The sequence below is a fragment of the Lepisma saccharinum genome, chromosome 15 (assembly GCF_977018435.1).
Source record: "Lepisma saccharinum chromosome 15, izLepSacc3.1, whole genome shotgun sequence".
Classification (NCBI taxonomy): domain Eukaryota; kingdom Metazoa; phylum Arthropoda; class Insecta; order Zygentoma; family Lepismatidae; genus Lepisma; species Lepisma saccharinum.
This window is the reverse complement of record NC_139243.1, coordinates 57,045,000-57,189,178: the sequence shown is the minus strand read 5'-3', so window position 1 is coordinate 57,189,178 and position 144,179 is coordinate 57,045,000. Positions and strand designations below refer to the sequence as shown.

At 37.0% G+C, this 144,179-nt stretch overlaps 1 protein-coding gene across 1 annotated transcript; it reads right to left on the bottom strand.

Annotated features, from left to right (window-relative positions):
- Positions 1-26,709: 26,709 nt before the first annotated feature.
- Positions 26,710-141,219, bottom strand: LOC145999490 (uncharacterized). Its single transcript, XM_083136451.1, has 4 exons — positions 141,168-141,219; positions 134,077-134,239; positions 121,730-122,328; positions 26,710-27,229 (listed from the first exon to the last, which is right to left on the bottom strand). Exons 2-4 carry the CDS (start codon positions 134,155-134,157, stop codon positions 27,007-27,009), a joined length of 903 nt encoding a protein of 300 aa, XP_082992577.1. The 5' UTR covers positions 134,158-134,239; positions 141,168-141,219; the 3' UTR covers positions 26,710-27,006.
- Between the last annotated feature and the right edge of the window lie 2,960 nt (positions 141,220-144,179).

Sequence of the window (144,179 nt, the reverse complement as noted above, 5' to 3'; positions counted from 1 at the left end):
GTCTCGTCAAAAAAGTTGACGTGGAAAAATTATTACCGTCAGAAAAAAGTTGCCTTATCGTAAAAAAATTTTTATCGTCAAAAAAAATTTGTCTCGTCAAAAAAGTTGACGTGGAAAAATTATTACCGTCAGAAGAAAAAAGTTGTCAAAAAAAATGTACAAGTAAAATGAAAACTTGATATATAAATAACACACATCGTGAAAAAAAATCTACGAGATCTCAAAAAAAAATTCTTCGGTATATATAAATAACACACATTGTGAAAAATTAAAATTCTCTAACACCCTGGAATTTCTCTTCGATATGACGACTGAAAAAATGAGTGATCTCCAAGCATTAAAACAAATGCTAAATTTGTCAGTCGAGTATGTAAAAATTCAGGAATTGGAAGTCGACAAACCCTACACGATAACTTTCGGTTCAATCGTTTCTACCCAGTATGGTCCCAAGGTGCGTCTGTTGCTCGACGGACAATACAGTCTATTTTTACCAGATCGATACGCTAACATGTTATCCGACGAGAAGCTAGCTATCTTAATCGAGAACAAAACTCGAATCGTGTACAAGGGGACAAAGGAACTTCTTGGTAAGAAAACGAAGCACGTAATAGAATTTGTTTAATCACAGACACCCCAAACCCCCGGAATATATAAATAACATACCATAAAAAAATGTCAACTTCTATAACTCAACTTCCTCCCGAAGTATTGCACAAAATATTTACGTTCACGTTCGACGGGGATGTAACTAAACTCATAGACTTGTGTAGAGTAACGCCAGAATTTCGTTCACCGTGCAAAATGATTTTCATGGATCACCTCCGAGAAATAAGCGGAATGAAAAAAATATTCCGATCCCCAGAGACTCTCTTTCGAGCCGCAAACAAAAAAATTGACAATAAATTAGACGAGCTGCACGAGTGTAGGCAGGGGAGAAGAAGATTTACCAAAGAATGGTACGCGTCGAACATTGAAACTGACGATCTTGTAAACCACATGATAGCATTAGGCGAAGCAAAAACTTTTTTTCTTTCCCAGAATACATATATATAAATAACACATCGCCACAGTTTGTTTTGAGTGAGACGATATATAAATAACACACATCGTAAACCTAACGGGAAAAAAAAGTTGTTCTCTTTCTCAGATAACATATAGCATCAAAAAAAAAATGAAGCCCAAGGGTGTCGTGTACCAGATACCATATTCGAATCTTAAAAATCTAGGTGCCCTCGATGGGTTACTCACCAAGAAACAACGCGAGAAGAAACGTTCTTGCTTGTCGAAAGGACACGGAATGAAATTGCTGCTCAGCACACCTCAATTGAGACGCTTGCAGCGTTCGCGGAAACAGCAAAAGATCGGAGGTTTCATATTCAGCATCCCGGCCATCCTGGCAGCATTGGGGGCCGTGGGAAGTTTGGCCGGCGGAAGCGCCGCCATCGCGAAAACCGTCATCGACTCGAAGAAGAACAAGGCCGAGTTGGAAGAACAGAAACGTCACAACCTGGCCATGGAGAAGAAAGGGGGGAAGGGCGTGATGAAAAAGTTTAAAAAAAAGAAACAGCAGCACTCACCAACCGAGACATTGAATCTCTGATCCAACCATTACGAATCAAACACTTCAGAGGAGTTTTCATGTCCGACTCGCTACCTTCAACCGTTAAAAATAGAGAATGCGGCGTAGTCAACTTGGACAGTCAAGAAAATCCAGGCACGCATTGGATATGTTACCACAAAAACGACAATAACAAAGCATTCGTTTTCGATTCTTTCGGAGGTGTTCCACCTACAAATTTAGTCCATTATCTAAAAACGAACAAAACCTCTATATACTACAACGACGAACGCATTCAAGATTTCGGAGACGTGAACTGCGGTCATCTCTGCCTCTCCGTGCTCGCGTTTCTCTCTAAAATAAATAACCCTACGATCGAAGATTTCCAGAAAGCACTGTGGAACCTCAAACAGCATCACGACGATGGGCGTGTTCCATCTCACGAGCGAATCTTCGATCTTGAAACTCACGCTGCACGACGACATCGTCTATCCTAAATCCGTAGCTCTGCGTGCATTCTACAGCATGTACCTCATACCTAACGTCACGCAGCACAACAACAAAATTAGCGTCGGAAGCGAAGACATCGTCGTCACGCCAGGCCAATACAACCTTTCCACTTTGCAAGCTCAATTACCCAAAGGCACGTACCTTTCTCAAAATTCGGTCACGCACAGAGTGGAAATCGTGTCCGCGACGGAGACCGTGGACCTGGGCACCATGGGAGAACTTTTAGGTTTCGAGAACGACACAAAACTCGAAGCTGGCATCAAGCACGTAGCAACCAATATTCCTAAATTTCTGGCCATAGAGACTCTGAACGTACACTGTAACGTGGCGGAAGGAATTATCACGAAATCTTCGGACGGGGGGTTACTGGGAAGTCACAAGCAGACGGGAATCATAGCCACTTTCAAACCAAGTTCCGAGTTCATGGAACCGATCATCTACACACCCTCTTCGCCGATCTATTTTCCAGTATGTCGCAACCGCATAGACGACATAGAGTTGGTGGTGACGAACGAGAAAGGAGAGGTGGTGGATTTCGCAGGTGCCACTACGACTGCCATCGTGGAGATCAACGTATAATAAATAACACACATAGTGTAAAATGGAACAAATCGAAAGTTACGAATTGCAATCTTTTCCTCCCAACCGTCGCACGTTCGCCAATTTGAACGAAGCGAACAGGGAGATCGAATACGACGTGGACGTAGGGGACGGGTTCGTTCATCCTCACAGAGCGGACCTCTACCTTCAATTCGATGTGGTGAAGAAGGAAAGCGGAGACGCGTTCCCCCCAGCGGCAGCAAATTTGATACTCGTGGACAACTTCGTGCCTTACCTGTTCTCGCAGGTGGAGGTGAGGAAACACAACACCGTCATCGACAGAATCGATTATCCAGGCATCACGTCGACGGCAGTGGGAACGTTGAAATTATCCAAAACGGACGCAGCGTACTATCAGGCGGGAGGGTTCGAAGCGGGGACCAAAATATCGACGACAAGTCACACGGTGCTCTTTCCCATGCGTCTGCTGCCTGGTTTCTTCTCCGACTACAAGGAGATCATGTGGAAGGGAGCACTGAGGATCACGTTTCGAAGAGCGGCCAACGACAACGACAACGACGCACTGATGCGATACGCCAACTTGAACGCAGACGGCACGCCGATAGCCAACACTTTACCCGAAGCAGCCAAGTGCGTCATCCGGAGCATGGAATTGAGAATGCCGATCGTGGAATACGAGACGAACTACGCCCTCAAGTACAAAGCGGAGATCTTGAAAAGTCCGCAGGTGCCGATTCATTTTCACGGTTACCAGTGCGTGCAGAAGTTAGCGTCGGGAAGTCACATGGAATTCGACGTGAAGACGCAGTTCAACAACATACAGTTCGACATGCCAGATTTCGTCGTGGTGCTCTTTCAGACCGGGCGCGATAAGAATCAGGAAAAAGATTCCAGCAAATTCGACGACTGCAAGGTCAAGAACGTTTATCTCAAGAACGGTAGGAACGAAGTGTTCCCGCGCGAGAATTACAACCTCGACATGACCAAAGACGATTATCTCAAACTTTACGAAGCGTTCTCGGCTTACAAACGCGTGACCGAGGGAAGCGTGGACATGTACTACACGCCCAGCGAATTCAAAACACGCAGGCCGATGTTCGTCATCAATACCACGAAAAGAAAGCAGGTGGTGGTCAACGATCGCACCAACATTAAGGTCGTATGCGAGTTCAACAGTCCGCTGCCCGCCGATACCCTATGTAGCGTCATCCTGGTCGCAGAGAAGTCCTTCGTCCACGACGTGAAGAACGAGAGGGTCACGGAACAGTTTTAAAAAATAATTCGTAAAAAAAAAATAATTGCCACATACTAAAAAAAATCAACAAGGTTATATAAAATACAATGTAAGTTAGTTCGGTGCGCAAATAAAAAAAAATAATAATAACTCATGAAACTCTCTACAGAGGCATATGGCTTTGATAGCCATGACCATTATAGAACTTTGTGTTGGGCACCACGCGCACACCCCCCACTCTCTCTATGGCTGGGGATATTAATTTTTTTCTATTTTTTTTGAGGGTCTTAACAAAAATAATAATTTTGATTATCACACACACACACACACACACACACACACACACACACACACACACACACCGCAGAAGATCACACACATGAGTTTTTTTTTTAAAAAAAAACATCGTAGCACATTACGCTGAGAGCACAAGGTCGTAGTAGATTACACTGAGGGACCTTTTACAGTAAGAGGAGACAGACTTATAGGAAAATGTCGTAAGTCATTTCAAAAGTGTAGGTCAAAGAACGAGTTAGCATAAGAGCAAACATTTGCAGGAGGTAAAAAAAAATAGCTTAAAAAGGGATGCCAAAGCTTCTTCTGTCCACTTTTCTCTCATTGTAGGTTAGTTTAGTCCGTAAAACGTCGTAAAATAAAAAGTAGGTCAAAAGGCGAGGTAGCATAAGAGCAAGATTTGCAGGAGGTAAAAAAAAGCTTAAAAAGTGATGCCAGAGCTTTTTCTATCCATTTTTCTCTCATTGTAGGTTAGTTTAGTGCGTAAAACGTCGTAAAATAAAAAGTAGGTCAAAGGGCGCAGCCAGAACGTACCATACAACCTACTCTCTAAACTAGGTCAAAAAGGCTCTCGTGTAGTTGAGCACGAATAAAATGGATAGGTTAAGTTGTATCACGTAAGATCGTGATATACCTACCAAGTATGAGTGGGGGAAAAAGTTTTGCAGTGAAAATTGTACTAAAAACATTGCTAAACGCTAAAACATCGACAAAAAATTGTCAAAATATGTCAAAAAGTGATATTCAATTGGTAAAAAAAGAGAATACCTACAAAGTATTACTTTGAACCGCCTAATATACACTACTGGAATAGGCGATGGAACACAAAGAAAAACCCATATCTGGGCACATGAAACTTTTCATTTCATTTTCCCTCCCTAAAAAACTATTTCACTTCATTGTTTTTCGGAAGATATCCGTCATAATACACGGTCAGTGTTTCGGTTAATAAATAATCACATGGTTCCTTCCTGCGTTTAACAGAGTGGGTTATGGCAAAGATACTACGAATATCATATGCTACTGCTACCTACACCCCATGTAATTCGTCTCGATTTTAAGAGAACACAACGTTGCAATTACCAAACATTTAGTTTAGTTTATTTTCTGTCAAGAAAATTTGTTGATTTAACCTCTACCAGGTAAATGGAAATCTGATCGTCATGATATGAATGCTGTTTTTTAACGAATGTGGTTACAGTAACGTCATTGTCAATAGGGGAAACAGTCGAGTACTCCCTTGCCCCTATCTGTTTGCATATGAGGCATCGATACTGAATGGCAATTTTTAAATTATTTCTTTCCCATTCTCAATTCCGTTGCCTCTGTCTACATATATATACATAATGTGAACACTGAGAAATATTTGACGGCATATATCGTCGATGTTTTCACGAACTGGCGAATATGTCAGCTCCTCTGCATCACGAACCGGCGAATGCGCAAAATTTGACATTTTGAGTTTTTGACGATGTATGTGTTGGAACAACTTGTACTTTGCTTTCACAAAGTTTCAAGTTTCTATTAAATATTGCTTAGGAGATAAAGATGGACAACGTTTTGACTAATATGAAAACTAGTATTGTCATAATTTCACGAACCGACGAATATGAAATTCACCGCTTCGTGGAGAAAAAACATATCATTTTACAATCCGTTCAGGATGTGTTGCATTGTGAAGAAGAAATATTTGCTGCATGCGTAACGTGTCAGGATTTGGTTTGTTTCAATCACTTCATATTGGATTGCGCCGAGCACAACAGATGTGTTAGTGTACAAGAGAAAAACAACCCTCCGGGATCAAGCCACACAGATTTTAAAGTAGATGGTTCTCAAAAGTAGGATGTTAATCCAGTAAAGCGAAGGGTTTCCGAAAAGAAAAAAGTAAGAAAAAATGTAAAGAAAGAGCGCTTCATTATTTTTTACCAGATGACCATAACGTAAGACAGAGAATGTCGTAAAATGTTTCTTAACACACTTGCAATTGCTGAGAGACAAGTAAGGACAATGCTAATGAAGTTAAAGAACCAGTGCATGGTAGAAGAAGAAAAGAGAGGTGGACGTCAGACAACGTTAAAAGAAAGAGACGAAAAAATGCGTACAGAAATTAAGAAGCAGATAAATATGTTCCCTAGGATGGAATCTCATTTTTTCCGCAGAAGTTCTAGCCAACAGTACTTGTCGTCCAACTTAAGTATTGCAAAGATGTATGAACTATTCAAAATAGAATTTCCAAACAGCTCGGCATGTTACTCCTTATACAGATCAGTTTTTAAATGTATGAAGTTAAAATTTCGTTCTCCAAAAATAGACCTTTGTGGTTTGTGTGAGAGGTACAACTCATTGAAATCAGCTAATTGTTTATCTAATCATTCTGACTTGATTGAAAAAATATAACAGGCATACAGGGAAAACAGAAGGTGAGGGAAATTAAAGGTGCGACGAAAGATACAAACGAACTGAACTGCATTACAAAAGAAAATTATCAGCCTACAATTTTACAATTTATGAATTAGCAAGTAAAAGCGGCCATTTCTACGTTTGGCACGAAGGATTAACGAAAAGAGGTCCGAATGAAGTTGCAACAAACTTAAGGAAGTTTCTGCTGATGAAAGATGAACAAGGTGTAAAACAGGTAGCTTACCTCGCCGATGGATGTGCATCTCAGAACAAAAACAGTATCCTGCCTTCTATGTTCGTTTATGTTTTAAACAATGAAGCACAAAACATCAACACCATACATGTTTTCTTCTTCGAAACGAGTCACGGACAAAGTGAAGGTAATGCTATTCACAGTACAATTGAAAACGCACTTCGACGGAGTGAAGATATCTTCATCCCTGCCCACCTCATCCCGGTAATCAGGATGGAAAGAAAGAAACAACCATATGCTGTTCATGAGTTGCATACTAAAGACGTCTTAGATTGGAAACAATATTCGCAGTACCTGCGTATCCTAAAAGTTAGAACAACAAATGAGGGTCAACCCGTGGACTGGACAAAAGTCATGCAAATTCAAGTGCGCAAGGGTTGTCCCAATATATTTATAAAAACATCGCATAACCTAAACACATACTCAAGTATATCACTTCCTAATCCACGCAGTGCTAAAGAGGACAATTTACCACCAAGGGCTTTTACTTCAAAGCCAAAACTGCCTGTGAAAAAATACCAGGACTTGCATTCATTATGTCAAGGAGTAATACCAGTAATTTCTCATCCTGATTATAAAGACTTCTATGTCAGATTACCTCACTAATTGTACAACCATTTTGCGTCTATTAACTTTGTATTTGATAACAGACTAGTGTTGGTCAATGTATTACTACAACCTTGGTGACAATGAAGTTCGACCAGAAAGGAATACGTGATTAAATGCACATAGGCATAGGTGGTGGAATGGGTGACCCGCAGAAGTGACGCATGTGTGTAAGAGGAGGCGTGTGAGCAGGCAAGAATCGTGATCCCAGCATGTTGCACCCAAGGTCACCTAAAGAACGAAAACGGGGAACTATACGCGTGACATTGAACTTCGACCAGGCACCAGACCCATAAGGAAATTCCAGATAGTGGCGCATTCGACGGAAGCATGACGTCACGGACACGATAAGGGAGTCCACCGTATATAAGCGCGTGCTGTGCACCGAGGTACCGCAGTGCATCATCACCATGGCCAGGGGCAAACCTATTGGCAACACCGTGAGAAGAGTGGTGGAGTTGCAACGGGATGGACTCAGTGAACGGGAAATAGGGCGCCAACTGAACTTACCCAAGTCAACCGTCCACTGCATCATCAAACACCACCAAAATACGGGTACTACAGAGCCAGGTAAGGCCCCCAGTCGAAAACGCCTGCTGAGCGTGCGTGACCTACGGATATTTAGGCGCTATATCCAGACCAACAATCATGTTTCTGTGGCCGAATTACGACTGTGGACTCGAGAACGCTTTCACATTGAAGTGTCAACCAGAACCATTCGCCGTTACCTACAGCGATGCGGTTACCGAGTGTACAAGGCGAAACGTAAACCCTTCCGTTCCATGTTGAACAAAGGCAATCGACTACGGTGGGCACGAATGTACCGGGGATGGACATTTCGGCAGTGGAACAGGGTTTTGTGGACGGACGAATCCATTTTCAATGTTGTGTACGGGAAAATACGGAAAACAGTCATTTGTCGGAAGGAGGAACAGAATGAAGCAAAATGTTATGCACGTCGGGTACAGAAACCTGCGTCAGTGATGGTATGGGGATGCATGACGGCATCTGGGGTTGGCCCACTACACGTCTGTGAGGGCATTGTGAATGCACACGCCTATACACGCATACTGGAGCGGCATCTTCCCACAGTGCGAAGGCACCTGTTCCACAGGCGGCGTCTCATCTTTCAACACGACAATGCCAGGCCTCATACAGCGCGGCTGACAAGAGAATGGTTGACTCGCCATCACGTGCGAACTCTGCCATGGCCACCATCGAGTCCCGACCTCTCGCCCATTGAGAATGTGTGGCGTGTTCTTAAGCGACGTGTGCAACAGAGGGGACCCACGACAGTGGCTGCTCTTATCGCCTGCCTGCAGGAGGAATGGCACCGCATCGATGTGGAATACCTTGAACGACTCGTCCTCAGCATGCCCCGACGCATTGTCACAGTTATTCGCCGACGGGGCGGCGTCACACCATGGTAAACAGGATTCCCTCTAACAGTGGTTGAACTTCAATGTCACGTGTAGATGGACGAAAATGTTTTATTTTGTGTGGACACCATACATTGCTGCGTTGCAGCGGAAATTTATGTTTTCCTTTGTTCCATGTAGCCTGCTGAATAAAATATGTTCAGCATATGCATGTGTTCTCCTTCTTTCACAACGCACTCCTATATTTGTGACTGGTCGAACTTCATTGTCACTAAGGTTGTATTTTGTTCTTTACATTTTATTTCCTGAATTTTATTATTCTTGAACTTTATTTGGGGGTACGTCTAGTGTTGTGTGAATTTCTCTGTTTCTCACTGTTACGTATTAAACTGTTATGGTGTATGTTATGATTAGTGTATTAAGGATTGGCCTAATATTTAACTCTGTATAAATATCCAATAAATAAGTTGAAAGTTTTAGCCTTGAACTGTAGAATTCGCAGTTTTAGTGAAAATTACAATGACGAATCAAGCTTAATTTTTTAATTTTTTTTCACGAACTGACGAATAGATTCAAAGAAATCCTTTGTTCGTGTATTGTTCATTACAATTCTTTCTACGGTGTTCTTTCTCATTTGAACTACCTTCTCAAACATCACTTAATGTTATCTCAAAATATAGTTTACCTCAAATATTTTTTCAACGATTCGCAAGTTACGCAAAATTGCCTACATTCAACTTCGTTTTTTCTCAAAATCATTATTTTGCACATTCGCCGGTTCGTGATGCAGGGGAGTTGACACATTCGCCAGTTCGTGAAAACATCGACGATATTTCAGAAGACCTGGGTAATATCAGGGGATAGCAACAACAAGTAAATTAAAAAACGAGGAACATAGATGATAAGAAGAGGAATAAAAAGGACTGATGTTGTAAAAGAATGCATGCAAACACACACACACACACACAAATATATATATATATATATATATATATATATATATATATATATATATATATATATATACATACATACATACATACATACATACATACATACCGCGTGAGGCACCTAAAAGTACCACCTAAAATAGCGAAGAAACCAGAAACAGTAGCGATGTGAGGTTTGCGGGAAACAATAATATCAAATGGGATTCGTAAATCGGAGGTATGGGGTGGGTCGAAAAATATCAACAAATGGGGCATCTGGAGCAAAGTCATATTTTTTTAAATGGAACGATATACAATAACATGCATAATATAAAAGAGCACACGCAGGGAAACACAACGCCGTTGGTCTCATGCATCTACTGCACATAGGAACAAAGATATGGCCATGTGAAAATATGTAACAAACTGACAAGTGGCCCACTTGACCGTCAGTACCACGGCATGTACAAGTAGGAGATGTCGGAAGCCATTGGACAAGATGAAGACAGAACGTGTAAAAGGAAGAAAAAATACAGTAGACATCGTCAGCACCATGTATTTGACAGTGTTACAACATAATGAACATAACCATGACAGTATGTCGAAGAACCACTGCGTAAGAAGCGAAAACCTGTCAAAGTGTGTGTTCAAAGTGGTGGCCGTCAGCTGCGATACAGACAACGAGGCGCCCACGCAAAGATCGTTGCATCTCGTAGGGAATGTCCCTACAGGCTGCAGTAATGCGGTGTTCCATATCATCTGGAGTTGTTGGCACATCCCGGTAAACAATGTCCTTCAGTTTTCCCCACAGGAAAAAGTCTAACGGTGGTAAATCTGGGGAACGAGCCGGCCATTTGACATTTGGAAATGTATTTTCCACACATGCTGTAGCGCGTCTTGCACTGTGAGCTGGGCACCCGTCATGTTGGTACCACATTTCCCTCCTTGTCTGAAGTGGTATGTCCTCCAATAGTACAGGCAGTTCATGTTCTAAAAACTGTATGTATCGGTCAGCATTCAGTGTCCCTTGTATAAAAAAGGGCCAATGAGATGTTCACCCACTATACCACACCACACGTTCACACTCCATGGGCGCTGGCGTTCCACTTGGCGAAGCCAATTTGGATTTGTCACCGACCAATAGTGCATGTTCCTTAGGTTGACATTTGCATGATTGGTAAAAGTTGCCTCGTCAGTGAAGAGGATACGTGACAAATCGGGTGTGTCGTGTCGTAACATCCATGTGCAAAACCGAACACGGTCCACAAAATCATTCCCGTGAAGTTCCTGATGGAGGGAGATATGATATGGGTGAAACTTGTGTGTGTGCAGAATGCGCAATACACTTCGCTGACTCATCCCAGCATCCCTGGCAATTTCACGGGAGCTAACGTGCGGATTCACAGCAACAGCGGCGAGAACATTTGTTGCACCTGCCTCACCTGTAGTTGGCTTGTTCCGCACACGTGCTCGTGGTGTTACACTTCCGGTGTTTCTTAATTTAATAAATAACTTACCAAACAGACGTCGAGATGGCTGTCGTCTGTCCGGATATCTCTCTGCGAACACACGGTAGGCTTCTGATGCATTCTTTCGGCATTCCCCATAAATCAGGATCATGTCCGCTTTTTCTATGTTTGTGAACACTATAATCTTCGCTCTTACCACTACGACTGCTTGCTATGAACTAACACGATCTCGTGGACCTGCTATCAAAACTTGCTCTGCGTAAAGGCAGTTCTGTCAGGCACCCGAGAAGTCTCACATGCCGTGGTACTGACGGTCAAGTGTGCCACTTGTTAGTTTCTTTACATATTTTCACATGGCCATATCTTCGTTCCTATGTGCAGTAGATGCATGAGACCAACGGCGTTGTTTTTCTCTGCGTGTGCTCTTTTATATTATGCATGTTATTGTATGGTTTGATTGAGTTGGTGTTTTAAGTCCACTTTATGCACAGTAAGGCTAATCGGGACTGGACCTACAGTTTAAAGTGGGATCCGAACCACTTGTGCCTCCACCGGGTATCGAACCCGAGACCCCTTGATGCATGTTATTGTATATCGTTCCATTTAAAAAAATATGACTTTGCTCCAGATGCCACATTTGTCGATATTTTTCGACCCACTCCATATCTCCGATTTACGAGCCCCATTTGATATTATTGTTTCCCGCAAACCTCACATCGCTACTGTTTCTGGTTTCTTCGCTATTTCAGGTGGCACTTTTAGGTGCCTCACGCGGTACTAATATATATATATATATATATATATATATATATATATATATATATATATAAAGAAATGTAAGTGATACTCTAATTGAGGAAATATTTAATTAATTAAGTGTCAAGTGCCAAAAAACAATAATAAAGTTAATGAAATATACGGTTGGCATGCAGACACTGCGATGTTTTGTTTCACAATGTCGAAAACATTGGCAGCAGTAGCGTACGCAGGATTTCATCAAGGGGGGTGTTATTTCTAAAACGTTTTTCCAAATTCATATTACCATTGTTTTATTATACTTTAAATAAATAATAATAATCACAATTAAATAAAAATACTTATAATTAATTAAATAGCTGAATTAATACTAATAATACTACTAAAAGCACTACTGCTACTATTAAGTAGTAGAGATCTACATAAATATACGTAGTATTTATGAAAACAATAGAACGAAATTACTTTCTAGTCATTCAATTTTTATCAAATCCTGGGAGCATTTTTTTTTTTGTTTCTTTGTTACGAAATAATTGTCTGGTCAACGAGGTGAGAAATTTCAAGGGTGAAGAAGATCCATAAATACAAGAAAATATATTAAAATAAATTGAAATAATCAAAGTATGAAACTCGTCCAAGAAGCTACGGTGATCTGGTCGGTAGAGTGTCTGACAAGTGACAATCGCGGGAGATCCGGATTAGATTCCCGAATTTGGTTGGAATTTTTCCGGCTTCATCCCCGCATAAATGTCCGGGATATTCACATCTGGATTGTCTAGCTGTTCTTACCAACAAAACATTTTACAATAGTTAAGCTTATTGTCGTTTGAATTGTCTAGTCAACAAGGTGAGACATTCAAACGTGCTGCGGTAAACAATACAATGGGAAGGCGAACTGGTGACTGTATTCTTGTCCGCCTAGCCTTTGTCTATACATTAGCCTCTTACAACGAACCAAGAACTTTATTTAGTTAATTCTCATTGTTCACAAAAAAAAAAAACATGTTCGTTGAATACTGGCGTACATAGAGGGGTGGTCGATGGTGTTCCAGCCCCTACCGAAATTTTGAGAAAATCAGAATTTTCAAATAAAAATCCGTTAAGAACTTTAAAAAATCAAAATTTGTAAAAGCGAAACCTCTCTTAAAGTGAGTCCCGATTACCATTTTTGTGTTTGAATACAATTTTCATAGACTGAAAAGCTCCAAAAATACGCAATATTTTATTATGCATCCTGCCCTCCAATAAAGCTATGTGCTACCCACATTTACTATTCCCGCACCTCCAGAAAAAAAATGCTGTGTACGCCAGTGTATTGAACATTGTTGCAACTGAGATACAAAACAACTTTTTTCTCTGTTAAATCATAGTTACCCTAACCTAACCTCATAAACTCGTGTTTATTTTCAAGGCATCACTCTGAAAGACGCGTGTGTTTGGAATGCTGTGCTTTTCTCCATGCTGCATGGAAATAATAATTCAAATTATTATTATTATTATTATTAGTAGTAGTAGTAGTAGTAGTAGTAGAAGTAGTAATAGTAATATTATTGTCCCAGATTTTTGACTGTGATAAATTGGCCATTTAAATTTTTTTCCACAACATATTCCATAATATTTCACAAGTTCAAGGGGGGGGGGGGTTAAACCCCGTAACCCCTCCCTTACGTACGCCACTGATTGGCAGACTACTTTAAGAGTTCTATCTTTATTCATCACATCAATCAACAACTTCTAATATTTTTTACGCTTGCCAGATCTTATCCACGACATCTGACAAAAACCGAATTTTTCGTAATCTTGGTTTACGACATAGTGGATACACATGTTCTTTAAAAATAAACTTGGTACTGTAAGACACACCAGGATCCGTTATTTTTTGTCCTCTTGTTACTTTGCTTTCCTCCCGTTTGACAGTGAAAGTTTTTACATTTTATGTATGCGTCACATATTTGGCCTCGAAACCACTGGAATATTGCTAAGTTCTCATTTTTATTTAAAACACAATCGATTTATGATAAAATTACATTACTTGATTATTAAGGGATAAATGTTGAGAAATATGCATGTGTGAAGACAATACAATAAAATTGGTAGTTATCATTCCATGGACATAATTGAAGGGAAATTGGAAAGATCAAACTCCACTTTTCAGTTTTTAAACCGAGCCCGGAAAACAGTAGATATACGTGTATAATGTCTAACAATGAGGGTGCGGATTTAAAAGCACTAAAAAGCCCTCAAATAGGCAGACATATGGGCACAAAAATAAAGTAAAATAAGCACTTCAAAAAACACCCTAAAATCAAAAGACAGATTAATATTTATTTCCCACATGGGAAAAATATGTAATTTTATGTAATGGCCTTGTTTAAAAATATCAGCTGGTTACGTGATTTTCGGCTACTCCGAAAACGTATCCAGGACAGGGTTTGTTTTTCTACCTATCACTTTAAAAAAAAGAGGATATGAAGTGCTCGAAGTGAGGGGGCATGGTTTCCCCGAGTTAGCAACATTTTCACAGATCATCCCCCCGCTGCCACACACGCTGTTATCATGTCACCACATTAAAGTTAAACTAGGTCGGTATTGCTGCTACAACCGTTTTCCATCTTCTTCTTCTAAGAGAACTACTCCGCGGCGGAGTAGTTAGCACTGCGCGCTACGATGGCACAGGTCTCGGGTTGGAATCCTGGCCTGGATAGGTGTTATTTGTGAGTGTCCCTTCTTCAGTTTTAAAGTATCATCACTAGGGTGCGGATTTTTGCTTATTTGCCTCCTTTATTCCTTTGCAGAAAAACATAGGCTTTAATGCTTAAAGTTCGTTTCATGGTGTTTATAGTCCGAAAACGCATTTAGTGCGTATAAATGCCTATTTTGAGGGTTAGTGTCTATTTTGTTTAATCGTGCCTAAACTTGCCTATTCTGCCTTTTTGATAACTTCAGCTGGTTTTATGCGTCTTTGGCTTTCCCTACATTGAAGAAGGTAAGCCATTGATTACATTGAACTGACTGAAATATGGTATTCGCCAAATTTGAACCCACTATTTCCTTTTTTCCACCTGAAAGCCTCTGGTGTCAACCAGTACTCATCTGCTTTGTTGAGTGTGTGATAGGAGATAGGCAGTTATGTGTGGAGATATCGTGTTCATATGTTTAAAAATGCCTAAGCACAGGGCAGCCAGAAGTGTATTAATCAAAAATGGATTGATGCAGAAGGTTCTTTTACGGCTGAAAACTTGATTTTTGTTATTTAGCGCCCCTTTTCTCCACGTTTGGCTAATCGCATCGATGAGGACGAGTGATATGATGAAACTGATGAAGAGACACTCAGAAGCAGTGGCGTGCACAAGGGGGGCTTGATAGGGGTTATGACCCCCCTCTCGCCCAGTATTCCTAAAAGAAAAAAAGAACGTCAAAGGTAGGAAAATATGACAAAATGAGGGCTGACTACGAAGAAAAAATATACATATCCCCTCCCTTTCGAAAATCCTGGGCACGACACTGCTCACAAGGAACACCCATGCACAGGCCGGGATTCCAACCCGGGACCCCTAAGTTGTAGCCTTGTTGTACTAACAACTCCGCCACGGAGGTCGTCCCCATACGGAAAAGTAAATTTCTGTCAAGCTTGTATGAATCAGACATCTTTAACTGTTAAATTACTTCCAAATAAACATTTTCTTTCACATGGGAAATATCACATGTACCTAGGTACTTCATATGTATAGTTTTATGTATTGCACTTGTTCAAAACTCTGAGCTGCTCACGTATAAATTTCCACTCTTCATAAAATGTTTTTCTACCTCTCGTGTTGTTTGGGAACAAGGATAAATGGTGAACAATGATGAGCCATTTATATTCTCAACATTTTTATCGTTGCCATTTTATCCGCTTGCCATTTTCAATTAGCCACTTTTTCCGTTGCCACTATTGCCTTTGTCATTTTTACGTAAATTCCACCAGTTTCATGCCCAATTGTTTGCAAGTTATGAAAAAAAATTGCACCCTTAAAATAAATTGTGGATGTTCCCGATAAAATGTATCTGAAGAAATGAAGTTGCGTTACTCATTGCGTTGATTGCACACATTACACCAATACGTGAGCTGTTAATTTGTATGGCATTACATTTTAGAATAAATAGCATCGTTTGGCTTATGCAACACAAAGGAACTACACTAAGTTTTTCACATAACGTAGCATTGCTTCATTCAGAACTGAGGCAATGTAAGAGGGTTCATCTCGGTGTGCATTGTTCACCATTTATTCTTGTTTGCTAATAACGCGATAGGTAGAAAAACATTTTCAGAGGAGCCTAAAATCACGTACAGAGAACCTGAGTTTTGAACAAGGATATTTTGTAAAACTATATAGGTATGTATATGTGGGATAGAATATTTATTTGTATAGTAATTTAACACAAACTTGACAGAAAATTACTTTTCTGTCAGTGGGGCCGATCTCCGTGGGGAAGTGGATAGCACAGCATGTGTTCCAGGTTCGAATCCTGGCCTGGGCATGGATGTTCTTTGCGAGTGTTCTTTCATAAATGTCATCATGTCATCCCTCATCCGAATCCTCGCGATTAGCCAAAAGTGGAAGAAAAGCGATGCTGAATAACAACAATCAAATTTTCCGTCGGTGGTTAATCAAACTTTTGCAGAAATCCATTTTTAAATCAATAGCCTACACATCTGGCAGTCTTGTGCTTTTGGCATTTTTAAACATATGAACATGATATCTCCACAGATAACTGTCTACTTCCTTTCACACACACACACAACAAAGCAAATGAGTACGGATTGACTGCTACAAGATTTCAGGTGGAAAAAAGAAAGTGTAGTTAGGAGGTAGGTGTCGCTATGTCCACGGTGATGACTGATGAGTCACCAACAGGTTGTCCAGTTTGCTTACCCCGATTGAGGCTTTGTCAGTTCAACGAAGACTTACATTCAACATAGGGAAAGCCAAAGGCGCATAACAAAGCTGAAATAAGCACAAATTGCAGAATAGGTATTTTAGGGACGATTAAGCAAAATAGGCACTCACCTAATAGGCATTTATAGCCAAGCAATATAAAAATGCGTTTTTGGACTAGAAACACCATGAAACGAATTAAAAATATTAAAGCCTATGTTTTACTACGAAAGAATGAAACAGGCAAATACGCAAAAAATCCGCAAGCTACTGATAATATGTAAAGATCTAAGTTGTGGGATCACTTCATCCTCTGCACAAATATGTTGAACTTGATCTCACTACGTGACAATTACTGGAATTCCATGGAAAAGGAAGACTTGCTCCGCAGGTTTTCAAAGCCCCTACCTCCACCCCATCCTTTGTTGTAAGAGGGACAGTTTCGATTTGAAAAAAGACATGCATTCTTGGAACCCATGATGGTAATCTCACAGAAGGAAGAGGAGCATTTACTATAGCTTGGTGAATGAAGAGTTTTGAAGACAGAGTGGAAATGGAAATTTAATGTACTGGGTGGAAGTTTTTGAAAAGAGAAAAAGAATGAGACACGCTGTCGCTTTGAAAGCCAAGGATCTCGGGAATCCACTACTAGCAGAGACACAATTTGCTTACCCCACTGGCGTACGCGGAGGAGGGGGAATAAGGGGTTACAACCCCTCCCCGAAATTTCTTGACAATAAGAAAATCTAAAGAAGTTGGGAAAACTTCCCTTTAAATTACCCTCCAGCAACCATTTTTTCTTTGAGTTACTTCTGAAACGAAAGCTTGAAATAATTACTGGAGCTCCTATGTCATGAAAAAGGAAATACAACAACGAGGCAGTGGCGGCGATTAGAGGGCGAGGGGGCAATTGCCCCCCAACTTTTCGCCACTTTTGCCCTCGTACTTTGCTAAACCTTTTCTACAAAGGAAAATATACTGCCTGTGTCCTCCCCCCCAGTTTTGGCACCTTGCCCCTGCCGGTTTTAAAATCCAAACGCCGCCACTGCACCGAAATTGATTTACGGTGATGCATTCTATGATCCGAGGAAATTTAATCTCACTTTGATCACTAAAGGTTAGATTCATGGCACTGAACTGACTACATTCAGGTGTAATTGGTAAAACTTCGATTGAAATCTCATAATATTTGAGTGAGGTAGAATCTTCTTTCCCGATCAATTAAAATACGGAGTGACGTGCACTGAGGAGTAGCTAATCTAGCAGAGATAGATTAATCAATCTCACATATCTAATTTTCAAAGCACAATATTTATTGTCCTGTTGAAGCCACAGTTCACATACAACACTTTTCTTTCACATGCTTCTCGTCCCTCGGTGAGATCAGCTGGCAATGAATAGTGTGCTTCCGTATGTCTAAAAGATAGTACAATTTTATTGCTGAAAAATATTTTTTTGATTTGTGGCGATTTTATCTTCATATCAAGCCAGAATTGCCAATAATGTTATTAATATCTTGATTACTATTTGTATTCTAATTTAAATAAATAGTGTGCTTTCATGTGCTAGCGAATACCTAAAAGATAGTACAATTTTGTTGCTGAAAAATATTTTTTGATTTGTGGCGATTTTATCATGATATCAAGCCAATATCGCTACAATAAACTCATTAATATCTTGATTAATATTCGTGTGCTTATAAAAATAAATAGTGTGCATTCATGTGCTAACTATGTGCAAACGTTTGAGATATAATTTATTAATATGTGGCGATTTCCACTTGACATACGTTTTTCCACCGCCTCAATACTCACCATCACCAGTTCCAGGTAGAAACGAAACGACCTTGTCACTGTGAAGGACTTTTAATTCAATGGAAGCGTCACACTGTAAATTGTTCGCGACAACCATTCATAATGCGCAGCTCTTCTTGGATGTATCCGATTAAAATCGTATGCAATGGCATGCGAACTTCTCTCCCTAGACATCACTTTGATCTCGATGTGTTACCAATGCGCTAAGCAAATTTTAAGGCATTTTTCTAACACCTCGAAAAGGAGCAAATTGGTTGGTACAAGAATTCAGTCATACCTTTTTACTGGTTAAAGATACATAAAAGAAACCTTAACCATTGCATTTCTCGTGAAATTCTAGCCTGATTTGATATATCATATCACCCCCTTCCCATTTAAAATTCTGAAGTTGAATTCAAGATGGCTGACATCAAGATGGCCGTCGACCACGCGGGTAGCGTCAATGTGGTTCCCCCTTGGCCTGATAACGATTGGTCATCACCATTTCCATGTTGCGCGCTGCAGTGGCCTTGTACCGGGGGTGTTAAGTGACTTTTTGAGCCACCCTGTACAATTAAATTCAACACATTTTTGTACTTAATACGTCATTTGTATTTATTCTTTTACAAACAAAATACAGTTCCACCAGAAGGGAATTTTGCAGCACATTTTACTTGCCCTATTTGAAAAATGTTACACCTTTATGCCCATTTGGTTAACCTGTTCATTGTCTCTCCTACTAAATAATATAATTCTAATAATTTTGATAATGGCCTCCCTTGGCTCACCAGAATACGTGGACTTAGAAGATCAAAATCAAATCTTTCTTATTCTATATTTTGATGCACATACACAGATAAACAGGTCATATAATCGTACAAAAATAAAATAATGCAAATGCTTTCAATTAATCAGGTAATGTTATCTTAGCTTTCATGCAAATGAGAATATGATTAAAATTATAATCCATTGTCAATGAAACATTTGTGCGCAATTACAAATTCCCAGAAATTTTAATTGGAACACCATTTAAAATCCTTTTTTGGTTAAAAGGATGCAAATTGCTTTTCATCCCTTTTTGTGCGTACAATTGAACACAAAATTGCATGTAGTCCAGTTTCGCCTAATCCCCTTTGCCTAACTGCTTATCAGCACAGTACGCGTATAATGTGATTTATGAAATTTAACGGTCTCTCCACAGGCCGAAATGCCTGTTTTCTCCTGCTGCATTTATTGAAAAAAATTGTCTTAATATACAGGGGATGGACAAAAATATGGAAACACCTGAGAAAAGATGGAATGCTGATAAGGTGCAGGACCACCTTTAGCTTCCAAAACGGCCTGCAGTCTCCGAGGAATGGACAAATACAAGTCCTGGATGGGGATAATGGGATCTTGCACCATTATTCAAGCAAAATATGGTCACAATCCTTCTCAGTGTCCTTCTGTCTCTGTCACGCAGTGTACATTTTCGTCCACGCAGGTGTTTATCTGATGATGTATTTCCTTACACACTATTATGTTGTCATCATTTTGGATAGAGTCCCTCTCTATATGCCAAATAACATGGCCACTTTGGTGACAGAGGCCCCTGCAAGGCAGGCACCAACAATTTGTTCTCTTTGAAACACTGTCAGCTCCGACATGATTCAGTATCAACTGCACTGCACGCTATCTACAGTGCAAATGTCGACTCCTACCAGTCCGACAGGGTCTTATGTCACGGCGCAAGACAAAAGAATGTCGCAACGTGTCCGATTTCAAGTGGAAAAAGTGTGTCGATATCACCCGTTCCGATGTCGTGGTGTTTCCATATTTTTGTCCATCCCCTGTACATTTTTTATGTTGGTGATAATGTTTTAGAAACTTTTTCGTTTTACCTACTTTATACCCTACTGCCTATATCTTTAATTTTTACGCCTGTCTTTTTAATTTTCAATGACATTTTTAGAATGTGTTTTTAAGAAATTGTACATAACTTACTTTTCTTTCAAAAACATTATTTATTAGCACATTACGATGTTGCCAGTTGCCAGAAACAATTACAAAGCTGGGAAAAAGAGGTGAAACTCTTATCCATTAAAGTCTTGGAGGAATCGGTGCAGCTACTAATTGAAGTGTCAGAAGAAAAAGTTAGCTCTTGCAGAAAAGTGCAAAGGTGTAATGAGTAAAAATGTAGAACTGGAAAACTTGAAAACGATTTGTGATATTCTTAAACGGGAAAAAAATATTTTATTCACGATATGAATCCAGTTCTTAGAATAGCCTATTTCATGGGTGGTCAAATGAGATCATTTTCTCGTTATGAAAATCATTCTTTCTGACAGACGGCCATCAATGAATGTTCAAGAAAGCAAAATAACAACAAAAAAACTAGGTTTTGTGTGTAATCAAGGCAACAAACGAAATTAAATATGTTGTTTACATGTTGATTTTAAAATGAAATTATAGAGATAAATTATTTGGAACTTTCCCACTTTATTTTTGTTCATTGTGCCTATTTTTTAATTTGATTCCTATTTTCCACATTATAAATGCCTTTTTGTCTGCCTATTCTAACCAAAATAAATGCCCGAACTCCGGTGCAAGTTGTGAAAATTATTCTTAGTTATCCTTGATATCACACACCTGGTTAGGTTAGATAAAACAGGAACAAGCAGAACATTAAGCGTCAATGAAGCAGCTTAGAGTTTCTAATCCGACTAAAGTCAGAGATTGAAGGGGGTCGAGTGGAGGATTGTTTTTGCCTACTAAAAGATCGACCAAGAAATGGAGTCCTATTTTCCTTTATCTTATAGAAAATATAACAAACACCCCTGGCTGCTGGATTCTGTGACAATGCTCCTTTTTCGGAGCAACACCTGACTATTTGGCATGGGCACATGTTGGGAATTGTTTGGTGTTTACTTGGATCAAAATTTCCCTCATTCCCCTTCCAACCGGTTTAGGCGGTTAGGCGAAATGGGATGCCATCCGAAATTGGGGTATTTGTTCAAATTGGCCAAATGGTTAGTGCAAGTTCTATATATCAGAATTACTTTAATTCACAATTCCCTGCGAAGATGAATTATTAATTAATACCAGTGGCGTGTCCAGGATTTTCGCAGTAATTTCTATCATTTACTGCCTTTCACTTTTTAAAAATAATACTGGAGCAGAGGAGAGGGGTTATGACCCCCACCGATCCCCTCTTGGCACACCACTGATTAATACATTTCTGGCTGTCATACTGAAACACATGATACCTCCTCATACAACCACATTTTTTAACAGGCACAACAAAACAAATGAGTACTGATTGATTCCCGCAAATCTTTCAGGGGAAAAAAAGAAGGGGAGAGGGGCCTCCCCGATGGCGCAGTGGTAGCATCGTTGCCTTGTAATCAAGGGGTCCCGGGTTTGATACCAGGTGGAGGCACATGGCACAGTGGTTCGGATCCCACTTTAAACTGTATGTCCAGTCCCGATTAGCCTTACTGTGCATAAGGTGGACTTAAAACACCAATTCAAACCAAGAATGGGAGAGCTGGCGTCGTTACGTACACATATATGATGAGTCACTAACAGGTTGTCCAGTTTGCTTACCCCGATTGAGGCTTTCAGTCAGTTCAACGTCAACGAAGGCTTACATTCAACATAGGGAAAGCCTAAGGCGCATAACAAAGATAAAGTAATCAAAAATTGCAGAATAGGCATTTTAAGGACGATTAAGCGAAATAGGCACTCACCTAATAGGCATTTATAGGCAATATAAAAATGCATTTTTGGACTAGAAACACCATGAAACGAATTAAAAATATTAGAGCCTATTTCTTGCTAGATCTGGTGAGGAGGCACATTGTAGTTCGGATCCAACTTTAAACAAGAGGTGGTCATTTTCGTTCAATCTCCCTCACTTTCATGCCTCGCCCTCACACGCCTTCAACCTCATGGCTCCCTCACCCTCACATACCCTCACGACTCGCCTTTCACCCTCATGGATTTTTCTTGCCCTCACCCTCACACGCTCTCACCCTCACGACTCGTCTTTCGCCCTCACACACCCTCACCCTCATGACTCGACTTCATCCTCACCCTCACACGCCCTCACCTTCACAACTCGCATTTCGTCCTCACCCTCACTCACCCTCATGGATTGACATGGCCCTCACCCTCACACGCCCTCGCCCTCATGACTCGAATTCGCCCTCACCGTCACACGCCCTCACCCTCACGACTAGCCTTTCGCCCTTACCCTCACATGCCCTCACCCTCACAACTAACAGGTCGCCCTCACCCTTACACACGTCCTCAACCTCACGACTCGTCTTTCGCCCTCGCCCTCACACGCCCTCACCCTCACGACTCACAGGTCGCCCTCACAATCACCCTCACGGCTCGGCTTCGCCCGCACGCTCACGACTCACCAGTCACCCTCACCCTCACACACCCTCACCCTCACAAGTCTTCGGAGGGTGAGTGTGAGGGTAAGGTCTGCCCTCATGAGGGTCGCCCTCCGGAGGGTGACCACCTCTAGCTAAGACAGCTATCTTCTCTGTTTTGTATCTTGGATATGGAATAGGCATAAGTAACGGTTTGCTCTGTTAAAAATGAAATATCGGTATTATCTTTCAACTACTGGTGGCATGTTTGAAAGCATGATTGAAATCCCTGCTGGATATAGAGATATTCCTCCTGATATGCAGACAATTGATTCTGATAATGCAGATGTCAAGATCTTAAACCATGTAAAATGTGCACAGAGTCAAGAGATCGCTATTTGGAAATCCATTTACAAACACTGATGGTATGATTTATAAAAATTCAACACAAATCAATACTTCCAACGTGCAATACTTCCTACATGACTTCTGTTTGGTGTGTAATCCCTCATATGCATAATAACTTTATGTTTGCAGAGAAAATATTTCATTCAAATTAAACAATTACTGTTTCATGTGTGTGTGTCCCCATGTGTACTCAGAAGTTATTTTTACAGGAAAATCTTGACACAAATTCAGTTTCTAGAGATGTAACATCCTCATATGTTTATTATATTAAACTTATCTTACCAGCCAAAAGAACTGTTACAAATTGAACAAAATAAAGGCTTCTCTTTAGCATGAATGCACATATTCAAATTAAGAAGTCTTTCAATCCCCAAACCTTTGTTGCAAATTGAACACTTTAAATATTACTCTACACTGTCAAGCTTCATGTGTACATTAAGTGTACACCTCCAGACAAAACATCTTAGCAAATTCAACAATGGAAAACTTTTCTGTACTGTGAATGTTCACGTGCACATAAAGTTAGCCTTACGAGCAAAACCTTTGTTGTAAATTGAACAATTAAAACGCTACTCTTTTCATGAACATTCATATGTATACACTAAGGTCTCTTCCACGTGCAAAATATTTATTGCAAATTAAAAAATTCAAAAAGATTATCTTTAGTGTGAACCTACACATGATAAATATGGTGAACCTTGTGGGCAAAATCTTTGTTGTAAATTGAACAATTGAAAGGCTTCTCATTTGAGTGAACATTCTTCATATGTACACTAAAATCTCCTTTTTGGGCAAAATATTTATTGCAAGTTTAACAATTGAAAGGCTTCTCTTTAGTGTGCACTCTCACATGCTGAATAACATGATCTTTATGGGCAAAACCTTTGTCGCAAATTGAACAATTGAAAGGATTCTCTTCATTGTGACCCTTCACATGCGCATTAAGATCAACTTTACGGGCAAAATCTATCTTGCAAATTGTACAATTGAAAGGCTTCTCTTTAGTATGAACACTAAGATGATTTTTACAGGCAAAACCTTTGTTGCAAATTGTACAATTGAAAGGCTTCTCTTTAGTATGAACACTAAGATGATTTTTACAGGCAAAACCTTTGTTGCAAATTGTACAATTGAAAGGCTTCTCTTTAGTATGAACACTAAGATGATTTTTACAGGCAAAACCTTTGTTGCAAATTGACAATTGAAAGGCTTCTCTGTTGAGTAAAGAGTCACATGTACAATAAGATCTCCTTTACGGACAGAACTTTTATTGCAAATTGAACAAATGAAGGGCTTAGCTCCAGTCTGACCCCTCATATGCTCAGTAAGATGATATTTATATGCAAAATCTTTGTTGCAAATTGAACAATTGAATGCTTCTCTCCAGTGTGATCCCTCACATGTGCATTAAGATTAACTTTACAGGCAAAATATTTATTGCAAATTGAACAATTGAAAGGCTTCTCTCCAGTGTGACCCCTCACATGCACATTAAGATGCTCTCTACGGGCAAAACCTTTGTTGCAAATTGAACATTGGAAAAGCTTCTCTCTTGAGTGGAAGGTAGTATGTACACTCAATTTAGAGACAAAATTTTTATTGCAAATTGAACAATTGAAAGACTTCTCTCCAGTGTGAACCCTCACATGCCTATAACGATGAATTTTAAAGGCAAAATCTTTGTTGCAAATTGAACAATTGTAAGGCTTCTCATTTGAGTGAACATTCATATGTATACTAAGATCTCCCTTACGGGCAAAATATGTATTGCAAATTGAATAATTAAAGGGCATCGAGTGTGAACTCTCACATGCTCAATAAGATGGTATTTATTTGCAAAATCTTTGTTGAAAATTGAACAATTGAAAGGCTTCTCTCCTAATTGTTTATGAAAAGGAATTTTATTGCTTTTGGTTATATATACGAGGGCGATTCAATAATTATTGTCCCCGGCATACTTAAAGGATATGAATTACAATGAATGATGGGGATATTGTAGCCTAATGTCTTAGATGCCTATATGCAAAATTTCAGAACCGTGGGTGCTATAGTAAATTTGTTTTTCTCGGTTTAGGTGTGAGAGGTGGCACTTAGTTTGAAAAATGGAGAAAACCGAACAACGAGCTGTCATCAAGTACCTCCAGAAAAAGGGGCTAAGCCAAAAGGAGATTCATGAGGACATTGTCAGTGTGTTGGGTGATGGGGCTCCTACCTACCAGGTGGTAAAAAACTGGTGCCGCGATTTCCGTTGCGGCAGGGAAAGCTGTCAACAGGCCCCTGGTGCTGGTCCTCCAACAACAGCATCCACCCCAGAAAACATTGATGCTGTGCATGACATGATTATAGCTGACAGAAGAATCACGGTGCAACAGTTAGCAGACATCATGCACATCTCTGTAGGCTCAGTGGAAACCATTGTGCATGAACACTTGGGATTCAGAAAGGTGTCAGCGCGATGGGTCCCCAAAATGTTATCCCGTGAACAACAGAAAGACAGAGTTAAATGTTCAAGGGCTGGTTTGGAGCTGATGGGGGCAGACCTGAAGCAGTTCTGTGATAGATTTGTGACAGTGGATGAGACATGGCTCCACCACTATGATCCCGAGTCCAAACGACAGAGTATGGAGTGGCGGCACAGCAATTCACCTCCCCCCGCAAATTCAGGGTGCAAGAATCAGCACGCAAGGTTATGGCCACAATTTTTTGGGATGCGAAGGGTGTGCTCCTTATTGACTACCTGGTGGGACACACTGTTACTGGGGACTATTATGCTGCCCTAATCCCTAAGTTACGCGAAGCAATCAAGGAGAAACGGCGTGGGATGTTGCGGCGAAAAGTGCTGTTTCACCACGATAATGCTCCAGCACATAGAAGGCATGTTACTGGTGCCGCAATCCATGCTGCTGGTTTCCATGTGTTGGAATACCCTCCCTACTCACCCGACCTCGCCCCTAGTGACTTTCATTTGTTCCCGAAGTTGAAGGAGCACCTCAAGGGGACGCATTTTCTCTAAATACTACTGTTATGGACGCTGCGGAAGAATGGCTCACGGCTCAGCCACAGACATTCTTTGAAGCTGGCATAGTGGCTTTACAGCATAGGTGGAAGAAGTGCATTACTGTCAAGGGGGACTTTGTGGAAAAATAATACTGCTTATCTGTCAGGGACAATAATTATTGAACCACACTCGTATATATGGACCCGCACATGCTGATTAAGATGATCTTCACAGGCAAAACCTTTTGTTACAAATAGAACAATTGTAAGGCTTCTCTCCAGTGTGACAACTTGCATGTGCATTAAGATAAACTTGACGGGGAAAAATCATTGTTGCAAATTAAACAATTGAAAGGCTTCTGTTTTGAGTGTACATTCATTTGTACACTAAGATCTCCTTTGCGGGCAAAATCCTTGTTTCAAATTGAACAACTGAGAGGTTTCTGTTTTGTGGGAACACTCTATTATGCTCAGCTTCATGGACAAGAGTTTTCATGGAATCTGAATAATTAAAAAGCATATGATGTTTATGGGTTATTAAGTCTTTTTTGTCAGAGAAAGTGTTGTTGCAAATGGGACCTATACGTTGTTTTCTTCTGTTTTTAGGCTTGGAACCAACAACATGTGTCTTGCTTGCAAGTGTTTTTGATGCAGGTTCAACCTCAAATTTCTCTTCTCTCCTGATGCATTCTGTACTTTGGTCTGCTCTTGTTCTCTTAAGTTTCTTGCAAACACTGGCAAATGTGGAATTGACTTTGGGACATCTCGTTCCTGTTCTTCCACGTAGTTTTTGATCAGGTAACTGAAAAAAATGATACAAATGTAGTTGAACTTTCAGAGTAAATAATGAGAATGATTGACATGTTCAAATCAATGAAAAGAAAGGAGAGTAGAATAAACTGTTGATTGTGATGTACTCATGAAAAGGTAAATACATTTATATTAATATGTAGAACTTTCAGCAAAAAATGCATACTCAACCAGAACTCCAGCCCAGGTCTCTAATGTTCTATGCCATTACTTTAACATGGAGATATAGAGTCGGCCTGGGTTCGCCTGATTTTTTGCTTCCACTGTTTCACCTGTGTGGAATCCAGTCATTCCTCCATTTCTTGCTTAAAGTTCTATGTAGTAAATCTCCTGTGTGTGCCAAATTTGATGTATATTATTCCTTCAAGAATGAATACATAATATATTTTACCATTTATATCTTTTACCATTTATTCAATAAATATTCATATTTTTTATGTAATTTTCATTAGGTTGGCAATAAAGCTTTGTGCATATCAATAGTGTGACATTATGTTGTCATTCCCTCTCACATTTACATTCACTAATTCTTTTTTTTCTGTTGCAGGGTAAACAAGAGTTACCACATCCATATCTACTTGTGACCAGAGATGCCAATTTCACTAAGGACTGCCACTGCACAGTGTCAAAGCTCAAGGTCAACCTGCAGCCTCACATGGCCTCATCCTCTGAACTCCATTTAGGCCTCACCTTCACTCTCAGTGCTCAAAGTCGACTCCTGGTCTTACATGACCACACATCATTAGTCTCTTTCAGGCTGGGAACCAGTCTTGGGGTTGAACATTTGTAAGAGTAATTCATTCACAGTAGTCAGAATTGGGGGATGCCTCAAATAATTCAGAAAGTGTTTTAGGTGTTGTATTTCCCTGACATTTTCAGCCACACAATGTCCACTCCAATAAAATTTATTAGGCATAAATACACGTTTCCATTCACCCTTCTCTTTGCTTACAATGCTTTCAAGATAGTAATTCCTTGTAAACATGAATGCCATAGAAATTACAAATTGCTTCTATAAATATTCTCTACATATTAGCTGGTAAAATTAGAAAACGTTATTGTAAAGGGATTTTTTTTAAAAAAAATCGACAATTGGAAAATGAAGGATCACATATTTCAGGTTATCTGAGTTCTCAACATGCCTGTATGTTCTCCTTTATTTTGGTACCCACCTGCCTGAGTTCAACATTCTGGATAAAGTATTCTAATATTTAAAATATTAGTGTGACATATTTTTTTTTTAACAAAAAATGTCTCAGTTTAGTGCAATGATTATAAATCCATAAGTATCACATGTTTTTCTGGGCAATCTTAAAAATAGCCATCTGCATAAGCTTCAGGAAACTCTTTTGTTATTAGCTACTACCAAATACAATTGTCCCGCACTGTGTCCGTGTGTTCTAAGATATCAGGCTTTGAGCTCAGGGTAGGGAAAGAACGCTGGTTCAAGTTTCCTGGATAAGTGTAACAACTTTTCTCATGAGATTTCAGCCAGTGCATGCCACCATGCCCACCTACCATCGTGGAAAAATTGGGAAGCTATGAATGAGTAGCATAATCCAGTCATGGAGACCTACAACAGCAACGGGGGGTTTGTAGTGCTAACCACACAACATTGCATAACTGGTTGGATGATTGAACACCTCTGCTGAGGGATATGGTAGTGAGGCAGGCAGTCATCAGGTAGACCCTGGACCTTACGGGCTGTTGCACCACAGGTTGAGAAAAAAAATGCAACTGTATTCAATGCAATTCTTTGTATAAAAAAGCGAAAAGAAAATCATTTTGAAGATATTATCAATGTACATTAATATTTTGATTTGGTGTCTGTTGCCATTGAAGGTCTCATGTTAATAATAACGAAACCTACATTCTAGTAAGTACAAGTGCTAAGCGTTTATTTTGATTATCCACATGGTTGGTTTATTTCTTATGCAAAAGTAGTAAAGCGGCCATTATCACATAGAACAAAGTGTATTTTTTGGTAAACGTAGATGTAACTGCAACAAAGCTACATTTTTGGAAGATTTGCTGTAGCTGTAGAGAAGCTACTTTTAATGTGTAGCTTTCTGATGCATATAAATGTCATAAAAGTTCATATAAAAGAAAGGTGTGCTGTATTTTATGAAGGGATGAACCTAGATTTATAGCTCACTGTAGGTGCAAGAACATGGAGCTTTAGCTCTGAAAGTCAAAATTGGACAGGCGCAACTCCAGACTTATTACTGAACGTGAATGCTGAAACTAAGAATCCATTGAATCTTGCCCCTTTTTGGTGTGGGGATTCTCAACTTTGAAGTAAAGGAGTCAATTGATGGGGTTTAATGCCTTTGTGTACTGTAAAAATTGTTCTTAACATGCTGAACAGTGACATATGATAAATTCCCCAGTAAAAGCAGAGAAAGTAATGATGACATATAAACTGGGAACCTTTCATCAAACGCAATTGTATAACGTAGAAATTTTCAGTGAAAAATGCAGGCTCGACCAGGACTTAACCTGGGACTCTGGCATACCATGCCATTGCTATAACCACTGAGCTACCGACCTGGCCTGGCCTCGCCAGATTCCACGCAGGTAAAATGGCGATAGCGAGGAATCAGGGAAAGCCAGTCTGGCTCGGTAGCTCAGTGGTTAGAGCAATGGCATGGTATGCCGTTGCATACGTAGATGTACGTAGTACATCTCCTGTGTGTGCCTAATCTTCAACAAATGTATAAGTCTTTATTGCTTAAGTCAAGAAACAAAAGATTCAGAAAACTACAAAATCTTTAGTATGCTTCAAACAGACAATACGGATCACAATTAGGATATGAATATGTAATCACAGAATACCAGTTCTCGAGTGTTCTACTGCTTCTAGAAGGAACTCAGTTGGATGAAGAGTTCTAAGAACCCTTTTGGTTCTTGGCCTCAAACAACGAACTAACGTGTCCATGTACTCAAACTCCTTGGTTGACAGGCTGTCAGTCAGTGACAGTGAAAACATGCGAACTCTTGAACACTATTGCACTTACCATGCTTGAAAGCATGGGTCTCGGTAGCTAGGAACGCTGAGAGGTACTACAGTATACGACAAAACTCAAAGGATTACCAGAACCAAATTTTCCCTTAAAAATAAAAGACAAACGTGACTATATTAATAGAACACTTTAGGACTGATGTTGTTTTAACTGAACACACTAACGCCAAATTAAATCAGTGATAATTAGTTACAGTAATTATTATTAATTACCCCTAGTTAAGTATGCAATCTGAGCCACACTGATACTAATGATATGGTACAACAGCAATCCCACCCTTAATTCTTACCATTATAAAAACTAAAATGTGGCCTTCAAACAGGGTAAATATGTATATTTATAATTTTGACAATATTGATCTGATATGCAGTTTCCCTTGCAAGTTATGCAGCAGATTCAACTTTCAGCTAGCCTAGAATAAATTGCGACAAAACTCAGTGTACTAATGAGAGATCCCCCCACTGTAAGAAAATACACCATTAGTTCATGCAATACTCATAAACACTTTGAATAGAATATTTTATGTATGGAAAATCACAAACATGTATGCACAAAAATAATATATGTAGATTATAAACTCTTTACTAAGTATATGACAGTTGTATTATTGAGAAACTATCTACAATAAAAGATTGGAATAATATGTTTTTAATTCCTTGCTATAACAAAAGAATACTTGTACCCGTATATACAGTATGCAAAATATGTTCAAGGTAACATCAACATGGAATACCCTGTACTTAACACCTAATGGAAAACTTGAAAATTTACTGTTGATATTAAATACTGTGCAATTAAAATTTACTTCCTGCAATCCTAAATCAGAGCTACCCAATTACTATAGATCCAATTTAATATCAAAGGATGGATTTAAGCATAATATGCACACATAAGCATCGAACTCTTATTTTCACGGGAAGTATTTATCATGATACTCTGATACTAGAGAAATTCGAGTGACTTACACGGTATGAGCTCCATAAGATTACCATAACCAAGCCCTGTTGGGCTTGACATGGCCATGAAAAAATGACTACTATACCCTGTGCATGCTGGCTTCAGAAGCCACCACATGTGTATTCTGAGATAAGCAATAATTGTAACTTTTACACAAATCCCTTACAATTAAATGAAATTTCGTGACTATTAACCTGAAAAAATCAATACGATGATCATGACAAGTCTCTATTAATTCCTTTTGTTTTAGCTAGACATGATTACGTACAACACTGTACGTTTACGTGATACTTCATGTATTATCAACGCCAATGAAAATTCACAATGCTTCCTTGCAGCACATAAGTAAAACTCCAATCAACACGTAGTTTGTTCGAAGCAGCACTGAATCTTTCATGTCCTTGCTCGAGAACGTGAGTAAAGAATGTAGTGAAGCCAGTGCAGGTGCACTTACCGAACCGTAGACATGTTTACGTCTGCCAACCACATATTATACACGACAAATTCTTGTTGAAATCGACTTGAATCAAGCTTCAGGTACATTGATTGAAATATTTGTTATCGTAACTAGTAGTATAGTGATTTCGCCGGTCCGACCGCAAGTTCAAAATTTTGGCTGTTTTAAACAAAAATAAAATCAAATATCAATCAAAATATCAAAATTTTAAAATATCAATTTTATTTAAATAATAAAAATAAATCTAGAAATCTATAAAATAAAAAAGTTAATAAAAACCATCCAAAATCGCATTAAAAAACTGAAAAACTAAAAATATATTAAAATATGCAATGACACAAAAAAACATACTTCATTATTGAGCAAAATAGGCTCAAAACTGTTGAAAATCGCTGAACATGTCAAAATTGTGAAAACTACCCATTTTATAAAACCCCGGTAATTTGCCAGGGTTAAGAGGTAATTTGCCAGGGTTAAGAGGTAATGAAAAATAATTACAACTCTAATACATTATTAAATTCAAGTATATCTCCAATTGAAATATCTTGTTTTAGAAATAGTCTAAATGGCGATCTAATTACAAATATATCATCTCTCTTATGTTTTTTAATTTTAATATTATTTGAGCTAAACGGAGATTGCGAATTGATATATTTTTCAAGAGTTTTCACATTTTAATCACCTGGTGGAACTATTAACTTTTTTATTTCCCCATCTTCTTCATATTGTAATATAGTTTCGGGTATAGTAGCTGACGGCATTATTTATTTATGTAAAATTATTGAAACCTTTCACGATCCAATAGATAATGTAAATTTATTTTTATCTTGATATATATTTTCAATATATAGATCAGAAATTTCATGTCCCCAAATTCCATAAGGACTATTTGATTCTTTTCTATTATATTTTAAAAATTCACAATGACATGGATTGCCAACAAATTCTTCCTGTAAATTTTCATATAACCATCTCTAATAGCAAGCAAGACCTCAATTAAAGTAAAACCATCACTAGACCAAATTGAGACATTATTTTTAGAAAATGGTAACGTGACTGGATTTTTCAAAGGATACTTAAAATTATTTCAATATTTTTTTTTTTGGCAAGTAGTTTATTTTTAAAGTTATTCTCCAATCCTTTAAACGTAACTATATTAATAGATCCTCGAAATGCTATTCTGCTGTCATATTCTTCATCTAATTGTTCCTTTTATAAGAAATAATGTATACGAATTCGATTTCGTGTTTAGTCTGATTTCCAAATATTTCTTTTTTTCCTTATATAACAGTTTAGTTTGATCTTTTACAAGTGTTTGGATAGCTTGATTATTTAACATTTTACTATAACGATCCGGTAAATGTAATCTGTATTTGTTATCTAATGTAAGGCAGACTTTTTGGCCATGCTTTGTATTTACAATTTCTCCATTAGTAATTTCGTATTGTTGACCTATTTCTAAATCATTCATCTTGATATACTCCAATGGCATATTAAGCATATATTTCACTGCTTGAGCATCTAGGTAATTGCGTGACATTTATAAGAGATAAATTTATCAATAATAAATGAGCAGGTTTATTCCATTATTTTTATTTTTAAATATTGGATTATGTGAACCTAATCAGACTTTATCAGCAGTACCGTATCTACATAATTATGGATATATACCTAATCCCATGAACGAACTCACGCAAATAGATTCGCTTACATTTCAAAATGCTTTAAAAATTTTCCAAGAATACTATCATTTAGAGTCAAATGGAATTTTGGATGAACCAACTTTAGAATTAATGAACCGTCCGAGATGTGGCGTCCACGATGATGAAATGCAATTTAACATGCTAAGATATAAATGGAATAGTAAGACAATTAAATGGTATTATGCCGTAATTAATAGGGAAATCCAAGGAATAGCTGAGGCCGCTTTTGAAACGTGGAGTCAGCACACAGATTTAAATTTCGAAGTGGACTCACAAAATGATGATATTATTATATCTAACAAGCGTGGGAATCCACACAGAAATCATAAAATAGGCGGACACTGCACTGCTGTATTAGATGGAAAAGGAGGTGTCTTAGGTCATGCAACTTATCCAAACAGTGCGAATACTCCTATCGAAATCCATCTCGATCAAGACGAATCGTGCTATCTACAAGTAGACGATAATACACCTGGTGACCAAACATTTTTGTTTGGTTTTGTTGCATGAAATTGGACATGCTCTTGGAATATCTCATAATAATAATCAAGATTCCCTCATTTTCGCTTTTAACACAAACAAAATAGAATTATATAATGATGATATTCTCGCCATACAATCTTTATATGGGAAAAAGAAACAAACTATCGAAGACAAACATGTCGAAGATGAAGAAGAAGAAGAACAGGCAGCAGAGAAACAACCTAAATTATGCGAATTAACGAATATTAATCAGTTTGTAATTGTAAATGAATTTTTGTACGCGTTTTATGACAAATGGGTTTGGATTTTTGACCTTGATAATTCTACAGCTGCGATTGGACTGCAACGAATCACTGATTGGTTAACCTTTTTACCATCAGATTTTGAAAGAGTTACCGCAGTTTATCAAAGACCCTCAGGACAAATAGTATGATTAAAAAGCAGAAAACAAAGATGATATACATGTTCGATTACCCAACCTTAATTTTATTAGGCGATTATCCTAAATCTATAGCAGAATTTGACATCAATTCAAGATCGAGAATTCATACTGTTGTAAACACTTATTCCGGACGCACTTTTATATTTTATAACAACATATATTTTACGGAAATAGACGAATGCACTTTAAGACCCAAACAGCATGGTCTAATAACCAGAAATTTCCCAGGTGTGCCACCAAATATGGATTCTTCTTTTAGATACAATAACGGAATGTTGTATTTCTTCAAAGATAATGTATTTTACGAATTTAACGAATTCTCTAACCAACTAATAAAAGCAGGAAGAAATAATCTGCAATTATTTAATATCAATTGCCCAAATATTCTCACTCCTTCGTAGAAATATTAAACAAGCTAAAATCTACAATAGATGAACTAGAATTGAATTCCTTTTAAGAAATTCTTAAGAAAAACGTATTAGATGACCTCCTTTCCTCAGCTGAAGTTAACGCAAGACTCCTTGCGCCGCCACATTCTACCAGTCTCCGATACACACTCAGGATTCAGAAGCAACGATCCTTGCGCGAATGTCTATGCTATGGCCTTACTGCCGCAAGAGTTCTTGGGCGGACGTCATCTCAAGGTCTCACTTATATGGTAACGCAATCGGAACAGTCTTTGACTCTCTCTTGTGTATCGCGTGCTAGTGAGCGGTTGCAACTTGATTAACTGGTTACACTTTCATTCTTTGGTTACGGTTCGGTTACATGGTTACGTTACAAAAGTCGAGCGGGTTGCCGAGATTTTAATCATAGCGCCAAATTCAAAATGTTGTCTTGATGGTTGCATAGCAAACAGGGATTACAAATACGGCAGATTGTTATCTTGGTTCCTATTAGATATTTCGGCAATCTGACTTCAGATTTGGGTAGCCCACCCATGTATTGCTGGTTGCATATGTTCAGGGGCAAGTGTTACGTGGTTGCATACCTCTGAAAATTTCAGGGGCAAAATGAAAAATTTGAATATCTTTGTTATTTATAAACCGATTTTAAAAATTCCAACGGATATCAAAAGAGTGTCAAAAATATTAGTTTCTTAATGTGTTGCTGGGTGCATAACTCTAAGGATAAAATTATAAAAACTTAAATATCTTTCTTATTTATGAACCGATTTTAAAAATTCCAACGGATATCAAAAGAGTGTTAAAAATATTAGTTTCTTAATGTGTTGCTGTGTGCATAACTCTAAGGATAAAATTTTAAAAACTTAAATAACTTTCTTATTTATGAACCGATTTTAAAAATTTCAAACGTGTAACCCGTCTTTATTTATTTAAACCTTTTTAAACAATTATCTTTAATTTTCTCAACAAGATTTTTAATATATTCATCATCCATATCCCCTTTAAGGGTTAATAGAATTTCTAACTCATTTTTAACATTCTTGATCTGCTGAATTATATTTTTATAATCCGTTTTCTTCTTATTCAAGTTAAATTTAGTGCTTAATCCGGTGATAACTGCTGAAATGGTTGTAAAACTAGTACTGATAATAGTATATGTGGTTAGTGGTAGTAAAACATTTACAAATCCCGTTGCAGCTGATAAAGCAATTGATAGAGTGATTAAACAATAATAGAAATATTTTAGAGCCTTATATCTCCTCTTTTTCTTCTTTAACGTCATCTCATATTGGTTTATTAATGATTCTAATAACTGAATCAATTTTTCTCTTGGGATATTATTTGGTATTTCCATTTATAATTTATGAATTCGAGTTTCATTTCTTTTGCTAGGTTTTTGTTCAAAACTGTATAAAATGTCGTAAAAACTTTCACCGCAGGTAACACGTTTAATGAAATTAATACAATACAATACACATGACATACTATTATTTTGTTGGAACTGTGAGGAATTATACATAATTGGCTTGTTACTTGTTTTCAAATATTTTTATTATTATTTCAGGAGGTGGTAAACCGAACGAATCATAATAGTAAACGTATATATTAGGTTCGGAATTAAAATACGCTACCCAGTGACTCCCAGGTGAATCAGATGCATCAAAATTTACAATACCGCTCTCAGTTTTCCTTATCGTTTTTGGTAGGCAGTCAATGGGGAACACACCCCTGAATGTTCTTTCATGTTTCATTTTCTCCAAAATATCTATTTTGAAAGCCCTATTTTCTTTTTCCGACTAAAAAAAACCCTGCTCCTTTTTTTGTCTTTTTTCTAAGACCATTCCCTCCGATGGCTTCTAATCCTTTCTTGACGCCATAAGATCCCAATGCTGTTAGTCCACCAAGCCCCAAAGCTTTTGCTCCTGCGATTACCAATGGAATTAAAGCAGGTAGAAATCCTCCAATTTGATTAGATGTGAAATTGATAGTGCACGTTTTCTTTTTATCTCTTTTTGCAGCTTCATATTTTTTTAATTTGTTGCTGAGTTAATTTTATTCGGTTATTTGCTCGCTTGGTTAAGTCAAATCTTATTTTACAACTCTTACCCGCTCTTAACTTTGAGAGTTGCGATTCTGATAGATATACATTATACTCCATTTATTATATATAAAAATATGTTCATTTATATATATACTGCTTCAAAAAGTATTTTACAAGCAACATTCAAAGTTCCTATTTTTTCCACTTCTCTTTCAATATTGCATGTAATATATAAATTATCTTCAATATTAGATAAGGCAATAGTATCACTCTCTGGGCCCTTCATTATTTTAGTCCTTACATTACGTGAATCTTCAGTAGCAAACCACACATTTTTCTGACTTTCATTTTCTGTAACACAAAAAGTGATTTTCAAAAAGCTGATGGAACGTAATGGCTTTAATGAACCCTCTATTTTAAACACATCACCAAAATTGGAATTAACGTTATGTACTGATATATATGCATGAGTATATTCTCTAACAAATGATAAATTTACCATAAATATTTGTCTTTTTACTCTTAATCTATCTTTTAATATAATAGCTTTCATCTTAAAAGTTTCTTCATCTACATACTTTTTATTTGCAGCGTCATATCCATCTTCAGGAAATTCAACAAGTTTAATACGATTATTTCGAGCAGTAAACCCATTGTCGTCAAACAGCATTACGTTATTGCTGATGTAATCAAAAATATTCTTTATTTTCACACCCACTTGTTGGAATTTATCGTTAACACCTCTCTCAAGTAAAATTTCCAAATCCCGAAGTTTATTATTTAAAGTTCTCAAATTTACAATTTCAGTTTCTTCTTTCGCATCAGCAACATTTATTAGTTTCTTTTCGGAGATGTCATAATTTCCATTATCAGTAAGTTTAAATCTAACCCCGGGAGGACCTCTTTTTTCTCCTCTTTTAGTTCTGTTTTTTTCTCGGAATATAGTGATTAATTTATAGGTGTGAAATTATCTCTATATCGGATATTCGGATTTTTTAAATCTATGGTTAAAAAGTTATATGGTTGTTTCGTTATTTCGTTATAAGTATTTTTAACGCGTTAATCGATCGAATATTCTTTCAAAATTAGATTGACGTCTTTTCGAGCACAAGAAGGAAGTAACGAAATGTAGTTACACTGTAAACTTTTTTCTTTAGGAACGTCAAAGTACGATTGCGTTAGGCAAATTACTGAAGAATTTCGTTTCCTACATCGAATAAACAAATCCTCGATTTTTGATTGATCTCTCACCGTTACCTAATCGTCGAAAATTACCAAGTTTTGTTCTTTATCGTCAAGTTCATCAACGTTAATAATTTCACTCGGGTCTGAAGAAAATTTACTGAATTTTTTTTATTTTTTATTTTTTATTATTGAATATTTTAATCAAGTAACGATAGGATGGTTCATCCAAATCTCTAGCAAAAACGTATAGATTATGAAAGTATAGATATTTGAGAACCAAATTTAGCAATAAATTATTCTTCTTCCCACTTCCCGAATTTCCACAAATTAAGTATTTAAAAGGCCACTGAGGTGCAAGATTATTAATGTTAATATAGTTGTCCTCATCCAGGTCGTAATGTGCAATTACAATGGACATTTATATAACGTAAATTATCGACGTTCGTAAACGTTAACGTAAATTATCGACGTTCGTAAACGTTAAAATAAATTATAGATGGTTTTTATTTTTTCGTATAAATGAATGTGCAGAAAGCAGTCAGGACAATTTTAGAATCCCGAAGTAAAGTCAGGGACAGAATAGTACAGAACCAGATGAGGGAACAGTTTACGAAAACTGAAATAGAAAAATTTCAAAAACCAATTACCGAAAAACTATCTAGTACAATGAAAGTAATGGAACAGTTTAAACCCCAAGAGGCGGTAATACCGAGTATCGAATATCCTATAAAAGAAAAGAAAGAAAAAAACCGTTATCATTAGATGTAAACTCTGGTATAGATGAAGATTTCTTAATTCAATTTAAGTTTCCCAAAACAAGCGAGTTGCTAACTATGAGTGACAAAACCGAGCAAACCACAGAAATAAAAAACCTTCTTGACAAATGTGGTACACTTATTAAGCAGTATCGCGCTCACAAAACTAATGCTGTTAGAACAAATGACGAAGAGAAAATAGAACTTTATAAGCAAATAGATTCACAGTTACGTATTTATCAAACAGCTCTAAAAAATATCCAACAAATTCCCAAAAATCTTGCGCAATCTGGAACAGGAATATATTCTGATCCAAAAAAAGTGGTTGATAGGTTGCAATTACTTTTAAGTTCAAAGTGCGCTGGAAATAATTCTGATGAAGTACACAACGAAATAGTAGATATTCTCGATTATTTGCTTGTTGAAAAGTTGATTAGTAAAAGTCAACATAAGAAAATATCCCAAAATTATATGTCCATAAATGAGTCTCTTAGTGGTAACGTCTAAACAGAGTGATTTTGAGGTAAATTATGCAAATAACCCAATCGATATTCGAGATGGTGATTATGAGATAGCTCTAACACAATGTGGCTTATGGTATTCGTGGGATAATATCAGCGACAAATTTAATAACAATAAATTGGAGTTTTCTGATGATGAAGGGGAAACTTGAAAGTCACTAACCTTCCCAAATGGATTGTATGATGAGGAAGAACTGAATTTTTATTTAGAGGACTATTTCCAAATCGATAAATTACCTTTTTTATTTGATATTAACAACGCTGTAAAACGTTTCATTTAAATTATAAATGAAAACAATTATTGTGTGTGACGTGTCCTTTTGTTTTGGGGTTATTGACGCCCACGAGGGATCGGTATGTTGGAAGCAATGCCGGTGATGGTAATTGTCAATAACCCTATTTATTTAACCTAGGCAAAACGCCCCAAGATAGATTTCTGCAAACGCCTTTATCGCATGTTCATCCAGCAGTTGCTTGATCCACACGCGCGTAACGGCGAGCAAAGCCTGTTGTAGTGGGTCGAACGGATCACGCGTTCAATACGTCCGTTAAGTACCAATTTTACCAACAAAAGATATAAATGCTTAGTATTTCTCCCCTGCCAGAAGTACTACGTACACCAAAAAGCAACCCCCAAAATTCAAAAGCAGATTATATATATATGAACGCCTGAAAACAAACAATTTTAATTACACAAAAGGAATACACCATATATTTCTAATACACTCAAGATTACGCGATATGGGCGTTGCGCGACAAGATAAGGTATAGATGGTTACAAAATTTACATTAGTGCCTAGTGATGTGTAAACGCATAGAAGTTACAACCAAAAACGTTAACAATTGTGACTTTTATTTACTTCAAAAACCTGTCACTAAACAATTAAATGTACACGTATATGTATATATATATATATATATATATATATATATATATATATATATTCAACTCATCTCTCAACAATATTATTGTCATGTTAAATAACAGACATTAATTTAATCACAGTTTATGCGATACACCTTTTTCATGCATCTAGTAACATTCGCACATAAAGGTTTACGTCCGTTACCAACAACTCGGCCAGCGAGCCTGACATGTATATTTATTATATTACTACAATATTCAGGTACAAGGGTTTAGTTACATATTTTTATCCCATCTAACAATTATTTATATTTTAAGGATTTATTCATCTGTATCGCGTTACTTATACATGAGTATATAACGTTACTATCACAAAAGCCAACGATTTGACGCTACTACTTGGAAGGAAAGACTTAACGGAAGGTAAAATTGCAAGAAAGGGGGGGGGAATTCGACGCATAAGAATTTACGTATGAGACCTTTTTTGTTAAATATTCTTTTGCAATCTCTCTTCAATATTCCACAAAGATGAATAATCTACACTGTGGCAAAATGGAAGTTATCTTTAGTCAGTTCTCTGTTTAATGACACATTCTCAATTCTATAGCAGACGCAAAAATCTAGAAAAATCATGCACTTGGAGACGGCTCGACTACAGGATAGGCATTTCGCAAATTTTATGAGAGCATGTTCACAACGGTCAAAATTAGGATATTGTTTCCGCTTAAGGAACAGTAAAAAATTTCACCTTTCGTGTCGTGGTTTCTTTTCAAATGGGAATGAATGAATTCGTGCTTCAAAAAAAATAACAAAAAGGTTCGAAAGTAGATGGGTACGGCTTGCTGCACTAAGTTCGAGATTTTTATGTTCACTTCACTATAGGTCCTTTTTGGTGGTCGCAATTTTACCAGAACTTTCCGATTCTACGTACCTTAAATGTGTATTACACAATCTGTCTTCGGTGACATGGCGAGTCAATTCACAGTCCGCGAAGATCGTCTAAAGCATGTTCCTGTTGCTCACCATGAAAACCTCAAGTTCTATGGTACGGTACTAGAAGATCGGGCTGATAAAAGAGCGACTGCAGCTGCCTGGTGATAGTATGTCCCTTCAGGTTCCCATCTATGCACGAAGTGGAAGTGTGGGAGGACCAGCAATTTCCGCGTAGTTTTTTGGGGAGGTACTGGATAGTGTCGCCAGGAGGCAGCACCTCTGTATACAGCAGACAGAGGGAGCTACCCTCTGGCGGCGGACATGAGAACTTCATTTTTTTTATCTTCTTAAACGAAAGTTCTTTCTATAAACTGTGACGGTGCGGGTTTTTATATAATATATAATCGCATCGTCACATGTTTTAGATTTTATGAAGGAGATTTACATCAATTACTAGGATTTGGAAAAAAAAACAAGATATAGAAAGAAAAAATTAATATAGCCCAGAACATGGCTAATATTACGCGAGATGTTGATAAAATCTTAATTCACTGTGACATTATTGGAAGCTCATATATGGATAATGTTTTCTCCGATGTTATTTATACTTTTATTCCTAATGTATACCCAGGATCACTAATCAATATTGAACCTTTCAACCCCAAATATTTACCAATTAACCGAAATAACTTTATATATAAAATTAGAATTAGGATTACCGATCAACTTGATAGAGATATTGATTTTAATGGTGAAAACCTGTCATTTACTTTCGACATATGACGATTGTGATTTTTAATTTTATAATAAATGGCAATTTTAACATCAAATAATCAGTTGTTCCAAAAACAACATGGAATGGGATTGAAATACAACGTTGGTGACAATGAAGTTTAACCAGAAAGGAATACGTGATTAAATGCACAGAGGCATAGGCGGTGGAATGGGTGACCCGCAGAAATGACGCATGGGTGTAAGAGGAGGCGTGTGAGCAGGCAAGAATCGTGATGCCAGCATGTTGCACCCAAGGTCACGTAAAGAACGAAAACGGGGAACTATACGCGTGACATTGAACTTCGACCAGGCACCAGACCCATACGGAAATTCCAGATAGTGGCGCATTCGACGGAAGCATGACGTCACGGACACGATAAGGGAGTCCACCGTATATAAGCGCGTGCTGTGCACCGAGGAACCGCAGTGCATCATCACCATGGCCAGGGGCAAACCGATTGACAACACCGTGAGGAGAAGAGTGGTGGAGTTGCAACGGGATGGACTCAGTGAACGGGAAATAGAGCGCCAACTGAACTTACCCAAGTCAACCGTCCACTGCATCATCAAACACCACCAAAATACGGGTACTACAGAGCCAGGTAAGGCCCCCGGTCGAAAACGCCTGCTGAGCGTGCGTGACCTACGGATATTTAGGCGCTATATCCAGACCAACAATCATGTTTCTGTGGCCGAATTACGACTGTGGACTCGAGAACGCTTTCACATTGAAGTGTCAACCAGAACCATTCGCCGTTACCTACAGCGATGCGGTTACCGAGTGTACAAGGCGAAACGTAAACCCTTCCTTTCCATGTTGAACAAAGGCAATCGACTACGGTGGGCACGAATGTACCGGGGATGGACATTTCGGCAGTGGAACAGGGTTTTGTGGACGGACGAATCCATTCTAAATATTGTGTAGGGGAAAATACGGAAAACAGTCATTTGTCGGAAGGAGGAACAGAATGAAGCAAAATGTTATGCACGTCGGGTACAGAAACCTGCGTCAGTGGTGGTATGGGGATGCATGACGGCATCTGGGGTTGGCCCACTACACGTCTGTGAGGGCATTGTGAATGCACACGCCTATACACGCATACTGGAGCGGCATCTTCCCACAGTGCGAAGGCACCTGTTCCACAGGCGGCGTCTCATCTTTCAACACGACAATGCCAGGCCTCATACAGCGCGGCTGACAAGAGAATGGTTGACTCGCCATCACGTGCGAACTCTGCCATGGCCACCATCGAGTCCCGACCTCTCGACCATTGAGAATGTGTGGCGTGTTCTTAAGCGACGTGTGCAACAGAGGGGACCCACGACAGTGGCTGCTCTTATCGCCTGCCTGCAGGAGGAATGGCACCGCATCGATGTGGAATACCTCGAACGACTCGTCCTCAGCATCCCCCGACGCATTGCCACAGTTATTCGCCGACGGGGCGGCGTCACACCATGGTAAACAGGATCCCTTCTAACAGTGGTCGAACTTCAATGTCACGTGTAGCTGGACGAAAATGTTTTATTTTGTGTGGACACCATACATTGTTGCGTTGCAGCGGAAATTTATGTTTTCCTTTGTTCCATGTAGCCTGCTGAATAAAATATGTTCAGCATATGCATGTGTTCTCCTTCTTTCACAACGCACTCCTATATTTGTGACTGGTCGAACTTCATTGTCACTAACGTTGTATTATAGAGATTTGAGAGGTGGAAATATTTTTTATAAATATTTACTACCAGCTGGTCAATTTGTTTTCCGAAATATAATTAAACCGTTAATAAGAAACAATAAAGATCAAATTAAAACAGTATTATCTGAAGGCATCAAGAAAGTGTTATCTACAAGAAAAACTCCTTCCTTCAATGAGGTCAAATCGGAAATAATTTCCCCCATTGTGAAAAATATTAAAGAAAAATCTCTTGCCGAACATTTAAGAGGAGAAGGATTAAATAGAAAATCAAAACGTATTATTAAGAAATTAACGGGAAATGGATTAAAGGTTTTAACTTGAGTTTTATTTTATATTAAATGGAAGTTATAAACTCATACTGGAATATTTTTGAACCACCAGTTATTGATAAATCTACAAAATCATTTACGTATGTTGAATACAAAGAAAACAATGTAACTGTAAGTGGTAAAACATCTTATGAGATAGTTATTAGAAATAATAATTGGAAAAATGGACATTTTGCATATTTATTCGTTAAGTCAAAAATTAAAAATGATCCGAGCAATAAAGCAACAGTTTCGAATAATGGCATAAATGATTTTAAGAGAGCAAAACTAACATACGATAAACAATTGATAGAAGATGTAGATTTCCCAGGAATTGCTACGACTGTGTCAAATCTAATCGAATTCTCAGGAGATGTTTCTAATACAAAAGCAACACAATTATGTTGGTACCAAGATACTTCTGACGAAGCTGACACACAGAGATATGTATATAATGAGGACAATAAAGAAACGAAATTGAAGGATCATGACGAATCAATTGAAGCAGTTGTAAGCAAAATAAAGCGCAATCCTAATTTTAATCAAGGTTATTTAGAAAGGTGGCAGCTAACAAAGGATGGTAAATCGCTTTGTAAATTCATTCCACTGTCGTATATGTTTAGATTTTTTAGAGATGTAAATAAAGTATTAAATGGTGAAATAAAAATAAATTTGGAAAAGAACTACGTAAAAAATATCTTACATGCCACAGAAGATGGAATTTATGATTATGAAATAACAGATTTAAGTGTATTCATACCAGAAGTTGAACCTTCATTACAGGTTTGAAGTCACCTTGAAGGGCAAATTGCAAAACCGAATTCTAATTTAGCTTATGGTTGGAACGCGATTAATTGTTACAGAAGCAATCTACAAAATTCAAACTCTGGTACGTTCAATGTAATTACTAATCAATACAAGATTAGTAGTGTTTATATTGTGATTTCAGCTGAAGATCGCGAATCATCGTTCACTAAATCTCAAATGATATTTGATAACATGGACCTAGAAAGTTGTCATATATTACGAAATGGAAAGCAATTGCCTGTGTATTCTTATACATGCGACTTTACTCCTAACTCAATGGATTGTTCTAGATTATATGCAGCTTTTCTACGCATGGGTTATAAAACACCAGATGAAGCAACTTGTGTCTCATACAAGGACTTTGGATTAGTTTATCCTATTATTTGTTTCGATTTAACTAAAGAAAATGATGAAAACATATTTAGCGGCATGCAAACAGATGAATTGAAGTTCATATGGAGATTACGAACTAATCCAGCGAAAAATTATTATATTTATTGCATAGTGGAATCGGAAAGATTTGCACATGTTAATATTGTTGATAGAAAAATATTCCTAACTCCCTAAAAGAGCATATTTTTATAATAAATAAATGACATCATATTGTGTCAAGTGTAAAAGTAATACCAACAGCATTAATCCTGTCACAAAAAGGCTAAAAATGGAAGACAATATGATTTGTCAAAATGCGTTAAATGTGGAACCAAAAAATCTACGTTTAAAAAACATAATTGGACAAGGAGTTGAACATGAATCAGTGACGGATCACCATCAGTCACGAAACGTAAGAAATCAAATTATAGATGAATTACATAAACCAGCTAGAAAAAATTATGAAACACGAAAAGTAATCACGTACGGTATTGATGATGTATGGCAAGCTGATTTGGCTGAAATGGACTCTGGTAATCTTAAAGTTGTTTCTAAAGTCAATAAGGGATTTAAGTACATACTCATTATTATAGACGTATTTTCTAAACTAGCTTGGGCTATACCATTAAAGAACAAAACTGGTACAGATGTTGCAAACGCTTTTAAACACATTTTTGAGGATCGTATTCCTAGAAATCTGCAAACTGATAAAGGTAAAGAATTCTACAACAAAGAATTTAAAGAGTCAATGAAACAACATAATATCAATCACTATTCAACATATACAAATATTAAAGCATCTGTTGTCGAGCGTTTTAATAGAACATTAAAAGAGAAAATGTGGAAACAGTTCTCTATTCAAGGAAATTATAAATGGATTGATATATTATAAAAATTAGTTAATAGCTATAATAATACGTATCATAATACCATTAAAATGAAGTCTATTGAAGTTAACTTAAAAAATCAAGAGGCTATCTATTATGATGTATATCGTAATAGGGTGGACGACCATCTACCCTGTAAAATACAAAGTTGGTGATAAAGTTCGTATTAGTAAAATTAAAGGTATTTTCGAAAAAGGTTATACAGCAAACTGGTCTACAGAAATATTTACAGTTGATAAGGTATTTAAAGGTAACCCACCACATTATCATCTTAAAGATTCTAAAGGTGAAGAAATTGTAGGTACGTTTTATGAACAAGAAATGCAGAAAACAAAATACCCTGATATATATTTACATGAAAAAGTTATACGTGCAAAAGGAGATAAAGCGTACGTTAAATGGCTAGGATTTGACAGTTCACATAATAGTTGGATTAACAAAAAGGATGTTGTCGTTTAATACCCTAATTAAATGGATACCAAAGATATTAAGTTTGTAGATAATACTTTAGATAACGATAAAATGAAAATATTATTTTATAAACGAAGTAATTGCCTTTTAATATTTTTAGTGGTTTTATTAATTATAATATACATTATATTTTTTGATTTCTCTGTGCCTTTTTTAATAATACTTTGTATCCTCGTTGCAATTTATTTGTGTTTGTATATTGCATTAAAGCTGTATTATTCTCTTTAAATTTATCTAATTCCTTTTCGTATGATATTCCTTCTTGATGTAATTTGTTTTGTAAAAATTTATTTTCACCTTTTAAGTTTTTTATATAAGCACCTTGTTTTTCAATAGTTATATCTTGCTCACCCATTACTTCTAAACAATCATTTACAAACCGTTCTGCTTTATGTTTACCAATAATTAGAACTTTGGCAGCTTCTGTTTTGGTTGCAATATTTGGTAACTGAAGAAAATCACTTTGTGTTTTTTCAACTTCTTTTAAGAAATTAACATCTTGCACATAATGTTTAGTGCATTCTTCTAGTTCCATTTATTAGAATTAAATTATACGTACTCGTTTTTGTAAAGTAGTTAATTCATCGCTGTTTTCTGATTGTGTTGTATTCTTTTTTATTTTTTCCATTAAAGCATTTTCTGAAGTACCTGCATTAAGATTTTTAGACTTTCTATTTGTTTTTTGTTTAGATGATGTTTGCTCTAAAACACTATCTTCCCTGTCTGGTATCTGTCTAGATTTAATATGATTGTGTTTTGTAATGTTATTAGATGATTTATTAAATTTTATTAATGTTTCACCAGTTAAGAACTTTATTTGCTCTCTAATTCTATTTTCACCAATTTTATTTTTCTTAGCAAAATCCTTTAAAGTAACCTGTTTTAATTCTGGATCAGCTCTAATTGTTAGAAATTGCATTGCTAATTGTCTTGATCTCATATTAGATAAATTCTTAAATGATGGAATACTAGCCTCTGTCAAAGCTGAATCCTTTGTTAAAATAGTATTCATTTTTTGTTTAGGCGTTTGGACTCTCTTTTGTTCAGGCATTGTTTATTTATATATGAAAAAATATTTAATAACTTATGTGTAGAGTATTATTGTAAGTAATACAATTTTTACTATTAAATGGAGGTACCACAAGATATTACAAGAAGGTGTTCTACCTGCAAGACTCTTATAATTTTTAATGAATTTGTTAAAAATAAGAGTATGAAATATGGCTATGGATATACATGTAATGTCTGTCAAAATTTACGTAATAGTAAGCTACTTGAAAAAGTATATTGTGATATATATGTGAAAAATATGTAGCAAACTTACATTTTAAAAGACACACAAAATCTAAACTCCATGAATTATTAGTAAAATTATCTAAACAAACAAAATAAATATTATCAAGTGAAGTTGTAGTATGTTAAAGTTTTTCTTTGCTAAAATTTTTTCTTAATAAATGGAGGTACAAAATATTGGTACAATGCAACCAAATAATTGTCTTATAAATAACACAATGGATCTAGAGAATATGAAAATACCTAATTTAAAAGCTATTGCCAAACAACATGACATTAAAGGATATAGCAAATATAGAACAATTGCAGAACTAAGAGAATATATTAAACATATGTTACATCTAAAACCATTTTCAGAACGTAATCTAGAATTTGCAGAACCGGTTGATATATTAGATACTATTAAAGGTAGAGCTAACTTGATAAGGTTTGCTAAAGAAAATGGTATCACTGAATATAGTAAATATATAAAAGAAAGTGACCTTAAGTTCTATATAAGAACTAAATTAGAAAAATTACCATTTGCAGAATTAAATTCAAGTGATGATGTGTTTAATCCTATTCCACATTATCAACCTCCATTTGCCAATCTCAAATAATAACGAATTTACTAATAAGAATTCCGAGGAGAGAGAAAGAAGAAACCAAATAATAAGAGAATATTTAGGTACACCAAGGAGAGCTTTTAATGACATAGTTAGTGATTTTCCATTTGTTTCTAACAATAACACAAATTTTATAGTACACTTTAACGAAATAAAAAATAAGGTAATTAAGTACATTAATAGTGGTTTAGACAAATATCCAAATTTACTTATTTATTTTACAACACATTTTCAATATCATATCTTAAACCCAGCTACAGGAGACGTAGTAAGTACAGAGACATGGCATCTTAGATGTCGTACTCTTAATATTGAAAGGTCAGCTAGAAATAGGTTGGGAACTATATATGAATTAGCAACAGAAGAGATCAGGACAAAGTTTGAACAATGGACTTATAGAAATACAAAATTTAGATTTGATCGAGTAAAGTATACCGTGCTTAGTAGAGATGTTTATCATCCAATAGGAGGTGGAACTTGGACAGAGCTACCAAAATGGATTAAAAATAAACAGTGTTGCATTAATGTGAAAAACGTAAAAAACAGGATTTTTAAGTGTTTTAACAGAGAAGATCAAAGATGTTTCGAGTATGCATTGGAAAGTATCTTAAATCCAGCTAAAACGAAAGATCCTAATAGACCGTCTAACTATAATATTGAAAAATATAATAAATTATGTATGACTTATCCTGTTGCAATTACATCAGAAAATATTGAAATATATGAAACATTTCTAAACATCTCTATTAATGTATATGGTATTCATAATGATATAGGTGAAGAACAACTTTACACAATGCACACCAGTAATAACATCGATCTACAAAACAAAAAGAGTGTAAACATATTAGCTATCGAATCTGTACCTTCAAAAGTTCTGTCCCAGCAACACACCATTGTGTGGGTATAAAAAATTATAGTGCACTTGTTAGTGGAAAAATTCATAATAGAGATAAACACATAGATACAAGTCCAAAATGTCATAAAAGATTTGGTAAAAAGGAAGCTTTTACCAATCACATTTCAAATGTAAATCTAATATAGACGATAGTGGAGTTGAGATAGTGATGCCAACAGATAAAAATAATATAAAAAATATAAATCATGTGGTGCTGAGCTCTTTCATCCGTATAATCTAACTTTTGATAAGGAGAGAATACAGGAAAAACCAGAAGGATTAAAAATAAATAACAAAGAGATTATAACTACAGGAGATAGTGTTAATATAATAAAAAGAAGGGGCGATAAAAGCCAACTTATGAAAGAATTTAATGAAGATCTTGTAAATTTAGCAAAAAAGTATTATACTAACTGTATAAATAAAAACATACCTGCTATATATGATGAAGAGTCTATGAAAAAATTTGAAAGAGCAACATATTTGTAGGGATGAGTTTAACAGGGTGGCTACAAACAAGCAGAAATGAAATTCCCTGACTTTTCCAGGTTTCCAGGACAAAATTTACATTTTTCCCTGACAATTACAAACTAAACTAAATCGATGTTTTTGCAAATGGAAATAATAAACTCATACAGATCCACGTATGGTTTTGTTAAGTACCAATATTATCTTCTATGAAATTGACTCAATTTCTCTATTCTCTACGATTTGAATTCAAACTGCAAAATAGTGAATTTGGAAAATTATTACAATTCACAAGCTAGGGAAGGATTTCGGAATTTTGTCATACACAGTAAGTTTAAAATAAAATACTTGATTATTTTTAAAGTTACGACTAAATGAAATTAGAGTAATTGATTTAAGAAATACAATTTGTAATTTATCAGTCTCCTTATACATTCTCGGTACTATATGTTGATATTTCCAGTGAGGTTTGGAACCCTCTGCTGGCAAGAACCATGAATGCGGACTCATTTTTCAATGCATAAAGCTCTCTTCTCTGTAAAGCAAACAACTTAACTCTTGCATGTTAAGTGAAACAATTGAATCGAACAAAATAAAGTGTAATATTTCCTTACATTATCAATGGGATTTCTGCTTCAGTACAGTATATCCAAGTGAAGTACTGTGAAACTGACAACATGCAGTTATACCATTAATGACGTCGAAAAGGGTATGTAGGTATTAGAAATTTAACGCGAAGAATTTATAGAATTGCATTGTATAGGTACCTCATTTAGCTAACCACACATTAAAACAAGAACACTCTAATAATAAAAGCTTCTGAAAGTTCATATACGAGGGGCATCCTGAAAAAAGCTCCAATGGTGCCTATACGCATCACTGGTGGTCAGAGATAGACACACATCCATACAGGCAGGAAGAAGTGACATGTAGCAGTAATCTGGTACAGTTGCAATGAAGCCGTTTTAGGACAGTTCTAGGTTAAAGATTGCAGCTGTCATACAGTCTTCCACCGAGCCTAGCCTACCATGCACACTCAGAATTTGGCACAGAGCAACCAGCAATTGCGTGAGGTGTCAGACAGGACGTCGCATATGGTCAGACGATGGTGCAGACAATTCACGGAAGGCCAATCGAATGTGCACAACCCCATACAGCTGAGTACACACGTGCCCTTCGCTTCACTTCAGGTGAGAGTTCTTGGACCACTCCCTGTACAGACCTGGCCTTGCATGTACCGACTTTCATCTCTTTGTTTAACTGAAGAGGATTCTGGCAGGGTAAGGATTTGACAGCTACACTGCGGTAGAGATAGTTCCAGTCTTTGCTGTCAAGACACATATACAATGGGCATACAAAATGTAGTGGCATGCTACTACAAATGCCAGAATAACGGTGGTGATTATGCCGAAAATTAGGTTAAGACTCACTGTTACTAATGCATTAAATTACAACTGATATTCTTGTTTTATTTATGCCTATCGGTAGGGACCTTGATATTTTGTTATTTTTTTTCAAATTGGTGTATTTTCTTATTTCTTATTTTTTACTATACGGTGTTATTTTTCTCAAAATTCACATTTTCATTTTAGCGCATTTTCTGGTAAATATCTGAAATTATTCCTTCATGGTGTTTTTAAACTACTGTTTCAAATTGTAAGTCACATGGCCTACGCCTCTTCGTGAGAGTTTGATTATCTTGAAAGTTATTTTGGGAAAGTTATTTTCCATACATCTTTTTTTTAATTTTAAGGTAAGAATTTTAGATAATGGAATTTCCCCCATATATACTGAATGACCATAAGTGGCAATGCACCCAAAAAATTAAAATCAATCAATCTCACGTGACAGATACCGATATATTATGGCACCAAAAATTGGCATTATCTTTTTTTGACTTGACAGTATTATGTTTCCCAAAATTCGCGTTTTTGTTTTAGAACATTTATCGGCCAAATATTCCGAAACTTAATAATCCATTGTGCTTTTAAACGATTATTTAAAATTGTAGATCACATGGTCTATGTATTTTCGTGACAGTTTGATATGTTGGAACAGATTTTTGAGGAAGTAAAAGTAAAGTGCTCACCTGAACTTTTCCATGAAGGTGTATAAGGGTGTGGAGTTAGGACCCCACACTTTCTTGATCATGGCTAAAGGTGGGGGTGATGTGACCAGCACCATGCTCCTGGCTACCTTTATCCCTCGAAGTTTCCGCAAGGTACCAGCTTCATATGATGCTGGGTGGGTGCCAAAGCAGTTTGAATAGGTGGAAAACATCCCGGTTCTCCCCCGCAGGGGATCGACATCGACATTCAAAATATATCTCGTGCGACAAATACGAGGATGTGGATCCCGTGTGACAGTAGATACGCACTCGATCTCCTGTTAGAACCCTGCCATTTTGCTCTGTGATGCAAATGGTTTTGATAGAAGTTGAAAAAATCGTGGGAAATACATGATTTAATGTGCCTGTCGGAATTATTCCATGTAAGTATAACTCAATAGTTTACTCTTGAGTAAAATGTTGGAAAACTTGCATGTTTTATGTACACAAACATGGCCTAGAAAAGACAAGAATGTTGGATTTCATGGATTTTTTTGTTGTTAAAGGTCATTTCTTTAAAAAAAATCGCCAAAAACGCCAACAATTGACGTTTTATGCCAAATTCGCATTATTTCGATATTTATAAAGGGTGAAAAATGTGTCCAGACATAACTGCACATTCCTAAACATAACTTCGCAGCAATTACCATTTTTCACAGTTTTGGCGTTTGCGAAAAATCAATCGGAAATTACTTTCTGGCCACCCCTCGTATAAATCAGTAGATGGAAAGTGAAAATTTAGCAGGGCTGGCAGAGAAAAGTCATTTCTTGAAGAAAGTGATTTGCTTTTATGATTGAATGATTCGAGTAAATATGATATTAAAATATTTACGTATTTATTATTAGTATTTTATTTCATAATATTGGACATTAACCTTACTCAGTGAGAGATTAATGACCATCTATCACGAGTTTAAACAGACAGGACAGAGAATGGTGTTAATTGCATCGCAATACTAGTGTTGCAGTAAATTTGAGGTTGGAAGCATGCACTTGCCAATTCTTATAACATTCACCAATGCAGATTTATGTTTCACTTTTTCGTGATAGTATTCAATATATATCCAGTTATGTTGGATTCTTCTTGATATCTAAGAATAGTGCAATGTGATTGTAAACGTATGTTAACTTGTGCGAAACCAGTAATACATCAGGATGATGAAAGAAAACCTTTGTAAGCACTGCTACATTAAATGAGGTGAAGTGAGCCAGAAGAGTAATAAAATTCCAGAGGCACATTTGCAGTCTAAAGCTCTTCTTGTTTATGCATACAATTTTTGTTGGATGTGCAGTCTGAAGACATCGAACAAAAATCATAAGAGTCCCATGCATGCAATTTCTGTCACATGTTGTAGTGAGATACTTTGTCGGGTGGCGATATTCGACCACAATCGTATGTATTAATGGAACCTATTTGTTTCCATGTTCCTTCAGTTTGCTTACTACGACATCTGACAACTATCGGACGGCGCCACCCGCTCCCATCCCCTCCATCTGTTGACAGTTCTGTCTCCTTACTACTCCCATACGGACAAGAAAAAAATTATAATTCAATGCATTTTCCACGTAATATTTAGAGGCTTAACATTTACTCCCCCGATGATATTATATGGTATCATCAGAGTAAGGTCGTTCTGGCCTTATGAAACCATATGGTATCATGGTGCAGATCACGAAATGAAAGGTCTTTTTGGACCCTCAAACTCTTCTGTTTGGGTTGAAACTCTGACACAGGTCTGGAGCAAGCCTGGGTAAATTCATATTGATGACCAACCTCCCCCCCACCTCTCCGCAACATATCCATGACACATTTCCGAATAGTCTCACATTTTGGCTCATTATTCAACTTGTATGGCACCCAGGAACATGAAACAAGTTTCAATCTCTTTGGAATCGTCCATTCTTTGAAAAGAATACTAAGATTTGAACCTTCTCCCGAAAATAGCAAGAGAAGGGGGGGGGGCAAACTCCAGATTTTTTTTTCATTGAAATTCGGTGGTCATGCCCCTGCTACGTCCCGCGTAGCGGTGCACTTCACAAGTACACTTACCTTATAAGCTCAGCAGAGCATGCTGGATAATCCCAGGGATCGGGTTGAGATACTGCGTTCCTTCCCCTTGGATCCACAGGTGAAGTCCAATGACAACCCACGAGGTTGTCCTCCTGATGCAGGTATCCACAAGTACGAAATACACTTTCGAGATAAAGAAAAACCGCAATATGTTCAACTTTACGTTTATTTTAGACACGCACGTATATCATGTCAGACTAAAAATTACAATTCAAATACTTTTGAACGGTACAGCACGAGATGCGTAAGCCTATCTTTTCCGTAACGCGAACCACCTCTGGCTACTTCAAATCTCTCCGCGCGACTCCTAACCGTTTTCCTGGAAGGCGAAAACACCTCCTCAGTTACACAGTGTTACCAGACACAATAACCTTTTAATACTAGGAAGTTCGATAAAAGCCAACAGTAATATATTAGACATGTACAGTAATCTGGCACAGTGAATTTAGGTATGTGGTGGCAACAATGCAATGAAAAGCACGTGATCTTCTCACACCACAAGAGTTTAAATAAATCAACAATGGCTTTCAAAATATAAGAGAAACGAACGGCGTTTGCCAGAAACATGAAACAACAAATAGATATAAGGAATTTAACTCAGAAATTATTAACTTCGGCTTCAATTCACTGATCAAAATGAAACTTATAACACTCCTTAGAACATTTAAAAGCAAATGAAATGATTAATGTTGAAACTATGTAAATTGCTTAAATTTGCCGCTATTCATACTTGTAGATATGTGTATAATTTTGATTATAAAGGCGGCCATATTAGAAAATTGGTTGAAGGCATTAATATATTTATGAATATATATATGAATCATCAGCTGTATAATACTAATAATAATAATATAAAATATAATAATAATAATATAAAAACACGAAGTAATGGCAAACTCGGGGTCATTACACCCCCAAACCCCCTTCCTCGGTTCGGTGATCTTAATTGTACACGGTTGCATGCTATGATGTTTTAGCTGCAAAACAAAACTTATCCGAAGTAGATTGCTCCCTTAGTGCCCAAGTTATAACAATTTCCCTCCAAAAATGCTAATTACCTATTTTTCGTAAAAAAAAAATCACATTTTGGTTTATTATTCAACTTGTATGACACCCAAGAACATGAAACATGTTTCATTCTCTTCAGAAATGTCCATTCTTTAAAAAGAATACTAAAGTTCGCGCCTTCTTCCCAAATAGCGGGAAAGGAGGGGGAAACTCCAGATTTTTATGTTTTTTTCATTGAAATTCGGGGGTCGCGCCCCCAGACCCCTTTCATCGTTCGGCGTTCTGATATGTACACGGTTGCATGCTACGATGTTTTAGATGAAAAACAAAATTTATCCGAAGTAGATTGCTCCCATAGTGCCCGAGTTATAACAATTTTCCTCCAAAAATGCTAATTACCTATTTTTCGTAAAAAAAAAAATAATAATCACATTTTGGCCTATTATTCAACTTGTATGACACCCAAGAACATGAAACATGTTTCATTCTCTTGAGAAATGTCCATTCTTTGAAAAGAATACTAAAGTTCGCGCCTGTTTTCCAAATAGCGGGAGAAGAGGGGCAACCTCCAGATTTTTATGGTTTTTTTCATTGAAATTCGGGGGTCGCGCCCCCCAAACCCCTTCCTCGGTACGGCGTTCTGAATTGTACACGGTTGCATGCTATGATGTTTTAGCTGCAAAACAAAACTTATCATAAGTAGATTGCTCCCATAGTGTCCGAGTTATAACAATTTTCCTCCAAAAATGCATATTACCTATTTTTCGTTAAAAAAATCACATTTTGGCTTTTTATTCAACTTGTATGGCACCCAAGAACATGAAACATGTTTCACTCTCTTGAGAAATGTCCATTCTTTGAAAAGAGTACTAACGTTTGTGCCTTCTCCCCAAAATAACGGGAGAAGAGGGGGCAAACTTCAGATTTTTGTTTTTTCCATTGAAATTTGGGGGCCATGCCCCCAAGCCCCCTTCCTCGGCCCGGTGTTCTAAATTGTACACGGTTGTATGCGCTAATATTCTAGCTGCAAAACAAAAGTTATCTGAAGTAGATTGCTCCCATAGTGCCCAAGTTATAACGATTTTCGTCAAAAGAGTGTTCGAAGTCAATGAAGATGATATTCCCTGACATTTCCCTGACTTTTTTTGACACCTCAAATTCCCTGACTTTTCCCGGTTTTCCAGGTTTTCCAGGTCTGTCGCCACCCTGGTTTAAAAAAGGTGATTGTAAAGTATATGATCACGATCATACCACTGGCAAATATAGGGGTGCAGCACATAACAGTTGTAATCTTCACTTAACGTTGCCTAGATTCATATCTATATTTATACACAACCTTAAGTATGATAGTAAAATATTTATAGAGTGGATAGTAAACCTATGCAAAAACGAAAAAGATATACGTATTCTCCCTGATACAAGCGAAAATTACAAATATATTACTTTGCGAGTTGAAGTTGGTGAGTATAAGCAAAAATATGATCAAACTAAATGCAAACTATGTAATATAAGGTTTAAAGAATTACTTGATAGTTGTAAGGTTTGTAAAAATTGGGGTTCTAATTTAAATATCAAAAAAGAAGGTAGCATACAAAAATTATACATAGAAGTTAGGTTTATAGACACGTATGCTTTTCTTGGTACAAAATTAGATAAAGCTATTAAAAATGAATTAGGTGTAAACTTGGCATTTTGGCATTTTGTGCAACATGCAAAAAACATAGACCATTAAAAGACCCAGTACTTCGTGCTGTGCGCAATAGTATTATCGCATGTGATAATTGAGTTTTGCAATAAAGAAATATTTACTGTATGTAACTATACACGATTTGAATTGTTTAATAAAGAATATGAAGATCTACCACTAGAAGATAAAGTTTATCTACTAACAAAAGGGGAATATCCATATGAGTGGGTTGACACATACGATAAATTTAAATATACAACATTACCACCACAAGAATGCTTTGTTTCCAAATTAACCGGGGAAAAGATAAGTAATAAAAAATACCAATATTTAAAGCGAATGTGGGACCATTTTGACTTCAAAAATTTTGGTGAATTCCACGATTTATATCTTAGATTAGATACTCTCTTATTACATGATGTGTTTACAAATTTTAGAAAGATGTGCTATGACAATTATCAGCCAGATCCAGCATATTACGTACATAAGCGCGCCACACTTAGCAGAGGCTTTAAAAACAAGTGGACAAGAACTTGAATTATATACAGATCAGGAAATGTATGATCTAATGGCAGAGGGTATTAGAGGTGGCATCAATATGGTAAGCAACCCCCACGCAATTTCAATTAATTGTTACTTCTATGATAAAAAGAAGGATAAAGTTGTTAAACTATCTAAAAACAAGCTGAAGAGAAAGGTATATACAACTCTAAGAAACATGTTAGTTTTATAATGTATCTTGATGCAAATAATTTATATGGATGGGCTATGTCTAGAAGATTACCTATTAAAAATCATAAGTGGATGACCACAGAAGAAATAGATTATGTTAAAGCGAATATTTTAAATATTGACGATGAAAATGATATAGGATATTCATTAGTAGTTAATCTTAAAATATCTAAAGATTTGCATGACACATTTAATGACTATGCACCTGCACCAGAGCATTTCGTCCCAAACTTTGATGATTTGTCAGAGTTTCAACGATACATGATTGATAAAAATCTTGGGACAAAGCCAACAGGCAAAAATAAAAAAGCTTATGTGTACTTTAAAAGATAAAACACATTACATTGTTGATTATAGAATACTTAAATAATATATTAAGCTTGGTGTTGAGTTAGTTAACATACATAGTGGGATTAAGTATACACAAGTAGCGTGGTTAAAACCATATATTGAGAAAAACACAAAACTTAGACAACTGGCTAAAATTGATTCGGAAAAGGAATTTTTCAAATTAATGAATAACAGCCTGTACGGTAAACAGATGGAGAATGTTAAACTAGAACTAATGTTGATATTGCAAAAACACGTGATAGATATCTCAAATTAGTGAACTCAAAAAAATATCAAAATAGAACTATTATTAATGAAAAGATAGTGTTAGTTCATGGTAGAAATATGAGAGTAAAGCTAAATAAACCAATATTTGGTGGATTTTGTATACTAGAGTTGTCGAAATTATTAATGTACAGGTTTTATTAAAAAAGAAATATGGTGATAAGGTAAAGCTGCTACAGACTGATACAGACTCATTCATAATTTATGTAGAAAGTGAAGATTTCTATGAAGACATAAAACAAAATATAGAATGGTTTAATACAAGTGACTATCCAGATGACTTTCCAATAGACATACCTAAATCTAATAAAAAAATACCTGGGATATTTAAAGATGAGTTCAATAGCATACCAATTAGAGAGTTTGTTGGTTTGAGATCAAAGATGTATTCCTTTAAAAATGATATCACAGATAAAAAAGTGTGTAAGGGTATTAAAAAGTCTAACATAGAAAAAATTAAGTTTGATAACTACAAAGAATGTTTGTTCAACACAAAACAAACCACAGAAGATATACACAGAATACATTTGTGTAGTCTGCAAATGTACACGACAAAAGAAACTAAGATTGCGCTATCACCATATGATGACAAGAAATACCTACTAGATAGATTTACAAGCCTTAGTTATGGTCATTATAGTTTAAGTCAAAAGTAATATCCAGATCAGATAAGTCAATATCAAATGGATTAACAATAGAGTCATACCATTCCTTTAATTTGTTTATGATATATTGTAATAATCTGAAGAGCATTTATCATATAATATTTTTCTTATAAATTGAACCAAATAGTATAGAAAATATTATTACATTAAATAATGGTTGTGTATTGTTACCAAAAAATATAGCTAAAACGTTTCAAGATAAAATTGGTTGGAATTGTATTTCTCAACAAACAACAATGACATCAAATACTAATGTATTAGAACTAACAGAAAATATCTTAACACAGCATAATTACTCTTATAAGGTTACTAGCGGATATGAATATATTGATGAAAAAAGTAAGATTCATGTGGGGAATGAGATTGTAATAAATCCGTAAAACCTAGCAACATTTGAAAATGAGATCATCTCAGAAATTGAGAAACATTCTATAAAATATAAAGGACGAGAATGTCCTTGTTGTAAGCATAATATAGTTAGTTATTTCTTTAACACCAACATACATTATTATCGCATAGATTTTGTTGACTGTGAAAATGTAACTAATGGATGTAAGTGTGAGTGTGGCTCCTGCAAATTCTAAAACAAGATAATCTAGTGTTGGATCACCATGTAACACTGAATTTGATACACCATAATGTATTAGAGTTGTAATTATTTTTCATTACCTCTTAACCCCGGCAAATTATCGGGGTTTTATAAAATGGGTAGTTTTCACAATTTTGACATTTTCAGCAATTTTCAGCAGTTTTGAGCCTATTTTGCTCAATAATGAAGTATGTTTTTTGTGTCATTGCATATTTTAATATATTTTTAGTTTTTTAATGTGATTTTGGATGGTTTTTATTAACTTTTCTATTTTATAGATTTCTATTTATTTTTATTTTTTAAATAAAATTGATATTTTAAAATTTTGATATTTTGATTGTATTTTTGTTTAAAACAGCCAAAATTTTGAACTTGCGGTCGGACCGGCAAAATCACTATACTACTATAACTTATCGATTGATGGCAATAATAAATTGTAAACTTGCGAAGATCAAGTTTTTTCAAGATGGCAACGTAGCTTCCATTGTATGCAAAATTAGTTGTTATGACAAAAGTTCAAATATGAATGGCATGAAAGTTCACTTGAAGTTACTTCTGCACCAAGATGTGTGTTTGCAACGTAATCCGCAACAGAACATTCACAAACTTCCTTTTCGTGAAAAGTAAGGAACAGTGTCTTACTTTCTATGCAAGCAAACCAGCATCGACGATGCAAGAAAGGAACTTCTTATCTTCTTATCCTAAGGTGACATCCACCTACCTCGCAGGTTTAACATCTCCTGCATGTCTTGCAAATGGTACCTGTGAGGCTGATCACTTCCAAATCAACCATATTCAGCTGGTTTCGTGCAGAATTTTGCACATTACACGCCGCTCAAACAGATGTGCATTCTCGCATATCCATCTTTTTACACCGACCTCTTGCAGCCCAACCCTAGCGTTGTTCCAAACGTCCCATGGCGCGCGTTGCTGTGAGCCAACTTGGCCAACGTTGGGGGCGCGATAATTGCAAATTTGTTTTCAAACAATTGTCGCCTAAAGATTGCCTAAAGATTTAACAATGACATATCATTGTAGAAAAAACGTTACATGCTTGCCTATCATGACAACTCAAAATATTTTTTTTAAAAAAATAAAAGAACAAATGTCCCAAATGTTAAACACCATCTTGCAAGAATCACAAGAATCAGAGGTTAATGCTGCCTATGCAGATCTGCCAAATTTTTGCAACACTATGTGAACGATACACTTCGTGAATTCACTGCAGACACGTATACCTCAAACAATCACACCTTTTGTGTTCGATGGAGACTTAGGACGAATAATGGACTATATTTCTGAGTGCATAGTCCAAAAATCGTCATACACTGACTGAAAAATGACTCACTCCTCCACCCCATTCCATTAGCAATCTTGTTCTTTGAAAAGGAAATGCACTGCATTTGTCTGATTACAAGAACAGATCGTTTTGCCTTTGAAAACCCATGTTTAGGGTACAGAATTGAAGAACAGGAGTGATATTCAGAAAATAGTTTATGTAAAATGTATGCCTCTAATATGGGACTCCCCCTTTCACAATATAGGCAGAATGAAATTACTATTAATACTAATCATACACTTCAAAGCTCATGTAGCAGAAATAACATTTATCTCGGAACAATATCTGAGTAAAAGAAAATTCCGAAAGATACAGTATTGGCAAAAAAAGAAAACCTACTGGTGCAGATCTTGGACAAAAACTGATAAAGAGGAACTCTACTAGATCGATATATACAGAGTGACCACTCTAAGATCATGATAAAATTAAATTATAATTACTAGTTTTCAAGGCAAACTTTCCAAAAATTCAAAGGTACAAACAGATGCTATGCCTATTTCAACATTATGCATTACCACCTTTCATCACCGCCACACAAACAAACACACATATATTAACAAAATAATGGGTCTGTGTGATTCCATTGAATCCACAAATTCTAATTTAAACAAAGAAACTGTATGGTATATATATTATTTAATATATTCAATTCAAGGTGTAGAGTTTACATTTGCTATTTCACGTACTCAGGCTTCAAATACATGTACAAACAGAAATATACTATTCTATGAAAAGTTGTTAATTGTGTAAGAATTTCAAACTCAAAATTTCACAATGAACTTCATATCTTGCAATAATCTGTCAGATAGATTGTTCTGCAAAGGGCACTAACAAAGTAAACGTACTGAGAGAGATTTCTATTATATCTTCAATGCAGCTTTCATTTCTATCCTTCCTCGATAAAAATAAAAGCTAAACTGTGAAAAACTTACCTCGGGGCATTTGCAAATATATGAATTCATTTGGATTTACAAAAGTTGCAATTTTTTACATAGAATTCACGCATAATTAGCAACCCTGATTTAGTATAGTTGATGTGGAAAACATATATTTCAGTATGTATAAATGTTCTGAACATGTATAATTGTTACAGTGTTGTACCATCATGATCAAAAAAGGGGGGGGGGTAATATAAGATTATTGGAAGTAGTCTCTTACACTCTGTCCTAATTATATTCAATAAATCTGAGGCTAAAGTAAAGTATTCATTAATGTCGTTGAAATATATATTCAGAAACTACACATGAATGTTATAGGAATATAAAACTGACAGTTTTTTGTATCATGCTGCCCTTTCTTCTTGTGTGCAGGTCACATTTTTTTCCATTTGCATTGTCTTCTGCTATGAAGTCTCACATGTATATTAAGTATCTTCATGGTTAAAATCTATGTTTATAATTAAGCAATTAAAAGTATTCTCCTTGATGTGAAACATAATATGCAAGTAATATATGGAACTTTAATGTTGGGATTTATAAAGTTCTTCATTGTGATGAATACTTAGAACTGTTTCAACACCAACCTTTTGAAGTATTCACGATAAAATAAAAATACAGTCATACGTAGTGTTTTATTATAAAAAGACAGGATATTACATACACAGTGCAAAACAGAAAAGAAAACATAATTTTAAAGTTCTGGCAGTTCACATGACCAGTGAAATTATATGCTGATTTTTCAAGAATGGAAATTTTTTAAATTTATATTACATGTTATAACTAGGGACAAGAAGTTTTATTTTTATTTTTTCCTAAATTTTGAGGTTATTTATTACTACAATTCAGTGTTATTTAAAGCAAAATTCGGTGACATTAATTGAAAATCTGTGTTATTTTTACATGCATTTTTACGGTTTCTTCTATGCATAAGATTTTCACATTGCCTTAGTTATGGAAAATTAAGGCAAATAGTTTTAATGACAAAAATAAATCAATCGAAGGCTTACCTTTGTGAGAACTGACTAAATTTCTTGCATTTGGAAAACTATTTCATCTCATCGGTCACTAAATATGAAATGTTTATTGATGGATATCACCCAAATCTTTGAACACAATCATATTTCAAACCTTTTCACTCTCACAAAATAAAATTTTCAAAAATTGTTTACTTAAATTCATTTTCAGTTTACAATAACATTGATGATTTTCCATGCACAGATTGTGCATAGTAAAAGTTCACAGTATTCACTCACCACACTTCCCATATTTATAAAAAAAACCTTCTAAATAGAAAGACAGCAGTTTTTTTTCCCCCCATTCACTCTAATGGAATGATTGCTTTAACGAAGGCTTCCACAGTTCGAAGTGTGATTTGCACCTTGTCTTCTTTCCTTCTCTTAAGCTTTTCGAAGCCTTCGACGACAGAAAGTTGCCGGTTTCTAACACTCACTTTATTCTTGTTCTCGGGCCTCTCCGACAGCGTAGTGGTAATGTCGCCACCTTGTAATTAAGCGGTCCCGGGATTGATACCTGGTGGAGGCACCACAGTGGTCTGGATTCAACAAACTTTAGGTCCAGTCCCGATTAGCCTTTATGTGCATAAAATGTATGTGAAACAGCCTCTCACTTCCATTGTGCTTAATCAAGGAATCCTTCCACTCTCATGTTATTTTGCAATTCAGTGATTACAAAATAATATAAGTTCTATCTTAAGCATAAAGTATTTCAGAAGCAAACTATGCATTCACTGCTGGCCTTGGGATGCTGCGGAGTACACTACAGTAGGAAAAGGAAATAAGACAATGCACAAATCGTGCAGCTGCAGTAATTCTGACTGACTGAAATTTCCCTATGAATGTCAAAAAATCCATCTGACCTCAAAATACAGTTTTGTGTACACACATACAACCACATCCCTATGTAATCATTTTAAATTTACACAATGTTAAGGATAAAGACTGCCATTGTTACGTGCATGCTATTAATCAATGTTTGTTTCTAGTTATGCAGTGAACCAACATGCCATTGATCAAAGAGCACATTGATGCTACCTTACATTGTGGTGGACAGTGCAAAGAAAGTTGCAGATCTCTTCAACTGCAGACATACTGAGAGGTGGCTGGCCAATTGTTCATAGCGCAGTAGTGAATCTCGTTCAGAAATTGATGCAAAGGAAAAGTGTTTGTGGTCACTAAGAAGCAGCAAGCATGGTTTCAGCAATGCTTGTGAAAAAAAAAATCTATAGGAATGCTCATATTGTTGATATTGAGAAGCACATCTAGGAGAAAAGTCAAATAATGAAAATTAAATTCATCAATTTTCAGTTCACCTTAAATGTTACAATATTAATTTTTCTCAGTGCATCAGCTGTGGGTGAGAGAGAGATCCTCTTACGAGCTACATCAGTGGTTTCTAAATATCATTTTAACATGTTGAATTATGTAATCTGCTAAAAAGTGATCATGTGTACATAGGTGACAATATGCACAGCTCAGGCCAATAAAATCCCTATCCACAATGTACAGTGGGAACCATTATTCTAATTCCCGGATGATGTGGAGGGAAGCTTCTCCTTCCAGACAGCTGTCGCTGCGAGGCTGTCGGTGGGGACAAGCCGTGACAGGTGGTTCTACCTGCCTGTTACGTCACACCGGGAATCGTCCTGCGTGGAGGTCACAAGCCCCAACTGCGAAGGTTGTGGGAAGGAAATGGAAAGGTGTTTCAGATGTATTGCATGTTATGTCTGCAAGGGGGATATGTGTATAGTAACTATCATATGGGGGGTAAAGGCGGTCAGGGGCGTGATGCTGATCACATCACTTTACTCATGACCGGATCAAGAAAGTGTGGGGCGTTACCCCCACACCCCCTATAAGCCTTCATGGCATGGTGCTAAGCACAGGGGAGCACTTTACCTTTACCTTTTTACCATCTCACTCTATATACGCTTACATGGGAATAATGGTGATAAAATTTCTCAGTTTGAATTCTCCCTTTCTCCCTATTAAATTCAATTTTGAGAAGTGTGATTTTTATTAGCACAGATTATTGACCTAAAAGTAAAGAAAGATATCTGAAAACTTGCAAATATTCCTTCTTCTTCTTTTTTTATTGCAATCTGTGCAGTGTGTTGAATAGAAGGATAAAAATATTATTCAAACTCTTAAAATATGTTCAACTTATGGCTACTGTCAAAATCTTCCACATCTACACTGAGGTAATAATGTTCCCAGAAGCACAAACACACATCAAGTTTCGTTTGCATAGCCTACTCTGAAATACACGTTGTAGAAAACGAAAAACTACTGATTCCTAAAACAATTAAACAAGTCATTGGTTGGACTTGAATATTTATCACTCATTCTAATTGCTTGTGCACATAGCTAGATAAATGCAAATAATTTGTATACATGAAGGCTAAACAGATTTTTTGGCATGATCTGTAACATAATATTATACATTCATTGCTTTCTATAATCAGTGTCTTTCCTAAGGAGCAAAGGGTGGGGTGTATTGACGTTTTAATATGTAGACTGCTATTGCTATAGGCCCAAAGCTACACATGAGGATTTGACTGTTCGGGTGAGGGAGGGGACACAATTTGTTTCCAGTAACTAAATTTTAAAGATGTTTACTCTGTACATCAAATGATGATAATTGCATATGTTTCTGCACATACAAACCTCAATAAAAACTTGTTTATATGTGCCGTCTTGCCTAATTTGTAAAGATGTAATTTCAAACCAGTTATGTTGTAAGTTAATTATTTATTGATTTTCTATAATTTACTTCGCTTTTTTTGCCAATTTTATATGTGCCGTCTTGCCTAATTTGTAAAGATGTAATTTCAAACCAGTTATGTTGTAAGTTAATTATTTATTGATTTTCTATAAATTACTTCGCTTTTTTTTGCCAATTTTCGCTAATCTTCAAAAATGGGGTGAGTGATGATTAGATGAAATTGATGAATGAACACTCACAAACATCCATGCCCAGGCCAGGATTCGAACCTGAGACCCCTGCCATCATAGCGCAATGTGCTAACCTCTCAGCCACGAGGAATGGCAGGTTGTTAGTTTAAAATCGCTTGATAGTTTGTCATTGTAATTCCTAATCAATACATGTGCAGGGCCTCCCCGATTGCATAGCGGTAACATCGTCATCTCGGGTTCAATACCTTGTGGAGACACATAGTGGTTCAGATCCCCCTTTAGTCTGTAATTCCAATCCACGATTAGAGTAAAATTACACGCACGTATTCATATTTACTTTACAGAAGTCATGGTAATTTATTTCAATGTTTTGAGAGAGAAATGGATTACGTCTCGGGGAAGCACCGACCCCTCCACAAACACGTTATCACTCTTCTAAATGCCACTTAATATTACATGATTTTTATTAATTCTTTGTTCTGAATTGATGGACTGCGAACTTTACTTTTATTGCCTTTTAGGCCTCCCCGATATTGCAATTGTAGCATCGTTGGCTTGTAATCAAGGGGTCCTGGGTTCAATTCCCTGTGGAGGCACATAGTAGTTTGGATCCCACTTTAAACAGTAGGTCCAGTCCCGATTAGCCCTACTGTGCATAAAGTTTACTTTAAACACCAACTCAATAAATCAATCAACAGGGTAGGCTCTTTCCCTGGCATTCCTTACTTTTGATTTTCCACTAACTTTGGAAATTTATACTTTGATATGATGACAGGAATAAAGAATTGATAAGGCAAAAATGGGAGGTGATACCAAAGACACTTTTCACTTGGTCACAATTATACGAGGTTCACTATTTATATTTTGAGCCTAACAATGAAAAAACAGGAATTTGGCATTGAAAACTGCTTTATTGTTTTTCGAAGTATTCTCCTTTATGGTCACTTTGCATTCGTTCGAACCATTTGTCAAAGCAGATTTTCCAATCTTCTTGAGACACCTCCATTATATGATTTTTCAACGCATCAACGGCATCTTCCGCCGACGAAAATCGTTGTCCACGCAATTTATTCTTGACATTCGGGAACAAGAAGAAGTCATTGGGTGCCAAATCAGGACTGTACGGTGGATGATCCTTCAATTCGATTTTTTGACTGTTCATAAAGTCGGTTGTTAGACGAGATGTGTGACAGCTGGCATTGTCTTGATGAAGAATGATCTGACGGCGTTTGTTTATTATCCGCATTTGACCAAAGACCTCTGGCAAACAAATTGTTGTGTACCATTCAGAGTTAACCGTTCTACATTCCTCTAAAGGGACAGTTGCCACATGACCAGTTTTCCCGAAAAAACAGGCGACCATTTGTTTCGATGTGCTTCGAGCGCGAACAACTTTTGTTGGATTGGGTTCATCTTGAAACACCCATACAGTCAACTGCTGTTTATGTTCCGGCTCATATGCATATATCCATGATTCGTCACCTGTTACAATCTTATATACGTCTTTTGAAGCACCACGATTGTATTTATTGAGCATTTGTTTGCACCAATTGACACGAGCGTCTTTTTGAGTTTTTGTCAAATTGTGTGGGATCCAACGAGAACATACCTTTCTCACAGCTAAATGAGCATGTAATATTTTATATATGCTGGTGGAACTAGTGCCTATGGTTGCCTCAATCTCACAGTATGTCACATGACGATCTTGCAGTATTAGGTTTTGCACAGCATCAATGTTTTCTTGAACAACAACTGATTTTGGACGACCTTCGCGAATCTCGTTGGTGAGCGAATGGCGGCCACGATTAAATTCGTTATACCAGCATTTCACAGTGGCAAAGGATGGGGCTTCATCGCCAAATGTGGAAGTAAGTTGATCGATGCACTCTTGTCTTGATAATCCACGTCGAAAATCGTAAAAAATCATCGCACGAAAATGTTCACGAGTTAGGCAACATAAACAACACAAATGAAGCTATTGACAAAACATTTCAAGTACGTTATGGTCAATAATGCCAGACGATTCCATGCAAACGTTAAATCGCGCCTAACTTCAATCAGTGTTGCCAAGGCTCAAAATATATCCGATTCAAACCCGCCCATAGTTTGAACCAGAGACTAGTTCAATATGTCCTTAATGACATTATAGATTGTGATTGATGGTAGAAACATGATTGATTATTGCAAACCGAAATCTGGTTAGCTTATTAGTGTAGAAAGCATAAAAAGTTTGTGTCATAAATTTCATTTATTAGAATAATAATACGTAAATGACAAGAACATGTTGCACTCTATCTTCTCTACATTTCTTTAAATAAATTATATTATGAGCTAGGAGAGGCATTCAAGTTAAACCGGGAGTTTTGTTTTTTCAGAATAAGGGAACACATTTGGATGTATAGAAAATACTTTTATTTAACATGTAATCCTGCTCTAAACTAATGCACTCATTACAGCGTTTCACGGGCACTTGGATACCAACAGCGTAGAAAGGTATGTCAATGAATATTTCTCAGTCATGATCAAACTGCTTGCTTCTTCATAACACATGGCAAAGAAATTCATTGACAAATAAATAAATAAATATATATATATATATATATATATATATTCTGTGCATCAAACATGTGAAGTGTATTTTCCAAAGTTCTGTTAGTTAGACTTTAAAGTGTGCCAATAGCTAACCATCCTTCGGAGTTTCCAACTTCTATAACAATTCCAGCTAAAAGGATATACATTTGTTGCAGTGATCATGGACACACAATTGGTGATGTCATCTTAACATCACGCGCCCCATCTAAATTATGCACTATATTTATTCCATATTTTAAACCCTCTTGTGAGTCTCCTTCTCTAAGCTCCCCAGGAATCTAACCTAGGCAGTGTTTGAAAATGTCCAAACTGATCAAAATTTATAGCTGTGTGTGTGAAGGTTTGTTGGCAGAAATTTGCTCCCAGCAAAGCAAATTCAGTCAGGATTTTAAAGTAACGAGTAACTGTAAGTAGTTACTTTGTGAAATGATAAACTGTGCCTCGGGTTACGTTTTCGGGTAAGGAACATGGACTATAGATGGCCTCAGCCCTCTCCCCTTCCCTCTCCGTCACAAAAAAATTCTGGCTACGCCCATGGTAAGGAGTTCAATTGATTTACTCAAAGTTTTTTTTTTTTAAAGTTAATAGTTATGTGTATACATTTGCAATGTGGGTTATTTTGGATGATGTGGTTTTTCAGGTTCACTATCAATTTTGTGTCTATTTTCATGTGAGTTTATTATAATTTTTGAAAATGAATGTTCACTTTTGAGGATAAAGACGAGGAAAGGCTGTCTTCAGTTCAAGCATGTTACATGTTCTACGAGGTTCAGCTTATATGCAAATAACATCGTTACTCTTTAAAGTAATGGTAAACTATGCAAATCAGTTACACTCCATAAAAAGTAACTGTCTTAGTCACATTGTGGGCAAAATACTACAACTGGCTTTCTTTTACGATGTAATTTTACAAAGTCTGAATGCAACAAGCACTTGATCTGTCTGTAATCTGTCTATACGTGGGAGAGGACATTTTCAGATCAGTTTTCAATAATTCATTTTCATTTCTGTCACATGCTTGGAAAATAGTTAACTGCATTAAAATTTATACGTAAAAATAGTCGTCCAGTGAGAATCGAACTTTTAACGAATCATGTTGATGAGTTAATAGCTCAAAATTTTGCATTTAGCAAATTTGATGAGTTATATTACGCGCATATGCTTAATGTATACTTTCTTAGCTTTGTGTTTATACTATTGATAATAAAATACTTGGGACAATAATGGAAATTAACAAGCGCTTCTCAAGTTGCCACCCCTTCCCTCCTCCTACATGGAAGGTAATTGTGTAAATTACTGTGTCGTGCAATCTGTAACCTTCCTTTCTAAACATAAAAACAAATTGATGATATTGAATATAAAGGATCATTTTCAGAAGATTCAAACTCAAGAACGAACACCTGTTTGGTCTACTGGCAGATGAGTTATCTTGACCTGACATTGCACACTGTGGTGATGATTAATTATTGTATATATATATTTTTTTTAAAAAAAAAATAATCACATGTGCTTTAAAAGTAATAAATACTTCAGTAGTATAAAATACAATAGGATGAGCGCACTTATAGCGTAGAAAAGAAGAGCTCATATGATTAAACAGCCCGATTTGCCCACACTTAAAATTATGCCAAGATGCCCTTATTCCCCATTTCTTCAAGTGTGATATGCTCTTAATCCTAAGAATTTTGAATCCTAGTGTAGAAAAGAAGAGTTCATATGCCCCGATTTGCCCACACTTATTAATTATGTCAAGTACCCATATGATTTCATTGTTTATAGTGTGTTATTCTGTCAAAATCCCAAGAATCCTGAATTCTAGTGTAGAAATGAAGAACTCCCCTCAGACAGATTTGCCCATGTGTGTAAAAGCTACATCTCTCAGTTTGTTGTCCATAAACTTGTCAAAAATATGCCCCCCTTGATATTGTTTTGGTTACACTTAAAAACTAAGGCAAAATGCATATATTCTCATCCTCTACAACTTACAGATCAATACAATAGGACAAGGGCAGGCAAGCAAATTGGTTTCATGTTTTTTTCTAATCTTTGATCAGTTTCATGTCCCGGCCAGCAATAAATTATGCACGCCTGGGAGATTTTATATGCTTGCATGCATGAGATAAAATCTACACTGTGCCCTTTCAGGGAAAATTGCCATGCCATCATGCTATTAACTCCAATTTACTGGAAGAGCATAAAACTTCACTCTTGCATGTTATCATATAAGCCTGAATTGGATTCAGGTTTTGCCTTGTTCTGATAATATATACCCGAGTGAGACTTACAGAATATTCATTGCACAGTTCAAAGTCCAACTTTGAATTGTATTTAGCTGATATAGAGCTCATAACTCCTGGGTTCTGATATTCAATGTGTATTGCATGTGGACATAGTCCCATGGCTTATATGCTTTGTAATCAAGAGGCTTCTGTGTTTGAGGCCTCCCCTGATGGCAAAGTGTTAATAATGTTGCCTTGTAAACAAGAGCTCTGGGTTTGAGTCCTGGTAAAATGTGAGGTCTCCTCTGATGGCAAAGTGTTAATATTGTTGCCTTGTAAACAAGAGCTCTGGGTTTGAGTCCTGATAAAATATGTAAGATTGAAATACATGTGGCAAAATAATATCTCCACACGTGAGATTTTGAGAATATTCACTGCTAGCTGATATACAGCTGAGGTTTGAAACCTGGTAAAGTGTGTTGTACAACAGCATAAAAGAGCAAAACTATTTTATATTGGGGATCACCAGAGCCTAGTTATTGCTGTTGTTTGGGTATAAAAGCACCAGCTCAGCCACTAACTGCTGTTGTAATTGTTTTGGCATATTGTCCATAGTTCTGTTTTTTTGGACCAGGAAATTTTATATAAACAAACAACAAAAATGCCAAATCAAAAATATTGCAATCAATGCAAAAAAAATATATCTAGTTCTAATTGGTCTAGACGCCAGCATATTTGTGACCCTAAGAAATGCAGAAAGGCCACAAAAATGTGTCCAAGATGCCATAAAATATTAAGCAAGGCTTATTACAAATGGCATAAGTGTATTTGTTATGAACAGTCATCAACATTGCCCCCACAACCATCTACATCTGGTCTGAAAAGGAAGCATGAAACACCTGTTAATGCTGGACCGGCAAAGCAGCCACGCTATGCACCACCTATCCATAGCAGTTTTAATGGCCAACTTAGGGATCACCGGTTTGTATCAGAGCCAAAATGTGACATTAAGAATTTTTTGAACAGTATAAATTCTGATGTGCAGGCAATTCTAAATGCACAAAATGGCTCTTATAAGCTGTCCCTCAAATTGTTTACACAATATAAGAAGCCAAATGGCACAAAATTTACACAGCCCCACATAACAGAAACTGTACCGGTATATTCAAATGCAAATTCAGACAAAATAATAAGCAGTTTGATAGATCAATTGAATATTAAACACTCTGAATTTGCTGGAAAAGAGTCTGGATGGAGCCTATGCGGTCCTCCACACAAGCTCTATGTTAATATTTCTGAATTCAGCTCATTACAAGGATCTACATATGTGCCATTACCTGCCAATATTAAAAACAAAAAAGCCGTGGTTAATATAAAAAATAATGATGAGAAATGTTTTCTGTGGTGTATTTTAGCTGCTTTGTATCCAATTTCAAAGAATCCTCAGAGAATAACTTTTTATAAACAACATGAAAATGATTTTGATGAGGCAATGGAGGGTTTAGAATATCCAATGTCTGTTCAGAATATTGATAAATTTGAAAAAAAGGCCCGGGATATCAATGGCAAACAATTATCTATTAATGTATTTATTTGTTCTACTGGCCGTGGCAATTGCTTGATAGCACCTCTCAGAATCAGTACATTTGATGATGATTCTGCTGTTCCGATTGATCTGCTCTTAATTGAAGGGGATGACACACACCATTACACTCTGATACACAGTCTTGAAGCTTTAGTAAGAAAACAACTAGACAAATTTAATAGAATATTCAAGTTGTGTAGAAGATGTTTAACTGTATTTGATGGTCAAAAAATGGTAAATGGGGTTCGGGAAAAAAATGCAGAAATTGCTAAAAACAAGTTAATTGAACATTTAAAATACTGTGGGAATCATAAACCTGTTCATATGCTTATGCCTAACCCAAGTGAAAATGCCAAATTCAAAAAATTTGAAGCCTTGTTGGAACACCCAGCAAATATAGTCTGTGATTTTGAATCAAATCTCAAACCTCTTGCATTCTGTAGCCCAGATCCTGAGGAATCTTCAAGTACATCATACCAGTTACATGAACCTTCTAGTTTTTGTTATGTTGTTGTACAGGATGGTGTCGTTAGTAAAGAAAATTTATACATGGGAGCAGATGCCATATGCCATCAAAAAATTTGCAGATAGAATAGAAAATGAGTGCCATGACAGCATCTAATGTCTTATTAAAATCAAAACCTATGTTGCCTTTAACAGAGAAACAGATTGAAGATTTCAACAATGCAGAAAAATGCCCGGTATGTGATTCTGAATTTTCAGATACAAATATCAAGGTTCATCACCATTCTCATACAGATGGTAAATTCTTAATGGCCCTGTGTAATAGCTGTAATATTAAGATCCAGAGACCAAAATTTGTCCCTATATTTTGCCATGGTACATCCAATTATGATTTTCATCATTTGATCAGGTACGAGGGGTTTGACAAGCAGAATTTAAATATTTTAGCTGAAAATAATGAGAAATATATTGCCATTAGCAAAATAATTAAAGTTAATGGTGTTCCTATTCACTTAAGATTTCTTCATTCATACAGAATTCTGTCTGCTAGCCTGGCTACACTGGCCACTCAATTATCTGATGATCAATTCAAAATCACATGTGCTTTATTTCCAAATCAGGAGCTGAAATTAATTAAGCGGAAGGGTATATATCCATATGATTATGTTACAGATTTTTCTAAATTTGATGAGTGTTCTCTGCCACCACAACAAGAGTTTTACAGCAAAATCAGAGGATCTGGAATCACTGATGAAGATTATCACCATGCCCAATTGATGTGGAACAATTTAAAATGCCAGACATTTGGTGATTATCACAAGGCTTATTTAAAACTTGATGTGACCCTCTTAGCTGATATACTGCAGGCATTCAGAAAATCTTCCATGGAAAATTATAAGCTGGATCCAATGTATTTTTACAGTGCTCCAGGCCTAGCATGGTCTGCAATGTTTTTAAACACTAAAATGCAATTGGATCTGATCCAGGATCAAGATATGTATCTGTTTATGGAACAATGTATAAGAGGAGGCATGGTGCAATGTTCTCGGAGATATGCCAGAGCAAATAACAAATATATTCCTGATTATGATCCAGCACTGCCATCAAATTATATACTGTATGTAGATGCCAACAGCCTCTATGGTTATGCCATGATGAAAAAACTGCCATATGCAGGGCTTGAGTGGGTCGAAGATTTCAATATTGAAGATCTTAAGGATTTTGATGACAGTAACTATGGCCTGTTCTTAGAGGTTGATCTGACAATTCCTGATGATTTACACAACACATTTTCTGATCTGCCCCCAATTCCTGAGGTTAAGTGTTCACCTGGCTCTAAACAGAAGAAATTGATGATGACTCTAGAGCCGAAACAGGATTATGTCATATATTACAAAAACCTCCAGTTCCTGATGAAACATGGTGTTCAAGTGACCAAAATTGGCAAAGTCTTAAGGTTCAGGCACTCAAGATGGTTGAAGCCATATATTGATACAAACACAGAGCTTCGAACATCTGCAATGAGCCAATTTGATAAGACCTTGTTTAAATTGATGGTCAATTCTGTGTATGGCAAAACAATAGAAAATGTCAGAAAACATATTGATGTTAAAATAATTACTGACCCCAGCCGGAGCAAAAAATTGATAGCAAAGCCCAACTTCAATTACAGAAGAATTTATGATGAAAATATGGCACTTTTCAACATGAAAAAAACAAAGATTAAGTTTGATAAGCCTATTTATGTAGGGGCTGTGCTATTGGAATTGGCCAAATTACACGTTAAAATTGTTTTATAATGTGTTGAAGCCTTTTTATAAGGATCGTGTAAAACTGATGAACATGGACACAGATAATTTTGTTCTTGATATTCAAACAGAAGATGTTTATCAAGATATAACACAGCCTGAATTGTTTAAATATTTTGATACCACTGAACATTCAAAAATTAAACACCACAACAAAAAGGTGCCTGGCAAGTTAAAAGATGAGACACTTGGTGATGTTATTGTGACATTTGCTGGGTTAAGGGCCAAGATGTACAGTTTTGAAACATGTAGTGGCGCTGTTGCCAAAAAGGCCAAGGGCATTGGCAGAGTGACTGTAGACAAAGAGCTTGAATTTGAAGATTACAAAAATTGCCTCAAATCATGTAGCACAATCAGAACATCAGAATCCAGAATTCAGAGTGTGGATCACTTGTTGACTACAAATATTGTAAGAAAAGTGGCTCTGGACCCACATGATGACAAGAGATACATTTTATCATGTGGCATACATACTCTACCATGGGGTCATTGTGATTTGAAAAGTGGTAATCAATGCCCAATTACAGAGCATGATTTGAAATAAATAAACATGCCTATGAACTTATTTGGGTTCAAAAAACAGGCTATTATGGACCTGCCAACACCACAAGCGTCTTCTGATATAATATCTAAACTAAGTGCTTTGTTAATTATTCATCTGAACAGCATACTTACAGATGTTGATGATGAAACAGGTAAAACATTGTACATATTTAACAATAATTTAAATCATTACCAATTACCTGTAGGTGGGCAATTGCAATTTATTACAACCCCTGAGGGTAATGTCAAGATTTCAGTAGGGAGAAATATTTATAGAATTAAGCACTCAAACATGATTTCTGGCACTGTATATACTGTTTCTGCTGGTGACTGCTTATATATTGAGGTCCCTGGATCCTATGACAAGCTTATAACTTTTTTTATAGAATTAAGAATCAGATATTCAATAATAAATAACCACTAAAACAAAAATGCCTAATGATATATTTGGCCATACAAGACATGAAGATCACAGTGATGAGATTCTGATGCTTGATGTCAGAGTCAAGAAATTAAGAAGTGATTTACAAGCTTTACAAACCACACTGAATGCCAGTCTTCAACTAGAAATTACAAATTTGCAATCACAATGCATGGACCCTCTTCTTAAAATTGATTCTGAACTCAAATTGCTGCTTCAAAAATATACTGACTTGGCCACATTAGATAATTTTCAAAGTATAGAAGAGGACGTAGCAGCTCTTCAAGCCAAATTTAAGACCCAGGCCACCAACTCTGAGCAATTGAAACAGCAATTGGAAGAGCAGATAAATAATGTCCAGACACAGCTCCAAACAATTGTCAAAAGCATAAAATCACAAGAAGATTTTGATCTAGTGATTTCCACTCTAAAGGAACAGATTCAATCACTCCAGATACCTAATCTGGACCCCTTGAACAATGCCATAGCCGAGGTTAAAGAAAAAATTGAGACACTTGAAAATTTTATGAACAACTTGCCATCTTCTGATGCTTTGAGTGCAATAACTCGGAGTGTTGCCAACATTAAGCTGCAACTTGAAACATATGAAGATTTTGGAAAAATTCAAAGTACCATAACCCATCTTGAGGGTACAATAGCAGCAGTGCAAAGTGATTTGACAAATGTACAAGAATCTCTAGAATCCCGCCTGCCTGGTATTGTAGACACACTTGTCAGTGTCCAGCAACAGATCACAAAGCTTGAAAACCTCAACACTGAATCTGAGCTATCTCATTTTCATCACTTGATCGATGATATCCAAACAAAACTTGAAATTTTACAACAATCAACACCCACTCAGGCAGACATAGCCCTGCTCCAAAATGCTATGCAAAATGTGGCTGATGCTTCTGAAATAATGTGAAATTGGCACTTGAATCTTTGCAAAATACTGTAACAAATCTGCCTACATCACAGGAACTTAAAAATATTAAGAGAGCAGTGAATCGCATATTGAAATCAGAAGATATTAAGAATATCCAGACAGAGATCAAACAACTTACTCAGACAGTGGCCACTCTACCAACTAATCAACATATTAATGAACTGCATGCCCTGTTTGAGGATATCAGAAGACAGGTCCATGATCTTACTGCTCAAAATTCAAAATTGGCAGTTATTGAAAATTTGCAACAAATTGTAGCTAATATCAAGCAACAGCTAGGGACCATGGAATCCAATCAAGCAAATGCTCTGTCTGTTTTTGCCACCCAGCTTCAAGAGATTGTCCAACAATACAAGAAACTTGTTGTGGACATAAAAATCAAGCCAGGCCATGATGATGTTGTTAGGACCATCAATGAGCACCTTGAATCTGTAACAAGCAGATTGCTTACAGCAGAAAAAGATATAACCGGCATAATTGAGAATCCAAAACATACAGTAATCCAAAACATACAGTAATTCTTGAATTGTACAGCATCCCCAACAAAGAATATGATTCACCATTTACACCAGGTGGCAAAATATATATGCTGTCCCCTGCACAATTTTATTACCAGTTTTTTGTTGGGGGCACACTGAGACCAATCAAGATCAAATATTGGCTTCAACCACAGGCACATCACTACCCCACCTTATCAATAACAAATGCTGACAACAAACCAAAAATCACCAGTGTAGAGTTAGAGGATTTTACAGATCCCAATACATTAGAAACATCTTTTGCTGAAGATGATGGCTCTCTGGAATTTCATATACAAATAGGAGACAAATTATATTTAGAAAATCCTGTAGTATCAGCTGCTGAACACCCCATAGTTGCAATATTCTTGTTTTCATATTATGTCTAGACAAATTATAGTTGATGAATTACACAGACAAGCCAGACATAATTATAAGAGAGTGCCAGTAGTCACAAAAGGCATAGATGATTTATGGCAGAGCGACTTGATTGAGATGGCAAGTGGACAGCTGAAAAACTTAGACAAAATCAACAAGGGCTACAAGTATCTACTTACTGTAATAGACACATTTTCAAAATTTGCCTGGGCTGTGCCACTCAAATCCAAGACTGGAAAATGTGTTACAGAAGCCTTCAGGACAATCATCAATCAGAGTGGAAGATCACCGCGCTATTTGCAAACAGATAATGGCAAAGAATTTTATAATTCTGTGTTCCAACAATTTATTAAAAGCCAGTCAATAAAACATTACTCGAGTTACAGTGATCTCAAGGCCTCAATTGTAGAGAGATTCAACAAAACCCTAAAAAATCTTATGTATAAACAATTTACACTTCAAGGTAAATATAAATGGCTTAATATTCTTCCAGAACTTCTACATAAATATAACAACTCGGTCCATTCCACAATCAACATGAAACCCTCTGAAGTAACTTCATCTGATGAGCAAAAATTGATCAGGACTGTTTATTATCCTAGATACCAGCCAACAACAAGAAAAGCCAAATACAAGGTGGGTGATCAAGTAAGAATCAGCAAATATAAGCACTTATTCAAAAGAGGCTTTACAAGAAACTGGAGCACTGAATTATTTACAGTGGTTCAAATTAAACCTGGGACCCTTAACACATATATAATAAAAGACCACCGAGGAGAAATTCTCAAAGGCCGGTTCTATGAAGAAGAACTCAACAAAAATAAACAGCCTGACACATATCTCATAGAAAAAATCATCCGCAGAAAAGGCAACAAGTTACTTGTCAAATGGCTAGGACTTCCAGAACACAGCTGGATCGATGCAGACAAAGTGATAATATGAGCACCTGGGATGTTATAAAAAGGCTGCCAGAACCTGAACAGCAGATTAAGAGAAATGGCAAGTTGCTGCCTGATAATATTAGATGTCTTATTGTTGGGCCATCAGCTTGTGGTAAAACTACACTAATGATTGATAATTTTTTATTGGCACAAAACTGGTTAGACTGGAAAAGCAGGCACTTGTATGTTTTCTCTAAGAGCTTGGAACAATTAAAATATCAGCAGCTGATGAAGCTATATGATGGACTGGATATTGCCACTTTTGAATTAGATGTTAAGCCACTTCATGAATGTCTCGATAATTATGTTGTTGTGTTTGATGACATTATACTGGATAATCAAAACAAGGTTAGAAATTTCTTTACACAGGGCCGACACAAAAACATTGATTGCTTCTACCTGGCACAGACTTTTTCTAAAATTCCGAAGCAGCTGATCCGAGACAACAGCAATTTTATATGTGTGTTTCATCAAGATCATACCAACCTCAAACACATACATGATGAATATGTAGGTGGGGACTTGAGCTACAATGATTTTTCCAAGTTTTGCAGTAGGTGCTTGAACCAGGACAGTTATGGGTTTGTCACAATTGATATGACAAGAAAACCCAATAGTGGTAAATATAGAAATAAAATTAACAATTTTCTAGACATTGAAACATATATAAATAACCATGAAAAGGCCAATCATTGATGATCTTAAATTAAGAGATTATCTTGTAAAAAGATTTAAGGGATGGAAATCACAGAACCGAGGAATTTATGAACAACACAAACAAACAGAACAGCCTATTATTGATGCTATTAGTGAATTAGGTAAAAATATCAAAACTGTTACAGAGCAAAATCAAAATTTGATCACAGAGCTTGTACCTGTAGCTGCAAGGAACATATTAGATTATCCAATCACCCCACTTTCCAGTATTCATACACCTAGTCCTGTTGCTCCTCGAAGAATTGAAGCTACTCAGGATCCTATTGAATTGGGTCTTCTTGCTCAAAAATATTTAAGCACACCTAAAGACAACAAAGATGAGGTCTTTGGCTTATATACTGACACAGAGCGTGATGGTAGCATCATACATAGAATTGGCAATTTCAGAGTAACATTTATGGGAGATGATATAATTGTATATTCAGAATCTCATCTTGGAGAAAGAGGTGCTTTTGTTAAATATCCCGGCACACCTGGATTGTGGGAACTGATGACTAGGAAAAGGCCTGGCAGCTATACAGATCAAGATTATGAGCATTACAAAGAAATATTAATAAAATCAGATGCTCTATACCAGAACAATGATCCCACACAAAAAAGAGTCAAGTCTAGCAGTGGAGCAAAATACAACAATTTAATCAAGCCCATATGGTCACAGATCAAGACTGGCAGTGGAATCAAACAATACAACACCCTGCCTAAAGAATTTGTGTGGGTTGAAGATGTCAGGAAACTTGTAGATAGGTTATTGGTGATAGCTGGGGAGGAAAATGCTGGCAACCACAATTTTTACAATGAGAAGATTGGAATATGGACATGATAAGCACAAAATTGTCTAATTTTATAGTGAATGACACTAAGTGGATTGGATATCTTATAAAAATTATTAATACTCTACCACCTAAATTTTGGAATATTTCTGAGGGTCGGGGGTTGGTTAATGACATTATAAACAAGCTGCCATTTGAACTACATATTCCAGGCTATCAGTATTGTGGTCCCGGTACAAAATTGGACCATAGATTAAACAGAGGGGATCCTGGTGTTAATCCCCTAGATGCTGCTTGTAGAGACCATGACATAGCATACAACACACATTCTGATCTTGACAAGAGACATGTTGCAGACAAGAAATTAGAAGAGGCTGCATTTGGTAGATTTGTAAGCAAAGATGCTTCTTTGAGTGAGAGAATAGCAGCATTGGGAACCACCATAGCTATGAACACCAAACAAAAACTGGGGTGGGGGTTGTGAATATATATATAATAAACCTAGGATGAAGGCCAAGGGTGTTATGTATCAAATACCTTATGCAGGTCTTAAATCTCTTAAAACTATTGATAGTCTTTTAACCAAAAAGCAGCGCAAGAAAAAAAAGCTCTTGTATTGCCAAGGGCCATGGTATGAAATTGTTGCTTAGCACCCCCCAATTAAAAAAATTACAACAATCTAGAAAAAAATCACATGTGGGTGGATTTATATTTACTATCCCGGCCATCTTAGCAGCACTTGGGGCTGTTGGGAGCTTGGCTGGGGGATCAGCTGCCATAGCAAAAACAGTAATAGATGCCAAGAAGAATAGGGCAGAATTAGATGAATTGAAGCGCCATAACCTGGCCATGGAGAAACAAGGCAAAGGTGTTAAGAGAGCCATGAATAAGTTTAAAAAAAACAAGAGCCGCTTACAAACCAAGATATTGAAGCTTTAATCAAGCCACTGGGCATCAAAAATTTTAGAGGTGTGTACATGTCTGATTCTTTACCAGAACAACCACTCAACAAAGAGTGTGGCATTGTTAATTTGGATAAGTACAAAAATCAGGGCACTCACTGGATTTGTTATCTTAAATATTTAAAAGATGAGGCATTTGTGTTTGAATCATTTGGAGGTGTTCCACCTGAAAATTTAGTAAAATATCTAAAATCAACTAATCTTTATTACAATAATGCCTGTGTTCAAAACTTCAAAGATGTTAATTGTGGACATTTGTGTTTATCTGTTCTTAGATATATGTCTCAAATAAATAAACCATCAATTGAAAATTTTCAAAAGGCCTTGTGGTATTTAAAACATCATGGGGGTATTCCATCTCACCAGCCAAAATTCAATATTGAAACTCAAATTACATGATGATATAGTGTATCCCAAAACAATAGCTCTCAGAGCATTTTATGGCATGTACTTGATCCCTAATATTACACACCACAACAACAAAATTGCAGTAGGGGATCAAAAAATTGTCATCACTCCAGGGCAGTATAATCTGTCCACTTTAAATGCTCAGTTACCCAGAGGTATAGTATTAACTCAAAATTCTGTCACTCACAGAGTAGAGATTGTATCTGCAACAGAAACAGTGGATTTGGGTACTATATGAGAGCTGTTAGGATTTGAGAACAACACAAAACTTGAACCAGCCATCAAACACACTGCTATTAATATACCTAAATTCTTAGCCATAGAGACTCTGAATATTCACTGTAATGTGGCTGAGGGTATGATCACCAAATCAAATGGCATAGGCACTCACAAACAAACTGGCATCATTGCAACATTCAAACCTAACTCTGAATTTTTGGAGCCCATCATCTACACTCCATCCCCAACATTATATTTTCCTGTGTGCCATAATAGAATAGATTATATTGAATTGATGGTCACTAATGAAAAAGAAGAATTAGTTGATTTTGCTGGAGCCACAACAACTGCAATCATAGAGATTAATATTTAAATAAAAATACATACAAAAAAATGGAAAATATTGAGAGTTATGAGCTACAATCATTCCCCCCAAACAGGAGGACATTTGCAAATTTAAATCAACCCAACACAGAAATTGAGGTTGATCTTGATGTAGGGGATGGCTTTATACACCCCCACAGAGCAGATCTATACATCAAATTTGATGTTGTAAAGCTCGATGGAACAGATTATCCGGCAAATTCAAATATAAGATTGGTAGACAATTTTGTGCCGCATCTGTTCTCTGAAATTGAGATCAGAAAGCATGGTGTTGTTATAAACAGAGTGGATTATCCCGGCATTACCTCTACAGCTTTGGCCACACTAAAATTATCCAAAACCGAGGCTTCTTACTACAAAATAGGTGGATTTGAGGCTGGTGATAAAATTATATCTAAGAGCCACACAGTGCTGTTCCCAATGCGCCTGTTGCCAGGATTCTTCTCAGATTACAAAGATATTATGTGGAAGGGTGGTTTAAGAATCACATTTAGAAGAGCTGCCAATGATAATAATGCTTTGATGAGGTACAGTACATTAAACCCTACAGGGGAAGCTATGCCTAATACCCTACCTGATGAGGGCAAGTGCCTTATTCAGACTATGGAGCTAAGAATCCCGGTTGTTGAATATGAAGCCAGTTATGCTCTTAAATACAAAGCAGATATAATAAAAAATCCACAGATTCCTTTACAATTTTATACATATCAATGTGTACAGAAGCCCGCATCTGGTACTTATTATGAGTTTGATGCTACAAATTCATTCTCCAGTATACAATATGACATGCCGGATTTTGTGGTGGTACTGTTTCAGACTGGAAGACACAATAACCAGGAAAAAAATTCAAGTAGATTTGATAACTGCAACATCAAGAACATATATCTTAAAAATGGCAGAAATGAGGTATTTCCTAGAGAAAATTATAATTTAGACATGTCCAAGGATGATTTTCTTAAATTATATGAAGCATTTACAGCATACAAAAGGGTCACTACTGGCAATACTGACATGTATTACACACCAGATGAATTCAAAGCACAGAGACTCATGTTTGTTATCTACACTTCAAAAAGAAAACAAGTTGTGGTTAATGACAGGACAAACATTAAAATTATCTGTGAATTCCACAATACACTCCCTGATGACACTATATATAGTGTTATTCTTATAGGGGAAAAATCATATGTTTATGATGTAAGAAATGAGAGAGTCACAGAGCAATTCTAGAAGGCCTCTGCATATTGCACAAGTTGAGATTGGTGTATAATTAAACTTAAACCGGAAGTAAATATGTGTGTGTGTGTGTGTGTGTGTGTGTGTGTGTGTGTGTGTGAGGGGTGTGTATGTGTGTGTGTGTGGGTGAGGGTGGCTTAGTTTTAGGTGTAGCCAAAAAAAATATCAAGAGGGGCATATTTTTGACAGGATTATGGACAACAATCTCACAGATGTGGCTTTTGTAAGTGTAGGCAAATCAATCTGAGGGGCTCATCATTTCACAGGAAATTCTCGAGGGCATTTTTACAAAACTCTTGGATTAGAAAGGGTACCACACTTGAGCAAAAAGCTCATATAGGCATGTTGAGCTAGTTTTAAGTGTAGGCAAATCTGCCTGAGGGGGGTTCATCATTTATCGCGCCAATAGTAGCATCAATTACACTACTTACTTCATTTGTCTCGAAACACTTACGAATGAATTACTCCCTATATATTTCCTTTGGAGAATGCTGTTAGAGGAGTGTTGTGAGCATGCAAAAACTGGTTTTGCAGCTTGCCTGCAATTAGAAGATCACCAGGTAGGGGTGGGGAGAGGCTGTTCATTGCAGACACCACTTGGTTCGTAACCAGCGACAGCGTCCTACCTGTCTGCAAGGAAAAACTTCCCCGCTGTCTGGGAATACAAATGATTCCCACTGTACAGGTTAAAGAGCCTGTTATGACAGCTTCCATCTCTGTTTTGTACCTTCGATAAAGAATAAGCATAAAAATTGGTTTGTCAGTTAAAAATCAAATATCGGTATTATCTTTCAACTACTGGTGGCATGTTTGAAAGCATGGATGAGATCCCTGCTGGATATAGAGACGTTCCTCCTGATGTGCAGACAATTGATTCTGAAATGCAGATGTCAAAATCCTAAAGCACGTGAGATGTGCACAGAATCAAGAGATTTCTATTTAAAAATCCATTTAGAAATACCGATGTTTGCAAAACTTCCTTAATGAATTCTGTTAGGTGTGTAATCTCCTCACATGCATAATAACTTTACGTTTGCAGACAAAATATTTGATTCAAATTAAACAATTAATAGATTTTGTTTCAAGTGTGTCCCCATATGTACCATGAAGTTATCTTTACAGGAAAATCTTGTCATAAATACAGTTTCTCTTTGAGACGAAATATCCTCGTATGTCTCTATTAAACTTATCATTCCAGCCAAAACATTTGTTACAAATTGAACAATTGAAAAGTTTCTCTCTAGCATGAATGCACATATGCGAATTAAGACGTCTTTTATTCCCAAAACATTTGTTGCAAATTAAACATTTGAAATATTACTCTTGACTGTGAAGCTTCATGTGTACATTAAGTGTACACCTCCAGACAAAACATCTTAGCAAATTGAATAGGAAAAGTTTCTTCGTACTGTGAATGCTCACATGCACATTAAGTCGGCTTTTAGGAGAAAAACCTTTGTTGTAAATTGAACAATTAAAGGCTTCTCTTTTGAGTGAACACTCATATGTACACTAAGGTCTCTTTTAGGGGCAAAATATTTATTGGAAATTGAACAATTAGAAGGGCCTCTCTTTATTGTGAACCTTCATATGGTCCCTAAGATGTTCTTTACGAGCAAAATCTTCGTTGTAAATTGAACAATTGAAAGGCTTCTCTCCAGTGTGACCACCTCACATGCTTATTAAGATAACCTTTAAAGGCAAAACTTTTGTTGCATATTGAACAATTGAAAGGCTTCTCTCCAGTATGACGTCTCACATGCCTATTAAGATGAACTTTACAGGCAAAATCTTTGTTGCAAATTGAACATTTGAAAGGCTTCTCTTTCATGTGAACAGTCATATGTACACTAAGTTCTCCTTTACGGGCAAAATTTTTATTGCAAATTGAACAATTGAAAGGCTTCTCTTTAGTGTGAACATTCATATGTATACTAAGTTGTTCTTTACGGGCAAAATTTTTATTGCAAATTGAACAATTGAAAGGCTTCTCTTTAGTGTGAACATTCATATGTATACTAAGTTGTTCTTTACGGGCAAAATTTTTATTGCAAATTGAACAATTGAAAGGCTTCTCTTTAGTGTGAACATTCATATGTATACTAAGTTGTTCTTTACGGGCAAAATTTTTATTGCAAATTGAACAATTGAAAGGCTTCTCTTTAGTGTGAACATTCATATGTATACTAAGATTTCCTTTATGGGCAAATTTTTTATTGCAAATTGAACATTTGAAAGGCTTCTCTTTCGTGTGAACAGTCATATGTACACTAAGAACTCCTTTACGGGCAAAATATTTATTGCAAATTGAACAATTGAAAGGCTTCTCTCCAGTGTGAACCTTGACATGCTCATTAAGATGAAACTTACGGGCAAAATACTTGTTGCAAATTGAACAACTAAAATGTCTCTCTTGTGTGGGAACACTCATAAATGTATTATGCTCAGCTTCATGGACAACAGTTTTCTTGGAAACTGAATCCTTAAAAAACATCTGTGGTTCATGGGTTATAAAATCACCTTTGTCAGGGAAAGTGTTGTTGGAAATGGGGGCTATACATTGCTTTCTCCTGTTATTAGGCTTAGAACCTTCAACATGTGCCTTGCTTGCAAGGGTTTTTGTTGCAGGTTCAGCTTCTAATTTTTCAACTGTACTAATACATTCTGCAATTTCTTTTGGCTGCTCTTGTTTTCTCAAGTTTCCTGCGGTCACTGGCAAATGTGGAACTGACCTTGGGACATCTTGTACTTGTTCTTCCACATTGTTCTTGATCCTGTAGCTGAAAAAATATGATACAAATGTAGTTTCACTTTCTGAGTAAATAATTAGAAAGACTAACATGTATAAATCAATGGAAAGAAAGGAGAGTAGAATAGACTGTTGAAGGTGACGTACATATTATTGTGTAGAACTTTCAGCAAAAAATTGCTGGCTGGACCAGGATTCGAACCCAGGTCTCTGGCATTCGATGCCATTGCTCTATGACTGAGCTACTGAGCCGGCTTGACTTTGAATGAGTTTTCACTTAAAGTTCTATGTAGTACATCTATGTGTGCTAATTTAATGTATATTACTCCTGCAAGAATAAATACATAATATTTTTTCTACTACTTAGTAAAAAATATTCATATCTTTGCTTTAATTTTCATTAGGTTGGCCATAAAGCTTGGTACATATCAATAGTGTGACAATATGTTGTCATTGTCTCGCATAGTTACATTCATTCAATCTTCCTTTTCTTCTTTCTGTTGCGGGGTAAAAAAGAGTTACTACAACCATATCTACTTGTGACCTCCATTTGACTTAAGGCTGCCACTGCACAGTGTCAAAGCTCAAGGTCAACGTCCATCCTCACATGCCCTCAGCCTCTGAACTCCATCTAGGTCTCATCCCTCTCTCAGTGCTCAAGGTAGGCCCCTGGTCTAAAATGAACTCACTTGTAAGTCTCTTGCAGGCTGCAGACCAATCTCTGGAAACTGTATATTTGCAAAAGTAAAACATTCACAGTAGTCGTAATTGGGTGATGGCTCAAGTAATTCAGAAAATGATTTAGGTGTTGTATTCAGCTGAAATTTTCAGCCACACTATGTCCACTTCAATAAAATTTATTAGGCACAAGTACATGTTACCTTTCAACTTTCTCTTTTTTACAATTCTTCCAATTATTTTTGATTTGGTGTTTTAAGTCCACTTTATGCACAGTAAGGCTCACTGGGACTAAACCTACAGTTTAAAGTGGGATATGAACCACTATGTGCCTCCACCGGACCCCTTGACTACAAGGCAACGACGCCACCACTGTGCCATTGGAGAGGCCTACAATACTTGTAAAGGTAAATGCCATAGAAATTACCAATTGCTTCCAAAAATATTCTCTACATATTTACAGGTACAAGTATCCTGGATAACTGTAACAACTCTGGGATTTCGACCAGAGCATGGGACCATGGCCACTCACCATCGTGGGAAAATTGGGGAGCTATGAATAAGTAGCATAAACCAGTCATGGATACCTACAACAACGACTGGGGGTTTGTTGTGCAGACCACCTCTGCTGAGGCATATGGGAGTGAGACAGGCAGTCATTAGGTAGACCCTGAACCTTACGGGCTGTTGCACCACAGGTTGAGGGGGAAAAAACAACTGCATTCAATGCAATTTTTATTGGATAAAAAAGTCCAAATTAAATAATTTTGGAAGATATTATCAATGTACATTAATATTTCGATTTGGTATCTATTGCCACTGAGAGTCTCATGTTAATAATAACGAAACCTACTTTCTAGTAAGTACAAGTGCTAAGCAATTATTTTGAATATCCAAATGGTTGGTTTATTTCTTATGCAGAAGTAGTAAAGCGGCCATTATCACATAGAAGGAAGTGTATTTTTGGTAAACATAGATGTAGCTGTAGAGAAGCTACTTTTAAAGTGTAGCCTTCTGATTACTGCTAATATATTTGCTCAATACTGGTGCAGTACCAAAGCACAATGAATGCTGTCTACTCTAACTTTTATATTATTGAGATACAAATAAATTATGTATATAAAAACTCATAAAAATGAAAAGTGTGTTGCATTTGATGAAAGGATGAACCTAGATTTATAGACTAGTGCAGGTGCGAGAGAAAATGAGAGCTTTAGCTTGGACAGTCAAAATTGGAGAGGCCAGACTCCAGACTTATTACTGAACGTAAATACTGAAACCAAAAAGCCTTGGAATCTTGCCACCTTTTGGTATGGTGATACTCAACTTTAGGCTAGGAAGAAGTAAATGAGTTGCTTGGTGGGGTTTACTGCCTCTGTGTTCTCTAAAAATTGTTCTTAATATGCTGAACAGTGACATATGTTGAATTATGTAATCTGCTGAAATATTATCATGTGTACAAACAACGGCAAAGGTAATAGTAGACCTCATGGCGAAGTGGGTTAGAAACCCTGTATGCTTCAGGACAGCTTTGATAAGGCACCTGAATTGTCTCGAGCTGAACCAGGAAGATGGCGATCTTTAATCCTCAAGGCCATTCTGTAAAACGAATGCCAGAAGAGGTTAGTGTGTCGATTTGCTGGGTGATGATAAGTAGATATGTTCCTGTTTTCTGTTTTCGTTATTTTACGTTGCTTTGTTACTTCTGGAATTTGAATGACGAATAGAGTGATTTGATGAACTGAAAACCAACCCCGTGACAAATTGGTTAGCGTAATGCGCTTCAAAGTCAAATAGCTGGGTTTTGAACCTGGTCTTCATCCTGCCTCCACCTATCACATCTTTAATCTTTATCATCGCAATTAACGGAAACTGGTAGAACAATGGCGTGAAATAACAAAAATCTAAGTTTCGGTGTCCGCTTTTGAGCTTGAAGCATTGTTGTTTTGTCAATCAACAAACAGCAACGATAGATCGTGAGAGTGAAATGAAATAATTCTTATTTTCTAATGAATAGTAACAAGAGAAGAACGATAGGTATTCCTCGTGTTTTTCGCAAAAAAACTAATTTCCAATCTGTGGTGATAATGAACTTTATTTAGTGTCCAAAATATGTTTAAAATGAATTTACGTTAATCCATGCACATGTAACCCATTGCGGAGGGTCTTCAGGATGGCGTAGTAATAACGTCAAGCCGTGTAATCAAGGGGCCCTGAGTTCCATACCCGGTGGAGACATATAAAGGTTTGGATCCCACTTTATACTGATTAGCCTATCTGTGCATAAAATGGACTTTAAACAAAAACCGAAACTAATTAAGAACTTATTGTAAAATGAAGAATATTTTAAGAGTATATCAAGAATGGTAACATCAAAAATGATTTCGAAAAGCAACAATACGCAAAGCACCTGAAATCCCCACTGGCTTACAACATGATACTATTCGTCATATAAGAATTATTATTTCAGAGTTCAAACTCTGACATTTGCAGAAATTTGCAGCCTTGAAATTCATTGCTACTCTCAATGATTAAGTGCTTTCTTAGCTTTGCATTGCTCTGGTTCGCTCAGTCACTATCTTTGTGTGAGCTTAGATTAAATGTGATAGAAGCTTATAGTCAATCCTTGACACAACTTTGCTGTATGCTTGCTACAGGTTTGACATATTAACATAACATTAGCGTCGCTTTTCTGCCAGTTTTTTTTTAAAATTGCGACGATGAAGATGAGTGAACATATGATCAATACAAGATTAAAAAATAACACCAACGAGCAGGCCGGTATTCGAACCTGGGACCCCTGACGTAAAAGCATCTAGTGCTACTACTCAATCAATTTTCACATAAAAACTTACACTTACACATCTCTTCCTTACATATGTATTTTGTTTTACCTGCTGCACTTCTCTTATGGTGAATACTAACCCCTCTTTTCAGGTTTATCTCATGTTTATAGCTATTGCTTTGTAGTGAATGATACTTAGTTCTATTAAGCCCTCGCGAATCTTATTCCGAAGAAAACCCTGTTAGAGGATTACATGTGCAGCGTTATTCATAATATATAATAAAGTCTGCTTTGTTCAGCATTTTTAGTGTATCTAATGAAAATTGCATTTTCATTTCGTGTTGAGGCACATTTTCGTCAGCCAGACTTTGCATTTAAAATATGTAGGTCAAGTATATATTAGTCATTCTGAATTCGAGTCAATTAAAACATTTTGCGTTCCGAGATTATCCATTAGGATAAAATTTGGACGTAATGAATGTAAGTAGAGAAAAGGCAACTTCAGGGTGGCTACAAACAAGCAGAAATGAAATTCCCTGACTTTTCCAGGTTTTCCAGGACAAAATTTACATTTTTCCCTGATAATTACAAACTAAACTAAATTGATGTTTTTGCAAATGGAAATAATAAACTCATAGAGATCCACATATGGTTTTGTTAAGTACCAATATTATCTTCTATGAAATTGACTTAATTTCTTTATTCTCTATGATTTAGATTCAAACTGCAAAATAGTGAATTTGGAAAATTATTACAATTCACAAGCTAGGGAAAGATTACGGAATTTTTGTCATACACAGTAAGTTTAAAATAAAATACTTGATTATTTTTAAAGTTACGACTAAATTAGATAAGAGAGAAGAGTGATTGTTTAAGATATACAATTTGTAATTTATCAGTCTCCTTATACATTCTCGGTATTATATGTTGATATTTCCAGTGTCCACTGAGATTTGGAACCCTCTGCTTGCAAGAACCGTGAGTGCGGACTCATTTTTCAATGCATAAAGCTACTTCTCTCTTCTCTGTAAAGCAAACAACTTAACTCTTGCATATGAGTGAAACAACTGAATCGAACAAAATAAAGTGTCATATTTCCTTACATTATCAATGGGATTTCTGCTTCAGTACAGTATATCCAAATGAAGTACTGTGAAACTGGCAAAAAAGCAGTTATACCATTAATGCTGATGAAAAGGGTATATAAGTATTAGAAATTTAACACAAGGAATTTATAGAATTGCATTGTATAGGTACCTGATTTGGCTAACCACACATTAAAACAGGAACACTCTAATAATAATGGTCGGAGAGCGAGACACACACATGCAGGCAGGAAGAAGTGGCATGTAGCTGTAATCTGGTACAGTTGCAATGAAGCCGTTTTAGGACAGTTCTAGGTTAAAAATTGCAGCTCTCATACAGTCTCCCACCGACTGCGATGTAGCCTACATTGCATGCTCAGAATTTGCCACAGAGCCAGCAGCAATCGTGTGGTGTGCAGACCAGACGTCGTGAGTGATAGTATGGTCAGACGATGGTGCAGACAATTCACGGAAGGCCAATCTAATGTGCACAACCTCATACAGCTGTGTACACACGGGCCCTTTGCATCACTTCATGTGAGAGATCTTGGACCACTCCCTGTACAGCCCTGGCCTTGAATGTACCGACTTTCATATCTTTGTTTAACTGAAGAGGTTTCTGGCAGGGCAAGGATTTGACAGATACATTGCGGTACAGATAGTTCCAGTCTTTGCTGTCAGACACATATGCCATGGGCATACAACATTTAGTGCCATGCTACGACAAATGCTAGAACAACGGTGGTGATTATGCCGAAAATTAGGTTAGGACTCACTGTTACTAATGTAAGAAATTACAACTGATATTCTTGTTTTATTTATGCCTAATCGGTAAGGACCTTGATATTTTGAATTTCTTTTTGAAATTGGTGTATTTTCTTATTTTTTTATTTTTTAATATACGGTGTTATTTTTCCCAAAATTCACATTTTCATTTTAGCGCATTTTCTGGCAAATATCTGAAATTATACCTTCATGGTGTTTTAAAACTACTGTTCCAATTTGTAAGTCGCATGGCCTACGCCTCTTCGTGAGAGTTTCATATCTTGAAAGTTATTTTGGGAAAGTTATTTTCCATACCCCCTTTTAAATTTTAAGGACGGGTTTTAGATAATGGAATTTTCCCCTTATATACTGAAGGGTGCAGAATGACCATAAGTGGCGACGCACCAAAAAAATTACAATCAATCAATCTCACGTGACAGTTATCGATATATTATGGCACCAAAAATTGGCATTATTTTTTTTGACTTGTTAGTGTTACGTTTCCGAAAATTCGCGTTTTGGTTTTAGAACATTTATCTGCCAAATATACCAAAACTTAATACTCCATTGTGCTTCTAAACTATTATTTTAAATTGCAGGTCACATGGTCTATGTATTTTCGTGACAGTTTGATATGTTGGTGGAACAGATTCTTGAGGAAGTTTAAGTAAAGTACTCCCCTGCACTTTTCCATGAAGGGGTATAGGGGTGTGGAGTTAGGGCCCCACACTTTCTTGATCACGGCTGAAGGTGGGGGTGATGTGATCAGCACCATGCTCCTGGCTACCTTTATCCCTAAAAGTTTCCTCAAGGTACCAGCTTCATATGATACTGGGTAGGTGCTGGAGCAGTTTGAATAGGTGGAAAATATCCCGGTTCTCCCCTGCAGGGGATCGACCCTGGGTCTCTCGCATAGTAGTCAGATGCCCTAACGACTGAGCTCCATTTTTACTCGCTCGACAAATGCCGATGGTGCGCACTTAGCTTGGTAATTCAAAACATATCTCGTGTGACAAATACGAAGATGTGGATCCCGTGTGATGGTAGATATCTCTCGATCTCCTGTTAGAACCCTGCCACTTTGATGTGTGATGGAAATGGTTTTGATAGAAGTTGAAAAAATCGTGGGAAATACATGATTTAATGTGGCTGTCGGAATTATTCCATGTACGTATAACTCTATAGTAAAATGTTGGAAAACTTGCATGTTCTATGTACACAAACATGGCCTAGAAAAGACAAGAATGTTGGATTTCATGGAATTCTTCGTTGTTATAGGGCATTTCTTTTTTAAAAAAATCGCTAAAAATGCCAACAATTCACATTACTTCGATATTTTGAATGCTAAAAATATGTCCAGACATCACTGGACATTCCTAAACATAACTTCGCAGCAATTGCTTTTTTTCACGGTTTTGGCGTTTGTGAAAAATCAATGTCCCTACTAATCGGAAATTACTTTCTGACCACCCCTCGTATAAATCAGTAGATGGAAAGTGAAAATTTAGCAGGGCTGGCAGAGAAAAGTCAATTCTTGAAGAAAGTGATTTGCTTTTATGATTGAATGATTCGAGTAAATATGATATTAAAATATTTACATATTTATTATTAGTATTTTATTTCATAATATTGGACATTAACCTTACTCAGTGAGAGATTAATGACCATCTCTCACGAGTTTAAACAGACAGGACAGAGTGTGGTGTTAATTTGATTGCAATACTAGTGTTGCAGTAAATTTGAGGTTGGAAGCATGCACTTGCCAATTTGTATAACATTCACCAATGCAGATTTATGTTTCACTTTTTCGTGATAGTATTCAATATACACTGCTGGACAAAAAAAAAACGGACACTTGCATTTTTTGTGATAACGCATAAATTCTGATTCGAAGGCTAACTAAAGGTTGCAGAAATTATTGGAAATAAGAAAACCTGAATATATTCAACAGAGGCAAATTAAAATTTATTGTTAATAAGATAAATTAGAACAAAAATGAAAGTTACAGAAAACTACCAAAAAAAAAAAAAGAGAAAAGGAAATCTGACCAATATTTTTTTTTAATATTGTTAACTGGTACTGGTGGGGTATATAAGCTGTCTAGTAGTGGGTGTTACCTCCCCTGGCATCAATTACAGCTTGTAACCGCCATGGCATACTTTGAATAAGGTTGGTAATCACTACTTGGTCCAATTGCTCCGATTCTTCTTGAATAGCAAGTCTTAGCTCTTCAATTGTTTCTGGAACTATTGCGCGGTTTCTGATATGTCGTTTCAGTTGATCCCAGACGTGCTCTATCGGATTTAGGTCTGGACTTTGTGGTGGCCATTCTAATCGCGTAATCGCAACTTTGTCCAAGTACTCCGTGACAATATTCGCAATGTGAGGATGCACATTGTCATGCATAAAAACAAAGTCCGGTCCTATGAATGGTGCATATGGTACTACATGATCTTCCACACATTCTGTAATATATCTGCAAGCTGCCATTGCCCCATTCTCTACAAGAACCAACTCTGTACGTCCTTGTAAAGAGATACCTTCCCAGACCATGACACCACCGCCTCCAAAGGGTGATATTTCAAAGAAACAACATTGCGCATAACGCTCATTAGGTCTTCTATACACGTGTTCACGCCCGTCTGATGAACGTAGATTGAATTTTGACTCATCGGAAAATAAAACCTTTTCCCACTGCTCCACATTCCAATGTAAGTGTTTTGTAGCAAATTCCAGTCTTCGCTTCCGGTGACGTGCTAACAACCTGGGACCTGTAGCCGGCCTCCGAGATGATAAACCACTTTCATTCAGTCTTCTACGAACTGTTCGTGAAGAAACCACAGGTCTATGAACATTTCTCAAACGCTCTACCACAATATTTGAAGTCGTACGACGGTCTCTTAAGACTATGATACGCATTAAAAGATCTTTCCGTGCTGTTGTGCATCATTTCTGACCAGAACCCGGTCTTCTACCATAGGAACCAGTTGAATCATACCATCTGAGAGCTTCATAGATAGTACTTTGTGCCATATTTAGCACCCTAGCAATATAGTGTACACTACGACCATCATCGCAAAGAACTACTGCTTTTACTACCTCTTCACGTCTCATTTTCAAGCTAGCAAACTTACAATACACTTGCAAGAAAAATACCAGCAATGACAATGTCAATAATATCTGTTACTATGGTTACTATGAACCAAAATTCATGGGTCTCTAGACATTAAACAAAATAACATCAACACGAATTAAAAATCAATAACTTAAAACAAAATTTCATGAAATTGATTTTGAGCCTACTAGGTATTCCAAATAAGTAAATACGAGTAAATAAATAAATAAATAATAAACGGAAAAACTATGGAAAAAGTTCAATAATGAATGTTCAATTGTTCAATACTTAACTGAGAGCGTAATTCATAAGTAATTGCAAAATAGATGTTAAATATTAAGGTGTCCGTTTTTTCTGTCCAGCAGTATATATCCCGTTTGGTTGGATTCTTCTTGATATCTAAGAATAGGGCAATGTCATTGTAAACGTATGTTAACTTCTGCGAAACCAGTAATATGTCAGGATGATGAAAGAAAACCTTCGTAAGCACTGCTACATTAAATAAGGTGAAGTGAGCCAGAAGAGTAATAAAATTCCAGCAGCATATTTGCAGTCTAAAGCTCTTCTTGTTTATGCATGCGATTTTTGTTGGATGTTGCAGTCCATGCAATTTCTGTCGCATGTTGTAGTGAGATACTTTGTCGGGTGGCGATATTCGACAAAAATCGTATGTATCAATGGAACCTATTTGTTTCCATGTTCCTTCAGTTTGACCAACAAAATTCCTTACTACGACGTCCGACAATTATCGGACGGCACCAACCACTCTTATCCCCTCCATCTGTTGACAAGTCCCCTTACTACTCCCATACGGACAAGAAAAAATGATACTTCAATGCATTTTCCACGTAATATTTAGAGGCTTGACCTTTACTCCCCCGATGATACCATATGGTATCATGGTGCTGATTACGAAATGAATGTGCTTTTTGGACCTTCATACTCTTATGTTTGGGTGGAAACTCAACACAGGTCTCATGCAAGCCTGGGAAATTCATATTGATGACCAACCTCCACCCCTCTCCGCAACATATCCATGCCACATTTCCGAACAGAGCTTCACATCTTGGCTCATTATTCATCTTGTATGGCACCCAGGAACATGAAACATATTTCAATCTCTTTGGAAACGTCCATTCTTTGAAAATAATACTAAAGTTCGCGCCTTCTCCCCAAATAGTGGAAGAAGAGGGGAGGCAATCTCCAGATTTTTGTTTTTTCCGTTGAAATTCGAGGGTGGTGCCCCCAAAGCCCCTTCATTGTTCGGCATTCTGAATTGTACACGGTTGCATGCTCTGATGTTTTAGCTGCAAAACAAAACTTATCCGAAGTAGGTTTCTCCCATAGTGGCCGAGTTATAACAATTTTCCTTCAAAAATGCAAATTACATATTTTTTGTAAGAAAAAAAATTCACATTTTCGCTCATTATTCAATTTGTATGGCACCCAAGAACATGAAACATGTTTCATTATCTTGAGAAATGTCCATTCTTTGAAAAGAATGCTAAAGTTCGCGCCTTCTCCCCAAAATAGCGGGAGAAGAGGAGGCACACTCCAGATTTTTATGTTTTTTTCCATTGAAATTCGGGGGACGTGCCCCCCAAGCCCCCCTTTCTGGGTCCGGTGTTCTGAATTGTACACGGTTGCATGCACTGATGTTTTACCTGCAAAACAAAAGTTATCTGAAGTAGATTGCTCCCATAGTGCCCAAGTTATAACAATTTTCCTCCAAAGAGTGTTCGAATTTAAAATTCCTGCCGAGAAGCCCGGGCGAGAGATTTTCTCTCTCTCTCTCTCTCTCTCTCTCTCTCTCTCTTTCTCTCTCTCTCTCTCTCTCTCTCTCTCTCTCTCTCCTCCTGCCATCACTGGTTTCTGGCGCCGTGGTTGTGTTGCGCATAAAAAGGACCTAAAAGTTGAGGCCGAAACTTACGAACGAGATTTCCTGTTCCTGTGCAGAGATCCACAACGATATCTTTAAATAAATAAATAAAAAAAGTCAATGAAGACGATATTCCCTGACACTTCCCTGACTTTCTTTGACACCTCAAATTCCCTGACTTTTCCCGGTTTTCCAGGTCTGTCGCCACCCTGAACTTGTATATCGAAATTGACATGTCCAAATCATCTGTGAAAGTAGTATTTAGCATGTGCCTGCCACCGTGGCAGAGTGGTTAGCACATTGCGCTTCGATGCCAGGGGCCCCGGGTTCGAATCCTGACCTGGGCATGAATGTTTGTGAGTGTCCATTCATCAATTTCATCATATCATCATTCTTAGCAAATCAGATAGAAGTGGCACAAGAAGCGAAGTAACAATCAATCAATTCAAGTATAGGCCATGATTGGATCTGGTAGCCTGTATGAACGAGATGTGACCCTCCTCTCAAACAATACGTGCCTTGTCCCCACCGAACGAAGTGTGGATTAATGTCAGTTATAAATTAATTGTCCGAAAGCACGTATTAGGCATGAACAGAACAAAATATACTCCTGAGGAATTACAAATGTTATAAGCCAGTTCATGGCCGGGAGCATGCTGTCTGTCTATACAATTTCCTCAAAAAATGGGATAAAACCCGGAAGATTGAACCCAACATCGGTTTCCACGTCACTCCAGAAGTTATCCAAGCTGCTCGAGAAGAACGAGAATTCACGTTGGATTTGTGACGTGATAGTGAGGGGGAAATAAGAAAATGAAGGGGAGAGGAAAGCGTTCGTGGAAGAGTGACCTTCACGTAGATTAGGAAACACAGTTCAGCAGGAAAAGCCGAACCTGCAAGTCGTACATAGTGATACATACTGGTTTTTAGTCTTTTAACATTCTTAACATGGGAATAGGGTAATTGTGCAAGTTTTTAGAGAACTACGAGTTTTTCAAATACGTCTAGAGGGGGTATATAATATCATAAATGTATCCACACCAACTCTTGTCCACTATCCTTTTATTACATTTCGACGTGGTACCATGTTAAGTACCTAGTTTTTTATACGAACCTGAAGAAGGGGAGAGTTACTTTTTAACGTTAATTTTTAATGTCTTTTTTATAACTATTAACTTAGTTAAACTAAAAATCCCTTGTTGTTCGTTATCCTAAAATAACATTTTGTTTCTTTACGCTAACAAGATTCTATGATTATTGAATGGGTTCATTTCATGTGTTAATTACGAGGGGTGATTTTGTGTTTCTCTTTCATTTAGTGTTTATGCCGAGGATTGTGCATGATTGGTGAATGGATAATTTCTGCGTGATTGAAAAATGACAAGTTGCATTAGAGAATTTGTTCTTGAGGGTACAGCAGTGGTGTACTGGTTCAATTGCCCCTAGAGATTGTTTCTGTGTCTTGGTTCTCATTAGAGACTGAAGCAACATGCAAAAGTGCATCATTAGCTTCCTACTTAGTGACTTTTGTGATTACTATACTGAAAACAACTCCAACTGGTGGCTGACCTTGAAGGCTATTTCTGGCCCTTTCTGTCCCCCAATCATTTTCGGGGGAGTGTGATCCAATGGGTGTCCACAAGCTCAGTTGCGAAGTAAAACTGAAGGTGACGTTGTAGTTCTGATTTTGCCAGTTGTCTTTATATGACTGTGTGTCCGCCTGCATTCCGACCTGTGGGTGGTCCTTCCGGAAACTTCATCGCTCAGAATCGCATGTTCAGTTCCATTATAAATTTATATTGCCCACCTAGCACATTACAATTTGCTTTTTTCAGTCATAAAGATATTGTGTGTACCCTGTAGATTCCCATAATAATTTACTACAAACAATATTTATGCTACAAATGGCCATGATTGGCTGCTGCTACACATTCATATGATGTATGATTTATTTCATTCTGTTGACCATTGTACGTGGCTGCGGTGGCTCAGTCGGTAACGCGTCTGACTACCATGCTCAAGGTCCCGGGTTCGATCCCCGGCCGGTTCAAATCCGGGAACTTTTCTAACGGTGGAAGCGGCCCCGGCGCCTACCCAGCGTCGAATAACATGGGTACCTGGGGGAAACCCTGGGGGGTAAAGGCGGTCAGGGGCGTGATGCTGATCACATCACCCCCACTCACGACCGGATCAAGAAAGTGTGGGGCGTTACCCCCACACCCCCTATACGCTTTCATGGCGTGGTGCTATGCACAGGGGAACACTTTACCTTTTTTACCTTTTTTGACCATTGTACAGTGGTTGTTTTCCACACATGGTATGGAACATGTCAGTACATAATTACAGTTAATAATCATGTTCAAATACGTACAAGTATATATGTGTGTGTAAAGATATTATACTACATTACTATATAATTGTTTGTTAGGTAGATCAGTGTCAACGATTGCTTGATGACTTACTTACTCCACCAACTACCCTCTACATATACCTGCACTGTGGCCACTGAAATCCTACTGGGCCCCATTCCAGTCACACACAACAAACGAGAGACAAAAGATCAACATTACAACACCTCAAAGAGTAGACTAAAAATGAGCATGACAGTAAGAAATTAGGTTTGCTTTTATATTCAAGAGAGCTCTTTTAGCGTGCATGGACTGTTACAGTGTAAAATCTCACTAAATGCTGTCTTCCTGGTTTGTTTATGATGAAAGGATGATACCAAATGCTTCTCAGTAATTATAACTCAGTCGAGCTTGGCAAAATTTGCTGAGATTAAACAAAGAAAGCCAGCATTGAGGGGAGAGGAGGAAGGGGGGTTGAGTTTTGATGCACAATCCATGCAGGTCACTATTAAAAATAATATCAACCTGAGGCAAATGTTGAAAAAAAAAAGTTTAGACATCATTTGACATATTATTTTTGTAATGCAGGGAGGGATCACGGTCATCTATAATCCAAGGGAGGCCGGAGAATTCAATTTGGCAACCCTGTAAACCATGACATCAGCCAGCCAATGTTACTCTCAAGAAACATTAGAGAATGAACGTCCAAACATAAAAAAAGTAAAATTTCCTCCGTAATCACTTCATTCGCTCAAATTGTATTCGCTAGTTTATTCGTTATTTTGCATAAGTAAAGCAGTATGTTATTAAGTTGTTAAAAAATGCATTAAAGTTTTTGAGATGCATTCCAGCATTTCACGGAGCATTCCGTACTTTTCATATGTGGTGAATCATCAAATATAATAAATATCCAATCATTATGTCATTAATGGAGCGTGTAAAATGGACGGACAAGGTAAGAAACGAAGCCGTACTGAAAAGAGTTGGTGAAAAAAGATCTATACTGGAGACCATCAAGAAGAGGAAAAGAAACTGGTTAGGACACTGTCTAAGAAGAAACTGCCTGCTAAGAGATGCCTTGGAGGGAATGGTTGAAGGAAGAAAAGTCCGTGGAAGAAAGAGATATCAGCTTATGGGTGATATTAAATTAACTGGGTCGTATGCTATTACGAAGCGTAAGGCAGAGAACAGGGAAAGCTGGAGATTGCAGTGAAAAACCTGCCAATTAGGCAGAAAACAATGAATGAATGAATGAATGAATGTCATTATGATTTTTAATTATGTGCAAAATAAATCAGCTACGTCAAAAAGCTATAACAGTGACATAGAGAATAATTTAAAACATGTTTATGCAAAAAGCAAATTCCACGCTGAGAAAAGTTGTGTGCATGAGGCACCACACGCTAATCTTTAATGTTACTTGTATTAAGTACAAGGCCGAAACTAGAACACCCATGAAACAACAATTCATATAACCTCTAAGAGCATAAAATTTAACAAGCCTAATCTATCGAAAACAGTATAACACAACACTCATTCCTTCACTGTAACATATCTCCACAAGACAAAAACTAATTCCTAAACCATGCAAAATTATCCACTTTCTCTCTGAGAGTATTTAGCCACCAACATCAAAAATGCCACTTGTTTGGAAATATTTATTTTAAGCTAATTAATTTCGTGGAAGGCATTATTTTAGCCTGTACACATGTATGCATTAGGGTGATGACTTTTTCATTTTTTTCTCAAAAATTATTTCCTGTAGCACAAATGGATGAACTTTTGCCTATTAATGACTAAAATGAGGTATATTCCATTGAAATATTGAAAAAGGTCAAGCAAAAACCATTTTTAAATTTTATGTATGCCAGTTTACCATTTCATAAATTTGTATTAACAATATTTATATATAATATAATTCAGCAAACGGAGTTGTGCAATAATTGATGCACCAGAGAATTGTATCGAATATTCCAGAAAATCATAGTACGCTGTGCACCGTCCGGCCGGACTGAGACGTCAAGGTGACGTAATTACTCGGGAAGCTTCTGTACAGTACTAAAATTTTCATCAGCTGTTTCGCAGTGTGGTATAAACTGCTATAAAGCGAGGTGTTGAAAGCGGATAGTTGAGTTTTAATTAGATTAATTTGGTGTCAATATTATTATTGCCTTATTATAACTATTGCGCAATATCCAGAGTATATTATAAAGAAATCCTTGTATTATTTGGTGAGCTACATTGAACTCTCTCGCTAATTATAATTGAGCATCTAATATATTATTAGTGTCTGTCTTTTTTATTTTCTATAATTCTTTTTTGCTTGTTTTTAAATAAAATATATGGAAACTCAATAACAGTTTCTTTAATTTTTAAAGTATTTAATATTTACATTAAGGCCTTTTCTATTTCAGTTGCTGAGTAGAAGACAACATGTCGTTCAAGAAGAGCTCTTCTAACACGGAGAAGAACAAGGAAACCTGGACAAAGAACTTAGTCCAGTTTCAAGCGCCATCAAGAAGAGGCAACGTGGAAATTTATGAAGCACCCTTGAGTGAACGGAGTCGCATGCCCCTGAAAAGCAACATCATTGGACGCTTCAAATTTCTTGAATCCACTGCCAAAGAACGGAGAGAGAGGATTGGTCTAATTGCTGTGGTTAAAGCCCTATGGAGCAAACATTGAACTTTGTGCAAAACTAGCAAACCTTCTGAAAGACTACAGAAGATCGTTCGGGATCTCTGAGGACAATGTTGGAAGGGTGATAAGTTCAAGAAAACCCATGTTACCACCAACGATCATGCTCAATTGGAAAACCAGCATTCCGCGCTATAGCTCGACAATGTAATTTCCATTGCAACAGACTTTTCCGAAGAGTTATCATGTCCAACTTTTCCCACTCCTCCTGACAGGCTTCCCAGAGGCCATTGAGAGTGCGTGGATGTCTCTTTCATAAGGCCCATTTTAGGAGTCCAAATGCACAGAAATCCATGGGTGACCCATCTGGCACCTTGACCGGAATGTCACTGTAAGGAATTGCACAGATGCCAGTTTCCACCTCCATTCGCTGTAAGAACAGACGAGTCAAACAGGAGGTATGGCTGGATGCTTTATCTTGGTGCACCCAGACCTGGTTTTTGGCCCCCCCATACAGTGCCGGGATATCTATGTTATAAATGGATGTTAAAACCTCATCCTGATAGTACGTGGAGTTCACCTTCACATTATTAGCTACACGGTGAATTGCTAGCTTGCCATTATAGCAGTATCCAGCTATGATCATGAAACCCCGTGGAAAACTTTCCTGGCATTCTCGATACAATGTTTGATAATTGTTTTTGTCGCGAGGGCAGTAGTAAATCGCACGGGATTTGTGACAGTCACTAAGGTAGACATATGCTTCGTCTAATGTCACCACATTTTTCCATCTCTCCCCTGCAAGATAGGTCTCATAGAGCTTTCTAGCGTTCGTGCGACGTTCCGCAATGTGACGAGGCAACAGCTTGTGAACTAGCCGCTTATGCCGCATTTCTAGTTGCAGGTCCTTCTTGATTATGGTGTTCACTGTTGACACAGACATTCCCAACTTACGTGCGATACTCCTCTGGGGGGCAGGGTTACCACCTGACACAAGGGCCTTAACTTTTCTCACTATGTCCGGTGTACGACTCGTAGCTGCTCGTGGATTTACCTGTTTCTTCCCTTGTGGAATTAGGCCCAGTCGGCCTTTGCCTTTTTTGTTCAATACCGCACCGATCCCGTTCTTCGATATCACAAAACCATGCTTCTTGCACATTCCTTTGATTGCCGAATAGCTATATTTAGCATCGGAAAGGGCTGTTATGTAGCCCTCCCAGTATGGTTCAATTTTCTTCGGCATCGTTGTAGGTAAATGGCATAACACTCTGCACACGCTTTCTCGGAACTGACGTGACTCAGCATGCACCATTTGGACAGACTGACGTTGATAACAGCGCCGCCAGCGGCTTTCAAAATCGTCACCAGAGATCCCGAACAACCTTCTGTATGAGCAATGCAGAAAGAAACAAAACTTTGATTCATTGAATGAACTGTTTGATGTGACCAAGGTGAAAGGTGAATGGATGTGCAAAGAGGATGAGAACCTCTACAAACTGCAAATTGAGAGCAAGGGCCAAGTTGGATATTTCAGTTGCAAACGTGCTAGTGCAAAGACCATCCACCCATCCAAGCGAAAGAAGGCAATGGAAGCGACTGTGTCAACACTTACCAGCTCGGCGCCACCTAATTGTTCCGGCAGTTACACGGACTCATCTGACAACAGCAAAGACAGTCCTTGGGAGGATGAGAATGAAGCATCAACAAGCACAAGGAAGCATAACCCAACAGGCATTGCAAGACACCTTGTTACAAGCTCAAAGCTGTTGTCCCACGGAGCAGCAAAGGTGTGCCGCCAGCTTTCTGGTGAGGGCATTGAAATCCCAACCCATATGTCAGCAACCCACAAGTCTATCTACACGAGAGCTGCTCAGATGAAGAAGCACTTGGTGAGCACGCTTCGTGTGGAGAAGTGGAGCATACACTTTGACGGCAAACACATTGATGGCTTTGAATATCAGGCTGTGGTCCTCGAGAATGAAGCAAAATAAATTAAGTTGTCTGTACTCAAATTGAAAGATGGGAAAGCTCAAACAATCACAGAAGGACTCCAGGCTTTGTTAGAGGAGTTCAACCTGTGGGGATCAGTTCTGACGATTGTTGCTGACACCAGAAGCATGAATACCGGCAAGAAGACAGGCATTGTTGTTCGGCTGCAGCAAATGTTCGAAGAGAAAGGTCACCCCAAACCCAAGTTCATCAGTTGCCAGCACTATGTGCTGGATCGTGTTCTTCACGTTGTCATGGACGTTGAACTCCATGGTTCGACTAAATCACCAAACATCGAGTACTTCTTCGTGCAGGATTTGATGAGCAATTATGATAAATTGACAGCAGCCTTCAGCAACGGCAAAACTGAGATTAAGGAAACAGGCGGCTGGAGAGACGACATGAAGTTTCTCTACCACCTCACTCGTGTCTTCCGTCACTTCACTGACAGGAATGAGATCCCCTTCGTGAAGTTTCAACAGATCCCAAACATCAGCAATGCACGATGAAACTCTCGTGCCACTCTAGCCCTTCTTGCGTTTATTCTGATGCCTGAAACCCGGAACAGGCTGCGTAAAATTTGTTCATTCATTTCCTGCTCATGGGCTGACCATTGGTTCAGCAGTCAATTGTTCCGTGCTGAAGATATTGATGAACTATCTGCAGTTCTGAATGACTACCCAACAGGTCTCAAATGCTTGAAAACCCGATGGAAAACAGATGAATCACCAGTCAACATTGCCTGAAGCAACCAGTGCTGTGAGCGTGCGATCAAAGTTATGCAAGATTTGCACGACTCCTGCCACAACAAGGACAACCTCCCACTGAGATTCATCTTGTCCAATGACATTATCGTGAATAATTGACTTCCTTGTGTGTCTGATGACCCTATATAATGCTGTATATATGTGGCTCTAAAGCTTGTGTTCAATTTTATATCTGCTTACAGTGACTTCAAAAAATGGGCAAAAAAACTCATAAATATTTTTTTTAAAATCATGTTGTGCATGAGGTTTTTTTTATCTAATCACCTTGAAAGTAAGATTTTATCTAATCTTTAATGAAAGCTCATCAAATTATGATACAGGGAAATGAGGTTGTAAAAAAGTCATCACCCTAGTATGCATACAAAACAAATATATGCTCATATGTACATTGTAATTACAATGTATTGTCTGTTGAATAAAATATTGGCAAATTATTGTAACAGATTGTTAACAGAACGTTCCGGGAAGAAAGAAGCAAAAGGAATCGAAACACCCCTTTTTGAGATAATAGACTGAGTCCGGTACACAAAGGGAAGTAAGCGCTCGTGGATTTGCACGCGGAGTAGTTGAAGCAGTTGGCGCGGAGATTTTCACTGGAAGGTGGTCGCGCAATTTAGTGCTCTGTCTGTTGAGTTTTGCATACCTCGGGTGACATTTTCTTCTAGCGAAGTGGTAAAGTAGTCTCTTCAGTCGGAAGACCACGCTAGTCCGCCGTTGTATGCAGAGGCACAAGAAACGTTAAATCGGTATTAAGGCTCTCCGGAAAAGAGATCGTCCGGGAATGAACTTTGTCTGTAGCAGTTTAGCAGATTTTCATTCAGTGTAGCCGAGATTGCAGAGAAGGATTTTCTCCAGCCACAAGACACCGAGGATCGTCGGAAAAAGAGGACGGAACAACGAGGATTTTAGTGAAGTGGTCCCCAGTGACAAGAGCTCTCATGTTTTAACCCCGACAAGCTTGATCTCCTGATGAAAAAATCCCACTAAAGTTTGAAAAGCGCTAATTCTTTCCAAAGGCCGGCCATGTAATCGTGAGTAAAAAGGTTAAATTTGTTTTTTTTTATAAATATACGTGAGAGTAATTTTTCTTATATTTCTTTTACCAAGATAATCTAAAGTACTGGTGTCGATAATCTAAAGTACTGGTGTCAACTCTTGTATTGGGTTTACTCATGTAAACCAAGAACCACCAGCGAATCAGTGTGAACCTTTAATTTTTGTTGTGAAGTTATTTCTTAGTTTTCTTCTGTAATAAAAGAAAGTAAAGGTAATTGGTTATTTTTCCCTTCAAACATTAAAATCTATAATAATATTTGAAATCAGTTTATGTCAACCAAACTGTAGCTAAGTCTAATACTAATAATAATAATGACAAAATCACGTTTTATCATTATATTATGTCATAAAATATGGAGACGCTGTACGGAAATATTATGTTCAAGATACATTTTACACTCTGTAATACTCTCCCATGCTGGTTTATCGCACCCAGAACTACTCTTATGTCTTACTTTTAAAACTGTAAAACCAGTGTATTAGACCTTCCATCACCTAAATATTTAGTTTCTAAAGAGTTTCTAATGTCATTCCGACTTTCTAGCAAATAAAATAGGTTCAAACTACTGTACACATTATTGGAAAGGTCCATGCTGCATACGATATGTAAAGTGTGCCTTGCATTTTCTGTATATTTCCAGTTATTTAACAATAACTTTCCATTTGTATTGTTAATGTATGTTTTCCACTTACATCATAATGTCAATCTTCTGTCCAGGTTTGGAAAGGGAAAAACATTTTACATGGATTCCCATGTTTCTTTAAAAGTCAACAGCAATTTTGCTATTCGCGGCCATACCTTGTAGCTTGATTTTTAAGCTGGCGAGACAGCATTGCCAAATTTAATAATTCTGGCCTAAATAGAACTGGCCGTGGAGGGATGCAAATATCCACAATCATTTTTTCACCTTGCAGTAAATTGTATGCTTTTGTGTGCATCGTGTAAGATACTATTTTACCATCTATATTGATTAATTACCATCCTCTAAGAAGTCTCAAAACATACAAGTTGGGTTTCATCGCTCTCGGCAAAGATAGAAAATGTACATTTTGTGTGTGTGTATAATTTAAATTTGTGTAGATTGAAATTTAAGTTTAGTTGGAAAATAAATCTTTCTTGTATCCTACAAATGATATTTAAGGATAACAATTTTGGAACAGTAAATTATTTTTAATGTCAGATAGACAGAAGATAATGTACAAGACAAACTTTTAATGAATCAAATAAAAACATGTGTATGGTCAAAGTTAAAAATTCTGTTTAATATTATATGGGTATGATCTTCCTCTGCATTTGCATATGATGAACTTTCATTGTAGCTCCACAGTACAATATTTCTTCTGTGGTTAATTTACTGCATTACGGGCAGTTTGTTATTTTAGTGCAAGGGGAAGATAATTTGGTCCTATTATTGTTAATCTCATTGCATATCACGTGGATTGATTTAATAAACTCTAATGTAAATAACAAATCTAGACTCAATTACAATAATGAAGTATTAAATAAGATTTTTAGTGTTACAATTGAAATGTTTCTTGTCTTGAATTTTATGAAAACCATAAAATGACCCAATATCATATATATTTAGTAAATATATAACAAATTATAAATTTTCCAGGTATTTCCTTTGCACAAGACAAGACGCAACAATTTTAAATAATCCTTTTTTTAATTTATTAAATTCCAATGAAAAAAGTCGATTTGCTTTCCAAGTATTGAGCTCAAACATCGATATGTGTATTAATTGATAGTTCCTCACTTTTCGAGTATGTTGTCTTCACCCACCACATGGTTCTGCTTGTACTGGATATGTATAGTCTGTGGTTTATAAGGCCTTAGAAAAGTGTTCGCACAAGTCAATAGAGAATATGCTCAGTGTCCCATCCTGTAATAGGTAATCCTTGATAGCACTTTGGTTACTGGTCACTTCCTCATGTGGGAACTTTGGCTGCACACCATAGTGGGCATGGGTGGAGGGCAAAAGGGATTTACTACCATAAGTTTATAATCATTTAGATAATTTTTTAAGTAACTAAGAAAATTTACTAAACTGCAATGGTATTGCATGCAAGCAAAATTTGATGAGGTGTATCAGGATGGCACATAAACAATTTTTCACAACTTGCACACACTATTCTGTGTTGTACAAATATTTTAGTCATCTGAAGTTTGCTCTATCATATGATCCAACCATTCTGCAAAAAAATGTAACAAATTAGTGCATAATATATGCACACTATTCCACATTTTCTATATACATGGTTTGGCAGGAATTTGTAATTCAAAATGGTTGTGCCAACTTCACACTTGCTTGACCATTGGCTCAAAATGGACCTAAACCAGTGCCAAAATTCAGTGCACAATTTTGCTACTTTGTGCATGCTACCCTGGAATTTGCACACACTCCTATGAGGCATTCAAAGTATTAGAAACTATCAGATCAATTTCTAACCTGACCTGCATGACCACATCAAACGAACCAAAGTTAGTGCATAATATGTGCATACTTCTACAAGGGATGTGAAGCATTAGAAATTCTGATAGTTCACCAGCATGACCACTTGTTCCAGAGTTTGATATCTTCGAGGAAGTTTATTTAATTAAGATTTGTTGAATGTTGTCCATAAACAAACACTTTCGCAATCATCAATAGCTTGACTGATCATTTTGTCAAGTGAACAGTCTGTGATGGGTATAACCTAAAAAGGACTGCTGTATTCGTATTCCTCGCATTGTGGTCGGTGGAAATTTTGTCAACAGACACAGATCAAATGTACACAAGTATTGGCCATACACAGTGTTTGAATTGAATTTCCCCAGGGAAATTCCCCCTTCTACTTTTTCCATCCCCGGCTCTACATTTATATTTTTATTCCCAACCAGAGAAAGAAAATTCCCTCCTCTGAATGTGTATTCTATTATTAGTTTGGATGTCATGACAGTTATTCACTGCTTGAGTCATAAATTCAAGCTTGCTGTTGTGAAGAAAAGATACAGCCATTGCACTTAAAATCTTTTATGGGTGTACTTTATTTTTGTATATTCAGTCAAAACAGCAAAATCAGAGGGATCTCTTCGAGAGTTGTCAAGCAGTGGCAACAACAATAATGGAAATTAACAAAATGTTGAACATTTGTTGGGTGGCATCTTATCAATTTGTGTCGGCAGTAGAGACCTGAGCTCAGTGCAGCTATCAGTTGAAAAGAAAGAATAGATTTCCTCAAACAGTTTTCATTGCTTCCATCTACAGGGTGCAAGTGTATTTACTGCACAGTAGAAACTGGTTGTGGAAATGAAATCACTAACTTCAATGAAAGAGTACCTTGGAGAAAGTGTAATGATGCAGAATTTTAGTTTTCTCAAAACAAAGCATTTATGAGTGTACCGCTAACCGAAACATCTGAATAGGTTGAAAAAATATATCATATTTTCAGATCATCATTTCCTTTAGGGACTTGCTGATAAACATTAATTCCAGATTTGAAGATCAATATTCGAAGGAACTACTGTTTTGAACCATGAGAAGCAGCCAGAGAATGAAACAAAACATATGTTTTACGGTGACAAAGAAATCACTTTGATGTGTGGTAGGGTTAAAATAGAAAGAGACTGGTTAGTTGTCAATGAATGCAAAAACAAAGACAAGCTCAATAGGTGCTTTGCTGAGTGAACATTTTGTAAACTACAGACCATTCCAATATCAACAACTGATTGTGGAAGAGGTTTCAGTAAATGTATGTGGTTCTTACCAAACAACGAAATCGAACGAAGGATGGAACACTATAAGCATTGTTATTTATCGCTGTGAACATGGTGTAGGAACATATCGTGAGGCCCTGGGTGAGATTAGTATGTGAGGCCCCCATCCGTTCTTTAAATTTGACATCTCAATGTGAATTGATACAAAATCTTCAGGGATATGTCAGGAAATTTTCATATTTAAATAATAATAAAAAATTACTGACGAAAATTATATATAATAATTTTACTCACTTTAAAAATGTCTTTCTCTGTTTCCCGCAAGCTGAAATCTAAAGCTGTAGGAAGGAAGGAAGAAACTAATATTATTCAAACCCTCCTTGAGTTGAAAACAATGCAAGCATTTAAATGCCTCACGCTTACTTCATGGCAGTTGGTAGTGCTTTATTGTTATCATATTATAATTGGGAATACAAGGTCAAGAGAAAGAGGAAAAGACAAGACACACAGTTTCTTACTCAAGAAAATAATGAATGGGTAAATATCCAAGCAAGCTATCGTGAATTTTTAGTAAATGTTTCACATAAGAAATATGGCAATAATTTTTACTTATTTCTGGCTTCCTTACACTTTGGGACTTCCTGCCTGTATGTTATGCCCAGTGGCGGCAATTGGGTTCCAAAGCTTGGGGGCAATAACAGTTTACTTTCCCTAGATTCATTAGGTTTAGCATAGTGCGGGAGCGAAAGTAGCAAAAAGGGGTTCCCCCTTAACCTTAATCAACATCACTAGTTACTCCTGTATTGATGTACTCATTCAAATTATAATGTTTAACTACAATTTATGCCAGATAAAAACAAAATGTTTTAATATTATTGCATTCAGTTTTATTTCCTTTTCCATTTTTTTTTCACTTCTATTTATTAAATTTTTTGTATAAGCTCCATGGGATGCGAGGCCCCTTCAGGCACGAGGGCCCAGGCGGTTGCCCACTTTGCCCACCCCTTGCTACACTACTGGCTGTGAACAACTCTAAAGTCAGTTGCAAAAAATCCAGATTTTTTTAATGTATGATTTTTTTTCTTAAAACTACAGTATTTCACTTCCAGCTTTAGTTGTGAGTTTTGAGGTATGTAATGACAAATTTTGCAAAAGAGGTAGAAAGAAAGCTAACAAAAAGCCACAGGAAAAAAAGATTCCCCCACCTCCCAAAAGGCCTTTTTTCCAGGTAATTTTCAACTCTACCTTCCTGTGACAAAATTTTCTGAAATGAGGCTACAGGAAGGAGACCATACTGCAACACATCATTTACACATTAAAATCCGTAGCGGCGATTGGGTGCCAAAACTGAGGGGAGGGGGAAGCAAACGGAGTTTAATTTTTCCGTGTAAACAAGGCTTAGCATTAAGAGGTCATAATGTAGATCAAAAACTGGCTGGGAGGAGGGGGCAAATGCCCCACCATGCTCCCTTAGTCCTTCCTCCTACTGATCAGTAGTTCTGAAGTATTTCCCCTCTCTGCATTTTCTTCAATTTGAACACTGCATTTAAATGAAACACCACAAATCCTGTACTTTGCACCAAAACTGGGAATCCCAAGTTTGTATTTCATTAATATACTATTGATTTTATGACATACTCGAATAATGAAATACATTGTAAAAATGATTTTTCTGAAGGATTTGTGTTATAGAAGTCAGGCTCTCGCATCGGCCCTGTGAATGCAAATAGTTTGAAATTTGCAGGTAATCACCACAAAATAACACTTTTGAACATGTCACCGTCATATTTAAAAAGTGCCTGCCTGGAATGCCCAGTTCTCAAAAGGTTCATTGGAAAAGCACGTGTGCATTCTTAGAGCATTTTCTGTACTACTTGTCCTTAAACTTGTATGCAAGAGTTTGTTTGAGTTCCTTGTTTTAAATCCGCTTTATGCATATTTGGGCTAATTGAGACTGGACCTACACAGTCCGGGTGCCAAATGGATAAGCTTGACTTGGGATATGAATAAAATATTTTGACTGATTTTGAATGCTTATGTTATGTACATTTGAGATCCGATTGATGCCACACTGTAAACCTTGAGCGATTTGAGTAATTCAAGATGGTGTCCAATATCTCAGTAACCAATGGCCATAAACAGAAAATATTTTTTCTAGTTTTGATCGTCATTAGATGCACTACGAAAAAGATTCTGTGTAGTTTTTTGCTAAATTACCATAATTAAAAAGCTAATACATAAAATATGTAATTTTTCTCGCACCTTTTGAAGTTTTTGCCTTGTAACTTTTGAATAAATTAAAAGACTGGAAATTGTTTTGAATAAATGTGTTAGCCCAATTCATAACCTTTACATAAAATATGTCCCAAAATGGAGAATAGTGCCAAAAAAGTGCTTCATTATAACAGGCCGGCAGCTAAGTCTCGAATCAATCACTTCTTGATAAAAGCAAGAGACTTGGTAGGATTTGTTAAATCTAGACAATTTTCACTAGTGTTTTATCATAAATTACAATAAAGATGTGTTTTTTCTTTCAAATAATGCAACAATTTCATATTGTATAAATTTCAATGACTCTTTTCTTTTTCAGAAATTATGTTGACTTGCTTTGTAAATTTATTTCTCTTAAAATGTTATTTAAGGTAATTTTATAAATCTAAAAAAAATAGGGGTTCAGTTCATTTAAAGACTTCTAACAAACACTTCGTAATCTTACAAAATAGAAAATACCATCGTTTGGTTCGCTAATCGGGAAAAGAAGAAGCACTGAAATTAGTTGTGGAACAGAGTGCAGCAAGTGTGGAAAAGTTGGAGAAAGTGGGAGTGTTTTTGGTGAAAGTGAAGGAAAATACAGGTGAGGCGAGGAAGAAGGAAGAATGACTGGAGGAAGAATGAGTGGAATGAATGAGCTGTTAGGGGAGGGGAAAGAAGGTGTACATAGGGGAGAAAATAAGAGACAGCATATAAGATAAACTAGTTGCAGAAAATATATATATGTATGTATGCATTGTAGAAAAATATCCAAATGTTATGTAGTGCATAGAGCTTATGGCTTGCACTTGAAAAAATAAATCTAAATAAAATAGTTTCTCTGCAAACTTCTACTTCTTATTTTTCAAAAAATTGATTTATTGATTTATTATGAAAGTTTACATTATTTGGAACATTTCTGAGAAAACCGGACTTTGGTAGGGGACACCATTCCCGAGATATGTCAAACCAAAAATATATCTGATAATATGACATTTAATTTTGAAGATGGCAGCCGTCAAAGTGCAGACATCGATTGGCTACTCGACTGAAAGTATCTTTAATGATAGAATTAACAATTAATCCTACCAAGTATCTTGCTTTTATCAAAAAGTCAATGATTCGAGACTTAGCTGCCGGCTTGTGATAAAGATGCACTTTTTTGGCACTATCCTCCATTTTGGGACACATTTTATAGTGTATTTTTCAATCAAATGCATGAAGTCTTATATTGTTGTAAAGGTTATGAATTGGGCTACCACTTTTATTAAAAAAAACAATTTTGTCATTTAATTTGTTCAAAAGTCACAAGGCAAAAACTTCAAAAGGTGCTAGAAAAATTACATATTATAAGGATTATTTTTTAAATTACGGTAAAACTACTGACATTAGCGAAAAACTACACCAAATCTTTTTTGTAGTCCTTCTAATGAGGATAAATAATAATAATAATAAAAAAATCTTTTTACAAACATTGGTTACTGAGATGTAGGTCATTAACTGCATAGTCTGCCATATTTGGATGCCATCTTGAATTACTCAAATTGCTCAAGGTTGACAGACTGGCATCAATCGGATCTGAAATATACGTAACAAAAGCTTTCAAAAACAGTCAAAACATTTTATTCATACCTCAAAACAAGGTTATGCCACTTTTTGGCATTTGGCACCCAGACTAACAGTTTGGAGTGGAATCCAAAATGCTGTGTGCCTCAGCTGTGTGACATGTAACCACAACATCACTGGGGAGGTCCTTGCATGCAAGTGTGTTCCAAGAAAACATGTATGTGGAACTGTATAAATTTATTGACTCAATGATAGCGTACATCATTAGATTGAAGACTTAGTTGGCACATTTAATGGCCAAAGTGTACTTTTTTTTAAAAGGAAGTCATAGAGATTAAAATGAATACCAGTTTGCAATTTCAAAACAAGTTACATCATCTGGCATGTACTGATAGCAATGCCAGGTGTATAGAATTTTACACCTAGGTGTGAAATTTCAGTGGGAAATTATAATTTATGATTTTCCTTGTAAATATATGGTCCCTCACCATGGCTGTGCAGTCTAAGGTGCCATGCTTTGCACTCAGACTATGAGACCTGCACAGGTTTGAGTCTCCTAGGGAAAGCGCAGCAACAGATTTCGGCCTGTGTGTGGGACCGGTGGCCACCCACCATCGTGAGGAAATTGGGGAGCTGCAATTGAGTAGCGTAACCCAGCCATGGAAACCTACAACAAAGACTGGAGGTTTGTCGTGCTGACCACACGAAACCCTGTAACTGGTTGGATGATCTGCCACCTCGGGCAAGTGAGTAGGTTATATAAATATGTGGCCAATATTAGGCACATGACGCTTGTGTATGCTGACAAAACTTTGGCTCCGTAGTGTTGTCTATAAGCTCTAATACTAAGTCTTGATTCCCCACTTGGTCAAAGAAACATTTTTCCTCCCTGCCAACTGGGTGCTTTGTAAAATATTTCACTGCATTCTCAATACTGTGGCCTTATGCTTTGTTTGTGTTCATTATCAACATGATTACACATTCATTGCTTGTAACAGTTACTCAATTTACAATTTTCAGTCTGGACCGTATGTTTCTTTATTGTGTTACTGCTAAAATTCAGTGATTACAACAATCAGTGCTATAAGAACATGGCAATAAAATGTACTGGAAGATAAAAACATTAATATTATTTTAAAAAAGGCCACTGAAGTGCGAAAACGAAAACTGTGGATGATATTGGTCAGTGTGCTCTGTCATTCATGCAGTACTTCCCTTGTTTAACACACACACACATATGTAAAGCCCCAATCACACGGGACTAGATTTCTAGTAGGAATGCCCTAGTTGGCGCTGAACTAACTTTCTAGGTAGCAATCATGGCCGCCTGGTTGACTGCTTCACTGGTTTGAAGGAATAGGACATGTTCTAATTGCTACTTGCTTTCCTCGACTGGATTCTGTGGAACAGCCAATTAGAGCAAAGTTTCACCATGTGAAGATAATCTGTGAGTGTCCAAAGGAGCACTTTTGTCTGTGGTTTCAGAGTGTTACTCCAACAATGTATAACATATACAGCATGAAAGGCGCATTGAGTTACACCATCTATGCTGAGTGCACGGTGTTTACATTTGAAACAAGTAAAATATTCTTCCATACATGTACAGTAAAAGTTGTAAAGTATGTATTTAAGCAGTGCCATTGTTTTGTACCTAATAACGTTCGGTTGAATAGTTATCAGCTTTTACAAATGTGAAGTGATACATTGTTGACATCTCACGCAGCTGCCATTACAACTTCCCTCGTATGGAAACAAAAGTCTATCGACAAGTACGCTGATAATTATTGTGCGAGGCGAAAACTAGTAAATTGGTAGTCAGTCCAGCACCAACTAGGGCATACCTACTGGAAATCCAGTTCCGTGTGATGCAGGCTTTAGTGACTAGGTCCAAACTTGCTTCAGTAATTTTTGGATGGGAGGGGGAAATACTGGTCAAAATTGTAAAGTCAAGTTATATGCTTCAGTCTGGTTACAGGAGTTATTACTAAAAACAAGTTTCATATTTCATTTGCACAATAAATATGCAAAATCTCAAGCTTGTTTGATGGGATTGGATTGATTTGGTGTTTTAAGTCCACTTTTTGCACAGGAAGGCTAATTGGGACTGGACCTACAGTTTAAGGTGGGATCCAAACCACTATGTGCCTCCACCGGGTATCGAACCTGGGAACTCTTTGATTACAAGGCAAGGACGCTACCACTGTGCCATCAGGGAGGCCCTCAAGCTTGTTTGAGAATTGGATAAATAAATCAAAATGAAGTGCAAAAATTGTGAGTCCTATAGTTAAGTTGGTTTGAGTTATCTGATGAGATTTTGGTTATAACCATCACATGAAGAGAGAAGAAAACAGGTTAGTTTCATGAGGTAAAATTATAATCTAGACAGTACAGTGGGATCCATGATTATTAAGGTGCAAATTGTCCATGACTATTTTCATTAATATTTCTCTTTCAACCTGTGTGATTTTAACCAATGGATTTTTATGTATGCTTGTGCAGTAGTTGTCAACAGCTTGTTTTGAGTTTTCTTTTCATTCTTGAAGCTCTTATTGGGTCAAATAGAGGGCATGAACATGGTGAGACAATTTGCATGGTAATACTCATGGATCCCACTGTACATATAGGCATAATGTCCACAAAATGAAACTTGCTAGAATGCACAAGACTACACCAGCAATGCCCTTTCTGCATTCAAAACTATGCACTAGGGCTGCTCATACACATATGGGTTAAAAAATATTTTCTGATCTTTTTGCATAGTTGCTCATTTTGTTCCACTTTGTCCAATAAACTAATGTGTGAAATTTTTTCCAGATTGGATAACATTCAGAGGTGGCTCAAGGCACATATATTTTGACTGTGGTATTGTATATTTGTATAGTTTTCTTATACTATGAAAGTCTCTGTACTGAGAAGAAATGAATATTTGTGTGTGGAGTTGTACTGTTGAAAATGTTGACAGTGTTACTGAAATCCCTTTTCCAGGTTACTGAGCTGTTCTGAGCAATGGAGTCCAAACACCTCACCACTAGAAACAAGACCGCTGTATGGCTTACTGGACATCAAGAGCCTCATCTACCGTATTATGTGTTAGCTACAACAGGAGATGTTCTTTGAACCTTCTTTCATTACCATATCTCACTGAAAGAGACAGTTCCTGTCAGTTTGAAGTGCACTTGTGAGGAGCTGGTGACCATATTGGAAAAAGCCCGTATCCCTACTGCTTTTGAGCCAAACATTATCTCGAAGATGAAGGGTGTTGTAGATGAATATAATTTGATCAAGAAAAACAAATCATGAGTGTCACAAGCACAGAGAGACAGGGAGGAAGTATTATCAAAGAGAATGTCAAAATTTTTTATTTTTGACATTGCTCATAAAGAACCAATGACTTTGATCAAGATTGAAGAAGACAGACAATTCTTGAAGGATCAGCATGGAGAAGCAAAAGATGTCAATGGCTGGTGTAGATGTGCATTTGGCAAAACAGGAAGAAAGGGCAAAATTATGGAAAGAAGCAGATGAAAAGTGAATGGAATGTGAGAAACGAAGAAAAGAGGAAATGATGCCCACTGCAGCAGTTGGCATTTCCAATAGCAGTGAGGAAGACAATAGCGGTGATGCAAATAGTGATGATGACGCTTATGATATTCAGATACCACTTTATTATATAAAAAAAAACGTGACATATCTCGGGCTGAATCTGATGATCCTGGCCCAAGTACCTCCAAGAAGTCCCGAATTTTACAAAACATGCTCAGTTCCCCAGAAGTTTCTTCCACATTAGATCGTATTAATTTGTCAGACACCAAATTTACAATTTTAGCTGCAGCTATAGCAAAAGCAGATTGTCAGGATCTTGCAGACGCTAACTGTGCAATGTAGAAGGTCAGCTCATAGTGCCAAAACCACAGACAAAATAAAAGCAGATTTCACACAAGCAGTGAAACCACCCCTTACTGTTCACTGGGATGGAAGAATTATGAAAAGCAGCACAGCTGATGAAACTGCTACCAGAACAACTAGTTTAGATAGACTGGCTGTCGTTGTCACTGGCCATAACTTGGAAAAAATACTCGGAATTGCCAAAATACCATCTGGAACAGGAGAAGCATAAGCAAAGCAACTTATGAGCTGCTTCAATTCTGGGAAGTGTGTGATGACATTGTAGGGATGAGTTACGACACTACTGCATCAAATACAGGACTAAGAAAAGGTGCTTGTTCACTTCTCGAAAATAACATCGATTGTAACTTGCTATATTTTGCTTGTCGTCACCATATCCAACTAACTAACAAACTAACTCTCTAGCCTTCTTAAACCCGAAGGTTCATGGCTGCAGCAACACAGGCCTTCCATCTGTCCCTATCTTGAGCAAGATCTATATACTCTTTTCCATCCCTACCAATTTCCTTTAGGTCCATCTCAATTTTGTCCCTCCATTTTCGTCTTGGCCTTCCTACAGGTCTTTTACCATCAGGTTTCCCAACAAGAATCCTGTAAACTCCTCTTCCCTCTCCCATTCGTGCCACATGGCCTGCCCACCTCAGTCTTCTTGACTTAATCATTCTAATAATATCTGGACATGGATACAAATTATGTACTTCTAATTATGTAACCTTCTCCACTCACCAGTCTCCTCATCCCTTTTAGGTCCAAATATTTTCCTAAGGATCTTGTTTTCAAATACTCTCAATTCATGTTCCTCTTTCAATGTAAGGGACCAAGTTTCACACCCATATAATACTACGGGCAAATTACTCTTTGTATATTTTAACTTTTAGTTTCTTAGATATAAAACGAGAAGACAAAAGTTTATGAAGAGAGAAGTAACATGTATTTCCTGAATTAAGCCTACTTTTTATTTCCTCTTTAATATCATTTTCATTTCTTAGTATTACTCCTAAGTAATTGAATTTAGAAACTGGTTCAAACGAATTGTTATCAATAATTAGATTTTGATTTTAACCTAACACTTGGTTTCAGCCTGTAAGCCTATATTTAGTTTTCTCTTTGTTAACTTCCAAACCTATCTCTTTAGCAGTTTTGAAAAATATTTTAGCATTATTCTTAATTGTATTTATATCATCCCCTAATAAGTCTACATCATCTGCATATGCTAACAACTGAGTCACACCATTTAATTTTAGTCCTTCTTTAGTTCCTCTTACCTTCCTAACAGCATATTCTAACACAAAATTAAATAACAATGGAGATAATGCATCTCCTTGTTTTAACCCATCATGAATTGTAAATTTGTCAAGACACATTAATACCCACACGAATTTTACTTTCTGTTTCACTGGTGCATACTTTTATCATACTAACAAGCTTCTTGGGTATTCCAAACTCGACTAATATATTATACAGGGTGTCATTTTAATGGCACCCATGGACCACGGAAACGTATAGAGGACATCAAAACAATCAGTAACATTTTTCTCGTTGGTACATCATTTCGGCGCTACAGTCGTTCAAAAAAGCCCGTTTTGCCACCTGAATGCAGGCAACCACACACATCATTTGATTGCATTTGTGACGTCATATCCCATCCTGAAGCGATGCGTTCCAGGGTTGCCAGGAACACTCATATTCTGTGAAAAATGACATAGCTACAATCAGCCACATTATGTACCGTAAAAGAAAACGAGAAAACACGTTCTTTAACCTAACAGGAAGTAAACAAACGACACGAAAACTGGTACAAAGAAAACAGAATTCAATTGGAAGTGGTCATATCGAATTTTGTCTCAGCTTACATATCAAATATTTGCAAATCTAGTTACCAAGTTGGCATCTACAATCTAGTCTATCCACTTCGTCCTTCTGATACTAGTTGTCTGTGACACACTGAACAGATGACAAAATGAAAGATCTCAAAATTCCAAAGGTAAGCAACACATAATATAATGTATATTCAGGGCATTATGAGGCAAGTGACAAAAATGGTTGAAAAAACAAGGATATAAGTAGTAGCTAGATACAAGCTCTCCGACGACTGTGTTTATCTATGCACAGGATACACATGTAATGTAATAGTTTGCAACTGTGACCAGGACAGTATATTCGCTACCGAATCATAATTAGATTGTTACAGTGGTTGTACGTGTTTTAGCCGTAATGTAACAACGTGAACCTCGGATACTTCCGTTATCAGCACAAAAGTACCACAAGGCATCTGGACAGAAACCTGTAGATATCAACTTTGCAACGATATTTGCAAATATTTGACATGAAGCTGGGCGTAAACAGCCACATGTAAGCTGTAAGTCCAATAAAATGTATTGTTGTTGATATTTGACATGTAGGCTGAGACAAAATCCGATATTGACACTTCATTTTGAATACGTTTTTACCATTTCTCATATCGTTGGTTCACTTCCCCCTTCCCCTGAGATGACTGCTGACCTTCTGGCTAGTAGACTATGATGTTCGGTCTACTGGACGCATTTCTAGCTTCGTTTTACACTTAATCACGTGGTTGGTAGTTTGTAAATTTTCACAAAATTTGTGTGTTCCTTGTAACCCTGCCGTGCGCTGTTTCACCGCAGAAAATGACATCACAGATACGATCAAATGTTGTGTTGGGTTGCCAGCATCCAGGCGGCAAAACGGTCTTTTTTGAACGGCTGTAGCGTCGAATTGATGCACCAACGAGAAAAACGTTACTGAGAAAATTTGTTTGTTTTGATGTTCTCTACACGAACCTGTGGTCCGTGGGCGCCATTAAAATGACACCCTGTATAATTTATCTCTTTTGACCGAATCATATGCTTTTTTGAAATTAATGAATAGCTGATGGATGATTAATTTATTTCATGAACAACACATCTACACACTCTTACTTCAATATTTTAGATTAATTTCTTAGTGTCTAAAAGCAGTTGAGATATAGAAAAAATACATTTTCTGTAAATCAATTTAGTAGTATTATTTCGAGGTTGCTGAGCAACCTCTAAACACAAACCGATCTTCTTGAATTTTGGTAGGTATATCCTCTAATGTGAAAGCAACAAAATAAGCCACTATGTGAAATTCCACCTGACAATATTTTTTTTCTGAACACCCCTACTACACACGTAATGCCACAATCTGGTATCTCATCAAAAGTGTGCACATTTTTGCTTAAAACATTGATAACATTTATGTTGCTTCGCATGGTGATATGCATGCTGCATCAAACTTAATATTTTAACTATTTTAAAGGTAACAGTTCCGACTGTTTTATGATTTTTTTTAAAGTTCTCCTAGCAGAAAAACTAATTATCGTAGAATTTTGGAAATCATTGTCACACGAAATTTGAAACTTTCTTAAAGAAGCACTGCTTGGATTCTAAAAAAAAGTTATTTATGTTGATTGATTGATTGAATTGTTGTTTTAAGTCCACTTTATGCACGTAAGCTAATCGGGACTGAACCTACAATTTAAAGTGGGATCTGAAACACTATGTGCCTCCACTGGGTATCAAAAAAGGGACACCTTGATTACAAGGCGACAACGTTACCACTATACCATAGGGGAGGTCCTTTATTTATGTTGAAAAATAAAACTTAAAAATTACCTTACACAAGCATGTGTGCTTCCCATGGACAAGGTATTCTTCATTGACAAGTTACAGTTAGTATGGTAGACTAGTGGGAATGAATGTAGAAGCAAATCAGAACCTTAGTAGAATGCATTTGGGGGACATCATTTTAATGCTAAGAAAACCAAACCTAATCTGCCTAACCTAACCACGAAAGCATATATTTAACAAAATCTTAAGTAATTGCTAAAAGTCCCCAGTATGTGTTAACAAACATAAATCGAAAATGAACCATGTAAATATTGCATTCGTAGCATGATAAAATTGCAATAAAACAAAAGGAACCTGGGCCCAAAATATTTACATGCTGTGTAACCTTAAGGGGATGGGAAAATGTAGGGGACATATCTCCCCTTTGGCCCTCTATTCCTAAGAAAAAATTAAAGCCAGGAAAAGACGACAAAATGAGGGCTGACTATTAAAAAACTATATATAACCCCCCTCCTCCTTCCAAAAATCCTGGATACACCACTCTACACACGGCTTGATCTCATAAAAAAAAGGCGTCAAATGGCAGGAAATTTTAGAGGACTATAAATTCCAAACTAGAGTTGATATTCCAGAAGCAAAAATAAATATATGGGTTCTTATACATGGTGGCTACTCTAGGACCATGATAGAATTCAAGTATAATTCCCGGATTTCAAGGCGAACTTTCCAAAAATTCAAGCAGATTTTTTTTTCTATTTTAACCTTACATATAGTCTCTCAACATCCACACACAAATATCTTAATAATATAAAGCGTCTATGTGATTCCAACATCCAAAAATTCTGATTCAATTAAACGGTATATGCAATATAATTAAAATATTTAATTTAAGGTGTTGAGTTTCTATTTACCAAGTTCCAGAATAAACTAGCAATAATAATAATAGTGTTAATAATAATGTTATTATTATAACATTATTACTATTATTGATTTGCTTTATTTCACTTCGCTTCTTGTGCCACTTTTGACCAATTTCCAATGATCTAATTTTTTGAAGGCTGAAATCAATATTGATTTAATAGGGTGCAACTAATTTCACGGGACGCCAATGCATTCTCTCTTTAACAACTTTGGTGCCCCCCGATGGTGTAGTGGTAACATCGTCGCCTTGTGATCAAAGGCTTTCAGATTCGATACCCGGTCGAGGCACATGGGACAGCAGTTCGAAAGACTAAGAAAAACAGGAATTGCGAGAGAAGCGAGCAAGAAATTTTTATGAAAGTATTTTTATTTGCATAAAAGGTGAAGTTGTGGGCGGTAATAAAAATTGTAATTTTTTACGTCTATGGAGAAAAATTCAAGTAGAATTCACGCATAGGAATTTCCGGTGAGTAGCCACCCTGCTATATATGTCTAAGTATATCACGTAACTGGTATCCAATGGGGATTGAATAACAGACTAGAAGACCTTGATTTTGCAGACGATTTGTGCTTCTTATCTGAAGCACATGGTGATATGCAAACAAAACTAGCAGATCTGATAGAAAGTGCAAAAAAAGCAGGACTTGTGATTAACTCCAAGAAGACCAAGGCACTGAGGATTAACTCCACAAAAACAGACCCGTTTAATATTGGTGAAGAGATTATTGAAAATGTGGATAGCTTTACTTACCTGGGTAGTGTGGTGGCAAAAGACGGAGGGGCAGCACAGGATGTTTCTCAACGAATCCAAAAAGCAAATGGCACCTTTGTGAGGCTCTATCCAGTATGGAAAAACAAGAAGATATCTATGAAGACCAAACTTCGTATTTTTCAAAGTAATGTTAAGTCTGTACTGTTGTATGGGTCTGAGACATGGAAAGTAACAAAAACGATTACCTCTAAATTACAGACCTTCATCAATCGCTGCCTGAGAAAAATTTTGAATATCTTTTGGCCAGAAGTGATTCAAAACCAAGAACTTTGGAGAAAATCTGGAGAAACCGAGGTGTCCATACAAATAAAGCGGCGAAAATGGAATTGGATAGGGCATACGTTGAGGAAGGAAAATGAGGCTGTCGAGAAAGAGGCACTAGACTGGAACCCGCAGGGAAGAAGGAAAAGAGGGAGGCCTAGACAGACGTGGCGAAGATCTGTTCACGCTGAGGCCTTGGAGGAAGGAAAGAGCTGGAATGCAGTGAAGAGAATTGCCGTCAGTAGGACCAGGTGGAGATGCTTTGTTGATGCCCTATGTTCCACAGGGAACAACAGGAATTAAGTAAGTAAGTAAGTAATATCACGTAACAAATTTTATCCCAATCTGACACTTCTGGAGAATCTTGTATTGAATGACCAGTAACCCTGCAGCACAGCACAATACAGAAATTACATGAATCATAATCTACAAGCAATAAGGTCCAATTTTGAACCTTAGTACTGCCATGCTCATTTTCAATCCTTGTACTAAAATTTTCTTCACCTACCTATCTGCAGGATCTGCCATTTCGCCTTCCACCTCATCAGGATTCTCTACAGAATACTTCATGTCTTGATCTTCACTTAAAATTAATTCACCATTGTCACTGTCCTCAGATGGCATTTTTTTAACAAGTTGTCCATGATAACATGGATAAAATCCTTCACTTTTATGAACATTTTGCCCACTAGGAACTTCCTGATTTCTGCCTTCAAATTGAATCCAACTATCACCACTCACATTTTCCACTTTACAAACTAAATTTTCTTTCATGTACTCACTCGATAGTTTGCTGTCAACAGAAGCATCCTCTATGCACTCATAAGATGGTTTGAGGTCAACAGAAGCATCCTGTTTGCACTGATTAGATGGTTTGATGTCAACAGAGATATCAACATCAGGAGGCTCTTTGAAGGATTCTGTTTCAGTCTTGACACATGACTCATCTGGAAGCCACACATTCTCCAGAGATGTTTGTTCACAAACGAATGGATTGGCACTTTCTGATTCAGACTTTATGAGCACTTTCATAGGAGAGAAACCTGTGCCAGACACTTGAAGAGCCAAATTTTCTTCACAATCATCAGACCAGGATGGAGAAGCCTTCTGAAAGACAATCACAAGCAGTGTGGATTAAAAATGATGTTTAATTTAAATGTCTTTTTTAATTTTTATAAAAAAAAAATAATCAGATTTTTTTATTTATGAGGCTCAGTCAATAAATAACAAGGCAGAGGATATTTCACAGTACTTATGTAACGTCCCTCAGAAGTATTGTCTGCCACTGTTAGGCATTTATCCCATTGTGACACCAGTCACAAAATGGCATGCTTGTAGAACTCCTTTGGCTGCTGTTGGAACCAACTGGACACATACTCCTTGATGTCATTGTCCAATTGAAACTGTTGTCTCCTCAGTGTTTTTTTTTTTTTTTTTTTTTTTTGGAGCTCACTGAAGATATGGAAGTCACACGGGGACAGGTCTGGACTATAGAGAGCAGGGAAGGGGCTCAGGACTTCCCACTTGAATGTTTTCAGACATTCCTTTGAGAAGGAATGAGAGAAAACAAGATGGTGCCAGTTGAGTCGGTCCGATCCTGTGTAGCTCTTTCAAAAAATCGTGTGATCACTGATATTAAGTGTGTTAAATGTAGAAGAACTGTTCAAAATGGTATCTTATGCGATTTGTGTGATTTGTGGAACCATTTTAGATGCGTAGGCATAAGTGACAACGAGTTGCCAAGTGAGGGAACTGAATGGATGTGTCCGAGGTGTGTATGTCTACAGTCCAATATGGCCGATGCACATGTGGCGAGTGCACAGAGTGGCGGTGGTAAGGGGGAAGAAGGCACTCTTCTGGAGATAATATCTGTGTTCAGGCAAGATATTGAAACATTACAGGGTGAGAATGCACAGTTAAAGAAAAACCTGGAGGCGTGTGACCTGCAGTTGGGCAAGGGATTGGGATTATCTTGTGGTGAAGTGGTACTGAGGGCTGAACTTGATGAAAATGTGTGGCAAATTGTTTCACATGGGAAGAGAATACACTCTATGAGCCAGAAGAGGAATCGTGTAATGGGTGATGGTGTTGTTATTAGTGATAATAGATATGCAGTCTTGGGCAGAGAGGATGATACATGTGGGGACCAGGTTGGTGAACCAGGGCTCACTGGGAAAGTTGAAATAGGTGAAGTGCAACCTAAGATACAAAGAAATAAGAATAAAAGAATGGGTACGATCGAGATATACTCTGATAGTCATGGGTGTGGTTTATTTTCAATGCTAACATCTTCAAAATGTGCTGATAATCTAAGAATTGAAAGTGTTGTGAAACCAGGTGCAACTTTTGAACAGGTGGTAGGGAACAAAGAATATTCAAAATTATCATGTGATGACTTTGCCATATTACTTGGTGGATAAAATGACGTAAGCAAAGATCAAACATTTGATGCTGTAGCTACACTGTGAAAGGCTTTGGGGAGGCTGACTCACACAAATGTGATTGTAGTAAATGTTCCACACTGGCATGATCTCAGAAGCTGCTCTATTGTCAATAAAGAAGTAGAGAAAGCTAATAGCATGTACAGTAATGTATGTAAAACTTTTGAAAATGTAACAGCTATGGATAGTTCCATACTTGCTAGAGAAATGCATACCAGGCATGGCCAACATTTGAATGCAAATGGAAAATTGGAATTGTGTAAAATTATACACAGGGTTATTCAGGATAGGCTAATTGTTAGACAACATATGAAGAATGCTGTAACTGATCGTACGGAGCAGTGGCCAAATGTAATACTAGTGAAATCTACAAACCAATCTAACTTAAGTATGTCTAACAATATCATCAGAAAACCCGAATGTATCACTTCTTCATATTCTGAACAATCATGTGTTAATTTTGGTTTTGAGAATGCTCATGGGGAAGTTAGAGCATGTTGTTCTAACTCTCACACTCCATTGGATTTAAAGATAGGTTATCTCAATACACAGGGATTCGGCAAAAAAACATGAAATTTATTAATGATTTTGCTAATTAAAATAGTTTTGATGCTGTTTGTCTAAGTGAACATTGGTGCCATAAAAGTGAAATTTCCTTCGAAACACTAGATGACTTCTATCTGTTTAATAGTTATAGTAGGGAAAAATTCAACATGGTGGAGTGTCTATATATGTAAAAAATGCATTTGTACATGGTAGTCATAAGTTATATTTTGAATTCCTCTGTAGTGAATTAAACTTTGAAGCCACAGGTTTATTTATTAGAGACTTGAAACTTGTAATAGTTGTGCTTTATAGATCACAAAATGGGGTTCCTACTGTTTTTCTTGAAAAACTTGAGGAAATGTTAGATTTTTTCAGTAAGTCTCAATGGAAACACTTTAGTATCATAATTGGTGGTGACCTAAACTCTCATTTTGATGTAACAGAAGATAAACAAAGTGTGATGTAAAAATCTGTTCAGGCAATTTAACTTTAACTATATGAATAATAAACCCACTAGAGGCTCAGCATGCCTGGATAATATACCGTATTTACTCATGTATAATGCACACTTCCTTCTAAAATTTTTGCTCCCAAGAACTGTGATGTGTATTATTCACGGAATAATTCTGACAGCCAACATGAAACCGTACAGGGTCATTCCATGATTTTGGGACACTTGCATTGATTTTTCATGTTTATGGAACCCTATCATGTTATATATCGTTGTAAAGCTTAAATCCTGCAGTTTCTGAATATGGCAACAGTATTCAATTCAAGATAACGACACTAATGTGAAATGCGGTTGAAATAAGTTCATCACAAAATGAAGGAACGTTCTGATTTCTATGGTGCTTTGGATGAAGGAAAACATAAGGAAAAATAAAACAATAATTAAAATGTATTACTGGCCAAATAATAATAATAATAATATATATATATATATTAAGAAATTTACACACTCCATATATATATATACTAATGATGAAGGAGACAGTAAACACTTACCACACGAAGAGAAATTATTCTATATTTCGCGATCAGAGTCGCATTTTCAAGTTGAAGGAGAAAGATCGGCGTTACTTGGAGAAGAGGCACAGAATACTGACCATAGCGTCTCTACGACCCAGATGCAAGACCTGCCCCATACTCATCACCTCCCCCACCCTCCTGATCCCCACAGCGGCAGGTGAGTTCACCCTTCACCCAAATGGGCACCTGCCACTCATCCAACCTAGTTTACACCCGCATCTGCCAAATCTGCAGCAACTTTTACATAGGCGAAACCTCCACCCCCTTGAACCTAAGGATTAATAATCACCGTTCCTCCACCCAAAACTCCGATTTCACTGTTGCCATCCACACCAACAGCCATAACACCACCTTCAATAACTGCTTCCGTGTTGCCATCATCCATCTTTTACCCACCCGCTCTGACACATCTTTCCGCAGGTGATGGGAAAGGGCCTACATAACAGGCATGCACGCCACTATACCCCCCGGACTCAACCTAGACAACCAGTAACCCTTTCCTCTCCTCCCCAATATTACCCACCCACCTTACAGTAAACACTGGTGAAAGTACTTCTCGTCATCTATCAACTGTTTCTGGCAACACTGATCGTAGAGACGCTACGGTCAGTATTCTGTGCCTCTTCTCCAAGTAACGCCGATCTTTCTCCTTCAACTTGAAAATGCGACTCTGATCGCGAAATATAGAATAATTTCTCTTCGTGGGGTAAGTGTTTACTGTCTCCTTCATTAGTATATATATATATATTATATATATATATATGGAGTGTGTAAATTCATTAATAGAATAAATCTTGTGCTGCTAACTGTTAGTTTGAAGGTCCTGAATGTGCCTTGTATAAATGTTACATTATTCATGGTAAAAGTATATATTTTGAAGTTATTTTAAAAAAACTAAAAAAGGAATGAGCAAAACCACGTATAAAATTTTGAAGGTCATTTCACACGATTTTTCACTTTGTAATGCAATGTTCTACGACACCAAGAAAAGCAGTGCAACTCTGGCAGAATTAAAGCCTGCACCTTCCCTCACATGGGATGCATATCAGCAGTATTTGTTGGGCGAGAAATAATAGAAAATAACTTCCTGAGCACTGCAAAGCCATAACATAATTTTGATCTTCCTTTCTATTATTACAGAATAAATAAGGTGGTTAAAGAGTGAAAGCTTTGGGATGCTAAACACAGTGGAGGGAGAAGGGGGAGGTGGTCTGTGTTGGAGACTTACTGTTTACACAAGAGGATATTCTCCTCTTGGTCCACATAGCAACAGGTGACTCATTGAATAGGTATGATGTTATTCAGTCTTGATCAGGATAGCAACAGCTCTACGACCTACAACTAAGGAATCCATTTCTTGAAACTGGATTGTACTGCACATTATAAACGAGATATAATTTTTTGTAACTTTTACCCATCAAAAACAAGGGTGCCCATTATAATCTCATAAATACGGTATTTACAAACATAAAAACATCTCATATAAAATATGAACTGTATTTGCATACTCAGATCATGATTCTCCTTGGCTAAAAATACATAACTTAAAACCGTGTGATTGTAACTGTAAGGAATCTAAACTAGAGATCTCAAGACCAATAACGGATGATAAAATATTAAACTTCAGGAACTTGCTCTGTAATATAAACTGGCTACATCTGTTAAGTAAACCTCTAGTCCTTGAATACAGAACACACATTGGCTGATGTAACATTTGAAAAGATTCTAACAGTATTTTTAGACATTTATGATAGGGGTATTCCCCAGAAAAAGTGTGAAGTTAGTCTTAAAGTTAATAAGAAGAAAATACCAAAAAGAATACTGGTTGGTACACTCCTAAGTTAGCCGGAATGAAATGTAGGGTTTTATTATACTTAGATTTATTTAAGAGCAATAAGACAGAATAAGACAGATCTGGCTAAATCAATCTACCTGAGGGCAAGAAAGGAATACAAATGAGCTATAAATGAATCAAAGAAATTGTATAATCTAACTACTATTGAGGCATCCAGGAATAAATGCAAGACTGCATGGAAATTAATTAATTCAATTGCCAAATACAGCAAAAAGATGTTATAGAAATCTCTCCTAATGACTTTAATAATTTTTGTATTAATTCTGTTGAGGAAATCTGTAACAACATTGTACGACCCTCTGAAACAGTTTCAGACTTACTTGAACAGTATAGCATAAGACATTCTGAAATAAAATTTGTTTTTTCTCGAATAACTCCAGAGATAATTATAGATGTTGTGAAAAAGCTGAAACCATCAGGTAGTGTAGATATCTATGATATATCCAGTAATCTTGTGAAAAAAATCATACATTGTATAATTCTTCCACTGACCTTTTGTATAAATATGTCTCTTAGGGAAGGAACTATTACAAATGTGTTGAAATTATCAAGGGTTGTACCAATTTATAAAAAAGGTGAGAAAAATTGTTTAGCCAGCTACTGTCCCATCTCACTGACTCCAGCATTTTCAAAAGTTTTAGAATCAATTATGCATTCTCAATTATGCAATTACTTGGACTATAATAACAATTTGCAAATCACAGTTTGGTTTCAGGAAGGGTAAGTCAACAATTTATGCCATGGACTCTCTAGTCAAAAATGTACTTAAGGCTTTGAAACTAAGGACTTTGCTCAGGCCTCTTTCTGTGACCGGAGCAGGGCTTTTGATTGTGTAGAACACACTTCACTTTTAAAAAAGATGACATACTATGGGATTGGTGGTACAGATCTTAAACTATTTCATTCATACCTTCAGAACTGTAAACAAATTGTCTGCATAGGAATGGAGAGGTCAAATGTAGCTGAGGTCAAATGCGGTGTACCTCAAGGCTCGGTTCTTGGACCTTTATTGTTTGCTCTCATGATGAATGATTTACCATTTTGCGTCACTGCTCACACAATACTGTATGCAGATGATAGTACCTTCTTTAATGCCAGCTCCGACTTTAACACTATTAAAGCCATAATTGATAATACCCTGTATCAATCTTCTTTATGGTTCAGAGCTAATGGTCTTTTGCTGAATGAAAGTAAAACCCAGCACACTTTTTTCAGTCTTAGAGACATCCCGATTGATAATAGCTCAGACAATGTGAAATTTCTAAGTATTGTCATTGATAATAAATTATCATGGGAACCACATATTAAATACATAACTGCCAAGCTCTCCAGAAATCTAAACAGTCATGTACCTGAAGATTACGTAAGATCAGCTTACTTCGCTTCCTTTCAAAGCATTATTTCATATGGAATTTTACTTTGGGGGAACTGTAGTTAGGTACAAGAAATTTTAATACTGCAGAAAAAAGCCGTGAGAATAATTACCAACTCACACAAATTAGTTCATTGTAAGCCACTGTTCATTAAGTTAAAATTTATGACTGAGATAAATCTATATATTTACACTGTGCTGTTGTATGTAAAGAAAAATTTGCCACAACAACAAAGTAGACAAGATGTACATTACTATACTACAAGAAACAGCAGGCGTATAAATATACCCTATCATACACTCTCAAAATGGCTGAAGAGTTATGAAGCTCTAGGATTAAGACTATTTAATAAGCTACCTCTTGATGTGACAAATATGACTATGAATGTATTAAAGCCTAAAGTGTATGCATGGTTAGTTGCTACACCATTGTACTCAACTCAAGAATTTTTTGAAATTAAAAATATTGTATTTTAGTGCAACTTAAACATAAAAGGGGTTATAATTTTATATTATTTTATAATATATTTTACATGTATTTTGTTCTTGATGTTGTCTATTGCTGTACAAACTTAATGACAATAAAATATTATTATTATTATTTGTTCCGTTGGCTGTGTGTGGTTTAGCATTGTCATGCAATAGGCAAGGTTGGTATTTTGCCCAGGTTTTTTTTCGGGTGGGTTTTTCATTTTTTTTTTTTTTTTAGATAAAATCCAAGCAAAACTGGGATTTATTGGTTTTCTCAGGTTATATTTAAAAATATATAAAAAATGAAATACATTTTTCCCCTAGTAGTAATGTATTTGTATTGCTTTATACCCTGTCCCAACTCTCTCTAGAGCAAGCGAACAAGAACAAGTCTCTGCGCAAGTAGTAACGTGAGATGGCTCCACCAATGAACATGGGAGAGAGAACTGGATTGCCTGGAGAGGAGTAAGCAACTGCAGTTACCAATCTTCACAGCAGCATGTACTGCTTTGCTCTGACCACTCTATTTCCTTCCCTTTTCTGTAGCTATGCACACCCTTGCTCCAGAGATATTGCCACAGGGAATCGTTATTTAATATTTCTGTTCTAAAATATTTGTCCAACAACTTGATTGAACTCCTCCTGGATGGTGTAATAGTTAACGCTGTTGCTTTGTGATCAGTTTTCAGGGTTGCATTCCCTGAGGAGGCACATACTTTGGTGTATCCAAGAATCAAATTAATGGGGGGAGTACAGAATATGTCATTACCAGTATTTTTTTTCTTTCTGGTAGTCAACAAGGGTACTCCACACCAGTGGCGTATGCAGGATTTCATCAAGGGGGGTGTTATTTCTAAAACTTTTTTCCAAATTCACATTACCATTGTTTTATTATACTTTAATTAAATAATAATAATCACAATTAATTAATAATACTTATAATTAATTAATTATCTAAATTAATACTAATAATACTACTAATACCACTACTACTACTATTAAGTAGTAGAGATCTACATAAATATAGTATTTATGAAAACATTAGAACGAAATTACTTTCTAGTCATTCGATTTTTATCAAATCCTGGGAGCATTTTTTTTGTTTCTTTGTTACGAAATAATTGTCTGGTCAACGAGGTGAGACATTTCAAGGGTGAAGAAGATCCATAAATACACGAAATATATTAAAATAAATTGAAATAATCAAAGTATGGAACTCATCCAAGGAGCTGCAGTAATCTGGTCGGTAGAGCATCTGACAAGTGACAATCACGCGGGAGATCCGGATTCGATTCCCGGAATTGGTTGGAATTTTTCCGGCTTTTTCCCCGCATAAATGTTCCCGATAATTCACATCTGGATTGTCTCCCTGTTCTTACCAATAAAACATTTTACAATAGTTAAGCTTATTGTCGTTTGAATAATTGTCTAGTCAACAAGGTGAGACATTTTAAAGAGACATTCAAACGTGCTGCGGTAAACAATACAATGGGAAGGCGAATTGGTGACTGTATTCTTGTAAGCCTAGCCTTTGTCTACACATTAGCCTCTTACAAACGTACCAACAACTTTATTTAGTTAATTCTCATTGTTCAAATGCTTTGAACAAATGCAAATGCAAAACAATCATTCCCTGGATGCATCTAGTTGTGATTAATTTCAACTAAAAACCTCTACATTTGCTGCAGTTATTGTTGTCTCAAAATTGGTGACTTACCCCCACTTTCCTAAAACACACACACTACATTACACAGTTTTTACTAAAAACTTAAAACTCAAGTGATGCTGTAACATTCCTGAGACTTGTGTTTCTTAATGTACGAAAATATAACCTAGTCAAATATGAGCATAATTTAAAGTTCTCGCAAGACATGTTAAACGGGTCTGTCGTGTACTATCTTTAAACATGGTGACCAATTTTTGTCAGATACAATGTGAGACCAATCCTTTAAGTTATATTGCAACTATAAAAAGTGCAACTCAAAAGCTTTGCATTTATGGCGGTTATCAAAAATAGAATGTAAGTGATCTTACCTATTACCATCATTCCTCTCCTAAGCTAAGAAAAATAATTTTAAAAGTTTTGCTGCAAAATTGCAGACCATTGAAATCTCTAAAATTACTCATTTTAATTCCTTATTCTCTGAAAATGTATTCCAGACCATTTTGAAAAAGAAAAAAAAAACATTGTCAAACATAGCAAAGCAACATGCAGAAAATAAGTTTTTCAACCACCACTTTGAAACAAATTGTTCAATTTGGTTCACAAGTTTTCTAGCTGCAGAAATAATTTTACCTAAATTATTCTAAAATTATAGCAGTTATCATGGTCATTAAATACATGACTTATCCCTCTCTGCCCATACACCCTAACTCATGGTCCTCCTAAATCATCAACCATATTTTGATAATTTTATTGTCAAATTATGGTGCAAGTACATAATACTCCTTCAGTTTTGTGCACAAAGCTGCTATTGTGGTAATTATGAAGAAACACAACTTACATGGGTATAGAGCTCCTAACCAGACATAAATAACATTTTACTGCATAGGCAAGCAACCCATTAGGATGAGAAATGACAAAAATCATTTAAAGTGTGTTCCAATTTAATTATGCCACAATCGACGACATTTCAATAAAATGTACTCAATTCTGCCTTGTAATGTTTAAACATGCAAAAATTTATTGTTATCAATTGATCGTTACAGTAGAAACTATGATCTGCCACTATCGTTTCCCCTCACATAAGGAAGTAACTGATAACCAAAGTGCTCCCACATTTCAAAATTATAAGCTTCGTTCAATTATGCTGCATCAATAAATGCAAAGGATTTATCTAAAAATTTCTGATACATTTTCTATTTTGTTTCTTAGATATATAATAATTTTATTTGCTAGCATGAGTTGAGGATAATAACTTGAAAAAAAAACACTGTGCATTTTCTTTAAAAGTTTTACAAAAAATTTTGACAATCGCAGAACCTCACAAGTATTTAATGCAATAATTTACAACATTTTCTGAAAAAAAAAAAAAACTTTTGTTTGGGTTTTTCTAAAAAAAAAATAATGGGGAAAACTGGGATGGGCCCACCTGGACCAACCCTGGCAATAGGATGACATTGCAGGACCCATTGAGCGCAAACTTTACGGAACATCAACGTGTCCTTGATGATTGTGTGGGCAGTACCATGACTAAGCCCCACTGATGCCGAAATGTCATCCACTGATACACGACGGTGTGTCTTGATGAGCTCATCCACCTGCATAACATGCTGGTCTGTGACACACATTGGTGCCCCACTCCGTGTGTCCTTCGCGAAAGCCTTTGTTCCACTCCTGCACTCTTGTCAGGGACATACAGTGCACCCCATATACCCATATATCATTTCCATTCGTCGATGGATTTCACGAGCCCCTACACCGTCTGCTGCCAAGAAGCGCACAGCCACCCCACTGCTCCTCTTTGGATGCATCCATTACGCGTCACAGTCAAACACGGCCGCTGCTCAGGTAGCAGCCTTTGCACATACCTTGCCAGACTCGTAACATCATCTAGCTAGAAAACATGTGCGAATCAGTTTTGTCACACCAGCACCTCGATTTCAGGCCCATCGACCCATTTCTAACTACCATAGATTTCGTGTAATATCCTCTGCCTCATTATTTATTGACTGAGCCTCAAAAATCACAGGTTGTTAAAAAAAAAACACCACAGAAACGTCTGCACACTGCATGCCTTAAGACTTTCTAAAACAAAAAGGGTGTGAGTTTTGATACACCCTAGTGGATACAAGGACAAAGAAAATTAGCTACAACCAGATGTAGCCCCCTCTTTTGAATGTCAATTGTGGCGTGCACTATAATAAAAGTCCCCCATGCATATTGCACCGTGCCATTAAGGCACATTTAGGGGAAGGGGATATGGGGGATAGAGCTACACACATTCTCAATCTTGGTTCACTATGGAGGTGATGTGATCAGCACCATTCTCCAGCTGCTCTTTACCCCCAGGTACCTATTTATTTGAGACTGGATGAACCTCAGAGGTGCTTTATACACATGGACAAGGGTAGAAAAATTCTGACCTCAGATCACCCACTTGGGCATGAAACATGCTCTATGGTTTCTGTAAAAAGACAGATGGGCAGAGACTTGAATAGACAGGCAGAAATACTTGAAATAATACAGAAGACAGTCAGCATGTTCCAATGGAGCAATCTAATATAACAGTGGTAAATAATTCTTTGGTCCATTTTGTCCATGCTGTATCTGAATGCTGCTCCAAGTAAGAAAATGCATAACAAGCATTACAGTGTAATTTAGAATAAATATTCCTCAGGGGGTAGTAGCTAAAAAGGTAAACTAAAGTTTGGGGGGGGAGAGAAACTTGAAATTGGGGTTCCAGTGTGTGTGTGATTCGATTTTGTTGTGTAAAATATACAATAGCTATAAAATACCTTCTATGACTGGTTATTAAAAGATAAAATGCAGTGTTTTGAACTTCTAAACAAAGGTTTCCATCAGGAATGTTGTTACATGTTATTATACATTTGTCCTACACATTAGCCTTTAAACCTCCTCATTTTACAAAGTTCCTGATGAACACTCATGTCATAAGATTGAAAAGTTGGATGTGGTGATTTCATTATCCACTCTAGGTGCGACTTTCATTACTAGTATTTTATTATGATCAGTGCATTTACACAGACATTTAACAAGAATGTATGGTAAAATATAATGAACACATGCAACTCTTGCACATTACGTAACTCAATTGAATTTTAAATATATTTTTTAACATGGCAATATCTTGTTCTGTAGATATATTCCATTCCTCATGTATTTTAAAATAGTTTTACAATGAGGTCCATGCCACACACAAAATTTATTTGCTGTGCCAAACAAGAGAGAACAGTGTAATATGAAACACAATTTTATTCACAAGAACCCTGATACTAACATATCAATTTCACAGTAGTTATTCAAGGAAGTATAAATTATTCCATTATTAGTAACAGCATGTGTAAAAATAATACTTTTCATTTCTTAGAAATACATCTATTACCACCCCAAGAGCAAATAAGGGTTGACTATTTTTTAGTACATCACAACTCCTTCAAGTAAAAAATAGTAACTTTACCTCAAAGCCCATCTCCCCTCTCTGCTTCTCTTCTGCAGATGATGGGTTTTCATTCAGAAGGTTTTCCGATTCAGAAGTCATGTTATCGAAGTCCTGCAAGATTGTCTGGCTTGTCTATGCACGGATAGCACACAAACTTTGGCAAACTGTCATTCTCTGAAACCTAGAATGAAGAAAACTGAAGTCATATGTAGGGTAGGGTTGGGACATGGGTATTTAAACATTGAATTCCATAATGCCTCCAGTACTATTGTTCATACTTCATCACTTTAGAATTGCTCAAAAGAAATAAATTATGTGGATGCATGAGCATTTCTGTGTTTCAACTCTCGGCTCCGTCACATGTTCTTGCAGGAATTGCACGAAGGAAGGAAGCTGGTATTTTTGCTGTTTAATGCAATGCATAGTGTTTTCTTTGTTAAAATTGGCATGCTTTGATGGCAAGTTCATAACAAAAGAGAAGCCCCATCCTTTGCCACTGTGAAACGCTGGCACAACGAATTTAATCGTGCCCACCATTCGCTTACCGACGAGATTCGCGAAGGTCGTCCAAAATCAGTTGTTGTTCAAGAAAACACTGATGCTGTGCAAAACCTAATACTGCAAGATCGTCATGTGACATACTGTGAGATTGAGGCAACCATAGGCATTAGTTCCACCAGCATATATAAAATATTACATGATCATTTAGCTGTGAGAAAGGTATGTTCTCGTTGGATCCCACACAATTTGACAAAAACTCAAAAAGACGCTCGCATCAATTGGTGCAAACAAATGCTCAATAAATACAATCGTGGTGCTTCAAAACACGTATATAAGATTGTAACAGGTGACGAATCATGGATATATGCATATGAGCCAGAACGTAAACAGCAGTCGACTGTATGGGTGTTTCAAGATGAACCCAATCCAACAAAAGTTGTTCGCGCTCGAAGCACATCGAAACAAATGGTCGCCTGTTTTTTCGGGAAAACTGGTCATGTGGCAACTGTGCCTTTAGAGGAACGTAGAACGGTCAACTCTGAATGGTACACAACAATTTGTTTGCCACAGGTCTTCGGTCAAATACGGAAAACAAACAAACGCCGTCGGATCATTCTTCATCAAGACAATGCCAGCTGTCACACATCTCGTCTAACAACCGACTTTATGAACAGTCAAAAAATCGAATTGATGGGTCATCCGCTGTACAGTCCTGATTTGGCACCCAATGACTTCTTCTTGTTCCCGAATGTCAAGAATAAATTGCGTGGACAACGATTTTCGTCAGCGGAAGACGCCGTTGATGCGTTCAAAAACCATATTATGGACGTGTCTCAAGAAGATTGGAAAAACTGCTTTGACAAATGGTTCGAACAAATGCCAAAGTGTATTGACCATAAAGGAGAATACTTCGAAAAACAATAAAGCAGTTTTCAATGCCAAATTCCTGTTTTTTCATTGTTAGGCTCAAAATATAAATAGCGACCCTCGTACAAGCACTAAATGTAGACAGGATGGGTATTTTTGGGAGTCATAATAGCTACACCCCTGTTTTGGATGTAATACAGAATTTGTGAAATAGTAAGATGGAATGTAGTGTCTCTTTCGCCCTGCTGAACTTTTGTCAATTATTTGCAGATTATCATGTGAGGCTCCTAGGGAGTTTTATGCTCAAGGCAAGATCAAGATGTGATCAGGTGTTGAAGGGGCATTATTCTACTGCTAGGAGACCTAAAGGTGACGTAAAAATGCAGTGGCCATGAAAGAATTGGCATTAAACAATAGGCACTTGGACACGCAGATGCTGATAATGATGAAAGATCTTGCTGCAGCTGAAATTCAGTTGCTGGTGCTGAAAATAATTCTACCTTTTTTTTTGTCAAGTTACACATGTTGGTTTAATTCTGTTAGAATTTTGACAATTTCTTGGTTGTATCACTCTTGATTTTCTGCCCCTCTTTACTAATCATGATGATGAGGATGAATGATGATCAGATGTACAAAATTTTGTTGATGGGATTAAAAGCCAACCAATTGATGTGCTTGGCCACAGAGCCAGCAAAATTTACCTTTGATACAAATTGGAAACAGGCTTGTCATGAGGATGCTGATATATTCAGGAATATCATTCAGCATATTGTTGCCATATACCCTGTAGGCCCCTGCGTGGCTGTGTTTGTAGTTCATACATGATCCTTGTGCATTTACACAATGCACAATTGCAAACACATTCTTGAAATTTGCATATTTTTGCATTTCTTAGCATTTACACATGGTTCTACACATTTTGAATGTGCATGCAACTGGTTCAGACACATAAAAATTGTGGAAGTATTTCACGATAGAAGTACGTTGGCCACATATCATGACTAAATACATCAGATATTCGAAATTCTGCATTGTGAACAAATTTTATGTTATGTAAAACATGAACATATATTAATTGAAAATGAGAATCAACATAAATTTAGAGGGGTATATTTGGTCACCAGCCCTACATAGGTAACGGTTTCGTATGTTGAATGATTTTTTTCCATGTTTTTACACGTTGTACAATGTGTATGTATAATATGGGATCTAGTTTCATTATTTATGAAATGGGAACTTATTATGTGCAGACAAAAATGATATGCTTTCTTTTCTTTTAATATGAAATATATAATGATTAAATAACAAATATTTGCTCACGCTCTCTCTCTCTCACTCTCGCATTAATAGTGTTTTATTTAAATATAGTTTCTCTTGGCCTCCAATGAAAACAATTGAATAAGCATGTATTCATTTGGGCAAGAGAACGAGTGTTCTTATTGTTGTTATTGATTAGGTTTATTTTACTTCGCTTTTCTGCCACACTTGGTTATCGCGAAAATGAGGATGAGAGTGATATATGATGGAAATGATGAAGGCCGGAATTCGAACACGTGACGAGCGCGCATTCTTGTTCCTGTGTGTTGTACTCTGCAGTGAATAATGAAATGAAAAATTTATTTTACCTCCCATCACTTTTTCTAGCTGCATAGATTTAATAGCGGTAAGTACCTAATAAACTTAAGTCATGAGGGCAATTACAAGCAGAGGACCCTGGACTCCAGATTTCACAGTGCCTTGCAGATGCACTTGGAGAAAATTATTTGTATTTGTATTTTCTTTTTGTTAGCATTGCTCTTCCATCACTTCACCTAACTTCTGCCATGACGATGAATGTTGATTAAAATAAATGGGTGAAGGATGGATACAAAGAGACGCTCATGCACAGGCCAGGGCTTGAACTCGTATCCTTTATTAACGAGATCGTGAGATGGAGAAATAAGGGAAATCAAGCAATGCAAAATTTTTGAAAAAAAGTTAATCATACACAAAGATGGTGTTTCAAAAAACAATTGAAAATTATCACTGGTTGAAAATGCAGTTTGCTTTACGGATACTCACCTATCAGAATGGTTAGCCCTTTCCTCTAGGAAATGCAAGCCAGTGGATTTTTTATTTGCTTTATTTTACTTTGCTTCTTGTGCCACTTTTGACTAATTTGCGAAGATGGGGATGAGTGATGACATGATGAAATTGATGAATGAAAACTCACAAACATCATGCACATGCCGGGATATGAATCTGGGGCCCCTGGTGTCTTAGCGCGATGTGCTATGAGGACCCGCGTTACACAGTGGAGGCACATAATGATTTAGTTCCCACTTTAAACTGTAGGGCCAGTCCCGATTAGCCTTTCTGCACATACAAGTGGGCTTAATATACAAAATCAACCAACCGTGGGGGAGTGGTTATCACAGTGCACTATGACACCAGGAGTTATCACAGTGCACTATTACACCAGGAGTTCCGGGTTCAAACCCCCACCTGGGGATGGGTGTTCTTTGTGTTTGTCCCTTCCTTAATTATATCGTATCATCTTCGCGGTTAACAAAAAAATGACGCTAAGTAACAAAAATCAAATCTAATCATTGATTGATTGTTAGATTTAATTTATTTTACTTCGCTTTCCTGCCACTTTTGGCTAATCGCGAAGATGATAAATTGATTAAGGGACACACACACAAAGAACACCCATGGCAAGCCTGGATCTCTGGCTCAGTAGTCAAATGAAACCGTTTTCTATTTTCAAAAGGCGGTGGGAGTTACGTGTACTTTCTTTAGAAATACTGGGTGCTAAAGTGCGTATGTGTGTGTGTATTGGGAAAGGGGGGGGGTATCACCACACCAACCACCCTTCGGCACCTCTCGGATTGCTACCCCATGTGCCAAGGTCACCGCATGTCACTGATGTTAACAGACGTAAATCGCAATTGAATCGAACCATGTAAAAATTGCTGGTATGAATGAATAATATACAGAATGTCTCCAATTTTGTTAATATTTAGTATACTAACTACATTTGGCCTTCTAATAACGAATCTCTTTTTGAAAAATGCTGCGGTCACATGTAAAAATTGTTTACTTACGGCTATATATGTTGCAAAATTACATTCTTCATTACTGCATTCATTCTCCATACATAAACATAACAGCCATCTTTGATGATATGAAAATGTGACGTTCAACATTCGTTGCGCTGTCTACAGCTTTGGCATAATGTTCCTTCATTACTTGCAGAGCATTAGTTGTTGTGTTGCACTTGAAGAACAGGTACTACTTTACTATACCGGAGACACCTATCAATGATTTATTTCGCAATTTTTTACATTGCTAACGTACTATTCTGCATTGCGGAACATTTCTTTAGGTGAAATAATGAATTTCTAACGAAAATAATGTCTATTTCTTGTTCCTTATTTCCAACAAACCATCCACGGGTAGCCCCAAAAACCATTGTCGTTAGCCCAAAAATTCACGATAGCCCCACGAACCATCACGGGGACGAGGTATGCCTACTAGGTTAGGTTAGGTCTGTTAGGTTAGGTTCCATTAGCACTCCATTTGTTTAATTTAGCATATACGGACAATACGAGAGCGTATTGTGTTCTCATGCAGAAAGCAAATGGCAGCAGCAGCAATAGCACATCGGAAATAGATTTTCGTAGAAAACCACATGCATTCGCATTAAATGGATCAAAACTATATTCCCAAACATCAACAACGCTACAGAAAATGATTTGCGTAAGTACTTTCTCCTGTAAATTTGAAGAAATCTGTCTCCGGTATAGTAAAGTGTTACCGAAGAACACTATTCATTGAAGCAAGGCGGAGCAGAGGGGTGATAAAATTGTTAATGTGCAAGATTTACTTAGGTGGAGTGCGGAGGAGGATGGACGTGGGCTAATTACGAAATTTATAGATTTTGGTGTTTTACCCAATGAGGGGGTTTACATAGGTTTGGCAATGGTGTTTGAGCATTGTTCTAGAAAAATGGCGTTTTGCGCAGTGAGGAAGTAGAACTTATACCTCCATGAAACTTTTTCCGGTAAACTTAGAGTAAATAAATATCTTGAATTTCGTTAATATTTGGCATATTAACTACTTTTTGCCTTCTGATCAGTACATTATGCATGGTAGCCCAACGAACTATGCACAGTTAGCCCAACAAACTATTGATGAAAAGCCCCACGAACGGTAACAATTTACTATCCTTCGGACACCTCTAATTTTTTCGTTTCGTCAATTTTTCACATTCGTACTTACGTATGTGCTTCGCGGAACATTCCTGAAGGTGTATTAACGTTGTTTTCATAAAATTAATTGCAATTTTTCACATTACCAGTACGTCTTTTTGCTTGCCTCAGACACAATATCGCGAGTACACCTTCCTACATAATCGCGCGTCGTGCTTGTCTTTTGTCAAATTTTTGACATTCGTACTTACGTATCTGCCTCGCGGAACATTCCTGAAGGTTTATTAACGTTGCTTTGATCGCAATTTTTCACATTACAAGTACTTCTTTCTCCTACCTTTCCGCTTCCCTCACACACAATATGGCTCGGACACCTTCGTAAATAATGACGCGTCGGGATGACGCATCGGCCTTGTCTTTTCTCGATTTTCAATTTTTATGCAGTGTTTCAACCTTCGGAACCCAAGAAATGCCCGACACCAAAATTTAACTATCTATCTCAAACTAACTGAACTAACCTATCTACGCGCCAATGCTTCGTGTGGCTATCAGCTTCGCGGAACATTCCTTAAGGTGTATTGACGTTTTTTTGATCAAAGTAATTGAATCTTCACTATTTGCGTTTCAAATTTTCGAGTCGAAATTTTCCACCGGTTCCGGGCTCAGCCCCTGGGATAATTGACCTACTGCCCCCAACCGCTATCGCGGCCCCGCCTCCGCTCCGGCTACCCGCAAGTTTCTATAGACTCCCTGTTAAGGGCATGTTAGAAATTGGCCGGAGTCACCTGCCCCCAAATGAGCCCCAAACTTTTAAATTTGAAGAAATCCGTTTCCAGGATACGGAAAACTTACCTGAATTTCACACAAAACACCTTCCCGGTGTTACACAATACCGTTCTAACTCTCGTTGCAAACGCAGACAGTACGAAACACTACATATCAACAACACACAATCACGACGCGTCATGATAGTCACGACGGTGTACGAAGGTCCTGGTGGGTACTAATTTACTATCCTTCGTACACATTTATTTATTTTTACAGAAGAAACTACTTACCGTAATTAGTTCCTGTAGCATTGTCGAACATCGGGAAGGTGTTTTGTGTGATGTGGGAATGTTTCATAGCTGAAATTCATGTTGTTTGTTGAAAATTAATTCTCCGATGGAGACAGCGTTTGGCGCGTACATCTTCCTACACCATCACGTTCGTACAAATTCGTACACCATCACCTTCGTACACCGTCGTGACTATCATGACGCGTCGTGATTGTGTTTTGTTGATATGTAGTGTTTCGAACTGTCTGCGTTTGCGACGAGAGTTAGAACGGTATTGTGTAACACCGGGAAGGTGTTTTGTGTGAAATTCAGGTAAGTTTTCCGTATCCTGGAAACGGATTTCGGTACTATTATCGTATGGGTGAAACACCTACGAATCATATATTTCGGACTTCTTTACATTGCTAACGCGTTGCGGAACATTTCTTAAGGCGAAATAATGCATTTCTAACTAAGATAATGTTTATTTTCTCTATTTACGAGTACTTACTGTTACTTGTTGTTTCGAATCTGTAACACATTATGGCCGTGATAGCATACTGGTTTAGGGGGCGTTCTGAGAGTGTTTTGTCGATTTATGCAGTGGTGCAACCTCGTTCACCGCAAAATATCTACTTTCGTGCCCCTATTTGAAATTATGCTAATACCTCGCATTTACGTGTAGAACTTGTAAAATAACCTTGCGATGTACCACGTTCATTGTCCATACACAGCAATTCGGAACCATCTTTCTTTCGCAATTCGTTAATGGTCTTCCTTTACACACAACTCTCTTGCAACCTTGAATATTGACGTCAGACGAGGAATGCCTACGTGGTTAGGTTAGGCCTGTTAGGTTAGGTTCCATTAGCATACATACAAAGAAAAATTATTATTTTCGCTAAGAGACGCGTTAGCTTGTATTGCCTGACATGAAAAAGATCTTTCCTGTTACGTCAGAACACAATGTTGCTACAGTGTTGTGCGATAAGTGACACCCATTCGGGTCGGAACCATCTTTGTTTCGTAATTCGTTAATTCTCTTCCTTGCAACCTGGAATATTGACGTCAGACGAGGAATGCCTACGTGGTTAGGTTAGGCCTGTTAGGTTAGGTTCCATTAGCATAAATACAAAGAAAAATTGTAAAAACAGCTCTCTCCTGTGACGTCGGAACACAATGTCGCTACAATGTTGTGCGATAAGTGACACCCATTCGGGAAAAATTGCTTGTTCCGAACTCGACAGGTGGTTCTAGTGAAAACACGGCGAGGCTGAAACACTGGCTACGGGGTTGCATCTAGTGATGGGTTCAAGCCGTTCATTTGTGCGAGTCGACTCATGAGCGCTCGCTCACTGAGAAGAGTCGTTCAAATGAGTCGTTCAAAAGAGTCGCCAAGCTTCTTTTTCTCGAAACACATGCCTGAAGAGGGGGAAGGGGGTAGTTGGTGTTGAAGCAGATGATTGTATTTAAGTAAACGAACACAACGTACGTCCTTCAAGATTAATAAATTGTATTGCATTTTTGTGTATGTGTGTGTGCGTGTAGCCGACTAGATGGCCAAGATTCTGAAGTAATCGACATTTGATCTTGCCACAGAAGTTCCCGGGATCTAGTCCCGGTCTGGGCAAGGATATTATTTACGAGTGTCCCTTCATCTATATCATCACGCATCATCCTCATCGTCGCGATTACTTAAAATTTGAAGAAAAGCGGCATAAAATAAGAAAAATACAAATACGATTCTGTATGTGCGTGGATATACATATATGTGTAAACAGTAAACACACACACACACACAAACAAAATTTATACTTTTTTTTATACACATACTTGTTTTCATTACTCTGCCTCATGAGTGAGATTTTCTATATTTGTATCTTGTTTCAGTTTACATTTCATGCTGCGGATAATGCAAATTATGCAGTAGGATAGCATACACAGAAATGCTATATAATTATATCAACCTTTTATTAGTAATAACGTGAATTTACATATTCTTCCTTTTTTGCATTCGATCACTGGTTTTAATATCGCAACAAAATGCACTCCAGATCTGCGCTGCGACACATGCTTGCATTTCCACGAGCATCGCTCGTTCACGACTCTTGAAACAGCACGAAGAGTCACAGCACAGTCCCACGACTCTTTCCCCATCATTCGTTCACGACTCGCGAGTCGGCACGAAGAGTCATTAAGCACCTTAGCGACTCTTCTCCTCCCTCATCGTTCACGACTCGCGAGTCGGCACGAAGAGTCATTAAGCACCTTAACGACTCGCTCGCCTTAGCGACTCTTCTCCTCACTCATCGTTCGCTCGCGAGTCGCGAGTAGTGATGGGTTCAAGCCGTTCATTTGTGCGAGTCGACTCATGAGCGCTCGCTCACTGAGAAGAGTCGTTCAAATGAGTCGTTCAAAAGAGTCGCCAAGCTTCTTTTTCTCGAAACACATGCCTGAAGAGGGGGAAGGGGGTAGGTGGTGTTGAAGCAGATGATTGTATTTAAGTAAACGAACACAACGTACGTCCTTCAAGATTAATAAATTGTATTGCATTTTTGTGTATGTGTGTGTGCGTGTAGCCGACTAGATGGCCAAGATTCTGAAGTAATCGACATTTGATCTTGCCACAGAAGTTCCCGGGATCTAGTCCCGGTCTGGGCAAGGATATTCTTTACGAGTGTCCCTTCATCTATATCATCACGCATCATCCTCATCGTCGCGATTACTTAAAATTTGAAGAAAAGCGGCATAAAATAAGAAAAATACAAATACGATTCTGTATGTGTGTGGATATACATATATGTGTAAACAGTAAACACACACACACACAAACAAAATTTATACTTTTTTTTATACACATACTTGTTTTCATTACTCTGCCTCATGAGTGAGATTTTCTATATTTGTATCTTGTTTCAGTTTACATTTCATGCTGCGGATAATGCAAATTATGCAGTACGATAGCATACACAGAAATGCTATATAATTATATCAACCTTTTATTAGTAATAACGTGCATTTACATATTCTTCCTTTTTTGCATTCGATCACTGGTTTCAATATCGCAACAAAATGCACTCCAGATCTGCGCTGCGACACATGCTTGCATTTCCACGAGCATCGCTCGTTCACGACTCTTGAAACAGCACGAAGAGTCACAGCACAGTCCCACGACTCTTTCCCCATCATTCGTTCACGACTCGCGAGTCGGCACGAAGAGTCATTAAGCACCTTAGCGACTCTTCTCCTCCCTCATCGTTCACGACTCGCGAGTCGGCACGAAGAGTCATTAAGCACCTTAACGACTCGCTCGCCTCAGCGACTCTTCTCCTCACTCATCGTTCGCTCGCGAGTCGCGAGCTCTCTTACACAAGGCGCGGCGGCGGCAGTCTCGCCAGCAGACTGGATCTACAGTTTAAAGTAGGATCCACCCGCTCGCTCTCCGCGGATGGCTAACAGCTGTGTTTAAGAAATATATATCGCTCTTGAACATTATCCATGTCCATAGCTTTTTGTTGTTCTA

Bases quoted from the DNA above. Each gene is read 5' to 3' on its own strand.
- LOC145999490 (XM_083136451.1), bottom strand. From the start codon at position 134,157: ATGACTTCTGAATCGGAAAACCTTCTGAATGAAAACCCATCATCTGCA. The intron at 122,329-134,076 runs GTAAAGTTACTA...ATTGTCTTTCAG, and splicing joins GAGGGGAGATGGGCTTTGAG to AAGGCTTCTCCATCCTGGTC. The intron at 27,230-121,729 runs GTAGGTGAAGAA...CATTTTTTTCAG, and splicing joins ATGGCAGATCCTGCAGATAG to TTACCTGATCAAAAACTACG.